Consider the following 144179-nt stretch of genomic DNA (forward strand, 5'->3'; position numbering starts at 1 on the left):
CTGCTCTCAAAGTTCCTGCTCTCTACCCCATTAACACAAACTCCCTCGGGCAGCAAATTCTGCTCACTGTCAAGATGCCATTTACAACAGGAAAGCTCCTGTGTGCAAACCAGGACAAGGCAAAGTGGCCTGATAAACTGTCATCCTTTGAAATCCCTTAGAGCAGGTATGCTACGCCAGTCATCTGATACGGGCCATGCATTGGCTGGATCCCGTAGCATTGCTGTCTCCCAGATCTGATTAGGACAGCTTTTGTTAACTATTATTACAATGATCCAGGACCTGCTGACAGACAATAGCTTTGCAGAGGAAGCCCAGAACTGGGCCTTGCTGCTGAATTGTGCCGCTTTAACTACTTCGGGTCTTTCCCACCCTCCCATTTTGGTTAAACGCTCCCGGGATGGCAATGTGCGGGGAGCAGCAAGTGCAGGTGGGCTGCTGAAATGTTAAGCACAGCATCATCTACCCCAGTGACTCTGGTGAAGACGCCAGTGGTTAGCACTGCCACCATCTCTACACTAACGAAGCTTCACCAGTGGGAGGGCTTAGCAAAAAAATACAACGTAGACAAAGCCCTGCAGACTGAGCCTGATTCCCAGAGATGGCCGCTCTTTTTTCCATACACGGTTCTGTAACTGCAACCTACTGTGCGTGCTTTTCTGTGCTCTCGATCAATGGCAGGCATCAACATGAATAATTAGAGGTCCGATTACCTGGCTTGCAGGCGCTAAGGGGCTAATGGCTACTAATATTTCACTGCAGGCGCACACACAAACAAAAAGTGGTGGCAATTATTTGCAGGTGCTAACCTGCACCCTCAAAAGCAGAGACCATGTCAATGCCTTGGCTGAAAAGTTAGCCACTGCAACATACATCATGCAGGCAGACCTCGCAAAACTAGTGCCTCGCAGGCCAGCACAAATTGCTCTCTTAGTTAAATCAAAATCTGCTGGAAACGGGGTGAGAATACTTTCAGTGGGTTACCTGAGCCATGGGGAGGGCTACAGGTGACTCTCAGGGCAGATTATTCTGGATAGACAAGTGGGCCTGATTCTGATTTCAATTACACAGATGTAAAATTGGATTGGCAATGGAGTTATTCTGGATTTACAGTGGTGAGAGATCAGAATATCCCTCCCCCTCCCAAACATTAGCCACCCGTAGTATTGATTTAACTGGCTGTTTGGAAAGTGGTTGCTATTTGAAGGGCAGATGCGAGGTAGGGCATTTTTCCTTTCCTCACCTTCCATCGTGGTTACTGAGTTCTCCCGGCATGCAGCATTTCAAATATAAAGGCAACCAGCAGCACTCAGCATGTCCCAGCCAAAATTGACTCAGCCAGGGGGACAGGAGTCAGATACATTTGGAAATGCACTTTTGGTCCTTCTTTAATCCTATTCCACGAAAGGCCCAGAGTTCAGGGAACACACATGCACCAGTCTGATTGAACAGCAGAGCTGGGGAGCTGTTATTGATGTTACTATGGCAACCCCTCTCTTTTTCCCTTTCTGAATGTTCAAATCCTCAATAAATACCCACCAGTCAATTTTACACTGAGCAAGGGGGACAGCTGCGTTTTTACACACAGCTCAGCTAGAGGTGGAAGCATTAAATATTTCACCCTTAGAACCTTTCATTTTATCAAGGAAAACACATCTCTCTGCAGCGGAGGCACTCGGCAGTGAAAAGCATTTTGTTTCGGCTGGGAGAGGAAGTCAAGTCTAGTGATTAGAGCAAGGACCTGGAAGCCAGGACTCCTGGGGTTACATTCCCAGCTCTGGGAGGGAAGCAGGGTCTGCTGGAAACGTTTGTACAAAACTATTATAAAGGGGCAAAACTACCTGCCATTAGGACAACTTCTCACAAGCCAGAGGCTCTCATTTCACTTACCTGGTGAGTGGAACAGACCAAAGTGTGTCCAGGCTTGGTTTCAACAGAAAGCTTTATCCTGCAGGGGCAACACTGCACTGTCATCTTCAGTGGGCAGGAAAGACCCACCTGCAGAGCTTTGATGTGCCGCATGCAGGCCAGGATCTGCTGGCTAAGCAGTGCTTCCTTGGAGGGGAGACAGGCAAGAGTTACACTGCTTGGGTTCAAAAGGATGCTCTGGGTAGGTCATTCTCGCTTCATGTTAAAGAGCGTTTTCACTAGAGACTGATGGAAGGGCCAGCAGGGGGAAGTGTGTGCGTGATGGGGGACCGTGGAATGGAAAACGATTCCTGGAAGCACGGTTTTGTGTTTGCTTGAAATGTTTTATTCTTCTCCCTGTGACCAATTCCCAGGACAGTGGATGGGGCCACCTCCACCACCCATTATCCTGAACAACCCCACCAAGCAGGGCTTCAGGTTTCTTACCAGTTCTACTTGCTCTGGGGACACCAGTTCCCCCCCTTCCTTACGGTGGCTCCTTACCTCTGATGGGAGCGTATGGCTTTGCTACCGGTATAGACTACCAGATGGCGCTAGCGCTCAGGGGCACACAGCTGGTGTTCTGGTCGCAGCTCAAACTCCTGCCGGCTCTCAGGAGCAAAGGTGATGTGGTGTTTGAAAGTACGAAGCACCTCTGAAGATCAGGCCAAGGCCAGCGTGTGTCTTTGGCGGTAGTGAGCACGCCACGCCATGGGGCCAGGGAAAAAACATCTTTAAAGAAATCCGCTACAATTTTAAAACAATCTATAAAGCAAGACAGAGAGTCTAGTTTTCAGCTTTGCCGGACCCTTTTCAGGCATCAGGAGCTTGCTCTGAGCAGTGACTGGCCAACCTCACGGTGCTGGAAGACTTTTCAAGGGGAAGTGCGTGTCTGCTGCGAGTCCTGGCCTTTCCGTTAGAGCCGGGGCACCCTGGCTGTCCAGGCTCCAGACTAATCTTGCCAAGGGTCTTTCAAATTTATCTCAGAACCGGCTCCCCTTCTTGATCATTTTGAATCTTGCGACAAGCGATTTCCTCAGCAAAGGAAAACCTGCCCGGGAGCATTGCCGTTTCAAACAAAGCAGAAGTATTTTCTCCCCACAGCACTCACGCTTTCAGGTTCAATAACCCTGAAAATTGGAGCCAACTGTTTGATGCATCAATCTGTCAAATCAATTCCCACCGTATCAGGCTAAATTTAGGGCTTGTCTACATTTAAAATGCTATAGCAGCACAGCTGCACTGCTGTAGCGCTTCGGTGTAGACACTACCTACGCCCATGGGGGAATTCTCCCATCGGCATAGGTAGGTAGGTCACCAGAAGGATTCTTCCATCTACCTAGCACTGCCTACATTGGGGGTTAGGTTGGCTTACCTACATTACTCAGAGGAGTGGATTTTTCACACCCTGGAGTGACAGTTATGATGACCCAATTTTCTAGTGCAGGCCAGGCCTGAATCTTTTACCTCCTCTTTTCCCCCTTCCAATCCTGTATTTCCTGGTGCTTTCTCCCAACTGACCTCCACTCCCCCAAAGATTATTGTCCATGTTAGGGGCAAAAAGGATTTTCAGGAATAATTTTGTTTGGCACTAAGCCCCTCCACCTCTTTCTTGCTCTACAATCCTTCCTGCCCCAATACAAAGCCAGCGCAGCATCTCTCCCACAGCGTACAGCTATTAACTATATCCCTGGCTTTATGTTAGAGATGTAAATCTAAAATATGCTAAGTGTTGATCTCTCCAAAGGCCATTGTCATAAAATGATTGTGAACGTCCTGTACTTCCGTGTGCGTTTTTGTTGGATGACACCAGTCTAGTAAAGAATGAATCCAGGACTTGCTAAGAGTGGCACCAATTTTGCCACTAATAAAATTTATACTTACCTATTGCACATCCCCGCTTTAACCCCTCCCCCCATTTGCTGCTAATTAAATAACATAATGATCCAGTCTCTTCTGTGTATCTGCAACTGCAGCTGGACAGATGTTCTGATGAGCCCCTATGCCCCATATAAATATTTCCACTCCCTTTATCACGTATGCTACATCTCTCCCGTGGTCAGGATTCTGTCCTTTACTGAGCTCTGCTACTGACCTGTTACATGATTTTGGGCAGGTCACTTCACCTCTCTTTGCCTTTCTTTGCCCTCTCACCCCTGGTCTGGACTGTCTAGAGTGTAAGCTAGTTGGGGCAGGGACTATCTCTGTGTCTGCACACTGCCTAGTACAATGGGCATAAGGATATGACAAATCTGAGATTTGTTGACCAGTCAAGAAGGAATCCACTAGACTATTCCATCAGCAGCAGTTAAGCTCAGGGGCCAGCACACAATGGCCAACAGAGGTCTTGGTCCAAAGCCCTTTAGGAGCTTGGGAACTTCTGCCAATCTTGCACTAAGTATCTGAGACCCGGGAGGGAGAATCCTGGCAGCTGCTCTCTCTGGAGCAGCATCAGCCCCAGTTTCAGACTGAAAATGTGGCACAGAAAGCTGTGGGATTTGACCAAGGTCTCACGGTGAGTCGGCGTTAAAACTAGGATTAGGAGGCGGAAGTTCCTTGCTTCCAGTTTTGGATTCAGGCCATCAAACCACAACTGCCTCACAATAAGCACATAAATTGGAACCAACTATGGAGTAGCTAGAAACTGTTGTAGAAAAATGGAGACAAGGGCCACTCCACATCAAAAGGGAAGAGAGAATAGAGACCAGGTCTTGAATACAAACCACATGGCAGACGAAGAGAAGTCTGCCAAGTCCTGCTCTCACTGAAGTCAGTGGCAAAACCCTGACTTCAGAAAGGGATCATGTTCAGCCTCTTATTCTGTACATCTTTTTTCCTACTATGATTTTCTGAGCTAGTTCTAAAGACTCTGGTAACTTGCTGCCCTCTGGTTTTAATCAGCATGGTGAGCAGAAAGGCCTTTGCGAAATATTTCACATAGAAAGGGTGCCTTGTTTCAGCAGCCAAGTCTTGGGAGCTTGCACCATGCACCATACACCAGACAAAGGTCATCTAGGCTGAAACAGCCTTGTGAGGAGACCAATGCACTCTTGGTTTTCTTTGACACAGATTTATTTTTAAATATACTACTCAAGAGAGATCAGAATAAAAAATAACCTCCCAAAAGAATAAAAACAGAGAGAGAGAGAGAGAGAGAGAGAGAGTCACGTACAGAAACAATCTGTATTGGACCAAAATAAAGGGGAAACGGCCCCTTTGGTATTACAGAAATGAAGGACAGGGATATTTACACATTGTAAAAAAGACAAGTCTACAAAAGTGTGTAATACTGAGATACAAATGTATAATATAGTGGCACAATATGTTATCAACAAAGTTAAAACAGTACCTCAGAAAAGAGATAGTCCAAGGGGTGGTTTTTTTGTGGATTTTTTTTTCTTGTGGGTTTTTTGTTGCATGTATTTTTTTTATTTTTTAAAGGCAGCCTGTGGTGTTTTGTTTTTTATATTTACTGTCATGTGTTAAGTCATGGCGATCTGTGAGGGTGAGAATGGCGTGAGCATAGAAAAGAACAAACAATCGGAAATCGTCTACAAAACAAACAGTTCGTAAGAAGAAAAATAAAATACAATCAAAAGCAATTAGTGTTTAAGGTGGGGTTTCACAGGAGATACTGGGGAAATGGGGTAGGGAGATTGCTTTCTTCTCTTGTCTGGAACTGTTAAACAGAGTTAAATTGCACTCAATTGTCTTAAATCTTGTCCTTTCAATAACACAGTGAGTCTCAGTCAGTCCTCAGTCCACTGGATTAGTTGAGGAGGTCATAGTGAACTGGGAAAGGCGTCACAGTTTCAGAAGTCTGTGGCATCCTAGGGCAAAAGGTGTTTGCAGGCTTCTCCGATCCCTGCTTAATCCTGGACAGAACCACTAGAGAATCATTCGGGTGATTAATGTTTCCAATGGAATGAAATAAAACTCTCCAACCCCAAAGTGCAGATTTTAAGCTCTTCAGTGGGATTTAGCGTTGACACTAAAAAGGAGGGGTTTGCGACGAGCTGCTTTCCTCTTCCAAACAGGCAGTGGATGAGAGAGCAGCAGCCAGGTCTGAGGTAGCCCTTATCTGTACTCATTACTCCCACAGAGCTCTCCTAATTGCCCTGGCTGGAAATTTAACTAGACAAATAACAGCTCTGCTGATGCATCAGCTCATGATATTGGGATGCCCAAACTCAGCTAAAATAACTACTGGAGGCACAGTAGTTAAACTCCTCATAATCCACCTCCCACTATTCTTTTCCTCACTCAGCATCAACTCACTGCTCTCCCAAATCATTTGCCAATCCCCCAAGCTTAAGTTTGGCTAGTGTTGTGTGTCAGGAAAGCACGACTCGGCTCTTCCTCGAAAACAGAAGCCTTCAAACATCAGTCTTTTATCGCTACCAAAAGAAATCCACAAACGGACTCCTGCACCCTTGCATCAACAGGGGCCATCCATGCCATTCTGAACCCCCAGTGATTCGTCAGGGCGCTCCGACAGGAGGGAACATGGATCCCTTGACCAGCAGCTAAAGGATCGCCAACAGAACCACAGGGAGGATTTTCGTAAACCTATTTCGTAGCGTTCTGTTTCATCACAAAGTTACGTTAACTCCCCTGAACTCCCAAATCTGTGGTGTGTCATGTATGTGTCTGTGGGGGAGGGAACACCCTGACCCCAGGAAAGCAGAGCATATATTGCTATTCAAACACTCATCCTCACGTACAACGGGGTCAGGGGGAGGGAATGAAATTGCAGTAGGAATTCCTCTAGGAGGACGACAGAATAAGATGGAACCCAGACTGACAGACATTGATAAAGCTCTGTTCAAACAATAAGATATTATAAAATGGCATGGTGTGACCTCAGCATTTAGACCTCTAGTCCACAAGGCAAGAACTCCACAGACCAGAGGATTTTGAGTATGAGAGAAACAGGGCACCTCGGTGAAAGGTAGGAAAGTGCATCTCGATGAACACCCTACCTCAGGCAATAGGGCTGTGTTCCAGTCTGTGCCTTTTGCACATCCCTGTACCGAAGGCCCCTAGTCCTTTGTCAGTCTACCATTGCGCTTATACTGTAGTTCTCGCTAAAGCTGGCTTTGGCCCATTATATTTATATTAAAAAAAAAAAAAAAAAAAAAAAAAGGGAAGAGTTACCTGGCTTCTGCTACCTCTGAACAATATCGCTGATTTCTTTCACTGAGCTGAGAAGTTTGCTAAAGTCCTGCGTGGCTGCCGGGCCACTGCTAGCGGTGGCTGGACAGATCTGGAGCTCCCGAAGGTTATTCTCCAGCTTGTTGATGGCCTCACGGAAGGCAAATTTGTTTCTCATCTGCTGGATGGAGTCCACGTAGCTCACGCAGAACGTGTAGAGGTTCTTGCCAGCCTCCAAGACGGCGCTGTGGCTCGCCATTTGTTCGGAGTTCTTGCTGATGGCAATGCGCAGGGCCTCAGTGCTTTCCAATACAACCCCCTTGGTAACGGTGCCACTGGCAATCCTCTCCGGAGGCTGACGGGTTTTCCGCAAGGACACTCTGGTGGATATGAGAGGGATGAAGGCTGTTGAAGATGGCTGGTCCCCGCCAAGGGCAGCTGGTACAGATGGGGAAGAGGGGGCTGGGGACGCTGTGGTCATCAGCAGCTTTGTGGAGGACTGTGGCTTTGGTACAGAGGGAAGCCCAGGCTTTTTTACACCCTCCCCTAACTGGTTTGGCCTGGCGGCATCACTACATACAGTGTCTGCAACCTGAGCCAACTGTTTCGATTTAGTACCAGACCCTGCATCTGCTGCAGTTGCTTCGTGGCTAGGGCTATGGGATGATTTTCCAGGCTTCCCAACGGAAGCTGAGAGTGGAGGCGGAGGAGCTGGTTTCAGCTTTGATAACTTCCCCTTGTCCTTCCCAGATGATTCTGAAGTCTGCTTGAGCCTCCTCATCCTTGGCTCCTCCGTGGAAGCCTTGCTGGCAACCACAAACACAGTGGAGGTGGGTTTGACAGGAGGACCTGGGTCTGTCATCACAGTGGTACCTAAGGCACTGGATTTGATGCCATCGTCCTTGTGGCCCAGGCTGGAGGAAGGAGCAATTATAGGTTGCCTGCGTACAGGTTTGGGCGTCAGAGAGGGTGGGCTGGAGCCAGGGCTGGACTCTGTGTCTTTGAACACGTCATCAGTTGTCTCTTCATTTTTCTTCAGCAGCCGCGGAGGGGGCGTCACCGTCCCCCTGACAGCAAGATCCGTCTTGTTCTCATTCACCCGCTTCCGAGGCAGAGCCGGCTTTTCGCTCTTGTGCCCGCCGAAGGTGGAGGAATCAAACTGCCGCCCCGTGGACTGCAAATCACGGGGCAGCGTCACAGACCTCCACTCCGTGTCCTTGACTCCATGGGGCACGCATGATGCTGAGCAGGACCTCAGGAAGCGCTTGCTGGCGTTAGAACTGTTCTCTTCTTCACCAGTCGCCAGCCGGCTGCTAGTCACGGTGCTGGACTTTTTCGATAGGTGGGGGGATAAAAAGCCAGAGTTCCCAGCGACAGCCCCATTACTGACTCCAGCCGCACCACTCGGACTCTGGCACTTGGAGGCATCGATGGCATCTGGCATAAAGGCTCCATTGCTGGGATCCCGGCTTTCGTCCTCGCCCCCGCCTTTGCGGTCTGAGTGGCCGTCCATCTCCCGGAAGGAGCTGCTGCGTTTCGGAGGGGCAGGGGCAGTCTTCTTCTTCTTCTTGATAAGGCCACTGAAGAGTTTGGGTTTTTTGTCTTTTGGAAGCAACCGCTCATCTTCATTGACACCGCTCTCCAGGGCAACTCTCTCCTTCCGCGGGAGCAAGGGAGAAATGGCAGGTTCGTGCTCCAGAGGGTCTGCAAGGAACAAAAGATTCTATTGCGCTTTGCTTAACAAAAACCCCAACAATCTGCTTCCCTTTGGGATCACATCGCAGCACCTCCTAATGGGTGCAGACGCCATAAGCAGAGGGCCGAGTTCAGACCAGGTGCGAGCAGGCATAGCTTCACTAAAGCCAGGGCTAGATTTGGTCCAGAATATTTGGACACATTAATTCTTGGGGGTGGGAAGTGTTTATAGGGATGCCCTGCTAGAATAGCCCATCCTTTGTTTTCTGAAGTAGGCCTCCAAGTAAATCAGACAGGAATTTACATTTGAAATTCAGACAAACAAATTATTCCTTATGTTCCTGACATTAACCCAGAGACCCTGACATCACAGCTGGAGTTTTCTCTAGCCCGGCTATCGAGTAAGTGGGCATTAAAGGTTGTTTTTTTTAATTTTTGTCCTTTGTTGTTTTCTCCCATGTGACTGAAGGTACATTTTTAAAAGGTTTGTTTGTAACCCACGTACTGATCTCCGTGTCCATAATCCTCATCTGATATCATCCTCTGGTGGAATGAAAACAGCTATGGCACTAGGAGAAATCAGAGTAATTCTAGCAGCTGAACACCCCTAGCCATGTCATCATGAAGACAGGCAGACTTGTACAATCGAGGAACCTGGTGACAACAGTCTGCTCCAGTGGAACTGCTCTGGGAGGAGAGTGGGGTGACTCTTTTCCCACTTACATGAGAAATACTTCAAAATAAATAGTGGTTTATAATAAATTTGTCGAGTCCTGAAGGTCCCAATATTTGAATAACATGGTCTCTCGTTCACAGGTCAGGCATTAGAATAAGAGTGCTCAGACAGCACTCTAATTCATAAAAGATGCCTTCAGGGTATTGTATACATTTACCGCTTGAGTAGGCTGCAAGAGAGGTAGATGGAGCAGGGTTAAAGAGAGAAAACAAGATGTTACACAGACATGTATTAGAAAATGTTCTGGGGTTGGGGATCCTGATTGAGAGGAAGGAGAGGAATTCTTGGAAAAAAAAGGTAATCTCAGCATGGCAATGTCACACTTTCCTAGACATGTGTATTTAAACCATTCACATGCATCCAAACAAACCTGGAGGGGCATAAGCAAAAAAGGCTTTTAAAAATTTTTCTAAGGGGACACCTGTTTCTGAGAGCAGATATGTGTATATGAGCTCCTCTGCTCATCTAGGAACAACCATGAAAGATGATTCTTCCCAACACAGACTTTTCAGGAAAACATTCACTCAGGACCCTAACATCCCTTCTGAGGGACAAACATCTCAGTGAGCAAGACAAACTCAAAATTTCTCATTGAGTGCTTGCTACTGAGAGGAAGTGATGCTCACAGGTCTTGGACACCTATAAGCAATTGGGAGGAAGGACCTTCAGCAGGTACCTATTGTGAAGTTGATGCACAGTAAACACAGCTTCCAGGCTCAGATATGGCATCGAGACACACATTCTCCAGAAGAACCATCAAGTGTCTGTGTTACAAAAAAAGCTGCCCCAAAGAAGAGTTTCTTGGTTTCTCTCTTTCTTATGCATGTATCCACATGCACACGCACACACATGGTGCCACTTCTCCTAGAGATGTACTAAAGATCTCTGAGATCCCAATTACACGGAACATATTGCTTGATCCCTGTGGGACAGCAGAACAGGGACCTTTAATAAGAGTTGGCAAGATCACATTTTTATTGATTCATTTTGTAAACTTTGCATTTTAAAATGCTCTGGATACTAATTAACTGCCTAGGCTCAATGTTTGGTCATTGTTTCAACTGCCTCAAAATGGAAACGACATGCTTTGAGAAACTGACTGAAAGGTTATTTAATTTCATGCTAGATTTTGCAAATACCTTGCTGAAATTATATTTGGTATCTGCCATAAGTAATACTCTTCAGTGTTTCAAAACAGACATTCGGTATGATGGAGGCGTGGAGAAATACCTCCCGTATAAAAGTCGGTACTGCATACACCAGAGTTCTGATTCTGAGTAGCAACCCAGCCTCTTTAGACCACTCTGGTGATGTAAATGGGCTGACACCCAGGCAGACGCCTCTCTGCTGGAAATCACCCCAGAACTGGAGTAGCTACACGGAGTCCTACCCTATCCCTTTGACAGTTCCTGGCATAGGGATATACCAGGGTGAAGGAGAGTGTGTGGGTCAGAGTATTCTGTGCTCTTGCACTGCTCCACTGGGGGCCATGGGCAGCAGCTGTAAGCTTAAACAGCCCTCAGGACTGCTCTAACTTAAAGCAGGGGCTGTACCAGTCCCTGAACCAACTAGGAATTTGAGAGGTACAGAGGTAACACAAAGGGGAGATGCATTGGGGTCCTGGGTGGCATTGCTGCTGCAGGTCAGAATCCCCAACAGTAATACTGATTGCTAGCAGTCTACAAGTGCTACGAGCTACAGGAACAGAGTTCCAAATCCACAGTGAAGCTAGGAAGAGCAGTACCTAATGACAGAGGACACATCATAAATATCATTAGTCACTTCTTTTCCCATAATCTCTCTGGATTTGGGCCTTCATTTGATTTCAGTCTGTCTCACATGAGGGGAATAATGGCTGTAGTTAGAACATACCACACTCCCCCTGTCCTTTAGGATGCGCCATCTCCACGCTCTCATTGATATCTTTGCTTTCAGCAGCTCTCCTGGAAGTCCTCGTTTTGGTGGGTAGTTCTGGAGCTTGCAGGAAGTTACTCACTACGCTTCTCATGCCTTTTTTCCCCAACTCTTTCTCTACCTCTGGAAGGCAAAAAAAAGAATGGTCACAAGGAAAGCAGGGGGGATAGAGATCAAAGGTAAAAATACTAAGCTGTAAAGGGGTAACAGGGAAAAAGACAAGATGGCAGCATTCAGGGGAAGAGGGTTCAGCCAGAGGGGGGAAAAAATAACACAACAAGCATCTTTGTGCCTGCTCCACCTTTTTTACACTAGGAAGTACAACTGACAAATAAAGCTTCACTGCAAAGCAACTTTGTGGGAGTGTCCAGATAGAGCAATGAATGACGTTACAGTGCACTTATGCCACTGCTCCCATTCCTAGAAACAGGGTGATGAATGGAGCAAGTGGACTTACCATCTGATATGCTGGATTCTTGAAACATCGTTTCAAATGCTTGGTGAATTTCGGCAAAGGAGGGTCTATCAGAAGGGCTCCACTGCCAGCCTGAAAAGAATAATACTACTCAGGACTTCTAACAAGACTTACAAACATTCATTAAGCCTCTCACACTACGGCTGTGGAACTAGTTAAATATCATCAGTCACCTTTTACAAACAGGAAAGCTGAGATATAAACAGTTAGCAACCTGATTTTAAGGACACTGGGCTCCCTCAGCTCCCACTGACACCAATGGGAATTGTGCCTACTCGACACCTTCAAAAACATCAGACCATAAATGACATACTAAAGGCCAAGGGGACTAAGAAAAGTTGTCCCCAAGACAATTAACAAAGCTTCCTTCCCCATCCTAGAGCCAAATGTGGGCACAATTCTCTCTTATGATTCCTATGAAATCAGAGAGAAAGAAACTGGAGCTAAACACCACATGTTCCCTTAGACCTGGACAATTCCCACTCCCAGTAGAGGAAAAAATGCCCCCAAGCCAAGTATGGGTGACTCTAGAACATGTACATTTTCCTAGGAGAGCAGAGTTTAGATTGTAACCAACGGCTGCATCATCTTTAATGGGAAACCACCAGAGGCTCCTTGCGCCATACTGCATTTAACCATATCCTTGTATAGTGTTACTACATCTTCGCAGAGCTCCATCAGCTATAACGTTTGTCTCTATATGCTTTTAGAAGACTCACATGCTCTCATGAGTTCATAGACTTTCTCAGGACAACCTTCAGGGCGCTCCATCCGGTAATCTTTTTCCAAGAGCTCGTACACCTGAGACAGGTCAATTCCAGGGTAAGGGGACATGCCGTACGTTGCGATTTCCCATAGCAGGACGCCAAACGCTGCAGTGGAGAAATCAAAAGGCTTTGGGGTTGTTTACAAATAAATAAATAAATAAATAAATAAAAAGGGGCAAGCTTGCTTTGGGTGGGTGCATGACGCAAACATTCCCTGGCACTTAAACTCCCTGTTCCGGGAGGCTCAAATTCCACGCTCAACAGCAGCTCAGATACTAAAGCAATGTAACAAGCTTCTTCATCAATACTGACAAGTCTCCTGCAATATGACGAGGTAGAATTAGACTAATTTTCAATGTACCAGCCGTCTCAAACCCGAATGCCTTGATATTTTTCAAGGCACAATTAAGAGATGCCATTGTGGATTAATTGAAACTGCTTCTCTGCTGCACTGCAGTCTCTCTGTAAATCTGACAGCTCTTCTCATCTCTAGCTCCCCCCTTTTCTCTTTAGGACTTTCACATCCAATTGGTTCAGTGTTTATGGGCTGCCCCCATTCTAGGAGTACCAAGATATACAGAGGAGAAAGCTGCAGTCCCAACACTGGGATGGAATTCACAGCAATAACTGCCAACTAGGTGAGGACTAAATAAGACAGTTTGGTTACAAGGAAAGTTTAAGAGAAGACACCATAGCCAAATAAAAATGACTTCTGTGACCTGGATGCTCTGTCTGTATTGAACTGTGGTGAGGATGTGTGAGAGCCTCATGGTCAGACAACTAAACTGGGATTCAGAGTACAAAGGACAGGCCCAGCACCAGTTCAACAACCTGCATGTAATTAGTTCAGTCATTGTATTCTGTTTTTAGCCTGAGAGAAGGCCATTACAATCCTGCGTAAGTAGGGAAATCACATAATATTACATGATAAACAACCAAGGACAATTTAAGCCAGCCACTTCCATGATCATCTTTGTTTGAATTCTGTCCTCAGGCAGTGGGGGGGAAGTTTGCAAAATTTTGCACCCAATGCAGTTGTGGTGAGTGACTGGGAAAGGGCTCACTTTATTTTGAGTCAGATCCCACGGATCATGGCCCTAACTCCTACTGATCAGGATTTGGTCCAACCTTAATTAAAAGTAACCTTACATTTTTAGAATACCTTTTCTCCCAAAAGGCTTTATAATTTTAATGTACATAGGAATCACCCCAACCACCACTGAAGTACAGCAGTATCTTTGATGGATCACGGCGGCTGTTCAGCAGTGCACAGCACCACACCACACAGGTTTAGGACAGCTAAAAGAAAAATCAATACCTTATCCAACAATACTGTAGCTAGAGCTTTTCCTCCATCACTAGAACATTCACAACTTCAATAATCCCTTTCCAACTCTCTCAGAAAAAACCCCCACACCAAGCAGAGCTCTCTATAAAATGAAAAGGGAGAAAAGCCAGAAATCCACTAGACACTTCACTGCTGCCAAACTAATTTTACATGGAAGGCGCTCGGGGTCAAATCTTCAGAAGTACCCAGTACCGCTGCCTCCTAAATGCCTAAGTTGCTTATGAAAATGAGTCTTGGGTTCCTAAGTCACTTACACACTATTGACAATTTGCCCCTCAAGTACTGTGGTGATCAGCAGCAGAATAAAACCTCCAGACAGAGAGACTGAAAGTGCACTGGGAATTTATGGAGTCAGAGTGGATGGAGTTTGGTTACATCATACAGGCTATCTATCCTGTTCTTATCAAAATATCCCAGGCTCTTCAAGCATATCAACATGTCTTCAAGTTCTCTCTCTGCTTCTCTTCTCATTCAAAGGATTATTTTAAAAATGTACAAAAATGAGCTCAGAGCTATCATTCGGCACACACAGATCATGTTCAAACATAAAATAAAGTGGACTCTCACCTTCATCCTAAAAGTAGTTTACGGAGCCAGTAACTTTCAACACCATAATGCCCCAAAGTACTGTGCTATGGCATTGATTCAGTGCTGGCTCAGGTACCTTACCCTACAAACAGACATCTGCTTAGTTTTTACACGTGAGGACTGCTCTCTCATGTGAGAAGTTTAGCATGTATGTAAGTATCTACAGGACTGAGGCCTCAGAAGGAAAAATCCTGACCTACTAAAAGTATGCAGCTCCAGGATTTTCCTTTTACATCTCCTATTCAAACAATGAATGAGTCCACACCTGATTAGCTTGCGAGATCTGACAGGGTCACAGACCAAAGTGGTTCAGCCACCAGCCATACTCTCTCTCTTTGGGAAATACTTGGAAAGAGAGTTTTATATCCTGATTTTATACCCTGGAAAGGGAAGGGCAGGAAAAGGCTGTTGTCTCAATATAATTTGCGCATGTGTGTAAATTCTTACCCCAGACATCAGATTTAATGGAGAATTTATTGTAAGCCAGACTTTCTGGTGCAGTCCACTTGATTGGGAACTTGGCTCCAGCATGGGCAGTGTAGGTATCGCCTGTCATCAGCCTGCTCAGACCAAAATCTGCCACCTTCACCAAGTGGTTCTCCCCTACAAGGCAGTTTCTGGCAGCGAGATCCCTAAGAAAATAGACAAGAAAAAACAGGCCATGAAAGGTCTTCACAGTGTCACACATTTAACAGCAGAAAGGACATGGCTTATTATTGAAGAAACCCAAGACTTTGTATGTATTTTTTGTATTGGAGAAGTGGAAGGGGGGAGATTATTTGTTCTCTTCACTTTGTAAAACTGTCGTCAAAGCTCTTTTTTTAAATTAGAATATAAGCCTTTTTAGAAAAACTAACTTTCAATAAAAACTGCCACTGTCAGGATAAAAATCATTTAAAAACAAAGACAAGTGTCAATGCTAATTTTATAATTATCTTAGATTACTGAAACAAAGGACGTTTAAGATCCTCACCATTTTTGTTGTTTATTATTTACATATCACTCAGCTCAGACAATAAAAATATACTAGTCAGTGCCAGTGCTATCTTTAATCAATTTCACTACTGTTCTCCTGTTTACCATGTTTAAATCTCAACTACACAAACTATTTTTTCCAAACGTACAAACTCACACAATATACAACACAATGCTTTTTCATACAGTACTAAAATATTTTTATTTTACCATAAATATACAATATCATTTGTGAAAAGCAGAAAAGCATCTGTACAAAATGTGAGCAACTGAAAATATCTTGTGATGTGGACAGGCAGACAGGAACTGCCAGACCAGATCAGACCAGTGGGTCCATCCAGTCCTGTACTGGTTTCCAACAGTGGTCAGCATTAGCTGCTTCAGAGACAGGTAAAAGAATCTTTGCTTAAACAGTTATGGAATAACTAGCCCACAGGAAAAGTTTCCTCTGAATCCCCTCAGTTAGCAACTGATTCAAGCCTTCAACCTCTCAAATCTCATTAAAAAACTTTACTATAATAAACCTGTATGTTCTCATTAGCCATGTAAATGTCCAATCCTTTTTTTGAATTCTGCTAAGCTCTTGGCCTCAATATCTTGTGGCAATGAGTTCCACAGGTTAGCGGTGTGTGTCATGGTGTAACAGTATTTCCTAGAACAAAGTTGGTGAAACAGCTAGTGCGCACTCCTCAGGACACAACACTCTCCTTTATTCTGAAAATATCCTCTAAATTCTATCACCACCTCGATGACAGGCTGTGGACTTACTGTTACCGCTGACACTGACTACAAACATTGTATCCTTATGACTTGGACAGTCTAAGGTAGACAACAGGAACAATAACAACTTAAGAAAATCTGATTCTGGAACAATTCCCATGCCTCATACGCAGGACTCTGATTTGCAGAACAATGGTCAACAATTGACTTAAATCTTCCTTATATTTATATACCAGCAAGTGAGGGATGCACTGACTACAGCTCACTAGTTCACATATAATGTTAATATGGTCAAAATGCATTAAGTGTTTAAAATTGTGGAAGTACAAGAAAGCATTTCTGCTAGTATTAGATTTTATAAAAACCTACCAGACTGTCACATTACACTAGAAATTGATTCTACTACAAAGCTAAAGAGTCTACCTCAGATCTTAGCAAGATCTGCCTCTCTCTGATACTTGTTCTTTAAAAAGTCACTTGCAGAACTCAGAAGTTTAAAAAAATAGTACATCTTACCAAAGGTCCATTAAACTGTCAGGTAATGGTCTGAATTTCCCTTCATCAGTGCTGATTTCTACAATGTCTGTCTAAATAAAAACTCCTCTTCATAATCCCATTCTTACTCCTGCCTAATTCATTCAATGAGGTCACAGCCCAGCGTCTGAATCCATGGATGTGGGCTGTGAAGACACCCCTGAAATAACTGAGCAGGAAGATGAGGGGTGTCAGATTATAAAGCAGAAAGCTTGTATTTTCTTGAGATATCTGGGTAATCAGCAATAATGGGAAATGAAGTGCATGAGCGCGCAATCAAACGGGATTCCGCAAAACATTTTGTAAAGTTCACTTGCTGCATGTTGAGGGGACTACAATCTTACACCAGGGCAAATCAAAACCTGGAAATCCCAATTTGCAGCAGCAGAGTTAACTTTGATTGACAGGAGCACGTGAATCCAGCACAGGAAATGTGTGAAATGCTAAAGGTTCCTTGTAAGACACACATGATCCTCATATTCGTCTCTATGAAGTCATGTGTACAGATTTCATGTTCCAGCTAAGTGGGTAGGAAAGGTCACAACTGTGGCATGGAGAACATCTTGTATTAAACAAAACAGCAAAGATTCTCCAGCCTCCATCCAGGCTGTGCCATTATATTGCTAGGAGGCCATTTCGACAGACCAAGAATGCAAAGCATTAACCATAATTGCAGCATACTTAAAGGTCAAAACCCTCCAGACATCAAGACTGCAAAGATGCTTAATACAGAGGTACACGCAATCCAGGCAATAAGGGAAAAGAATCCCCAAAGCAAATGAAAACCAGGGGAGGGACGAACTAAATCACTATGAAAAGGCAGCAAAGAGAAGACTTTGCTGGGAACCTCCGAATGAGTATAGCAATGCCACCAGTTCTGGGGAAGAGGTCATTCTACTGACCATTAGCTTAATAGAACTGAGAGAGAATCTATTCCACAAAGATCCAGGATTTTTAGGAATCTCGATATGAGCCTTACCTTTAAATGACAGATGGACCAATTTAAATACCTCACCTTACATGTCAATACCTTCACAGTGTTTGGGTAAGAACAACTACCATGGCAGAATGGCAATTAAGAGTCTGTCTCTTGAAGAGTGTTATCTACAGTACAAGATCCCATATCAGAATGCAACACACCAAGATGTGTTAAAAGATGTGATGCACACAGATCCCATACTGCTATATTCTGAAATGTAAGGACTTTCTGGATCTTGAGAAGTGGGTGGGCGCTCAGCATCATTTCTACCTGTGAATGAAGTTTTTCCTCTCCAGGTACTCCATGGCTGAGGAGATCTGAGTTGCCATGTACAGCAGCACCACAGCATTCACCTCCTGCCGGTTACACTCACGCAGATAATCCAACAGGTTCCCGTAAGTCATGAACTCTGTGATGATGTAGAACGGAGGTTCCCGGGTACATACCCCTGTGGAACAAGACACTTTTGAACACACTGAGTTCCTTCTAGAATGTTTATGTCTTCAGATACTGCCCTTTGGGCAATTTATAAGTGTGTTTAGCGAGGGAGGTGGATGAGGAAGGGGACGGGGTGAAGGAGGAGAGAATTTCCTAAACACTGGTTAAATGCATCTTAAATGCAAGGAAAAAAAGATAATTAAAATCAAGTACTACTTTTACAAATTGTAAATTTGCCAGAGAATAAGTGTCTGTATCTGAAGCTTTGGTATAATAAGCAGCTTATCTGCTCCTTAACATCCATATCACTGCACATGGGTTTAATTCAAATCCCTCTGCTTGGTATTTCTATCACTTACCTAATAATTGCACCAAGTTAGGATGCTTGATCTCCTTCATTACTGCAGCTTCTTTTAAGAACTCTTCTACCTCCATGGTGTCCTCCTGAATAGAAAAAGAAAAGCTTCAGCAAGGACAAATTGCAGAAGGTGGAAACAGATTTTAGCATGTAGGCTGAAGAGTCACTGCTAACTGAAGGTATAGGTTGTGACTGTCCCAAAACTACTGCTCTGTACTGCAGCTGCATCATGTTGCTGGGTGGGGCTAGATCCTCTGTTTAACTGGTCTATTGTCATTCTTAGATCATCAGCCTCTTTTGGCACAAAAAGCTATTTCCCCTTTTGTGCTGGGCCCCTCTCCTGCAAGGAGATGATCTCCTTAGGGACTAATGGCAATTGTTCATGCCAGAAGAAATAGTACTAGGATGAGGAGAGGCAAATGAAGCAAGAAGACAGATGAGAACAAGGGGCAAAATACTGCACATGGAAATGCCCGAGGCTACCTGCAGCCATTATGGACCACCATTTCAATGAAAAGAGTCTCTGTTGATCGAGTCAGTGACAACTGATGGTGGTTACTTCATAACTGAAGAATGCAGGTTTTATGGCTTATGAATTTGTTCCCGGCTCTTAGAGTCTAATCTGAGATGTAAATGTTCTGTCTAGATGTTACTGCTTATTATTTGTTGAGTGTCATTAAATTGCCCACAATTACGCAAACCAGAGGAAGATACAGTCCTTGTTTGAAGGGATATATATACTCCAAAACAAATGTGCACTGGAAGGCCAAAAGGTCATTTCAAAGTGGTTCAAATATATATTTTTAATTACAACTCTTCCTTCTACATCAATGTGCCTTTCTCTGGTGGATGAACGCTGACAGCCTGCATGGAAGAAGTGTTTTAAGGAGGAGTTGCAAGGGATTTTGCTGCTGGTAAGACTGATAACACTGGGTACGGCTGCTGCTGTTCTGTTTCGTTGTTGGCTCTGATAGTTTTATTCAAACAGCGTCGCTCCATCATTTACTGTTCGTTACCAATTAGTTTGATTGGCAGCTGTACCTTCCTGACACTGTCAATATTACACAGCTGTGAGCTTTCTGTGAACGGAACTTTAAACCATTTCCTTTGGCAAAGGAAACTGGGTTAATAATCAGATTTTCAGAATGATCCTAAATACATGTTTATCTAGTGCTTGATTTATAAATGCCATCAGGATCATTCTGTACAGAATATTGTAATTATATCTTTATGTTAAATCTCTTATCCTTTAAAGAAAGAGTTAACAGAAAGGAAAAACACAGAGAATTACTGAGACTCTACTGCTCATGAAAGGTACCAGATTTATCCAATTTCAATTTTTAATTATATCAAACCACAGATCAGGTACAGCAGTGTCAGCAGCAGGACATGCTTCCTTAGCACAACACAGCAATATATCTCAACCTTGAGCTGAAGAGACCACCTCCGTGAAAGAGCCATCACATGGCAATAATTTTTGGTCACTATTAGCAGCAGGCTGGATTCAAACTAATGGGCCTGAAGGTTACAAAGCTTTCCCTACAGTTGCCAATCCATTCCCTGAGCTATCCAGTCCTCCTACACGGATAACATTGTGTTTCTATGATCTCAGCTGTGTGTGTGATGTTACTATACCCAAGTACATGAAATAAGGAAGGAGCCTCAGCCTTAACACTGAATTTTCTTGTTTTAGTTAGCATGTGCCATCATAACTATAACCTTATATTACAAACAAACCTGTCTGAGCAATAGCAATGCTCACCATCAGTCCAATTATTGCCTGAGAAGCTGCTCTGTAAGAACTAAACCTAGGAAGTGAGTTAGTGCTCTGTGAAAAGGATTTGACATTGCTTTAAAACTGATTCCAAACTAGAGTAGCCAGCCCACTGGTGAATATTCTTTTAACCACAAATAATACTGGCTTCTGTTATTTTGAGGTCTTAAAATACTCAATACACCTGACATTCTGTCTATGATACCTCAATTTTCCAATGAAATATGCTAGCGGGAAATGCACAAGCACTAACAGATCCTCTAGCACCACGCAATTAAATGCAATAGAGGCAAAGAACATGTTATTTTGGGCCCTTATTTTCTTTTTGTATAAATTACTTGGTTAAGTGGGCTCTGAGCTACTTCTAACCAGTTTAAAGACGACTAGGTAATAAATGGGCTGCAATGAGATGCAAGAAAATAATTTGTCAAGCACTAAGGACATCAGAAGAACCAAGGATGTTTCCCTCTTAGTTTTTCTTTTCATTATTATTTCTAATATACAGATCTGGGGCAGGGAGGGAGACAAGGAAAGGCAAGAGAGCTTTGGAAAACCAGTCTCTTAAAGGGCAATAAAATGAGTGCTTTGGGTTTCCCTGAAGAAGCCACTGAGGACTTGTCTCCTCCTTCTGGAGTTGGAATATAAATGTGAGGTATTAAAATATTCCCTGAAACTTTGAAGATAGTCATAATCCCATCTGTCAGACAGTAGACTGATGGATTTAAAGAAGGTGGATTATGAATTTGCTTTTAAGTATGGCTTAATGTGCATAATTTCAGATTACAGTGTTTCTTCAGTCTCTTTTAGGGTGTACTGACATTTCCCAGGGGAGAATGCTGCTCTGGATTACATTACGAACTACTTTCAGTCATTAAGTATTTACTTGGCATATTTGAAACAGTCACAGTCCATATCAAGATAGCTGGTTCTGACTCACACACATGGAGATTTTACGGGATAACACACTGTGCCTTTGCTGCTTGGGGTTTTCATCAAAGCAAACAGGAAAGGAATGCAACAACTATTTGAGGTAAGGGGGAAAGAAATCTGAAAATGCCCCTTAACTCTCAAATACCACAATAGCAGCAAGATTGGAGATGGCTACAATAAACTCCATGTTTCAGAAAAACAACTTGTCTCTCATTATTCCTCTCAATAGACATTTCATTCTGCTTGTCCGATCTCTATTCCAGCAGCACTATAGTGTTCAATGAAGGATAAGGAAGAGCTCTTCCCTGCATTCTCCTGTGCAAATGAGATATAATCACAGTTCAACACTAGGTGTCACTCTCTCCATATATGAAGGGAACTTGAAATGTTACTTCTCTTTGGATGAAACCAAGTGGGGAACAGCAACACTTAAACAGGAACCTTCAAACACAACCAAGTGCCCAAATGACCGCCTTCTGAAAGAGTGCCAACCCAGGAATACTCTGGTAACCAGAATTCAAGGGGTAAAAAAATGATCACTTTTTCCAGGTTCTGGAAGCATTTTTATTCACAGACAAAGCATATAGATATATATTTACATTTCATAATTTCCAACATGAAAGCTTTCATTGGTTATTGTTTCCCCACCAGCATATTACACTGCAACTCCAGCAATGATGGCATGGTGTCAAGTTTGCACTTGAATTCTTAACAATAAGAGTTTACACTATGTGGATGGAAGGCACTACGGGATCTCAAGATGCTTTTATAAACATAAAAAAAACCCCAAATCTCAATGCTTCTGTGAGCTAAATAAGTATTATCCCTATTTCCCAGATGGGAAACTAAGACAGAGAAAGATTAGTGGCAGAGCTAGGAACAGAATCCTGATTCTCTGACTTCCAGTCCAAGCCACTTAGCATTGAATCGGTTTTAGTTGTGGATATTTAACCCAGGAAGTTCTTTCCCCTCATCTAAATCTTTTAGCAGTGAACAGCTACTGAAATGCCTATTTTCTAGTTGCACAAGGGGCTCGCCTTTTGGGGAAGGCACATGATGTGACCAGAAAAGTTAAGGTATCTAAAGTACCAGCGAAGCATGATCTCTAATTATGTTGACTGTGTCACATCCCACAGCAATCTTCGCCAATTTGTGTTAGCTTTTTGACAAGTTCACTTTTGCAGCTCTCATTCCCCAAAATGTGGGGAACACACGTCCAAGGCTTTAGCCTGGTTACTGGACACAATAAGTTCCTGGCTATATTACAAATCAGAGCTACGCTGCAAGCAGCTTCCCTGACTAGGTTGTAATTGTTGTACAGATGGGGCCTTGGAAACAATACAAATGGTTCAGCTCTCACCTGAACATAAACTCATCAGGAGAGGCAGACAAATGCAGTTAAACAACCATAGATGTATGCAAAAGGAAGGATTTCCAACAATTTGCATCATCTGACCCTGACTGAGGAAGTCAGACAGACCATTACCAATAGTCAGACTTAAGAAGGCGTAGCCTGAAATTTGCATTCCAACTGGAAGGCTATGAATAGAAACTTTACAGTTTTAGTTCCTACCTTTAAGGTCTTCACCGCCACAGTAAGGTTATATTTCTTCCAGACTCCTTCATACACCTCTCCATACTGGCCTCCTCCAAGTTTGTGCTTCATGGTGATGTCAGTTCTCTCAATCTCCCACTTGTCATAGTTTGGAGACACTCCATAGATAGTGGGCTTGTTGCGCTTCGGTGCGGGGTAGTGTAGAGTGGTGATAAGCCCATCTGCTACAGTCGAATGGTGATGAACCAACTCTGCCAAAGTGTTGAAGCGGCTCTCGGAGGAGACATACAGCTGAAAAGCAACCACAAGAGAGAGAGGGTTCATTCACACAACACAAACAGGGTATTGATAAAACTGCTTTAACATGCACACACATTATATTTTGCTTTCCTGATATTATGGTTGGGTTGAGAATGACCAACGCTCAGATGAGAAAACTTCTGCTGTAGGTGACTGAACAGGCAATCATCTTTCCTCTTTGTCACTATGGATCCAATGGCCTCGAATAGTGTTGCAGATCACCCTGCTGCTGTTGGAAATGCTTTCTTTCAAAGGAGGCTCTGGCCACTTGTGGTCATTTAAGATCCCATGCGCTTTTCTGAAATGTGGGATTGTTGGCCCTAATGTCCTGACCAAATTTCTACTTGGGTAATCCACATGCCTAAATTTCCCTTGAAGTTTCAGTAGGACACCATATTCATCTTCACTCTCGCATCATGCGGTTGCATAGTGTGGCTGTGTGGTGTTAAACAGCTTTGCAGTTCCAATCCAGTGATGGCTGCAGGTCAACAGTACACTTTCAGATTTGTCTGGATGAGAGGTACTACACAGATGTAAGTCCATGGCCACTGACTGTGAACCTACGGTGGGACACTGTAACAGTACGCTGCACGTGCCTTTCTTTAGGTCTCTTTTACATTTAGGGAGCTTGATGCATTTTAAAAGTAAAAGTCCCTTTAAAATGCTGGCCAAGGGACTCAACAGTAATACACTGCATTCCCACAGTTCAAGTTCCAACCCATCTCTCTAGTCATTGGGCTCCTGGAAGCTGATAACATGGGAAAATGATGCCAATAACCCCACAGTAGAGAAGGGGAACGTTTCATTCCACCAGCATATTGCTCTGTGCTGGAAGCAGCATGCTGAAGGTGGCAGAGCTCCTCTTTTCAACTGAAGGACACAGTCTTGTCATGGACCCAATTCAAAGAAGGAACATCACCAGCCTAGCTGGAGGAGGAGTAGCAGTGTGCCTATCAGACAAGGGAGATGTGACTGCAGCAAGGAAGCTGAAAGTAATCAGCTGGGGAAAGTGAGGCGTGGCATAGTCTCTAGTTGAAATCCTGCCTGTCCCTCTGTGAGACTCTGGCTTTCTGGATATGTGTTTGGTACAGTGAACCCAGGCAGGGAGAAAGATGGGGACTGGAGATGACACAATCTCTCTCTGAGTGAGAGAGGGAAGAGATTGGGAATAAGGAGAAGGGAAACCAGCCAGTAGTCGCATGAGATAAGGAAGCCTTACAGTGCAAGAGAGGTGTTCTCCCTCCCCAAAAAATCTCAGGAAACACACAAACAAGTCAGCCAAATGGTTAAATACAAATGGTAACCCTTAAGATTAGTCACAAAAGGCAGAAGTTGCCAATCTGCATATCCCAGTGCTCCAGGGACTTATCTGAAACACACAATGCAAGAAAGGTAAAAGCTCAACCAGACACTGCATAATCCATACAGGGCAAAACTGAAATGTGTAATCTGCAGTGATGGCCCCATGTTTTCTGTCTGTCTCTTTACAGCAGCATGAGTCACAAATAGGTTATATCATTACAGTCCTTTGTGGCTATTATCTTTCAGGCTAAACCAGAGTAACAGGAATCTTGTCCTCTACAGTTTCTGGGAAATTTAACATCTATGCAGCATTTGGAGCCTAGAAGATAACTGTGCTGTAGGGACACCCTCCTCCACTGATATGGGGCCATAATCCTTGTTTAAAATGGAATTTCTTCTGAGGAAAATATACTTTGAGATACTGAGAGAGGGATAAGTGCATGCACAACTGCTAGTCTTTCTATAAAACCACTTGAACAGAAGCCACAAAATTAACTGTTCTAGTGATAACACGATTCATGGATGCACATAGACATTCACAGCTGAAGAGTTTTGCACAGTAAACTGTGGAGATCTACATTCCCTTATTCTTTCATTTCCTTTTAGATGCCTTCCCCATTGGCAAGGCTCATGTAGAAAGTTTGTATCTATAGAAGATAGAGTCAGCTCAAAACAGGACGTTTTCTAAGTCAAGGGAATGTTCTTCAGTGAAGTGTGAAAAACCCTTCATAAGAAGAGGTGAAAGCGCTTTTAAAAACAGAGATTCCAGAGGATAGAAAAATGAACTAACAAATTATGTAATTCAACATAGCAAGAAACACTGAACTGTTTGGGGAACAGCCTCAGGTTGGACCAGGACTCCTAGACCAACTATTCCAAGCTACTACAACCCACTCTTTTAAGCAGACTATATCTGTATGAAAGCAACTTCTCTTTCCAATGCTAACAGTTCAGATACCACATTGGTGGGTGCAACAAAAAATGTAAACAGACTAGAATACTTAGTTCAAGATCCCACTGATAGTTCTTTGCATCAAAAAACTGTGCTCTTGGTCTTATATGTTGGCTTTCATTTTAAAGTCTCAAAGCACTTTATATACAGGAATTAAACATCACAATATTCCTGTGTGACAGATAATATGTCCATTTAACAGATGAAGACAGTGAGACACAGAAGTTAAAACGACTTGCCAAATGTCTCACACAGAATCCACGACAAGAGGGAAACAGAACTCCGGAGCCCTCTGTCCTCAGCTCAGACCCCAAGACCACACTTCTTCACATTTTAGCATGCACAAAATTTACTATTCATGAATGGATCCAAAATATAAACTACACTGTACAACTGTTCTGTAAATAGGGCTTTTCTATCCTCTTGATGTTTAAATCATAACATTCAATCCTGAATGCCTTACCCATCAGCACTAATGGAAACCAGAATTATGGTGATGTGTTCAAATCTACATCTGGAATTTGTAGCATGCATCAGAAGAAAATGAAACTAACAGCCTATGCTATGCAATAAGCCACATAAACATTCTGATCAAATAGTCACTGCTTCCTCTCTCTTCCTCAGACCTCCTTCCCCAAATATTCATCCAACCTGTCTGTCAAAGAAATTGCACCAGGGACCCTCTGTTGTGGCTGACAGCAGTCCTTGTATAGACATAATGGATTTTAGGCTTCTGCAACGTGTGGGGTCACACGGAATGTTCATATAAATTGTTTACTAGCTGCATTGCTGATACACTGCCCAGGCAATTCTTGTAGATCCTCAGAAAAACGGTAATGTTGGCCCTGCTTCAAGTGCCTCTTGTCAGTTCTGCCTGCACAGATTAGTTGCAGCTTCTGCAACTTCTCCCAGCATGCTGCATGCTCTTCTCTGCTATGACTTTTTAACATTCATCCACTCCCAGGAAATCTCAATGGATTCCAGGGCTGATCTGATGCATACTTCACCTGAACAGTTTTCATCACCCCTACAACTGCAAAAACAAAATCAAAATATATAAAATCACCACAGAAGGAGAAGTGCATAGGTAGCCATGATAAAGGCATCAAGGTTTTAGTGATGGGTTTCCATCAAGTTCACTCACTGGAAGTCCAAGAGGAAACATATCAGATACGCAGTCCTGTGACCCTATATACTGAGAATGACAAGATTTTAAAGCCAGCTCAACAATGCTGTTTGTTTGATTTGGTTACTGGATAGGAGACTTGGCCTCAAGTGCGATCAAACTCAGGAAAATCAAACTCTCTAGAGCACAGAAATGGCTTACCATGAGCCTGGCTGCCCTGTGCCAGACAGCCAAGAAGGGATGCTTTTAATGCCTTCCTTAAAATAAAGCACATATAGTCAAGGTGAAGATGAGCCAATGAAAAGGGAAATACAGAGACAACTCCTTGAAGATCTTATTTTCTAAGCTGCTGAACACCAGTGGGTTTGATTTAAACGGTGCTAAAATTAAAAAGTAGCCATCTCCATCTGACCCTTTCCTATACTCTTCAATTTTCCTTCAGAAAAAAGCTGAATAAAAGCTGTGCTATGCAAGGCATATTTTTATGCCAAGCAGCAGTTGTTCCACACATTTTTGTAATATCTCCTCCTCCTGACACTGTGTTCACTCAGTCACAGGATATGATCCCACCAAAGCCATTCATCCTAACTGTAGTGCTTGCTGATATTAAATTCCTTAGATGGGCTGACTAATGATACAGCAAGCTGAGAAGGCCCCAGATGCCCAGAGAACTGAAAGGAAGGGTTTGCCATTTGCTTTTCTTTTTGGTGAGAGATGATTTACTGCAAAGTGGTTAATACAATTTGATACCCAGCAGTTTGGAATGAAAGCATCTGGCCTGGCACAGTCCAGTATTTCACTTGGTGAGGTCTTGGATATTAGCTATGTCCCTGGTAGAAACCTTATTACCATCTCTCCTTCCCCATCATAGCTTTTCAATTTCACATGACTGTCAGCTACAAGTTGGTTTTAATGAATTCTGCTTGTCTGTGCCTATTCTCAGCAATGTCGATTAAAACAACTCTAGGGAAAAGAACCCATTAACCTGCTTAGTATAGATCTGAGGGGATCACCTGAGCTCTGCTTAACTGTTTCCCGGGATAAACAGCACTGCCAAGATGCAAGCTTTCAAGTACCATAGGGAACACATATCATGATATCTTGCAGTTAACTGGTCATGGAGCTGTGCTGATGTGGCTCAACATCTTCCTAAGTGAGCAACACAAACCCTCAACACCAATTTGGAAAGAAGCAACATCAAACTTCTAGACACAAAGGAAGGATAATATTCCAGACCATCCTTTAACTTTCCTCGGAGGGCTTGTCTATATGAACACTCAGGGTGTGTCTACACTGCACATTAACTGCAGCCTCAGATTCGGGTTTGAGGCCAAGCCCCTCTTCCGTCCAAACATAAATGGTCTGCCTCAGGTCAGCAAGCACTAAGGACCCAGATCCTAGGAGACTATAGAGTGGGGCGGGTCAGACCCAGAGTCCCTCTGTGATTCTGGTCCAAACTCTGTCATTTTGCACTGTGGATGCAGTTCAAGTGGCAAAATTGAATCAGAAGGCCTCAGTAGTGCAGCATGGACGCATTAACAGGGCTGAGTCACCAGATCCAGCAATTGTAACTCAGGTTTACAACTGCAGTGTTGATGCTCAAGTGCAGGCTTGGAAACACTGAGTTTATAAACCCGGGTTCCACAGACCCAGATTTACAATGCAGTGTAGACATAACCCTTAGTTCCTGGCACGCTGGGATGCAAATCTAACAGAGTCTAACTAAACGTTCTCAGTATGCTTTAATCTTCTTCCAAATCAAAGTGCACTACGGAACGTTTCGTGCATGGCAGCAAGAGTCCCTGTGGACACACACTGGGCGGCAGGCTAGTGTGAGGTAGAGTGAAACTCCAGCTTGCCACAAACTAAGTGTTATATAGACAAGCCCTAAGTACACAGACCATCATCACTTTGCTAATTTCAACCACGTGGATCCTGGCTGTATCCTGATGAGATGAAGAGCAAGGGAACAAGGAAAAGACCACAGTACCCATACACTGTAGATATGGGATACATTGCCATGACAAACTTTACCAGATTACCCTAATTACAACGCTTTTCATTAAAGCAGCTAAGACATGTTTTCACTACAGACCATTTGCTTTTCTATAAGCTTTTTTCATACTTGAAATGTCTTATAATGGTTTTACATAGTGATGAGTTAGACACATAAAGAAGCCATTATGTACTCAACGCTCCAGAAACTAGAGTTTGTTTTACTGACCTGATACTGCACCAGTGAAATCAAAAAAGAGTTTTGCCATTAATGGTGATGGGAAAAGGCCCATACTAGGCAAAGTAAAGTTGGCCGGGACCAGGACCCTGAAACCCTTTGTGTTGATTTTTTAAAATGTATTTATTTTTAAATGGTAAGTGATCTTTAAACTACTCCATGTTGGCAGGAAGGATGTCATGGAGAACAGCAATAGCTATGTCCCCCAAGCCATACTGCAACATCCAATTTAGACTGGATTTAAAGGAACACGACCTGATCCAATTTGGCCTAAAATTTAGATTTTCTAAAGCCCAATGCCAATAGAAATGTTTTGATAAAACTGAAACAAAAACCTAAGGAAAAGGACACTATTAAACAAACATTTCCCTGCAGCATTCACAAACTAAGTACTGTAGAACTGTGCTAGTGTACAAGAACCTGAAAGTGAAAAAGAGAAGAAACTGGCCACAAACAAAAGTGACCTACAGTGCTTAGCCTTCCTTTCATTATCCAAATGAAATGCAGAAAAGAAGGCAAAAAACTACAAACAATAACAGTGCATGCAGTGTTGTTGCAGCTATATTAGACCCAGAATGTTAGAAAGACAAGGTGGAAGAGGTCACATCTTTTATCAGAATGACGTCTGTTGGTGAGAGACACAAGCTTTCAAACTTACAAAGAGCTCTTCTTTAGGTCTGGGATTCCCGGTTTGTTTAAAAGTGTCATTTAACTAGGATTTCTAGATCTAAAGAAGAGCTCTGTGTAAGCTCAAAAGCTTGTCTCTCTCAACAGAAGCTGGTCCAATACAAGATATTATCTCACTCACCTTGTCTCTGTAATGACAGTACATGATACTTTTATAATTATTTTAGTTCCAATAACCTGAAGTGTTGTTACTAACACAGATAAAATGGCTATTTTAAAAATACATGACTTTTAACTTGACCGTGTCCTTTTAAACAAAAATGATGGTACTTGAACCTATGGGACAAAATTCATTCCTGGTATAACTCCACTAAAGACATCAGTGGAGTTACACCAGGATTAATCTGGCCCAAGGTCTTCACCACTGAGACATACTAATAGCTATTAGGGGATTGTAAAAGGGCGACATTTTCCCAAAGCTCTGCTGCAAAAAGGTTCTAATATCTGAAGTGCTCTTTGTTTAGATGTTGTAGATCAGTCTGTAGCACCTGTCATGACTTCGTGCTCAAGTCCATGGCAAACCTACAGTTGATTTCAATGGGAACTGTACTAGGCCCCTTCTACAGCAAGCAGTTGAAGTGGATCAGAATGGTGTTTCCTTTAAAGTTTGTGAGGTTTAACTCCTACCTTTCCATCAGATGCAGTGTTTATCCTGTAGTGGTACACCCTTCCCTCGTATCTCAGTGATATAGACCTCTGTCCTGGACTGCTTTCACTCTCCCGCACAAGAAAGCTGCCATTGATTCCGCTGCTCAGCAGGTACTCGGCAGCATTGCGTGATACTGGTCCATGGTACCAGGAATGTTTCTCCAAACTATTCACTGGGGTGATGTAGTTGCTCGGCACCCAGCCCTGCCCATTCTTCGTTTGGGCCTCACACCACTCCCCGTTATGATTGTAGCCCAAGACACGAAGCTTTTCACCTTCACATAAAAACAAAATATAATTAGATATGGCAAACCTGGGATGGGCGAGTAAAGCTGGATTCTTTCTGGCTCACATCCAAAATTCTGCAATCAGACCATATGTACTGATTCAGCAGAGAACTTAGGCATGTGGGTGCCTTCAAACACAAGTATATCCATCGAAGCCAATAGGACTACTCGCATGTTTTAAGTTACATATGTGCTTAAGTGCCTTGGTAGACTTAGAGACCTAAAGTTAACAACTCTGTTGCTAATGCATGAACCAGAACAGAGTCCAGCAAACTCGACCTGACCTATGTTGGCTCTGTAGGGCTAATAGGTGGGAGAAAAAGGAGTAAAAACTTATTGATTAGCAAGGACACACATGGAACAGAGCCTCTGAGTAAGAAGTAGATATTTTTATATAGTCACTTTTCAGAGAAGAGCTGCATTTTAATGAAAATTATAAAGCTACAGACCATATTCTAAAAAGTACTTAAAAACCATTTAAGGTTTAATCCATCTTTAAATCCTTGCTTCCATTGAAGGGTTTAATTATGATATCCAGTTTTCTTCCCCCAATGCATACTTTAAGGAGACTATCTCATTTAAAAGGCTCTTTCCTCGTGAAAGGTTTTCATTTGTTTTAGGACAGCTTTCATTACAATATGTTTCACAGGGATTATGAATTTCATTATGCCCCAGTGATTTCTCTGCCTTGTCCCTTCTCACACATGCTCCGTCTAAATGGAGATCTCTTACCTTTAGTTATGCTGAGAGTGTTGTCCCCACTCGCCACAAAATCATAGAGTGCAACAAAAAGATTGGGGTCATTTTCACTAGGTCCAGACAGGAGGTTTTCTTTGGAGTTCCAACGGGCTGCTTCACTCAGACCCTGGGGCTCAAAATCCGACACTACTGGCCTCTGAAGGGCTTCTGGAGGAGAAGAGGAAAAAAGGAAAAAAAAGTTTCGTTCTTGCTGATAAAAGCCAGCTGCTTTTTTCACCCATTATGAGTTTCTAGTTTATTTAATTTCTTGACATCTGTGGTCCTCATGTACACCGGCAGAAGGCAAAAATGATCACTGTCTTAATTCAAATCTTATGGAGCATACAGTGCTCTCTCGTTCCCAAACTTTGTGCAAATGTCCCCACATTCTTTTCTGTAACATGCATTTTCCCCGCCTCCCAAAGACAGTTGAAGAGAGAAGGCACCTTTTATCCCTTTCAATAAATTTCTGTTCATGTAGCCTGCTTGCTGCTTAGCTAGTCATTTGGTTCAAATAGCTAATGGAAGTCAGATTTATTTATTTATTTTTAAGAACAAAGGTAAATCTGCTAATTTTTCCTAAAAAAATAAAAATATCAAAGACTCCAAATCATCATAAGGCACACAGGACAATGATTATGGGATGTAGTGTACGAAGGTTAACATCGCAAATACTTCTACTTTTAAAAAAATTATAAACTATCTTCCCTCTTCATTTTTTTTTAACCTAACAAATTCAGAGTACAAGGCTGTGTTTCCTCCTACAGCAGCTGGTGACATGCACAAAGCAGAGATGGTACTATTTTTCTTTCAGTCTTGCATATATGTAGGTGCCTGTGATGCCATCAGCTGCCTCAAGGGAAAGATTCTTGACAGTTGTCTTCACAATGAAAACTGAATTTCAAGTCCCCCAATATAAACTGGCATATTATACTGCTACTTTTCAGTAAGAGCAACCCAAAATTTCAAGCCAGTCCAAGCACAGCAGAGAACCCTTGACCTGCTGCTGCAAAATTCTCCTTCCTATCATAGATTAGTTCAGCATACAACTCAACCCCACCGCTGCTGCTACAAATTAGTTCTAAGCCTTTCTTTCTGGGGTTCACATGGCAGCAGGTTGGAGAGGAGTGTCTCAGGCCAGAGTATACTAGAAGCTTTTGCCAGTATAATAATGTCAGTTAGGAGTGTGATTCTTCATGACATTTTTATACCAGCAAAAAGCCCTGGTACAGATGCAGTTATACCAGCAAAAAAAGTAGTTATTTATTTTGGTTGAGGAACTAGTATAAGCTAAATTGGCAAATCCTTTCCAGTGTAGGCCAGGCCTTGGAATCAAACTCCGCTTGGGTGATGCCCAAGACAAGGACAGGGAGTGCAATGCTCTTGATCTGAAGAAAATAGTTTTACATTTCCAATAACATACCAGTTTTCACAGCCTCCCTTGCTCCCTTTTGTGGTGCATGGTGCTCCAAGAAATCTTTTGTTCAGGTCCCCTTCCCTGCTCAAAAACGATCCTGGATTGACCATTACTATTACAGCCCAGCTGGAGTTTCTCAGATGCAAGTGGGTTTTTCCCATAGTAATTTGGGAATCACTCCAAACTTTTGGAAACAGGATTTTTAAATAAGCTGGGAGCTATTTACAAAGTGAACCAACACTAATTGAAAGGAGTTTCAACCTCAGGGTGGAGGGGAGCTGACATATTAGTGGCATGAATGTGCAGTAACTGTTGTTCTTATTACATCAGAGAAAGGCTAAAATCAGGGCATCACCAAGTTTGGTCTGCTTGCTTTATGGTATGTGGAGGTAAAAGGTTATTTATTATTCACCAACTGACAAAAATTCAGTAACCTCAGCACGTTGGTGCAAATCAGCAAGATACTACTGACTCTGAGCACATATCTATGAACAGAGTTTACTATAATCATTTGGACTGTGTATGTTCAAAGATATCTATACACATAATTAGGCCTGCTTTCTTAGCCAAATACTTGCTATTAGGAAGTATATTTATGTAGCAAATCAAGAAAGTCAAATAATATTCCTTCACAGAAAAAAAATATAAAATGCTGAAAGGTCAAAAAACAACTGAGAGATTTAGAAAAAGCGTATCTGAAGCCCTGTTTTTTCTTCCTTTTTGTGAAATGCTGATACATATTGTAATGTTCCAGGCCTGCTTTAATAGGGACAATAAAGGAAGAAACAGAAAATTCACTTTCAGAAAATTAAGCTATAATTATTTTACCATGAAAACACTTTGATCTTGTCAAGCCCATTAAGCTCCCTTATCAAACTCAGGGTACTGCACTGATTGGAGTTATTCCAAAGAGAGAGTTACATCATCAGTCTGGTAAACACCTGGAATAAACAGACAGCAAACAGCTGGAGGTGACTGATACACAACATCAGGAAGAAGTGGTGCTGTGATGAAAGAGCTCCTCCCCCCAGATACGATGTAAGCTGTATAATTTACGCTGAGAGATGTACAATAACCTCAGTTAGGAAGGAAAATGCCTCCCACTGGAGACTGTTCAACAGGAAGGCAGGAAATCCAAGGTAGTCTCCCCTCCAATCAGAATGTGACTGAGGCCTAGCAGTGGATTGCTTGTGGCTGTCCTGAATCAGGATACTGGCGTGAAGCCACACTGCCCCAGAAGTTCAGCTCTCACCCTTAGGATGCCAAGTTACTTGTTTCATTTCAGACCATGAGACAACACTGGGTCAAAACTTTAAAAGCAAATGCAATTTATAAGGCTAGAGTCTAGAAGATTAGTTTTTTTTATACATTTTTGCAAGCATCACCTGGGAGAAGTTATTCTGTGGGGTATGCCTCAAACTTTCATTGAGAATTTTCCACAAGCCTGGTGACTGGTGAGATAGGATTACTGAACAATCTAAACTGTTGGCTGCGCTTTTTTTCTGGTTTTTTTTTTTTAACTGGGAGATTATTATAATTGGGAAATTCAAAGAGTCTTCCTCACTATACAATTATGGTTTAAACCAGCACAGATCACACAGTACATTCAATGCACATGGGATGAACACCATGCCCTCCCTTGGTATCTTTTTCACTCATTAGCTATCAGAACTTACAGTGGGAGATACACAGCACACACAAATACATGAAAATCCCATTCAAGAACATTGTGGCTAACTAAGGAATAACTCAGAGAAATATAAGACAAAGCTGACAGGCTTCAACTATCCATACCTGACACAAAGACAGACATATCTTATCTGGACTTCTGAAAACCTAAAAACTCTCTCTGGAAAACAATGTTATGTTCTGATGCTCACTGTAGCATAAGACTGTTCACATTCTCTCCAACTGGGGCTTACATTGATTTTTAAAAAGTTCTCTGTCACAGTCACTGAGGCTTCCTCTAGAGTGTACAGCAGAAGTAACAGTCCTATCAGCTCCACTTACGGCCACTCTCCCCTTTCTTTAATGATTTTGTTTACTCTCTCTGCTCCACTGTTGGCTATGGCCTTCATTCTGTTTTGCTTGCTGCTCCCTACACTTGGAACAATTACCTCTTGATTTCCATCTCCTGGAAATGCCAGCTCCAATTGTACAGCAAAATCCCTTAAATATCCACATGGTACCTCTCCAAATAAGATGATAACGTGGGCACTGACTACATCTCACTGTATTTGTAAAGCAAGGAGCCCTCTTTTCAATCATAAATGTCCTGGGCTAGAACCAATGATCAGAGGTGGAAAACTTTATAATGCATTACCACGCCATTCAGATCCCTCTGTAACTTACCTCTGCCCTGATGTCAGCTGAATGCAGACAGCTGACAATGAGGAGGCAGGTGGTGAGTTGAGACTACTGCTTATTCTGCAAGAACTCACTTGATAATTATCGTGTCGCCTCCTGGCGCTCCAAACCCTTCTATTTTTCTATTTCATTCACCGATGGTGTCCTGTCGTAGACCTACACTACAAATTCTCTGGGGTAGGAGCTATCTTTTGTTGTTACCTGTCTGTATAGTGTCCCACACAGTGATGCCTGATTCTTGCCTGAGACCCCTCGGCTCTATCATGCTACAATTCTTCACAGTGACCAACGATATGACTACCTTTTCTTTTATGGCATCCCTGCACCGGGATGAATGCTCACATATAGACTAAATAAATAGATTTTAACAATTGCTGCCGTTCTTTGAAGTCAGGTAACACTTTCCTCATCTCGTCTAAAGTCTCTCTCGTAGCATTCATTTATGCTAATGCACTACAAGATCTAGTAGACCTAGCAATCTTGTTAATTTACTGCTTATTTCAGGTAGTGAGTCACTTTTGGTGACCATGTTTAAAAAGTTCTTGGATGCAAAGAATTCCGATCTAGACCAAAGTGAGCAGATTTCTTAATAATTAAAGCACAAGGCTGGAAAACAAAAGGAGAAGCACAACATTATAACAAACTTCCAAGGCAATGGCTGGGTAGTCCCCAGTGGAGGAAGAGACCTCACATCTTCCAACAAAACAAATATCCCATGGACTTCCAAACTCTGTTGGCACTTTTTCACAATCTTGTGAGTGAAGGAGTAGCTGGAGGACACAGAATAGATAATTAATCTCCTTGTGTCAGACTGTCAATCCATCTGAAGGGTTCCCCCTCTCCCAACTCTCCAAAAAACTCTACTATGATCCAGAATAGATACACCAACAGAAGAAGATTAAATACTTCCGAGTTTTGTGCGCACTTGATGACTGTTGGAATATCTGCCTCCTTACCCCACTATTTCTTTAGTGGCCACTCACCGATTTTCTATGCCTCATGAAACCTGTATTTAAAAAAATCTGTAAAACAGATCCTTCCAAAGAGAAGGGAAATTGCATGTTTTATTTCATAAAACGCAATGAGTTCAGCCTATCCTATCAAACAGTTTATAGCACAGTCTCATATAATCTTCTGTAACAACGGCGTTTACCATAACTTGTACTGCCAGTTAACGTTTCGTTAGTCCAGTCTAACACAGTCAGTGCAACAATGAATGTTCACATGAAGTGTCACCTAATTCTAAATGAACAGCAGCATAGATCCAAACTCTCTTAAACTAAACTATATTATTTATATTTGATGACACACTTCCATATTTGCTCCATCATGATACCACTGGTTGAGCTATACATCTTTAAAAAGACATTCCCTTTTTCCACAGGGGGGAGGTCAGACTCAGGCTATATTGATCGGCACGGTCAGAAAAGAAGGCCTGGACACTCTAATGAGCTTCCACAGAACACACAGAATTTATAAATTCCAATAAGCACTTCATATAACACAGCAAGCTCTACTAAACAAGTGGGTGACAGTTGGAATGAGTTCCACAGCCCCAAATCTGTAGATGGGTTTAACTGTGGTCATTTTCTGAGAAACGTGAAAACATTCACATACTGACAATAAAGCCCTATTAGGCTTTCTACTCCCTCCCCACCCTCCTCCAACAGTGCAGGAATGAACCACACAGAATATTTTCTAGTATTCTTTCCAGCCTAGTTTAAAAGTCTTCCCAGTGAGATGGCTTCCATCACTTCCTCCAGGAGACAATTCTATAGCTTTACAGGATTCATCATCACGAAGGTTTTTTTCCTGGCATTTTCCCCCTTTTTAATTTCATCCCATGAATTCTACTTATAGCCCCTTAATACCATGGCAAAGAATTCTTGACTCTTGGCATTGAACAGTTTTAGACAGGCAGCATGGCACAGAGACTAGGGCATGAGACACGGCATGGGAGATCTGGGTGCCATTCCTGGCTCTGCCCCCATCTTGTCACGTGGCCTTGGATAAGTCACTTAGGATACAAATTTCAGAAGTGCCTAAGTCCCCAGGAAAGTCAATAGGACTTGGCATTTCCAACAATTTTACACTTAATCTGTGTTTTAGTTTTCCCCTCTATAAGATGAAGAACAATGATGCTCACCCGCATCTGAGCAATGGAGAAGGAGAGCACTATGTAACAGTGAAGCAGAATGACAGTTATATTCCCCCATTTGCACTTAACTGAAGCAACAGAAAAAAGCCAACAAAAAAAACCCCAACAGACTACTTGAAGAGTGTGGATATGCGTGACCAGCCCCTGGATGATCGATTTTATATCTGAAGAAAAATATGACTCTTCCCATGAAATTATAATACCTCCCTCACTGCAGCTCAATGGGGAAGGCTAGCAAGCATCATCCAGGTCTGTAACAAAGATGTTACAAGGCAGGAATCACAGGAGTTAGTGGGTAACTAAGCAGGCCATAACAAAACCAGAAACATACAATGACACACAGAACCATACTTGCAGTGGGAGAAGAGAGGCAGGGGATAAGATGGGAAAGGAGACAAACACACGTGCTGTACTGGTCTGCAACTAAAATTATTTGATTGGGTAAAACAAAATGAAAGAGCTTCCCTGGGCAGCAGTGGCCACTTAATATGCTTTATTTGTTCCAAATTTATTCACCACAGAATCACATTTTGATCTCAGTTACACCAGTGTTGTCAGCGATCCCTCAAGTCAAGGATGAACTCTTTCATGAGTTTTATTTTATATGGGTTCTTTGCTAACTGAGGAGTCCGATCCTTGAGCTGCAGACTCATTGGCAGATGTTGCAAGTGGTGTTGGAAAGCAGGGTTGGGCCACAATTACTGCACAACAGTTGTCTGTCCTTTCTTTTCTGGTGTTTTTCTGTGACCACAGCGATTTTCCTTAAAAATGGTTATTCCTTTTTTGACAAGTCTTTGCCAGTTAGCCCTATCTTAGGCTACTGATTCCCAGTGCATAATGTTGATGCCGCATCTCTTGATGTTTGTCTTGAAGGTGTCTTAGGAAACGGGGAGGCCAAAAGAAACGCTTCATTCGCCTCTGATGAGTTGGGCATACAGCAATTGTTTTGGTAGGCGTGCATCAGGCATGTGCACACAGTGCCCACTCCACCTCCGCTGGTGCTGGATAATCAGGGCCTCAAATACTGAAGATGTTGGCCTCCATGAAGACACTGATGTTAGCATGGTGATCCTCCCACTTTATGTTAAGGGTCTTCTGGAGAAAGTGCTGGTACTAGTATTCCAAGTTTTTCAGTTGTTTTCTGTAGGTCACCCGAGTCTCACAGCTATACAGGAGAGTTGGAATTACCATCACTTTATAAACTAAAAGTCTAGTGTGTGTTCTGATGTCATGGTTATTGAATACATCGGGACAGTCTGCCAAAGGTAAGGCTGCCACAACAGATTCTGTACTGAATCTCAATGTCTATGTTTGCCCTCTGTGAGAGATGGCTGCCAAGGTAGGCAAAGAGTTCTACATTTTCCAGTTCCTCTCTGTCAATGTAGATCTTCTTGCTGGTCTGATGATTGACCAGGAGCAGGCTGGTGGAGAATTTTAGTTTTGCCGATGTTCAGGGTTAGCCCTAAGCTTTTGTAAGCTTCAAAGAAGCAGTTGACAGCTGTTTGTAGAATAGATACTTCTTTTGCATTTGCAGCTACAGCACAGTCATCTGTGTACCAGAGTTCGGTTATTGTTGTCAATGTTACTTTGGTTCTAGCATAGAGGCAAGAGAAGTTGAAGAAGTTGCTGTCAGTCCGATATTGGATGCCAATGCCCTGTGGGAGATGGTCTTGGATTAGTGTTTTCATAGCTTCTAGAAAAATGGAGAAGAGAGTGAGTGCCAGTATACAACCTTGCTTTACGCCAGTTCTGATGGCAAAGGGCTCAGGAGCCACTGCACAGGATAGAAACAGTCATCTGGTCGTGGAGGAGTCTTACGATGGTGGTAAATTTGCTTGGGCAACCAAACTTTGACATGATTATCCATAGAGCCTCACCGTTGTCAGAATCAAAGGCTTTGGTCAGATCGATTAAGGCTATATACAGCTCCTGGTGTTCTTGACGTTTTTCCTGGATCTGCCTAGCTGCAAAAATCATTTCAGTGGTGCCTCCTGATGGTCTGAAGCTACACTGGGACTCTGGGAGTGCTTCCTCTGCAAGAGGGAGCAGATGATTCAATAAGATTCTAGCAAGAATCTTCCCAGCGAAGGAGTGTAAGCCTAGAGTAACTCCATTGATTTCAGTCAGTCAGCTTTACTGAAATCAGAATCTGGCCTGCTATCCCCAAAGTGTATGAAGACTAGGACAATGGCTATTGGCTGCTCCAAACCCTAGACTGGTCTAGTGTAACTGTAATAAGACAATTTACCAAAAAAGAATATCCACATAACCCAATGGCTGGGAGTTTAGAAATCTTCGGTTACTTTAGAAAACAAAGGATTTTACCAGCATGCACAAAATAGTTTTCCACATTACAGAGAATGTTTACAGGTTTTAAGTAAGGCTTCTGCTTTATAGAAGCTTTCCAGAAAAGGAAGCAAGACTATTTCAACCCCTACTTGGGACATGGACACTCCATTTTTCAGATCAGATTGGCACAAGTACCCGCTATTCCTCTGCAAACTGGCAAAGATAAGGGCGGGTGAGGGCGAGAGGTGGAGCAGATGACAAATGTTTCTTTCCCTCCCTTTAAAAATATTACTAATGGGAATAATGTCTTCTTCTAGCCTCAGTCCCATCTATATGGGGTCAGCTCTTAGAGTCCTTCTTCTCCACTACAGTCTGTCTTGAAACAGTTCTTTGGAAACTCCACAGCTAATTCAATTCTTTTGAATGACTTCCACCCATCTAGTTTTGGGTCTTCCAAACCTTCTCTTATCCTCCACTTCTTAAATTTAACATCTTGTTTCCTATACATTCTTCAGACCTTTTTTATCCATGTCCAAACCATCTAAGCCTGGATTCCTTCAGCTTTTCTATAATTAGTACCACCTTTACGCATCCCCTAATTCATTTGTACTGAACATGATCCATCTTTGTAACTACAAAGATGCATGCTAACATCCTCATTTCCACTGTATTCAAGATCTGTTCCTGTTTCCTCCTCAGTGCAGCATTAAGAGACATACAAAAGTGCAGGCCTAATTATTGTCTTGTAGATCCGACTTCTTCAGTTTGATAGCCATTGTCCTATCACAGATCACTCCACTCATTTCTCTCCATTTAGTCCATGACTTTCCAGTTTCTGCATATACGTTCATTGCTAAGTTCACCATTATCCTGTACTATCAAATCTAGATTCTTGAACTTCTGTCCTTTTGGTAGTGGCTGGACCCCCAGAGTAAGTCTATACAGCAAGCAGGACCGTGTAGCAGCGAGTCTCAGAAGCTGGGTCTACAGGCCACTGCTACAGAGTTAAAAATAACTATGTAGATGTTCAAGTTGGCTTCAAAGCCGGAACTCCAGTCCGAGCTTGAATATCTCCAAAGCAGTTTTTAGCACAGTAGCACAAGCCCCACAAACCTGAGTCTGTAGACCCAGGTTCTGAGACTCACGGCTGCAAGATCCTGCTTGCTGTGTAGACACACTCCCAGACTTAATCTCCTTGTCTTCCCAGTGAGAATAATGTGTGTAAGAGGGGAAAAAAAACCACAAATGAGAAATCTTAATCAGCATTAAAACTAATTTAATCAAACAGGGAATAATTGGAGAGATCCCAATTCAGCAATACATTTAAGCACGTTTACTTACAGCATGCGCTTAAGCCCATCCCTACTGAGCAAAACACTTTGAAGCAATATCCAACTCCTTCCACCTACCTACAAAGAGGATTCACAACGATCTTCATTCCTAGCAATTAAAAGATCACTATAATAAAAAATTCTCCTACAACTTCAAGTCTCGTAGTACAAGACCATTGTAACAACATTTCTGATTGTTTGGTAATAACACAGGCACACGTGCGCACGCACACGCACAGCATAAGAGAAAACTGTGAGTTGTTCCAACTTCATGTAGTAAACTTCCTGACAGTATTATGTCCAAGATTTAGGTCTTATATTTACCAAAAAAATTTATGAATGTAAAGTTTGATCAAATATTTTCATGGATTTGTTAATAATTTGAATGAATCCAAGTTTATTCTGTTGCATTCCTCTGTAGTGTTTGCAAGCTACGCACTGCAGCATTGTGCTAATCATGAGGACTATAAAGTGAAACAAAACTAACTGCAAATTAAAGTTAACTGATTGGTTTCATTACCCAAGCTGAGAGAAATGCAGACAGTAAACAGCCTCAGTGCTGAAAAGTCAGTTTGCCATATTCTTTCAGGTATTTTTAGAAACAAAGGTAAGACATTACCGCCCTTCCTTCATTTTAGATACAGTTTTCAACCAGATTCCCTTAAAAAAATAAAACCAAACAGCTTTGTTTGACTATGATTCAAATGCAATGCAGATTTAGGGAAAATGTTAAGTTTAAGCGGAAATTCAGTAGTTTAAAAACATCAGTTTCAGAGTTACACAACCTATAACACAAGCATAACACAATTACATTGCTCCTCTTCCTTGCTGAGAGTCTGATAATGTTATAGAGCACAACAAAACAGGGTTGCCAGTGTGAGCACTATCACAATTTTCCTGGCAATGTTCCATAGCCCTCAGTATGGGTCCTTTCATGGTCCAATCAGAGCCATCCTTCTAGGTGGACTCACGATGCAGTTCTGTACTAGCACGTCATCCTAGGGCAAATAGATTGGAAAGTAAGTGTGCTCACATCTACAAAGTGGTGCAATAGGAAATGCATCTTCAGATATAACTGGCTGCAACTGCTTTCCCACACAACTAATGGTAATTTCATCTCTCAATTACCAATGAGACTTTATGGTGTGCATTAGCCAAGAAAGCACAAAAAAATACCATCTGCTCTCTCTTTTTTCCCCACTGTAACTCAATATGTTGCTAAGACAGGGAGGGACACAGTAAGATCCCAATGGGAGGGATATGCAATCATATCGCCCTAGTCTAATGTAGTTTAATGTTTATTAGGCTTCAGTGGCGCTGTGTTGCAATGAAACTGAGGAGGGACAGAAGATGGCACACAGCTAGCAAGGCTTCAAGAGCAACAGTCCATTATTTATGGCCCTTGAGACATATTTATCTCCTGGCATTCTTTACGAAGATATTCTTACTAGACCATAGACTCAGGTGAGGACCTGTTGCTTCCATCAAAATGATCAAATCCTTGTGTGGAACAGATGTCCTCATTCTTTCTGTAATATAAGCGAACAGTTTTCACCTGTCTCTCTGAAATTTGTGGTTTGGATCAGCCCACCGGGTGCTCAAGTGAGTCCATCAGAGAGAAACAGCACAGAAACAGATAGCTTTCTTCTTAAAACTGCAGTAGAATTGAAGGTATTAAAGTAGTAGATATGGGCTTTAAGTTTCAGAAAGGGATGGCAGGAATCCTACTTTTTTCTCCTTTGATGCTATTGTATTTCCACTCTTCCACTCTCCTTTCCAGGAGTGATGCAGAGCTGACAAGGATGATGATGCTATCTGTGTTCCCTTGACTCCTCAGTCCCAACAGGAGAGTAAACATTACTAAAACTGCAATTGCAATGTTTGTTTATTTCCATTATGATTTTCGGATGCTGACTTCAGCTTTGTCCCAGGTTGGGCTGGGAAATAAATTTGGTCTAAATATCAGTTTGCTGGAAGAGTATTTAAACATTGTTTCCAAACTCATTTCCCAGTCTACTATAGGAAATGAGTATACAGATGCAGCTTTAGAGAAACTAAATTATAAAGACATAATTTATAGTGTCAGGGGACCACCTTATAATAATTTGGTCTTGTCTGTGCGCACCAAGTCAAACTGTGTTATAACCCCATTTTGGAACTGCAAAGACAAAGGCTGTAGTACATTTCCATATCATAGTTGTAATATGGTTTGATTGTATCCACACATGCAAGACCACACTGTATAACAGCATAATCAGAGCAATACCATGCTGTAACACCATCCCTCAGTGGTAACTTTTGCTGGGAAGATATGCCCTAATGTATTACCTACACTATAAAAACTGTATTAAAGGACAAAGCTGCAATACAGTGATGGCCCAATGCTGTTCAAGTCTTTCCATAAACACAGGACCTAATCATACTTTAACACTGAAAGAACATTTTGCAAGGGACAGGCAGACAACAGGACAGCAAGCTGCCTTTCCTGAAGTCAAGACATGAGACATCGTTCTAAGATTGGCTAGCCTTTTGAAGTCAACAGGCAAGGATCCACTGGTGATTGTTCATATTGGCACTAATAACACTGCATCACATGGTATCTCACAGATAGTAAATGACTTCAGGGAACTCGGAAGCATGTTGAAGAAGAACATCCAAGCGATCTGCTATGAGAACCTTCCTGTCCCACAAGAGAAGGTAGACAGAAGTCAAAAAATTCTGGAAGTGAATACCAGCAAGATAAGTGGGGTGGAGTGTTTGGTTTTGTGGAATATTGGTTTACCTTCTTTGGGAAGAGGGGGCTGTATAGTGTGGATAGCCTCCACCTCAGTAGAAGGGGGACCAATCTCCTCAGGAAGAGGCTGGCTAGAGTAGTCAGAAGGGAATTGAACTAATAGCAAAAGGGGAGTGTAAAAAAGGGAAGATATTGAGCACTCAGCACAAAAATCAAGATGATGAGAACAAAATTAATCAAGGAACCAAAGGACTTGAAAGAAGAAATTATTTAATTGCCTATACACCAATGCTAGGAGCCTGGGTAACAAATCAGAGGAACTAAAATTGCTCATTTTTAAGCCTAAATTTGATCTAGTTGGTATTACAGAAACCTGGTGGATGATTCGCATAATTGCAATGTTATAATCAATGGTTATAACCTATTTTGGAAAATTGAGTGGGCAAAAAAGGAAGGTGGAGTGGTGTGGTACTCTATGTCAAAAATGGCATTACCACCTGTTTCCGAGTCATTGATAACCTGGAAGCAAATTATCTTGAATGCTTATGGATCAATGTCCTAAAAGATAAAGCACAAGATGGGGTATTAGGCAGCATCTGCTACAGACCACCACCAAATCATAATAGGGAACAGGATGACCATCTTCTTATGCACCTATTTATATGTGTAGGAAGAAAAACTGTCTCATCATAGGGGACTTCAATGTGAGTGACACATGCTGGAGGCCTCAAGCTGCCAGTACTAAAACATCCCTGGAAATTATAAACATTACAGATGACAATTTCCTAATTCAAAAAGTGTTCCAACCAACACACAGGCAACTCTTTATTAGACAATGTCCTAACAGATACAGAGGAACTGACCACAGAACTAAAAATTTACAGTAGCTTAGGTACAAGTGAGTATGACTTGATCACACTTATAATGTCCAAGCAGAGTAAAATACAAACTGGTTATTTTTAACACACACACACACACACACACACACACACACACACACACACACACACACACACACACACACACACACACACACACACACACACACACACACACACACACACACACACACACACACACACACTTGGTGCTTTAATGAGGCCAGCTGAAAACAATTATGAGTGAAGTGAGCTAGGAGGAAGAATTTAATCAGAAAAATGTGTATGATCATTTGGAATCATTTAAAACACCTTAATAGCTGCCCAAAAAGTCACAATCAAGGAAGGCAATCATACTGGTTAAAAAAATGACCGGGTTTAGAGGGGAAGTGAAGGCAGCTGTAAAAAACTGATGTATACATACACACATATAGATAAACACACACACACACACACACACACGTATATAAACAAATGGAAGAAAGGGGAAACTTAGTAATTATTATAAATCAGAAATTCAGAATTGTAAAAAATTGATAAGGGAAGTGACGCAAGGAGAAATCTATAGCCGTGCTGTTAAGGATACATACATACATATAAATAAAAATATATATATATATATATATATGGTAGAATTATCAAATAATGCAGAAAAGGCAGAAGTGTTCAATAAATATTTCTATTTTGTATTTTGGGGGGAAAAGAGATTATATAATCTCATCATATGGTAATAACTCTCTTTCCATTCCATCATCATCTCTGGAGGACATTAAATAGAAACTACTAAGGTTTAAAATTTTTAAAATCCAAATAACTTGCACACAAGAGTTTTTAAAAGAGCTGGCTGAGGCACTAACTGGACCATTAATGTTGATTTTCTGTAAGTCTTGGAGCACTGGGGAAGCTCCAGAAGACTGAAAGAAAGCTAATGTTGTGCTAATTTTAAAAAAGGGGAAAATGGAATGACCTGGGTAACTATAGGCCTGTCAGCCTGACGTCGATCCCAGACAAGATAATGGAGCAGCTGATATGGGACTCAGTTAATAAAGAATTAAAGGAGGGTAATGTAATTAATGCAAATTAACATGGATTTATGGAAAACAGATTCTATCAGACTCACTTGGTTTTTTGGGGGGTGAAATTACAAGTTTGATTTGTAAAGGTAATAGTGTTGACATGACATACTTAGACTTCTCTAAGATGTTTGACTTGGTACCACACATTTTGATTATAAAACTAGAACAATATAAAATTAACATGGCACATATTAAATGGATTAAACTGGCAAACTGATATGTCTCAAAATGTAATTGTAAACAGGGAACTGTCATTAAGAGGGTCTGTTTCCAGTTGGAACTGCAGGGATAGGTTCTTGGCCCTATACTATTTAACATTTTTTTCAAAATCCTGGAAGAAAACATAAAATCATCCCTGACGAAGTTTGCATATGACATAAAAACTGGTAAAGTGGTAAATAATGAAGAGGACAGGTCACTGATTCACAGGGAACTGGATCTCCTGGTAAATTGGGCACAAGCAAATAGTGTGTGTTTTAATACCGCTAAATGTATACATCTAGGAACAAAGAATGTAGGCCATAGTTACAGGATGGGGACTCTTTCCCAGAATGCAGTGAGTCTGAAAAAGATTTGGGTCGTGGTTGGATAATTAGCTGAATGTGAGGTCCCAGTGTGATGCTGTGCCCAAAAGAGAGAATGCGATCCTGGGATGCATAAACAGGGGAATCTTGAGTAGGAGTAGAAAGGTTATTTTTCCTCAGTATCTGGCACCAATGTGACCCTGCAGGAATACTGTGTCCAGTTCTGATGCCCACAATTCAAGAAGGATGTAAGAGGCACTAGACTAGAGTGATTAAAGGATTGGAAAACATGTCTTATAGTGATATACTCAAGGAGCTCTATGTATTTAACTTATAAAGAGAAGGTCCAGAGGTGACTTGATGACAGTCTGTAAGTACCTACATGGGGAACAAATATTTAATAGTGGACTCTTCAATCTAGCAGTAAAAACTATAACATGACTGGAAGCTGAATTTAGAAATTTAGACTGGAAATATGGCATATATTTTTGACAGTGAGGGTAATTAATTATTGGAACAATTTACGAAGGATCATGGTGGATTCTCCATCACTGACCATTTTAAAATCAATATTGGATTTTTGCTAAAATGATATATGCTCAGAATTATTTTGGAGTTCTATGGCCTTTGTTATACAAGACATCAGACTAAATGATCACAATGGTCCTTCTAGCTTGGAAGCCGAGTCTATGAATGAAAACAGTATTAAAGAAGAGAGATGCAAACTTGGATTGTACAGAATTAGTAATTCTGTAGAATGGTTCAGCCCTGTCTACACAGGCGAAACTAAACTGTTTTATATCCAAGTCTGGCCACCACTGGGTCTCCCAACATGATAGCTTTTAATTATCATAGAAAAAAAATCTTACAAGGGATGGAAAAAGAAAGAAGCAGGGGAAAGTGAGAATGGAAGTGATGGGTGAGAGAAGAGAAGAAATGCTTCTGCCACTTATTCTTGTTGATATTAGAGCTGAATGAGTAATTCAGAACCAACAAACATATCTTACAAATTTAGACTCTATGATTTAAATATCTACATGCAAATCACAATTTATTCAATTTGATTTGTTATTAGAAATTATTCATGGCTTCTGTGATTTTTCTTTCAACTATAAATTAATTGGGAACATTTCTCTGGTGAATATTTGATTCTCAAGCAACAATTGTGATTGGTCAAGTTAAGTCGCATGGTTTGGTTTCTGTTCCCTGATTTGATGAGTGAACAACGTACTTCTGGCATGCATACTATTATTTGTATTTCAGTAGCACCTAGATGCCCACAGAGACCCACTGCACTGGTCTCTGTACAAACACACAGTGAAAGACAGTCCCTGTCCTGAAGAGTTTATAACTGAAATAAATAAGAGACAAAGATGGGAGAAAAGTAATACTATCCCTATTTTACAGACAGGATTAAGTGACTTGCTTAAAAATCACACAGGAAATCTGTGGCAGAGCCAGGAACCCGGATCTCTCAATTCCCAGTCCAGTGCCTTAACCACACAGCCAATCCCCTCTATCTAATCATGCATATAAATACTCAGACATGTGACTTGGAAATTTGCTTTCCAAGAGCATTCATGCAAGTGAAACTCAGTTGCATGAACTCTTTAGGAAAGCATACACAAAAACCACACGAGCCTAACCAAAATGAACTAAAACAATACAACTGAATACTTGCAGAAAATATTTTGCAGTATTCACCCAGCTTTTGCTGATCTAAATTAAATGTAAGACTCTTTTCAAGCACCTGGGCTCATTTAGATTTAATTCCTAATTTCAACAGTGGCTTCTCCCTCCACCCCCTTTCTCCAAAAGACCAAAAGACCAAACTTCTGCAGCCAAAACTAAATTCAAGGTCTGCAGATATGGCTTTGTTTATTGGATCAGCAGCAAGATCCCTTGAAATTTTACAACCATAAATGGTAGAGCCATGTTCCCTTTGTATACTGTAGTTAATGAAAATCACCTGGTTTTGAAAACACATGGAGCCGCATATACCATGTGAATTCCTCTTATCCCCACACCTAAGAATGGACTAATGAGCTGAGACTAACTTTGAAAATAAAAAGTCTCTCCGTTCTAGCCCCGACTCAAAAGTGGAGGCCGAACTTCTCTGTTTAGGTCCATGACCACACAATCTGCCTGCTGCTCTCACAAAGCACAGCCACACAATATACCAAGAGGCCTAAGCAAAGGGACTCCAGACTTTAGGAATCCAGCTGTTAGGCCTCAAGGAGCCAAGCCTTCCCCCAGCATCTACTTCAAACAGCCACAGTTTTGAACTTACCTTCCAAATAGCAGCTGGAGGAAGAGGAAAGTCCTTTTTTCGATTTACAACCCACCAATTTCAAGCAAATCTCCAACATTTTCATTTGTTAGTTGGGCCTCGCTTTGTGTGAGCTCTCCCCTCCCCCTTAGGGTTCACATACACCAAAAAACAGTTCCTCCTTAAGAGGTCTAAAACTCCAGCACTCTTAAAACCAGAAAAAGAATAAGCCAGAAATGCAGATAATCCACAGGGCCCATAGTACCTGTCCCAGAAACTTCACTCAAGTTTTGCTCCCCTCTTGTTAACTCTTTTGGCGGGACAGGGGGGGGGAAAAAGCCTACTGGGTTGGATTGGAAGCAGTTACTTCTTGCGGCAGCTCCGAAACTCTGCCATTCCTCCCCTCATACTCTCACTTCGTTAGGCACTTCATGCAGGCAGAACTGCTTAAGTTAAACTGCCAACAAAGGGCCCCCTTCAGGCTTTGGCTGTCTGACTTCATGACATCAGATAGGCTAGTAACGCCCACAGCATACTTAACCCCTCATTGTTCCAACTTGCCTCTGATTCAGGTCAACAGCAGGATTCTGCTAACATACTCCTTCAGTCATTGCCAGAGAACAAATCAGCAAGTCTGCCTTGCCCTGGGGGCAATGAGAAGGTTATTTGAGGCATTTCCTTAGAGTAAAAAACTCAAAACAAAGCAGGGGCTAATTATTATTTTTATATAGCTCCCTAGATGTATATGGGAATTTACAGTAATAAGAATGCACAGACTGACAAAGGATAGACAATGTCTTCGCGCCAAAGAGCAACTGCACTTCATCCTAATATTTTGAACTTTACTCCTGTACAGAAAATCAACACTGGTAGCCATTCCCATTTATCCTATTGTAAGAAGAATGTAGGAGAGGAATATTCCCTAGAACATACAATTCTGACACCTCTGTGATATTTACAGTAGCATAGACTCACATATCTAGACCTGAAGTAATTATACTTTCTGAATACTTGTTACATACAGGGGCAATACTTTTGAGAATCCCAATGGCCTCTCCCACCCTTAACACTGTCTTGCTCTGCAGGTTTGTGAAGGGTTAGGTCCTATTTGCTGCTCCCCAATTTTGTATTTTCGGTATGTCCAAACCATGCATGGCTCCTCTGTTGTCTAGCATTGATCTAGATCCCTTTGTTTAAATACACATTGCTTTTACACATTGCTCTACACCAGTGGTTTTCAATCTTTTAGACACCTAAAATATTTCAAATGGAGAGGCGGACCACTTTGGAAATCAGACATGGTCTGTGGACCACAGGTTGAAAACCACTGCTCTACACAGTAGATATAAAATGGAATATATGTAACATTGTAGTCTTCCAATTCTTAAACTTCAACAGATCACATAGGTAAACACCATCACAACGTATGGAGCACTGTTGTTACAAACATGACTAGGGCTCTTGGGAACCATGAAGGGGAGCAATCTCAGCGTGATTTCATTTTTTGCCTCCATGTGTTCCCTGCCCTGAAAGCTTCCCTTCATATTTGTTTTAGTCAGTAATCATGCCAAAATAAACTAACTATTGCACTTCTCCCTTCCCTCTAACATTTTCAAACATTTAATATATCCAGGGAAACTATGCATGTCTCCAGCATCTGAGAAGCATGTATCTAAGATAGCAAACACACAGCCCAAATTCTCCATATATATTATTTTACAGCATTGTTTTGCTTCACAGTTCTGATCTGTGGAGGTGTATTTAAACCGCACAGCTTGGAAAGAAATCACCAGTCCCTCAACCCATGCCATTTTCTAAAACTGAAAGAAACAAACACTGTTATTGAAGACACCACCATCTGAATTATTTCTATAGCATAAATGACTTTGCACCCATTTCCTGGTTTCATCCACAGATCTCAAAACACTATAAAAATGAGTGAGCACTATCCTCCCTGTTTTATAAATAAGCTCTGTGTGACTCAGTTTCCTCAAGTGACTTTCTCAAGTTCAGCCAGTCAGTCAATGGTAGAGACAAGTACAAAACTCTGATATCTTCACATACAGTATGGTGCCCAGTCCACTGCACAATGCTACCTCCTTTAAAAAGGAAAAAAGAATTGCAATTCACTCAAGATTCTGCTGGAGGTATATGTATTTAGCAAAGATCCAAGAGCAACTCAGCACTATCTGCTCACTCAGAGACCATTTATTTTCCAAATAGATATTGTATGCACCAAGTGTCGACACTTTTGAAAGATTTAAGCCAATGAATTGTGAAAAGAAGGGTTAAACATTGAGATTGAGAGAAGGGTCACGTAAGACACACACCGACCTAGTCATCACATGCTGATGCTAGGAGTATCATGTTTAGGGAACTGTGATGGTGTAGCAACACAATAACGGACCTGAATCTCATGTTGTTATAGTTAGTTAGACTGACCTATTCTACTTTTCCATCTCATGAATATTCTCTAACATCTTACCCTTTCAACTGCAGCTGCAGGAATGCAGAATTCTAGTGGAATTACCAAGACTGCCCCATTAATACTCAACAGCCTCATTATGAATAAAGTAATACAAGCAATGCCAATGGAATTAATAAGGATTACATTTATCATTTGAAGTAGCTCATGCTCAATGATTTTAAGCCAGATTTCAAATTCTCTTTATTCCCTTCCTTAGATACAGGCAATAGCTATATCAACACCTAAATACACTTTTGAAGACAGCGCATTCAATTCCTTATTACTAAAATCTGAAAAATTAGAATGGGTAGGTATGTTCAAGATTTGAGTAGTTTCTTACGTTTCCTTGTCAAGATTACAGACACTTCCATCTAGCACAGTCCTTTTAGTTGTTGAGTGGAGGATGTGCATGGATATTCTGAAGTCAACTAATGTGGTTGCTTTTCATTGTTACTATGCATTTAACACACAAAGACAGAGCATACTGACACAATGATATTACATCGATCTAGTTTGTTCGCTCTACATGCAGTGATTTAACTATATTAAACTGAAGTGCATCTAAATCTTTGTTATGTTGGTTTAAGGTACTTTCCTTGTTAACCAATCCATTCACACAGTTCTGCCCTTGTTCAAATTAACTGCTCAGCATTCTGGGCAGACATCCCCTCGTGCAATGTTCCTCAGCTCAGCTCTGTGATTCTTCTCACAGGGCACTGAGGGAGGACTTCTGGAAACTGCAGGAATTCTGGGACTGATGGGGGTGGCCAAACTAAAATTCCCATGATTCCTCTCCTGGCTTCCATTAATTTTGTCACTGCCATTTTGAACTGCTGTTAGGCAGCATGGAGAACCCACTGCTGAGTGCCATGATCATGACAGTAATTAATACAAGCAAGACGATACACATGCATTTGATTAACAAGGAAAGTACACTGGCAAAACAAAGTGACCTGAAGTGCTTCCATACCAATATAGTTAAATTGGCACTGGGGCCAGCACCAGGAGTGTGCCTTTGTCTTCATTTGCTCTGACAGTGTCTTGTAGATATCTGCATTTTGGTAACTTCTCCAGATGTGATTAAATATGCGGCTCTCCAAAGAGGGCAATGAAGTCCAGGACTTCTGATGGAGTCTACGCAAAAGGCACAGGGGGGCATGACTATAATAGGTATATGAACTCATTACTAACTTGGTATCAGAAAGAAGCACTCTTGGCTGCCCGCACCATTTCAATGGAGGGATGACATCAAGTCAAAATGACCCCAAAGCAATGGCAGGCATGCAGATAGGTCAACCCAGGTGTGAAGCAATGCAGTGTGGGATAGTAACTGAAGAACTGTCGGAAGTGAAATAGTTAGGAATGAATACCCTCATCATGAAGCGGAGTTTCTCCTGTTGCAAGGAAGGCTGCTGTGACATAAGGCACCAAACAATTTGATTTAAAAACAGGTTGTGTGTGGACACAAAGCACTTTGAGATGAACTGACTAGAATGACTCTCATGTAACACTGCTGTATAGACAAAGCCTGAGTAATCAATAGCTTGTCTTCACATATAGCACTGCAGCTGCACCACTGAAGCACTTTACTGAAGACACTAGTATGCCGATGGGAGCATTTCTCCTGTCGGCGTAGGTAATCCACCTCCCTGAGAGGTGGTAGCTAGTTGATGGGAGAAGTTCTCCTGTCAACATAGTGCTGTCTACACAGGGAAGTTAGATCGGCATAAGTATGTCGCTCAATGGTGTGGATTTTTCACACCCCACAGCAATGTAGTTATACTGATATAGATCTGTATTGCAGATCTGGCCTAAGGCAACTTTACTTCTGAATGAGAGTGCCCACCTAAGGATTTAATGCACTTTAACTAATGCACTTTCAATTCACACAATTTGTTAATTTGGCTGTACTTCCCATGTAGACAAACCCTCTGTGATCCCATCACTGTAATCTTCATCCTTCCCCTCCTCTCTACTGTGTGTTACTCTCACTTGGATCAGGACAAACTGAACTGTAAGCACTAGGGGCAAAGACCTTGTCTCTATTTATAGTGTGCTACAAAAATAACGGATATTGGATAAACAACAGTCACAATGGTGCCATTACTGTGCACAATGATCTTCTAATGTTTAAACTAATTAACCCTTTTTAGACACACACACACAACCTGGTCAACAGAAGTGTGCATATTTCAAGATTATAATGACTGATTCAACCGTCACATCAGTTGTTCTATCACACAAGAGCATAAAGTCTTGTATAAGCTTTTATAATACACATTTTGTTTCTTACTTTTATAAATTACACCGAGGTCTGGGCACCAATTCTTCCAGAAGACAATGCAAGTTAAACACCACAAATGTGCATGAGGGCAGCAATGGGAGGCTCAGACTCCATAAACAGAAAGTGAATGCTGGAATGATCTCACAGTAAAGAGGAGATGGACTAATTTTGCTATGATCACATTAAAAGCAGACAGTGCTTTTCACCAATTTTAAAGTGCAGCTGAACTTTATTTTAAAATCCACTTCTGAGATTTAAAAAAGGCAGCAGCTTTTGAATCCCCAGAGTAGTAGTTGGTTGGTTGTTTTGAAGGCATGTGTTAAACGCACAAGGATGGAAAGAGTCAGCCGAAAGACAAGCAACATAAACTAGAGGATAAAGAAAGGGACTGAGTCAGAAGAACTAGGTTCTGTACTCAATTTTGGTGCAAACTTGATTAGGGTCATTTAAACTCTTTGCCTCAGTTGCCCCATCTGTAAATGGGTTTATCACTTCCTAGGAGGTGTTTAGGAAGGATTAATTCATTAATGATTGGAGAGCACTTTTCAATCCTTGAAGGATAGGGCAACAGGACTAGAAAGGCTTTATTAATAATAATACACATCTTAGTATGCCACTGCTCCTGGTCTTGGACTTTGGCAGGATTCTGCCCTATCCATACAAGTAAGACCAAATTGCATTATAGCACAGTCAGAGCATTATCATTTTAGACTGCTCTGCTCTGACATGGAAGGTTTCACAGTGCAGGTGGACCCTATAAAATGGGATTTATAACACAATTTAACACCATCTCTAGCCAACGGGAGGGAAAAAATCAACCACTGTCCACACTGATCACGGACACCATGTTAGATCCTGTGAGCAACCATTATATTTTAAACACAAGTGTAGCCAGTACAATTTTGATCCCAGAGCAAATTGAGTGCTTCCTCCACTTCATGGTTAGTCCAGCCTTCTTTGACAGAGACACTGATTTTTCTTTAAGGTTCAACAGGGCTGAAACACCAAATCTTCTTCAAACTGCTCTGTTGGTCTCCATTTGTCAATTTGTGGGGGGGCAACTACTGAGGTCTCTGATATTGGGGACTAGCAACTGAGGAACTCTGGTGGGTTAACTCTGACTTGCAACGTGATCAGTCCCATGCAGCTGAGAATTCTTTGTCTGAGGCAGACCAAATTCTAAACCAGCTTGCAATGAATAAAACTTCAGTGCACTATGCATATTAAGTAACAAGAACTTCACTTTTATATGCCAAGGAAAACATGGAAAAATCTGAGACTGGACTCACCGTGATCAGTAAAGTTGAAGCTAGATATAGTCTGCCAATTAAAGACAATCTCAGATTTAAACAACTGTGTCCTCACTCAACTGCTTTCTAGTCCTGATATTTGCCCATTGACTCTTTGTTAAAACACAAATGGTATCCCATAAGACTATTGTTTTAATGCGTACTCATACATTCCCTACTTACTGCTTACCTAACAATTGCTGTACTACACTAAAAGGCAATTATGTCTGCAGACAATATTTTATTTCTAATACCTACCACCTAATAGGTTGTTTTTGAGAAAAGGTTCTCTCATCTTTCTCACATGCTAAGTACATATTAGGCCGCCAAATCTTTTGGGTTTGTTCAGAGAGCTAGCTAGAATAGGGCCCCAATCCACCAAGATACTGAGCACCCTCTGCGTCCACTGACTACACCTGGAGATACAAACTCAGCACCTCGCTAGTTCAGGCACATAATCTAACACAACTGAGCAGGGGAATTATCACTAGGAAGCATCACACACTCCATACCTTCCACTTCTTTTTCTAGAATTCACATCCCCATGCTGCCACAAACGAACCACAAAAAGAACACTTGTATGATAGATGTTGTACCCTGGTGTTCGGCAGCAGGAGACTGCAGAGAAACACTATGTCTGTTAACCTAACTGAAAAACTCCTTGAGAGTTACATGTCAGAATCCTTTTTTTCAATCTCTCCCCATAATGGAAAATATGGGACAACCACACTGCTATATTTAGGGTCTATCCACATTGGCTTTGATTATAAAAGAAAAATTAGTACCATTTATGCAGCTGAATCACTGGTAGCGAGGGTGCATACACTAGCATAGATAGGGCTCAGAGGTTTTTACCAACATGTCATGAAAACCTGCTCAAACAAAGCTTCTTGCCACCACCTTCAAAGTACTACATAACTCTACCTCTCCCTACTTGTCCATCCTTGTCCTATTTCACATCAGCCTTGTCCATTCTGCCTGAAGCCCGTGTTGCCTGCCTTTCTTCAGCTTCTCATTCAGACATCTCTGTGCCTTTTACGCAGACGCATGCTAAGCTTATCCACGTGCCACTACCCCTTCTCTGCATTCAGACCCCTCATAGACCCACTTTGGCTGCGACAGTTACAGAAAACCAGATGAACAACAGGAAGCGTGAGGAGTAATACTGAATTCTTCATATAGAATATTAGTAAGCATAACCTCTTACTTCTACTCTGACCACTCTACATAGGTGTTGTTTTGCTTCCCCTGTCCATCTGATTTAGTTTGTGATCGCCATGGGGCAAAACAATGCTTCCTTTTCTGTTGGAAACTGCACAGCACATTGTGGGTACTTCTGGAAAGATATAAAATAAATAAAAGCACTCACAAGCATAACAAAATGTTAGCAATTTTGGAAGTCAGATTTCCCAAGAGCCACTCTGATAAAATAGGTGAGGGCCAGAAAAGAATTCTGAGCTAATAAGCATGCAAATAAAGCAGTTGAACTGAAAAACAAAAAGCTTTTGCAATACAGCATGTGCATTTGTTGCTTTTACCTCCTTCATCTAACAGATGTTTGTTATTTGCAGTTCTCACAACTGAAGGAGTCAGTTGACAAATGGTGGGATTATAGACATGGGCTGTTAAACTATCTGAAATTCCTTTCGAGTAACATGCCAGAATCCTTGTCCACAATGTGGTGGCAGAGGGGTTATGCCTGAAGCCTAAATTTTTTGAAGTTACCATTTCATGATACTCTGAAATTAGAAAGGAGGGTGGGTTGTCAGTAAGAAGGAAAATTGCCTTCAGTATGAGCTGAACCCTGTTCAAACCCAGTTTGAACCTTATAAAGATAAAACCCAAATCTGACAAGGCTTTTCACATTCACTAAAAGTCTTTTAGCATCTTTCACTGAAAGATTTTGAAACATTTGCAGCTAAAGAAAGCAAAGGGGCTTTTTGGATTTTTCTAGCATCAAAATGGAAGTAGTCCTGAAAAGCATAAATCGCAAAAACACGGCCTTGTTATATTGACTTTGCTTTCTTTTTCTGGTCAGTCTATAAAAAATTTGTTAAGAAGAGAGTAGGGACTGGGAGTTTGAGGGTCATTTGGAGAGTTGTTGCCAATTTGATGATTTTATTTAAGTGTATACTGTAAAATTTACTGCCAGATCAGAGAATACGGAACATATTTTCAGGTGATTAAGGACATACAGATACATACCTGTAAAAGTTCAGAAAATGAAAAATACCTTTTTCCACCAAGTATTGACTCTTTGATAATTGTGGGAACATTTTTTGTAATTTAAAAAAATAAGAAGGGAAGAGAAGGATTAAATGAAACACACCAAAGGTGGTTAAATTGAAATAGGGTTGTTCAAAGCTGATGGGTTCATGCAATGATCATAGTTTAATCTTGCATGATTTTTAGTACAACAGCACACACAACAAGCAGCAGGACTGGAAAAGCACAACTGATACTTGGTGGTAAGGAAGTAGTTAATTTCTTCCATTCAAGGCTGAAAAATCTGCCAAAGCAGAAGACCAGGCCTGAAAGATCAAATTACATCTGAGGAGGGGGTGGAAAGGAAGAAGAAGAAAAGAAAACAAGTATTCTGAACCTCTGCACAGTATTAGACCCAGCAGGGATTAGGAGGAACACAGAGGAGCCAATATTTATCCAAGTTATCTCCAGGGCAGTTGAAATGGACTGTAAACATGTATGTTGTTGTTCTTCTTATTAAAATATTTTCAGATATATAGGAACCACAGGCTGTAGCCAGCACTGAAAACTACTGTACAAAAATGACTTTTTAAAAATGGTTTGAGTGGTTGAGGATCTCCCCCCTCCTCTCTTACATACACACACACTAATTGCTATTCATTTTGTCCTCAAGGTTAAAAAAACAAACACTCAAGGGGAAAATGACTAATAGCAGAGCACTCTGCTATTAGTTTGCTCAATAGAACTATTACACTGTACACACACAAGAAAGTCAAGTTTAGAAAAGCAATAGCATTTGAAGGGTAGCCTAAGTGATCAAGAGAACTCACATATTGATAACGTATCCAGAACTAAACATCAATGGAGTATAACAAGACCTTGGCCAACACTGGAGAAGCATTAGGAACCTTTGGCTGTCTCAGGAAGAAATAATCTGATCAGTGGTCAGTGGTTGAATGAACAGCTGTGAGGTTTGAGAAGACTGTGATGTGACCACAATGATAAGCCATCAGGGGCATAGTTTCAGTCTGAACACTTCTATTGCACTTTCTTCATCACCAACTGCTCTGAGACCTCATTGCCTACATTCCTAAAATACACAGAAAAAATTAAAAACAGTCAATATATTTCCACTTTCCCTGAGCAAGTAACCATTTCTAGTGCTAGTTCAACTCCTTGGCTCTGAAGATTCTCAAGTTAAATTAAGTTACACAGAAATAGACAACTTCATACCCCCAAGTACAATATGAACACGTTCATCTATATTTCATGACAGCAAAAGCATGGGTTACAAGAAGCAAACAGCAACCTCCAAGCACAGGTTCACTGTTTGCCAATATTCCACTCAAACTAGTCCTTACACATTAATGCAATGTTTGCTGGTAAATCCAACAAGAGTTAAGAGAAAACACATTGCTATTGCAGCAAAAGTCAATTTCTTCTCTATCTTTAAAAATCTCACAAATGAACTATGAACAGATTATGTCTATCAGTGTTTGTAAACTTTACGGTAAAAAGTAAATCGCAACGACCCAATCCTGCAAAGCATTATACCTGGGTATACAGTTACTCCCATGTGGGGTAACATTATCCCTGGACAGAAGCCTTTTAGGACCAGGAATTATATATTCTCTAACATTTTATGATTGCAAAATGGCTTCCTGACCAGAAACTCAAGGCTGACTTAAGCTTTTAATTGAGGTGTGTACATTCTATGAGAAAATGGAGGTGAGTTTACAACCATCCTGATTTCAAGATTTTTTTTTAGTCCACAGTGCCTTTTTTTTTTTTTTTTTTAAACTAGTGTATATCTTGTCTCAGACTCCCACAGATTTATAGATGAAATCCCAGTTCACTTGAAGTATTACTTACTCATTATTCCCAGTTTGAGAAATTGAATAAATATTCCTAAGAGAAAAAAGATTCCAGTCAAATAAACTTGCCTGCAGTTATGTTCTCCTTCAAATATTTCAGCATTTTATTTTGTTGGCTGGAGACAATACAAATGTTACAGGAGTCATGCCGGGAATGCGCAGTAGGGGCAGGACCAGTATTTCATTGTGATTGGTAATATTACTGAGACTGTAGCTAAAAGGGGGAAATTTGAGAAAAATAGCAGCTACTTTATTACCAAAGGCAAATGGCAAAAATGTACAACTCTTGTTCACATGCAGATTGGAGCAGCGATGCGGAGGAACAACTGTCTCTCACGCTTCCTTATTACTCAGTGAATTGGCAAAGGGGATGCTATTGAAATGTGGAAAAATGAACCAATAAAACCAAAAATCAAGAGAATACACTTTACATCTCTAAATATAAAGCCTCACTGGAGGAAATATGGAGGACTAATTTGCACAGTCTTTTGCAAAAGTAAACTGGTCTTGTCTAGTATTGTTTTCTGCACTGTTAAAAATGAAACAGTGGTTCATTATAGACACAACTGGAGAAAAGTTCTTAATTTCTTTCCAGGGTGAGTTTCTTTGGTCAGAGTGAGAATGCTTTTGATTTTAGATTTAGAAAAATTGCATGAGGGTAAAAAGAATGTCCATATGAGTTTTAAACTATATAGAAAATAAGGCAGCGAAAGAAAGAAAGGCAAGGACAGACTGAAAAAAAGAAATCCACATTCCTAATCTCTGGAGAGTCAGAACTCTGTATTCTAGTTCCTGAGGAATATGAGATTCTTTCCATTCACCCTCTCTCTTTTCCCTATCTGTCTATCATTAATCAGTCCCATTCGGAAGGCAGAGCCATTACATGTGGTCAGAGGTTTACGGCAGCTGACATGAATAAAGATGGTAGATTCTGCCAGCCCGCATCGCACACAGAAATAAAGCAAAGTAAACAAGTACAAATGAATAGCAACATCAGGCACCGTATCTGACTCTGTTCCCATGATGGCCTAATAATAGTCGTCAAGTTTTACATTTTAGACTCAATGGACTCACTTGATGGTTTCCAAAAAAGCAGATTTTTGAAATCTCACACAAGCATTTAGAAACAAACTAGTCAGGTAAAATGCCTCGATGCATTGTTCTGAATACCTGAAGTATTCAGAACTATATATCTAGGCACTTTACCTGACTAGTTTGTTTCTAATTGCTTGTGTAAGATTTCAAAAATCTGCTTTTTTGGAAACCATTAAGTGACTCCATTGAGACTAAAATGTAAGATGTACAGCTGCAGTGCACCTTTTTTTTGGTGGAATTTAATTTAAAAAAAAAAATTAAGTCTAGTCTTTATGGTTGTGAAGCTAACATTCCAAATATGCAGGAGTGCAATGCTATCTTCCTGAGACTGTAGGCAGCCATCTTCAAACCAAAGTTTTTAGACTTGTGACCTAAATCCATTCCTCTCAATAGTGGGGTATGGACTCTGAATAGAACAATTCATTAAATGCAAATGATATTAACTACATTGCTGATGATCATTTTAGCAGAAATTCCCAGCTACTGCGCTTATCCCAGAAATTAGAGATAGAAAAGACACACTAGTTCTATGGTATGCAGCCCACAGAGGAGACTAAGTAGGAAAGAGATGTGACTTCCTGATTGTGCTAGATAGGCTGACCAAACTCAGGAATTTTGCTGCAGCAGGCAGATAGAGAAGCTGTTCTGAAACTCAGTAATGCCCATGACTCTGTAGGACTCCCCCTCTCAATGAGTCTGAAGCCACTTCTTGACTCTCAAACAGCTGAGAAAATATTTTCCAATATTTAAAAATATTAAACTTCAAAGCAGGGGACCTTTACCTGAAGCTGAATGAGGTAAGGAAGTATGGACCTTTCAATGCAGCTGCCAGCATTTGCATAGACAACTTCAGCATACTGACCTTTCCCACGTGTAAAATTCATTTGCCCACAAATTCTACAGAAACATGAGACTGACAGTCATTGCTATATGAATGGACCAAGGAGGACTAAGACTCATTTGATCAACCATTCAGAGAATTTCAAGGGGACCAAAGATTTGTGGTGTTTAGAGACCTGCTTCCATCTGAATCAGAAATGCCACCAGCAACTATCCCCATAGATACTGTCTAAACGTTTCATAAAGTGCTCTGTGTGTGTGTCTATCACTATATATATATATATATATATATATATATATATATCTTTGACACAGTTCTATAAATAAACGCATGGCTTTTTTCCATCTAGGATCAAAAGCCAATGAATATTTATTCTAACTTTTATGCCAGTGACAAAGATCTACTAAACTGCAAAAACTCATTTCTGTAAAGGATGTAAACCAGTAGCATATGCTTTCATTAATGCTATCTTGCTGCTCTTAACCTGAATCTAGGGTGACCAAATGTCCCAATATTATCAGCATAACCCAGCTATTAGGGGCTTTGTCTTACATACGCAACTATACCCCCCTCTGAAAATAAGTGTCCTGATTTTTCATACTTGTTATCTGGTCACCCTACCGGTATCACCTAATCTACACTGTTAAAAGGCTATCAGAAGTCCAGGTATATGGACAAATCAGCCTATAGATTTTAACTACTGATGTGACAGACATGTACATTATGCACATTCGGCTTTTCAAACAGTTAATTTAATTCTGAACATGATAAAAATTAGCATAACACACAATGGATCAGACCATCAGCAGCACTGGCTTAGCTTTGTGAAGCACGGCAGATGCAATACTGCACTAATAATGAACTGTCCCCTGGAGAATTCCTTCTGCATAGGGGAATCCTTCAATGAAGAACTGCCATAATGGCTGCTACACCACGTCCTCTGCCTGTGACTGGTGAACTGGACAAGGCTGTGGCAAGGGAAAAAAGCAAGGGTGTCCCTATACAACAGCAATTTACAGCTGTGGAAACAGAGGATCAGGAAACTTAACTCAGCACAGATTACCCTAGGAAGGACAGCGCACAAAGGTGGCTTAAGGCCTCCTTTGCACGACTTCCACCCCTGAGCTGCAATAAGCGCTCTGACTGTAGCTCAGGGTCTGGCTGGATGCGCTGGATCCCCCCCACCCAATGCACACACTTGTCTTAGGTTCTCTTCCAAAGTCAAACATCTGGTGTGCTCAGAATGATATTCAGTCAAGTTAGAGCCACCGGATAGCAGTGGACTGGGTTTAATTTAATTGCGACCAGCAGAGAGAAACACTGACGTCTATCAGGAAAACTGCTTCTTTATCATCCTATTTCGCCTTTCATTTCTTCCATTAAGAAAGATCTTTAAAATGTTTTAAAAAATACAGCGTCCAATGCATTGTGAAGCTGAGTGTGTTCATCTCCCTGCCAATGTGCTACAAAAGAATGGAGTTTTATCATCTTGCTTTTCCTGAGTGTTCAAAGAAATGACAGAGAACTATGTAACCAGTGCATTGTTAAGGCTACAAAACAGTTTCTAATTCCACATCAACTTTTAAAATTTCAGATTTAATGGCTTGGCTTTACTGCAAATACAATGGCTTATTTTGGATCACGTGCCTGACTTTATAGACCCTTTCTCTAAGTGCCAAGGAATCTGTATAGCATGGATGATTTGCATGTCTTACATGGCATTCAAAGTCCAAAGCTGCAATACAGATTTAACACCAAGCCATATATTATAACGATTCACTGTACTTCGCTTCCACTACCTGCAAAGCCCAGTTGGGTACATCATCTCAAGGTATTCCTAGGAGAAGAAAAAAAACAATTGCAACATTACAAAGAAATAAAGGTTCTGACTTGAACCAATGAAAGAGAGGAATCCAGAGTTAAGGACAACTGCTCTGTTAAGCCTCACATCTGGATTTCCTTGCTTTTGTTGGTTCAGCTCAGATCCTTTATAAGGCTGTACAACTGGAAGATGTCCAGAGGATTTTCATAGAGTGAAATATCCAGTACATCTTAAGGAAGATTTATTAAGGGTGCCAGGTGATCCCATTTTAAAACATTCCCCCTAAGGAAGAAGAGAGGGCAGGGAATAGAAATTTACTAGAAAAATCCTGGAGCTCTGGAGTCAAGGAGGGATGAAGCCAGCACTTTGCCTAGTGTAGGCTGATGAAAGCTGTTGGAGATCTGAAGTAAAAACCATTTAAATCATGTAACATACCATTTATGCTTTTAACTTGAACTAACAAAAAAGGGAAAAGTTTACAGATATAAGTGGTAAATCATTTTTTAAAAATTGCACCTGCATTGAATCCTTATATAATCATAGGGTGCCTTCACAGGACGTTGTGAAGATTAGCTAGGTTGTTCATAAAGAGAGTTGGATAGAGTTTGGCTCTTTGTTGCCTACATTGTCAATCCCCAAATAGTACAAGGTTGTAAGAAAAATGGTTTTATGGATTAAGCATAAAACTAGGATTGAAGAGACCTGGGTTCTATTCCCAGCTCTGCCACAGACTTCCTGTGATTTTTAAGCAAATCAATTATCCTATCTGTGCCTCAGTTTATCCAAATATAAAACAGGGATAATACAACACCTCTGTGAGATGGGGATGTACTTCACTAAAAGTTGTTAAAGTGCTTTGAGATCCATGGATGGAAGGCATTATAGGAGCATGAAGCATTAATGTTAAGTATTGCACTACGTGCCATATTCCAGCTCAAAGAAAACTTTCTGCCGTCTATCTCGCAAATGGAATTTTTAAAATGTTAATATACTTCTTGCTATGGCCACATGGCTACAACACAGAACAGGATATAAAGAACAATAGAATTTAAATGAATGATATTGAAACAAATACCGCATAAACTTCAAAAAGCCCACAGATTTATAAATTGTAACAGACAAAATGAGAGGATCTGAAATCCAAGGATAACAGTCTTTTTCTCTCTTATGAAAATGCTTCTTTTACATCTAAGAGGGAGGGAACATTTTCATAGGTAAGAACACCTAGAAAACAATGTCCTGAATAGAAATGAAAAGCAGATACATTAAACTTCAGACGGCAAGCTGTCTACATAAATGTATTGGGCTTCCCAGTTCTCTGAATTTAATAAATATATGGAGAGGACTAAAAGGAAATTTGGTGGACTTTGTACAGTAATGACAATTGCTCTAGACCAGTAGTTCTCAACTTTTCTTCATTTGTGGATCCCTAAAAAATGTAGAATGAAATTGTGTGTGTGTAGTTGAATTCTGTTCAGTTAGTTTTCAGTCTAAGACTTTCACAGACCCCTTAGACATAGTCTGCAGACTCCAAGGGCCCATTGACCACAAGTCAAGAACCACTGCTCTAGACTACTTAATTCTTGAAGATTTTAGGATGTCAATTAAACAGGTTATTTGGAAAATACAAAGGCTTCCACAAATGCTTGTCAATATTGATTTCACAATGTCCTTTTCAGAGTCTGCGATCTTCATGTTTGCTTTTTCTTATATTATAAGCAGCAAGAACAGCTATGAGGAACAGCGTATTCTGAAACCACTTCCAGGAACAGGGTTTGTTTAAACAAAATGTATTAAGTGAAACCAGCTGTATTAAGGGTCAATGCCATCTGACGCTGGATGCTGAAAACTAGCTGTATTACAACATTTGGGTAATTATCCCTTGCTTTTAACATGAATAATAGTTGTATGGTGGTACTACTAAAGGGATTGGCTGGACAATGAATGCTTGTACCTGTGGCAATTCTATGTGTACCATCAAAATGTTTATAACACATTGTTAAAAAATTGTATTAATACTGACATTGCCCACTTAATTCCTCTACGCACAAGGCTTTCCACATCACCATTCACCGACCATCCTACCTACTACTACTGTACAACAAATCAGGAGGGGATTATGCAAAGGTTGCTGGCTCTCTCATCACAATAGAGGGAGGGGCAGTATAACTGCCCAATAGTCAGCTGATCTGCATCACACATGGGATGATGCTTTCACAAGAGCTACTGGCAAAAAGGGACTCAGCTAATTAAAATAGCCAAGACCAAATCTGTGGAAAATTGACTGGTTTGAAACTTTTAAAAGTTAAGACATAAAATAATCAATTTATTTATATTAATTTCACCACTGTTCATTACCACAAGAGCTGGGCAGGATTCAAAACAGGGTTGGACATTTACATGGCTAACAAGAATATTCAGACAGAGCTAGGATACTTTTTTATATTTTTAACATATTTTTAAAATATATATTTAAAAAGAGCTTTGTAAAGGATATGATCCAATGCTTTAGGGCATAAACCAGGTATTGGAGACCAGGAAGAAACTTTCTATGGGTAGCCAGGTATCCCATAACTCCACACCCACAGGGTTTCTTGCCACATTCTGACAGAATGGACCACTACTCTAATCCAGCATAGTAATTCTGTAGAATGTCTTCACAATGGATGTCAACAAACCTCAGATATTAAGGTCTAGTCCACACTAATAACTTATATCAGCATAGTTACTTCTTTCAGGGATGTGAAAAATCCACACCCAACAGACGTAGCTATGCCAACCTAACCCCCAATTTAGACAGTGTTAGTTCAATAGAAGAATTCTTTCATCGATCTAGCTACCGCCTCTTAGGGAAGTGGATTAACTACAGCAACAGGAGAACCCTCCCATCACTGTAGCGAGTGTCTACACTGAAGCGCTACAGTGGCACAGCTGTGGCACTGCAGCTGTGTTGCTCTAGCATTTTAAAGGTATACATACCCTAAGCTATCCAAATGTTTATCTGCACAATACTAATGGTGGCCCAAGTGCCATTGGCCAGAGAGTGGCAAAATGACTATTCATAGGAGAGTCAGTTCTCTGAGTTCTTGCCTATTATGGCACGGCTTCCTATTGACAACTGCATCTGAGCATACGCTGAGTCATGTGATATGGAGCCGATAATGCCCAATTAACTTGAAAAGTATTTATGTATGGATCACCAGAACAGTCAGACTGTAATCAAAGACTGCAGCTGTGAAGAGAAAACCATTAATCATTTTATTCTGGAAACCAAGCAAGGGGTAACAACGGAAGTGAAAGTTGTGATTCATTTGTTTTCAACAAAACCACCTGCAAAGGGGAGGTCAGGAGAATACCCATATTTTTACATTTACATACCAACATGTTTTAAGGCCAGAAGATTTTTAAGATGATATATATTTAATGGATTCAACATAAATCCAAGTGTCAACTATCAAAGTCTAATTGCACAGCTATGATATAATGAAATAGCTTTGCTTTGTGGATATGAGGTCACAGATGTGAAATCTGGCTTTAGGTGTAAGAAAAACCTTTCATGGAAGGTGCAAAAATATAATTCAGTTATCTTGATTTTATACATTTTTTTATTTCTGCTCCAAAAATATAAACAAGTGATAGGGAGCTGCATAAACACTTCTAAGAACCAGATCGCTCCTTGGTCAAAATGAGTTATCAAGGTTGCATGATGACATGAATTCAGCATGACAGTCAAACCCAATCTTTGATATACACACACACTTCAGTGTGAAGGAACAATCACAAAACTGATCATGTATTTTTAAAGTGTTAATAACACAATATAAGATCAGGCTACACAAACACAGAAGTACAGAGACTGATACATCCAAAAGGGAATATCTGTGTATTTGATAGGACAGGGATAAACTTGTGAAACGGACAAAGATTCAGAAAATCAGTGAGCACAGAAAAACCATGAAGCCCAGCAAGTAGACCTTTGGACTGTTTTATTACAGAGAGGGTTAGGGATCACATGCCAGATATTCAAAAGAGGTGGGATTTGAAGGACTTAAGGGCAGAGAGATCATGGCAGACCACGTGGTTTACAAAGAAGCCTAGTCTAGTTTTAGATAGGTATGGAGAGTGAGCTGGAAAATATGCTGGTGAGTTTAAAGGTGGGGGGAAATATTTGTCTATGTGAGGCCCTTAGGAAATGCATATCGCCTTTGTATCTAAGTATTAAGGATCTGCCACTTACATGGGATTTTCAAAGGCGACTAAGAGCGTTAGGAGCCCAAATCCCATGCCTAACTCCTTAACCTGTCTGAAGTTCTAAGTTTTATTTAACAAGGACCCAAGCATTCACTAAGTTCTCTTTCTGTCTCATCAGGGAGCTGGGACTTTTGTTTTTTGGATGGAAGTCACTCTGGAGAAAGGCTTTGCCAACAACGCGAGCCTTATATTTTGATCTGAAAAGTCAGACTTGGTTTCACTCGGATCTCCTCCAGGAAAAGTTCAACAGATGAAGTTGCACCAAGAATGGCCTTCCCCAGTAGTGAAATAACCCTACCTCAATGTGACCCAAGGACCTCTTGATGCCAACTGGCAAAAGGCAACAAGGTACATATGGGTTGCAGAGATCCCCTGGGTCTGGCATCTATCTACAAGTCCACTAAAGAATGGCAAGTAAGATTTCTAACAAAAGCCTGTGTCACAGTGATCATCATAATCATTGTGAGCTGTATGTACAGAAAATATGTGAAGAGATGTATACATACTAAAAATTATATTCTCTAGGTTTGCAAGTTAAGGCAAGTCACTGAAAGGTGATTCACACATCCAGTCAGGAAGGTGGGAAGAGATGCTTATTCCACTCTGGCCGGTCATGTGCAAATTAAGTATTGTATGGTTCACAATGGGTGCCCATTTACAATCTCAGCAAAAATGCTAATTAATACACTGCTGGGGCTGGAGGAAGAAATACAAACAGCAAAGGTTATCCTGTTTAGGAGTAAGATAAGCCTGTACATAAAATATAATACAATAAATATTAAGAATAAACTAAGAATGCCATAAGAGGGATAAAATCATGGATCCCTCACCCTCTCTAGCTGCAGGGACTGGGAATGCTTCAGTATCAGTCCGCTCAACCCTTGAAGGTTGTATGCCTTAAATGTGCTCTTATGAGCCAACTTTTGGAGCTGCAAAGCTGATAAATTCTGAAGGAAGTGATGTCTAACCCCTTTGGCTAAATAGAGGAAGGATGTAAATAGGAGCAAGAGCCCACTGCAAACAGCAAATATGTATGTGTTGGGGTACTATAAACAGTGGTGCCTCAAGCAACAACTTCATCTGCTGTTATAACCCTGGTACAGAATCATGTAAGTCTTTACAGGGCTGTACTATGGCTCTGTAACATGGTTAACACAGCTTAGCTCCCTAGTGCCTCAGCATAGTTATTTACATTGCAGAAGTGGTTTCAAATTTGAAGGTGGATGGGATGGAAAAGGTTAAAGAGGGATGGGTATGTCCAGAGGACTGCCCACTTGTCCTTCCTCCTTCCCCCACAGTTATTCATTTACATACTAAAACACACCTATTGTAGTGTATAAGGCCAGGAGCGACCACCAGATCATCCACACCAACAGCACCCAGTAGCCACACACTCAAATCAACAACCAAAATTAGGCCAAAGTATTACAGCCCACAGGGACTAGAGTGTTATGTGCCACAGACAAAGAACAGGAGGGATAGAGGTCCCCATGATGCAGAGAAATGATTAAGAATTCACAGAAATTTCTTGAATACAAAAATACTAAGTATAGTAGCAAGTATAATAAGTTTAACACTCTCTTCCAGCTCCACACCCTGCCCCTAGGTGGATAACTGTGTTATAAAGCTTCATTTATGTTTACAATGGTAAAGTCCCTATTAAACGTCTTCATCACCAACACGTTTTATGAATTCAGCATAACCCCCTCAACAAAGCAGTAATAAAAGATACTGTAGCTTTAAATCCATCCCCGTTTCCTTTTCCAAGTTTCTGTTTGGGGCTGTTACAGTTCTCTTGGGACCACACTGACTCATTGCATTTTCTGGATGACGCAAGTGTGCTTTTCTGCACAACTTCAAAACAGGCTGCAAACATTTCCAGTCAAAAGTTGGCCGCTGAAGAGCCAGATAATCCGGGTGATCCTGTTGAGCCGGCATTGTCCTATCAGGCAGGGGGCAGTCAAGTTTCTTCCTTTATTGGAAACTTATTGATCGGTGGCACTTTTACTCCTGGGGAAACACTACTAGGAATGTTCATGTGTTCATTCTGAAATCCCAAATCCTACTAAAAATGGCCTTACTGGCCTCAAAACACCTAACCATCCGGGCCTTCCATCCTTCGCCCTCATATCCATCTTCTCACCCCAGCTTCTCTGAGGGGGGCAGAGTAGGCTGCCATTCCAGTTGCACTTCTCCCATATCCATTGTACCCTCTCTCTAACACATGCCTGCTTTTCATATCGACCTGTAAACTTATGGGGTCTGTCCTGAGTTCTCTGCATTGGTATGTGAGAGATTTAAACCGGGTTCCCAGTTCCTCTCTCTACTCATCAGCAAAAGTGGGGAGAGAAAGCAGGCTGTCCTGTGCCTGGAGGGAGCACTGTGCCTTGTGTCCCTCAAAAGTCACCTTTCTGGTAGTCTGAGGAGACATAGTGATGGGCGGGTTCTGTAGGAAGTCCTGTCAAGTCCGTAGGAAGCAAATGCAGCGGGAGGGAGATGGCATCTTCAGTGGAGCAAGACTAAACCCTATGCACTTTCCCTTTATTGAATTTTTCATGCTATTCTCCCTCACTATATCTCAAGTGTAAGATTTTTTGGCTATATTATTTCTACTGGAACTGGTGAACAGCAAAATGGAAAAAATACTGTGCTTATGCTTTCTGTTTGCTGCTTTACTATATATAAAGGTGGCCTGACAAGTTTTGGATTCTGCTTGTATCTTACATGAGAATTTCAGGATTTGTCTACTCTGGAAGACTCTGTGGTGACTGGAGAACTAGCAGACAACATCATCAAAAGTGTTAAGAAGTTGAACACCGAGCAAATGAACAAGTGAAGGATTTTAAGCCAGAATAAACACATTTAAAATGACTGTAGCTTTTTAAATATTATTCTGAATCTTCCGTTAGACCTGCTACTTTGTTCAGAGTTTGGTGCCCCAGAATGAAGCACTCTAGAATGCCAGATACTGGTGAAAGTAATCATTTGCTTTATAGAAACTGAAAAATGCAAACTATCCGCCTGTAAGAGCCTCACACGTTCATGCGACCACTCACTTTCTCAGAATTTGCAATAACCAAGAATGATGCATGCTGGGGCAACCAACTAAAAACTAAGCAGCAGACTTCCTAGAAGCTAAATATATATACTTCTAAGGTAAGTTTAAAACCTATACACTTGGCATCTCCCCTCCCCACATCCTGATTACTGGGATACTTATGTATTTCTGTAGTTAAGTCAATCAAGAGTCTTGTAGCTCATCTTTAAACCAATAGAGAGGAGAAATGCAGTTAGCAATACACATGCAACTCTGACATCGCCATGCTATGCTCATGTCAAACAACAAAAACTGAATGGATTTTCTCAATGCTTGAAGGCTTATGTCTCTTCCAGTCAAAACTCAAGGGACATTTTCAGATCTAGTTTGTAAAGCAAGGCCTCACTGAGGACAGTGATGAGAAAAATATTGGAAAGCATGATTCATGGAGGTGGATCACCACCCTTGGGAGGAATTTAGTATGAGTATACACCACAACCATAGCTTTACAAAATGATGTAACTCAGATCAGTCAGAGCAGGTTTGATGATCATGTATATGACAGTGTGGTCTGGTGTATAAGGCACTGGAATGAAAGTCAGAAGATCTGGGTCTATTTCCAGCTCTGCCACTAACCTGCTGTTACCCAGTGGTAGTCACTTAATCTCTGTGCCTCCATTCCCCTTTCTACTTTTTGTCCATCTTGTCTATTTAGATCAAGCGCTCTTCAGAGTAATGACTGTCTCTTATGAGTTTGTACAGCACCTGACACCACACCAATCTCAGTTGGTCCCCTAGGATTTACTGTAATACAAACAATTAAACTGGAGTGACTGGAGCACTGAAGCATTCCATGAGGGGGACCAAAGGCAAGAGAGAAACAAAGGGATTGGGTAACATAGGGTTCTTCTGGATGCCTCACAACTTAACAGGTGGAATAAAGTCTTCCTCAGAGTAAAGGGTTGAGGAAAAGGGGCCTCGGTGCTATGAGGTAACTTCTGATAGCTCTGCGAGTCCACTCAGCTCTAAACTAAAAGAAGGATGACTAGCACAATTTAACAACAACAACAAATTGGCACTAGTGACATTTCAGGCCTAACATTTTGTCATCATCTGTACAGGTACTCAAATGTACTAGGTGCAGACTACACACAGCACAGAGCCCAGTTGTGGCTTCAGTTTGGTACCTAAATAGTAAACAAGTCCCATAAACCTTGGCATGTACTATGGATTGTGTCACTTAGGATCAAGTTGAAGTTAACACATTCTTTTATTCTTTATGTATTGGTTATAGCTTGAGCTAAAGGAAATTTCCTTCATAAGATATGAGGACATAAGTAGTCCTGTAATGATTTAAAGAGGTATTTTTTCAGAAATCATTCCAGATCCTCTCTAATCAGAACATTCCATTGAATGAATTGTGTTTACAGATATGATTGTGATGGTTCAGGGTCTGCCACCAATGGAAACTGAAGTCCCCTCTAAATTCAAACACTGAGTACAGTTGTGGTGTTGTTTACCACATTCAGTTCCACAACAAACATGACATTTAGACAGCAAACACCCCACACTTGAGAGGTGGTTTCATCTCCATTAACAATATGGTCTCAAGTCTCACACAAACAGAGACAACAAACTGCCAAATTATGTGTGATGGTTTTAGAAAAGTGGACTCTTGAGAAAAAGGGAGTTTTATTAAGAACTTTTCGATCCCAGAAGTGGAAACAGAGCCAAATTCTGCAAGCTTGACTCAAGAAAAACATCCTCTGAAGTCAAAGAGTGTTTTTGCTCAAATAAGAATGGAGGAATTTGGCCCAAAGCACTTTACTTGAGAAGCCATCCAAGCCCAGAACTTTAAGCATAAGCAAGTTGGAGGGAGGAAGAAACATGCAGAAGACTGAGCTCTCCTAGTAAACACTTGAACAGTTTGGAATAATGGCTATGCTATTAAAACGAAGCTGTTGCTGCTTTTCCAGTATCTTTTCCTCTGTTTATCTCAGTTGCCATGGCTGCCACTTGAATCATCTGAATAAATTGCATACACATGTCTCAGGCCACGCTATTTCCACTCACTCCACAACTCCAGATCGACTTTCACTCACCTGACAGCCCTTCAGGCCAAATAAAGTCATTGTGTGCCAGCGATGGGGAATTGCTTCTTTGACATCAGTGATTAGAAACTGATTTTGATTTCAAATCAGGATGACTTGTTAATACTCAAAGGGATCAGCTCAATAACAGTGCAAAAAAGGCATCCTGTAGACATGTAGTATTACTTGGGTTCTAACAAGAGATAGAGCAATGGCATGACTGTCTGTGCTTTCAGCCCATTTATGGAGCAGCACTGGCCTTGAACTGAAGGGCTATTTATCTACCTACCTGGGTGTATGAACTGAGACAAATGTAATGAACAGAACTAAAATACAATTGTCTTTCAATTATAAAATTACCTCACTCTATTGCAGAGCTAATATTACTTGTGAGAGAATTCTGTGCCACTGTGTGTGCAGGGAATTCATGTCCCCTGCAGATTTCTTCGCTTCCTTGCAAATTACTTTCTGATGGGGAAGCAAAGGGAATCCACAAGAGTGGCCAGCAGCTTTAGGGCATCAGGAACAGCCAACAAAGAGGTAAATCACTGCAGGCAGCAGGGCTGGGGAAACCCCCACTGATGGCTCCTACCCAGGCTCAGTTGCTAGTCATGGCTGGGCTGAGGGCGGGACTTCCTCTTCCCCTGCAAGAGGCCAGGGGATGGTTAGACCCACCCCGAGAAAACTCCCCAGCTGCAATACCTTATCCCCCACGCTTCCTGCCCCCATCGCTCCTCAGCCACAGAGGGAGGCGTCACTGTACAGGGAGCTGCTCGTCCTTCCCCCGTGCATCCAGATTCCCCCAATGAGCCTCACCGCCTAAACCCAGAACCATGCCATGCAGCACCCCGCACCCAACCCCCCCGCCAAGTCTCACCCCCATGCATCCAGACTCCCACACATCCCAATCCCTGATGAGCCCCTCCCCTCTGCATCTGGACCCCAACCCCTGCACCTAGACCACCTCCCACTGAGCCTCCCCACACTCAAACCTCACCCCAACAAGCCCCTGCACCTGGATCCTCACCCCATCAATCCCCAGCTAGCTGCAGCCAGATCTCCACCCCATCAAGCCCCACTCCCACAGCACCTAGACCCCCCCCCATGCCAAGCACCATCCCCCCATACCCAGACCACCACTGCTAATTACCAACCACCTTCACCAGGACCTCCCTGCAGAATCCCATTGCCCCTGCACCAGAAACCCGCCAATGAGCCCCTGTGCATCCAGATCCCCCCCAACACCAGGACCCTCCACTGAGCTACCTGCACTCACGATTACCCCACACAGAACCCTCTCACCCACACCTGGATCTCCCCACATTAAGTCCCACATCTGGATCCTGCCAGGCTTAGCCTGCCTACCTACACCTGGTGTGGAAGGGCAGGGCCCCAGGGCGTCTCTGGGACAGGCCCAGCCCTTGAGCTGGATCAGGGTCAGGTGCAGCCTCACCGCCAAATCCATGTCCCGGGGGAGGGAGGTGTGCGGGGAGGCTTGCAGGGTGATCTCCCATCTCTGTGCAGCCAATGGCCTGTGCTCCCCAGTGCCGTGCTGGAGCCTCCACATTTATTTATTGACAAATAAAATGTGCAGAATTTTAAAATATTGTGCAGAGAATTTTTTTGGGGGGGGAGGGGGGGAAGAAGGGGGTGTCACAGAATTCCCTCACGAGTACTAGTATACTGTCCTACTGCAGCAACCACATATATACTCCAAACACACCTAAAACTGCAGATTTCAAGTAGTCAGAGAGGGAAGAGACACTCCCTGGAAACTGAGAATAAACCTAATGAGATGGGCATTCCAGACTGGTGAACCTAATGTTGCTGGAGTATACAGGGCTTAGAAAAACTTTACCTCCTTAGAGACTGTGGGAAAACAGAGAACCCCAGAACCTTCCTCAACCGTACCGATAAGATTCATTTTCTAAGTAACACTCTCCAAGCTAGAAACTCCACAGAGATGAAGTATGTTCCAAATCAGGAGGAGTAAGAATCTTGAACACTTCACTCAGATGCCATGGCAGAGTTACAAGACTTCCTCTCTCTCTTCACCCACCTTCTTTTGTTCTTTCCATGACATTGAGTCAGGAGCAAAGAACTGATATGGCTGGAAAACAACAACTGAAAAAGAGACACTGCAGACAGCAGTCTTTGCATAGACAGAGAATATACTGATGCTAGACACACAGGGGCAGGTTAGAGTTTGCTATCCTCTATTATCAGAGGACAGGCTCTGGACACCATCAAGGTAGGCTGGCATGGAGCTCAGGTTGCAAAAAGAAATTCCTGGAGTTTTAATGGGAAAAACTTGTTCTGGACTCAAATAGGATGGAACCTTAAGAGACTTGCTCCTGCAGGATTACAGGAGTCCCAGGTTTTTCCAGCCCTCCTGCAATCTGGCCCTAGTTAAGTGAGAAAACCCTGCTGAATTGGCCATCAGTATGCTTGTGTCTGTGTTCCTCAATCATACAATTTAAGAGAACGGGGTCTTGGGATTCCGAAAACTGGAATCCCACAGTAACACTGACATTCCAGAAATGTAATGGCAACAGTCCTGGGAGTTTGGGAAATTAAAAAAAATTAAGAACTTGTCATATAAATAAAAATCATAGGGCTAAGGTCCTCAGCTAATGTAAATAGGTGTCACACCATGGATTTCAATAGAATCACAATGATTTACGTCATCTGAGACTCTACCCCTTAATATTCAGACAATTACTCTTGCCATCTTTCATAGAGTCCTGTGAGGCATATGTAAGTTTCAGATAGCTCTGTAGTTTTCTGATTTTACTGACATGCTGCAGGATATTTCGCTGTAATTGACATAACACTAGCCCTCTGGTATGGTAAATATTCTTAAGCACACAAGATTGTAGGATCTCAAGTAATTTGATCCTAAATTCCTGAGATTGCAGATTTGCTCCAGGATTGTATTTGCTAGTAGGGCTCTCCTGGCACCAACAGCATGAAATTAACTAGAATAGCACCATCCTAGATAGTTTCATAAATGCTGGGTCAGTCAATAAAGTGCTCCTGTGCAGAAGCACAGGCACAAATGAACTGCTAATACTGATTTTCTTCTACTACTGGGATGATCTGGGAGAGAGACACAAACTATATTGAGAGGAGAATGAAGTGAGAGGAAAAATCAAATAGCAAGGGAGGAGGACTGAACAGAAGATAAACAGAAGGGTGTGGAAGATGATGAAGTGATATAGTGATAGCTGTAGCAGCTGAAAAGAAACTCTCTCAAGAAAAATTTAAGTGTAGGGTAATCACCCTCCGCACAAAAAGTCCCAGAGGTGATGGCAACACTGCAGAATGCACCTCTCATTTGCTTGGAGTTGTCCAGTTAAAAATGTTTTTGCCATTTCCTCGTAATCAAACTGGAGGATATAGAAAAAAATATTACAAAATGGGCCAGCATCCTCTTGCTTAGATAGAAAATGATTCCTTATGAGAGTAACTGCACATGCTGTCCCATGCATGAAAGTCATACTAGACTAGGTAGTAGCTAACAATTTTATGATTTTTCCACAACAAAAATCCATTCCTTTTGGTTCTCTAACCTTAGGCACTGAATGAGGGAGCCTGACAAGACCTCTGCTAAGCTAAAAGACTACAAAGAAAGCCTGCATCAGGGTGTGAACAGACGTTTTCAAACCCCAGGTGACCAACTTGTTCAAGCACCAGCAGCTCCCTCCTTTGAAAACTGGGATACTTATTTAGGTGCCTAAATATAAAATTACGTGCTTAATTGTAGGTGCCTACATTCAAAAGTTTCTGTATGGAGATCTTAATACAGACTTCTCAGACCAGTGCCAGATTCTCTCATAGTCACCTCTATTTGAGACACCTCTCCCTGGCTGTGTGCCATTGATAAATGTTTTATATACCGAGCAACAGTTGGGAATATGCCCCTCCTGGAGACAAAAAAATGTTCCAAATATGTTAATCAGGGATGACATATTGTTATTGCAAGAGAGGAACAGCTTGAGGCTTTGGACAGATTTGGTGTTTGTTATCTTTAGACAGACCTGAACTAGCATGGAAGCAGCTCAGTGGATCCTTAACAGAGACTAAATGACCAACAGGACTGAAAATCCTGTTATCTACAATAACTGCCCTAACTATAGAACTGTAAGTACAGAAAAACTATACTTTCCTTAAGTGAAAAAGAGGACCAATGGGAAAGTGACAGTCAAGAGAGAGCTCACTGCCTATAGTAGTCAGAAGGAACTCAATGGCAGCTGAGTCTGAATCCATTTATATATGTCTGAGTGGGAGTGCAGGACCTAGAGAGGTGCAGATCCAACACACACTGCTATTCAAAAGTTCTGAGTTTGAATGCATCACCATCAGCGGGGATTCCTGTAAGCAGTACTCCAACAACAACAACAGAAACTTACCACTAGACTCAGCTGCATTGCTCTACATACGGTTCCATTAGCATTTCAATTAAACAAAGATAAGTTTAGCAAAAAATTTCCTCTGGCTGTAGCTTATCACACAAGCATTTCAAACAGAGCCAGCAATGGCAATGAAAATGTGCAAGGACTAAGGTGTTTACTTAATTTACATGATATAAAAACATGACAAAACTCAATTTTCTTCCCTTGCTCTCTTTCTGTGCACAAATATTGTGGATTTGATTGTTTAGGAAGAAGGTACAAACTCAATGCTCACGCTGCCATTTGTCAATATTGCATTGTTCAAAAATGTCTTTTAAAGTAGTAATTTTTTTTTTTAAATTTTTGAAGGATGCCACCAAGTGGTACAAATCATGAACTGCCACTATACGAGAGCAGTTCAAAATTTCATCAGAGTATTCTACACCTTTGAAATAGAAGAGGATAAATACTCCACCCCGAGTGGCACCGATGGGAGCACAAAGATCAAAATAATCAACGTCTCAACATGTTGTATGCACACTCACACGTCAGAATATTGGGACATACTCCTAAACCTGCCAAGGCCCAAATGTGTGACCCAATGTGTGACAAAAAACAAAATGAGCAATGCAAAACATTCATGCAGGAAACATGCTGTGGGATTCATTCTTTTAGAGTAAACAACTCTTGTAACCTCAGTTTCATAATTCTTTACTTCTGATATAAATGGTTTTCCATAGTTAAAGTGAAAGACACCGCATTTGTATGAAATTTAGTTAACTTTGGGACTGAAATGAAGGACATTTGAGAGGGCAAATGGGGCAGCATCCATTCTCATAATCAATCTGCGAAATAATAACTCTCCACTCTAATCACCAATGCCAGTCAAAACACAATGAACTGTATATAATATGCTGTAATACTGTTATTTCCTGCTTTTATGCCTTCCCTCTCTCATAGTACTTGGGAGAGGGTGGTATTTTAAAGAGCTTACATGCAGACAAAATCAGCTTTTAACTTGTAGATTTTCTTTTATTAAAGAAACTATTGCTTCGTCTTGGTACCTAAACTGTTAACGAGAGACCGCCTGCCACACAGGGCTTCCTATCAGAAGCATCAGACACAAAAGTGAGGAAGACTATTCAATTTCACCATACACACCAGAGTTTCCTTTCGGAAGCATCAATCAATTCTATGTTTTATAATACAGTAGCACCCACAGTGTGTTGGGCACTGTCCATACACAACAAGGCATGATCCATGACCCAAGGTGCTTATAGTCTAAGGAATTTGACCCTGCCATGGGCTCCTCTGTACTATATTCAAGCCAGGAGGGCCTGATGAAATACATCCTAGGTTACTTAAGGAAATAGCTCAAGTAACCTTGGAACTGTTAGCAACCGTCTTCGAGAATTCATGGAGGACGAGTGAGGTCCCAGAGGGCTGGAGAAGGGCACACATAATACTTATCTTTAAAAAGGGTAACAAAGAGGATCTGGGAAATTATAGACCAGTCAGCTTAACTTTGATTCATGGAAAGATACTGGAACAAATTATTAATCAATTTTTAAGCACTTAGAGAATAATAGGGTGATAAGCAAAAGCCAGTATGGCTTTGTCAAGAACAAATCATCCTAAATCCACCTAATTTCCTTCTTTGACAGGGCTACTGCCCCTGTGGATGGGGGGAAACTGTAGAAACATGTTCTAGGTGAAATTGCTATTAGGGGGGTACACAACTGCTTGAACAGCCACACTCAAATAGCAGTTATAAGTGGTTCAGTCAGACTGGGGATCGTATTTAGTGGCGTCCAGCAGGGGTCAGTCCTAGGTCCAATATTATTCAATATTTTCATTAATGACTTGGATAATGGAAAGTATGCTTATAAAATTGCAGATGACATCAAGCTGAGAGGGGTTGCAAGTACTTTGGAGCATTAAAAATGACCATGACAAATTGGCGGATGAGTCTGAAATCAACCAGATTAAATTCAATAAAGACAAGTGCAAAGTACGGCAGTTAGGAAGGAAAAAATCAAATGTACAACTACAAAATATGAAATAACTGTCTACTCAGTAATCCTGCTGAAAAGGCTTTGGAGGGTGCTGCAAACACAGTAGGAAATAACCCCTACAGGCTGCATATCCAGCCAGCCAGTCACAGGGCCATGGGTTCGAAGCCAGTGAAGCAAGGAGAGCACAGGTTCCCCTACCACCGGACCCAGAACCTTGCCATTAGGCACTACCTATCACCAGGCTCGGACATCAAATCCCTGACAGGTGTATTAATAGGAGTGCTGTATGTAAGATACGGGATGTAACTGTCCCACTCTACTTGGCACTGGTGAGGACCCAAGTTGGAGTCCAATTCTGGGTGCCATGCTTTAGGAAAGATGTGAACAAATTGGAGAGAGTCCAAAGGAGAGTAACCAACATGATACAAGGTTTAGCAAACCTGACCTATGAGGAAAGGTTAAAAAAACTGGACATCTGTAGTCTTGAGAAAAGACTGAGGGGGAACATGATAACAGTCTTCAGGTATGTTAAGGGCTGTTATAAAGAGGATAGTGAACAATTGTTTTGAATGTCCACTGAAGGTAGGACAAGGAATAATGGGCTTAATCTGCCGCAAGGGAGATGTAGGTTAGATAGTAGAAAAAAAGCTTTCTAACTATAAGGGTGGTTACGCTCTGGAATAGGCTTCCAAGGGAAGTTGTGAAATCCCTGTCATTGGAAGTTTTTAAGAACAGGCTGGACAAACACCTGTCAAGGATGGTCTACGTTTACTTGGACCTGCCTCAGTGCATGGGGCTGGACTTGATGATCTCTCGAGGTCTCTTCCAGCCCTAAATTTCTACTGGTCTATAAACTGAAGGTGAATCTCCAGCGTGGACATGTCCAGCAACGAATCAGATCTATAGAGCTATTGTGCTAATAGTGTATAAATCAATGTTGTCTTTGCAAGTCAAATCTGAAAGTGATGGTGCATGTCTGCTTATGCCGTACTTAACTGTCTCCACAGGATTGGTACAATGTTCTGAACAGCATTGGCATAACATGGCAAAAGCTAATTTAGCTAATTGGTTCTAAATATTTAGTGAGTTAATCTTGCATGGATACTCTGTGCTACTTACACCTGCTTTTTGGCAAGCACTGTTAGATCCTTGACTTCTACATTTCAAGACTAAATCATTATTTCAGGAGTAGGGCAATCTGTAAGTTAACTTCTAAGGAATTTTCTTGGCACTCTTTCGTAGAATCCTTAAAGACTTTCTACATGAGATGTGAGTTCAGGTCTCCTGAAAGATATGTGATGGACTTTCCTGAAGACTGATGCTCCATTTATCCACAGGATAAAGCATTGGCAGTGGTAGTGCAAGCTTCCAGAAGCTGCCATGCTAGTGTGCCTCAATCTGGACCCTAAAGAACTACCTGTAGAGATATGAAGATAAGGACTGAAAGGGCATGGAAACTGAACTGAGTTTTTGCATGAGACTAGATTGTCAATTGTGCTTGTGATGTGGACTCCTGTACACTACAGTCTTGTCTGGATATTTTAGCCACTGGTGTATCTGCATTGACGCAAACCCGTAGTATAGACATACTGCACCATGTAAACCATGATTTTCAAACTGGCATAAATTGCACTGGAGCAAGGCATAGTTTATACCAGTGCACTGAGTCTACATTAGAGGTTTGCACTAAGGCAGTTTGACTAAAAACATTGCTGACAAGACCTAAGATTTGCACTGATTCCATCAAATCATTCCATATAGACCATGAAACATCAGAGAGCAATGATTTTCACTCATAGCTGACCTGGCCTGGATTAGAATTAGCTATTTGAAAGTGAATCACATAACCAATCATTTGAATCATCCAACCCTTTATGCGACTGTCACGCTGGCTGGATGGGGGGGGGACGACACACATTTATTATATTATTTAACATCAGTATGTCAAAATCATAATAATTCATATGAGATATGCCATGTCAGGTACTGTTAGAAAGGCTATAATGTGCTAAGTAAGATGATGATGTTTATGTTCATGTGTTATATGTGTAACGGAAGTTATGGATATGGTTGCTATATCTGTATTTCAAATTGTGCTGTGTCTTGGTGACACCCCAGACAGGATGGCTGCGGCACAAGCACCTGCTTAATGGCCCATTAAGGAAACTCACAGGTATGCTGGGCCAGGGGGAGAAGCCAGGGATACACCTGATGAGTCACCAGTCACTCATGTGACCCTGGACTCCATCTTATTCCTGTAAATTTCCACAAGCAGCATGGCAAAGCCCAAAGGACATAAAAGGCAGCTGTCCCACATCCATTTTGTCTTCAGTCCGTCTTCAGCCTACCTCTGGATCAACTCACCTACAACTGAACTGAATTTAAGCTGTGAAATGAAGGACTGAGACCCATCCAGATACTGGATGTACACCAGAAGGACTATACAAACCTGCAAACTCCACAATTCTTCTAGGAACCGGATATATATGGACTTTCAAATCAATTGTATTTGTCTGATTGCTTTAATCCCTTAACACTTCTCTTATAGTTTGTTTCTTTCTTTTTATAATAAACCTTTAGCTTTATTTACTAAAGGATTGGCTGGCAGCGTGATATTCTAGGTAAGATCCAAACTTATATTGATCTTGACCCCTTTGGGGTCAGGAGAAACCTTTTTGGTAAAGAGCATAAAGTTTTAAATAACTGGTCTCTTTACTGGACCTAGTGGCTGATTGGGAGCCAGAGACTGAAATGCAGTAAAGGGGGCTGTGTATATTTTTATTTTGGCTTCTTGATAACCAGTGTGGGGATAACCACTGTTTTTGGCTGTTTGGGAAGTCTGACTTCAGTGTCACCCACCAGTGCTGGGAGAATCTGGTTCTCCTTTTATAGCCTGCCCTGAACTTGGCATTTTCAGGTGGCTACCCTAAGCATGGATGGGTCACAGAGATTTAAAACTAAAAAAGAAGAAAATCCTTTTGCCAAAGCAACCAGATCTGGAAGCCTGAGAGCTCCTCTGGGCACAATGTAATATTGCATCCAGGCCTTTGGAAAAAGCATCCACAGCAAAATAAAATATTTACAGCCCCAACATTTCTGACATTATGTTCTCCATAAATGATACAAGATTGAAGAGTCTGAAAATGATCGTGTGTGACATGTAGCCCAAATGTACCTCTAACAGAAATATTGATTAACTAGGGTTCTAGGGACACTGTAAATAAAAACCTCAGATAAAAGAAAAACTGCAAGCATAGATAGGTTTCTTTTGCTCTAGAGTAGAACTGAGCAATCACTCTGGCTTCCAAATCCAGTTAAAAGGGTTCAGGATATTTTCTGAACAAACTCCTTTTTAATTATGTCCAATCCAAGGAGTATGTTCTTTATCCAATCCTAATGCAGAATCACTAGTTTTGTTTTCCTTATTTCCATAGAGTAACTCAGACCGAGGCCTCTGGTTTCCAGCAAGGTTCCTGCTGTCTACTGAGAGCTTCTTTACACAGTGTAAACCCACACAAAAGTGGTGTAAATGCTAGTGTGCAGTAATGTGTTGTGCTTTGACTGGCTCATGTGGATCCTGCTGACACACACTACAAGTTCTCTAGTGCACATTAATATAGTCCCATTTCAAACAGCACTATGTTAATGTGCACTATGTAGACAAGCCCTGAGTTTTCCAGCTAGATTGATGGATAGGCAAAAAGATCTGGGGACTTGCCTGAGGTCAGTGAGGAAAGTTAGTGGCTTAAACTAGCATTACAGCCCCAGATTCTTACAGCGCCCAGGGTTTTGCTCTATGCACTAGGCTACAGAACCTAACCTTCTCCTCAATCTGTTTTCATAATTTCAGCCGTGACAAGATTCTCAGAACAAGGGACTTCTCTTCCAAAAAGCATGAAGCAGCTTTGACAAAAGTCTGATGAAAACTCTAAAGGCAAAAATACAGCTGCTCATCATTAGGAAATTCAACAGACTGCTAACATGCAAGATCAACAGAATCTTTTCCACTTTCAGCAACAGAATTTTCAAACATATTTCAGCGTGTGATTTACAGGACAGGAAACTCCAGGGAATGTTTGACATATATTCCACCTAAATATTTTGGCTGAAGGAAGGAACTATTTTTATTATGGCTAGATTCTGTTGGACTATACATCCTAGAAGATCCAATATGATTAAGACTGAGAGAAATGGATGCCTCAGGTCCATTGACAGCTCTGACAATGATTTCCTGTATGGCCTTAGGCAAGTCACTTCACCTCTGAGACTCAATTTCCCCATATGAGATTAAGGGATTGCCTACACTGGGTATTTCTGCACTGATGTAGCTGTACCAGTTCAAGCCATGAGTGTAGATGCTTGCAAAAAGTGGTGTGCAAGCCCTGCTTTATAGTGTTGTGCATCTGCATGGGGGACTGATCTTGTGTAGCTACTTTTTGTAGCTACACTAGTACAAAAATCTCTAACAAACAAGCCCCAGGTAAAATTATGACATCACAAGAGCAAAGAGACTGAGCAGCGTCTGACAGGTGAAGGGATTTTAGTGAGATTGTTTAAAACTCATTTTTGTTAACTGCTGTTTAATTTAATGATGACATTAATGTAACAATGAGTGACAGTTTGCAGAAAGGACTTTTTGTTAAAGATTCCACACCCACTCTTAGTGCATGAGGGTTAATATACATCCCCTGAGAACTACAAAAAGTCCTTCAGTAAAGCTACCCTACCTCTGCTTCTCATCACGTCACCATCAAAATGCTAATACTCCCTTCTCCATACACACTGCTGTCATGTACGTGCCCTTATTCCTCCATTTCCCAGTTGCTCTCCAACTTCACATCCTGGCACCACCCACATCAGCAAGGGATTTCTACCTGCATAGTGACATTCCAGTTCTCCCACAAACCAACACAACCTCTGCTCCCTTTCCAACCTTTCCATCTCATGCATTCCCTCTCTCGGATCACCAGCTCATTTTCTTTAGTGCCACTCACTCCTGACTGGTTCCTCATCATCTTCAACTCTACTTTCCCCACTGCTTAATCCTGCCTCTTTCTGCTCTCAGTCTTGGTCATCAGTGCCATGGTTTACACTCCTCTTAACTCTCTCCACCAATCTTATCCCCTTGTTCCTCTATTGATCAATACCACCAAACCTAAACCTTGCCTCACACCAACCATCTACTCCCTTGTCACTGAGTGCCTCTGGAGGAAACCAGGGACCAAGCTACTGTCCCGTCCACACAGGAAAAATACTGTAATATAGCCTAAAGTGTGAATTTAAACCAATATAATCCACTATCTGGTGAAAGGGACTTTTTTTTGGTTTATGTTGCGGAGGGGTTGAAGCTAAACTGAAAAAAGCCACACTATATACTAGTTATAGTTATATCACTGTAACGATACCTGTATAATGGTAAAACTTTCCCCATGTAGACAAGGCCTAAATTCACTCATTGTAAGTCTGTCAAACCTTACTCTGTCCCATGTTTCACCTGTTCTCACCCTCAGCTGTTGCCTCAGAGAATTTACAATGGAATATAGACCTCACACAAGGATATTGTCTAAACATCTGTCCAATTAGGAACTTGGCAGACCTCTATACATGGTACAAATTATAAATAACCCCAACTGACTTTCATATATAATGAAAGGCCCCACCCTATATATATTTCTCCAGCATTATAACGAATGCTCAGATCTCTAGTCTCAAAAAATGATCTCTAGTCTTCAAGCAAACAATTAACTTGTCTATCTTGGAACTGGCTTTATCATGTAGCAGCCATGCTGGGTTACCATGGTTCTCAAGCATGACCATGAACAAGCTAGGGAAAGGGGGTGGGGGAGAAAAAGGCCAAGTTATGCCTGGAATTAGCATGTGGAATGCAGCAGGGGTCACATTCCAGAACGGGTACCAGCACATGCCACACATTCCAGTCCCTCAGCTTTCTGCAGCTCCTGGATGAAGGTTTCTCTGAAATCCTGGGAAACTCTCAGTAGGCGATGACCTGCACCCACTTTATCTTCATTATGCTTAGCCTATGCCAAATACAATGGGATGAATTAAGTCAATTTTTTGCTGTTGCCCTCTTTCTTTCAGAAAGCAGCTTGTGACATGACCGTGGTTGGCATCAAGGGATTTCTCAGAGATATTTTTCTCAATAATTCTGCTGATGCTATGTAATTCTGTCCATTGCTCCAGCCTTATGCAAAACATTACACTTTATATTTGTCTTGTGTCAAGGTAGGAAAGAATTACCATATAGAAAGGGGTTTGTTAGCCGTACACACACACAATGTTGGTGTGCAATGCATTGCAGTCATTAAGGTCTGCACCTTTCTGCAGAGTCATTTCAGATTTGCAGTAAGGTCATCATGGTGAGCATTTTCTTTTTAAATTACTACTAAACAGATTAAAGAGTTGAAGATGATGCTATTATGCAAGCAATAAACCTGAACACTAACTCCATAACCACAACAAAGCCATCTGCTGGGCAATGGTACAATTGCTTGCGATGGGCAGTATGTTACCTGCAATTGCAATAAATGCATTTATTAAAGTACTAAAGATGCATCCCATGAAAATCACGCAGCATGCCTAAATACTGCCCTTGTTTGTCAGCCCCTCTGCTGCTCTTAGCCAGGACCTAACACTTAGATGTTTGGCACCACTGACCATTACCTAGTTTCTGGTGTTGAAGAGGAGAGTTTATTGATATTCATTTATATTAAGGTAACACTCAAGGGACCCAATCAGTATTAGAGCCTCATTATGTGGAGCACTGTACACACACACACACAGATGAAGAGACATTCCCTACCATATTCAGAGGTCTTACTGCCTGCCTTTGCTTCCAGGGCAAGCAATATACTATAATTTCCATAAGGGGCTCAAAGGCAGAAAAACTGGTTGTATGAGGAAGACCACACAGATGGTGGATTGCTCAGCCCATCTGACAAACCTGTGCATACAACTGCCACGTGCACAAATCCATACAACTTTCCCAGTACAACGCCCAAACACAAATCAACACAACAAGCATGCGTAATTACCTCAAACACACAGCCCTGCACTGCAGTACACATGCCTTATTTGACACCTGCACAAACCTCTCTCAGCACACCTACACACACATCACCCCAACAACAACTCACCCAGCACACACAATAACCCCAAACATGACTCACACTTTTGGCTTTTTTACATGATTTTACTATTTACACCCATGCAATAGCACAATATTTCAGCCAATAATTTACATTATTACATTATAATAAAATAGTATGTGCCATCACATCAACCCAACAATTTAGGAAAATCTGTTAAGGAAACTTGTGGGAAAATGATAAAGATCACATTTTAGAAAGCAATGCTAACTCAACAGCTATTTCTCAAACAGCATGGGAGCAAAATGCATTGCCGTATGCTATCAATAATAGTTATGTCTGTCAAACAACAGTCTATTACTAGATACTTTCTACAAGTGCAGTGCCAGTGTCTAAATGAAATGAAAATTTTCAGAAAACAAAAAACATGAGTGCAGCCATAAGGGAATCCCACCGGTTCAAGTTGTGGCTTTATAACAGCAGTCTAGGTTTGCATACCAGTACCACTGACTGATATTAATAAAGATAAGTTTCCACTACTCTGAAATGCCTGCATGCACAAGGGCCCGTTGGTGAAAGGAGCCATAAAGCACTGACTCTTTCACAATCATGTTGGCAAATCAGAAATAAACCAAGGTTTTAAATATTGCTGAGTATGGAAATCACTCTATGTATTCATCCTGGAGGAGGAGGGAGGAAACTAATTGCTTAAGGGGGTGAGACAGGCAGGGCTGGACAATGCTGCTTGGAGTGGGGAAGGTTGTGACGGGGGATGGGGGGGCTGTCTTTTTTTTCCATCATAAGATCCATGGGTTATTTTTGTTAGTTCGTTATTTTATTTTAAAAAGTCATGTTTTATGTAGATCTTGTAACTGCTGAATTCAAACCAAGATCAAAGGGAATCTTTCCACTGTCATCAATGGGCTTTGGATTACACACCTAGCATCTGCAGCGGTATAAAAGGATAAATTAATGGTTGTAGCACAGTCAGCAGCTCTTTCCATAATAGCTTTCTCCAAACCAATATGAGGAAGACCTGTGTGGTGACACTAAGCAGCACAGCTGGTCAGGCCGGCAGATGGAGGCATATGTCCACACTGTGATCAAAGATCTGTGGCACAGTTGTGGCTGCCCCGGGGTAGTTGACTTGGGCTCACGGAGCTCAGGCTGCAGGGTTATAAAACTGCAGTGTAGACATTCAGGCTCAAGCTAGAGCACAGGTTCTGAGACCCCACACAGAAGGAGGTGTCTCAGAGCCTGGACTCCACGCCACGTATTTAACAATGCAATTTTATAGCCCTGCAGCCTGAGTCCCACAATCTGGAGTCAGCTGACTCAGGCTCTGAGACGCCGTCCCACAGGGTATTTTATCTAGATGTACCCAGAGAGTCTGGCAGAATTAGGTGAATAGATGTCCAGTAGCAAAAGAACCCCACAAATTCCACCTATTCTCTACTGTGAAGGACACTACAACAGCCAGTTATCTGAAATTTCTATTTTTGAGTTACCTCTCCTCACAAAGTGAGACAGCTAAGAAAGCCTTTTCAAAATCTCTCCCGTCCAAGGGAGAGAATCCACCGGCCAGATGAAGGAAACTGAACATTAGCCCTTGTGCTAGGCTCAGTTTCAAATAGGAGGCCTGCTTCTTTATACATCTCTTCCTAGATGAGCAGAACAACAAGATACTTGGACAGCACACAGAATTTGCGCCTTGCCTCTCCTGAGGAAATGTAATGATGATGGCAAAGTGTTTTTATCAACTCCCCAGACTGTGGGAGCAGACTCCGCACCATTTGTCAATATGAGAATGGACCATGAGAACAATCAGAAATCCATTAGCAAGCTGTGCTTGCTTCCACCGCTGCCTAACCACTAGATCAAATGTCAGAGAGCAGAGTGGGTTACACATTACATGAGCAAGAGAGGAACAGGGAATTGTTTCGAACTGATAAGATAGCATTACAATTTTTAGCTTTTACAAGTGTGAAGACAACCAGTCCCCATTCTCCTCCTCCCTTAAACTCCTCAGATCTGGGGCAAAAGCTTCTGGCATATCAGAAAGGGAGCAAGGACTGATTGTCAACTTGAAGCATTAGAAAAACATGACGTTTTTTAAAAGTAATAATAAGCAGGGTACTTTTTGCCTGCCTTCTGGTTTCCGAGCCTTTAGGGTTCAGGTTTTCAAGCTTTTCTCTACAACGACGAGTAGAATGTTTTGTTTTTAATGAAAACCTGAGATATTCTCTCAAATGCTGAAGCTAGAGCTTCACTAGCCAAGACTGAGAAGCTCACAATAAAATCACAAGAATTAGCAAAGCTGCTGTTTGCTAAAGAAGTCACCAGTCTGAATGCATCAGTTTGTCACCAACATATGTGCCTACTCCCCTGCTAAGCAGCATACGGCTTTCTTTAATGTTAGGGTTAGAGGACAACTCTGTGCACCTAATATCAACATGGCAACACACAAAAAGAAAGTTCAAAGCTAAAACCATCCCTCAACCCATCACCCTCTTCTCCTTCAGTTAAAAGTGATCAGGTCACTTAAAAGAGATGGAAATGATCAAGCTCATGTGCACGTTTGTACATTAAAATTAAGTTTCCATACCATCTCTCCAATTCAATTTACAACAGATCTGAAAATCTGTAGATGCACTTGGCACAGAGATCAGAGTAAGTTACTTCTGAAAAATATTAACAATGCATTGAAGAGTGAAATTGCTTGTATAGGTTAACAACATTAACGTCCTACAGATTATTGAAATGCTATATGATGAAATTTAAGGCAGGGAAACTGTGTGTACTGGGAAGTGGGTGAAGAGAATAAAAAAATTAAGTATTCTCCACTGCAACTGCTGCAACTACAAAACGATTTTCATTATCTTTCATCTGTCAAAAAAACAAATTAAAATATCAATCATATGTAGCGATCCAGGTAGAAACCTCTCTCCCTCAGCAGCAGCAATTACTGTGTCATTGTTCTCAACTTGCTGAGTTCTTCAAATGAGATCAGAAATGACTATAGCAGAAAACACAAAACTTCAACAACAACAAATTTCATCTTCAGTACCTGAATTACTTCTGAATGAAGATATTTATACACCTAAAACCAGGAAACAATTACATGGAATTAAGGCTGTCAGCATTTCCATTATGAAACGACAGTCGTAAAAACCATCATTTGGAAAGTCTTAGCATTTTTCTATTTACTAGACTTTTTATTTTTAAAATAAGGGTTAATAAAAAGTTATGAATTATGGTGCTGAAACAAAATGGCAGAGTTACGTCCTCATGCACCAAAAGACTCCTGAACAAAAGTGAAATGAAATCAATATTGCACTAACAAAAATCTAATACTGATATAACACATGGTCATTTAAACTACCAAGCCCATCTGTCATGACAAGAGTCATTCCATCTGTATTCATATAAAATAGTCACTGGTAGCATCCACTCTTCTTAAGGTTGAATTTATTTATTTCAGATCAAGCCAAAACAAAATGCATCTCCCAGGCTCTAAACTACCCTTATAAATAACTAAAAGGAGCACTTGATACAAAGCCCAAGGAAGTCAAAGGAAAAATTTCCCACTGATTTTAATAAGTTCTGGCTAAGACATTTAAGGAACTATTGAGCACCGACAACTCCATGTGAAGTCAATGCAAAATGCAGAAGTTCAGAACCTTTGAAAGAAATCATGGACCACTATCCTTAACAACAACAACAACAAAATAAAACTAAAATAAATTACAACCACACAACACACGACACACTGAAGTAGCAGATGAGCAACTAATCTCCTTTCCTAGGCCCACAAAATACAGCAAACAAAAAGATTTCCTTCTTTATTCTAACCCTATTTCTTGGTAGTTCATAACTGCCCCGTGCAGGTTCTTTTTAATATGAAATTTCTCAGGTGACAAGTGACTTTTTTATAACATTCATTTTGTGATTAGGAGTGGCAGACGCACACATTTACTTCTAGGTCCCAGGAAAAAGGTTTGCACCCTCATCACACACAAACAGATGAATCTAGCGTGGCTTGTTTTGTAGACCCTCACTGAGACATATAATTGAAGAAGTTTAAAGAAATTCATTTCAGTAGTTAAAGTTGGGAGCATTTAAAGTCAGCACCTTAATTTTCCTATTCTTCTTTGCAGCCTCAATTAAAGGATGTATCTGTTATACGTGCACTGGAACTTAGCAGTGCAGAAATAAAGATCTCCAATGTAGGCACAGTCTCTTTATCTATGTTTGTACAGCATCCAGAATAATGGACGCTCAATCCTGCCCGGGGTCAGTAGACACTAGTGTAAGATCAGTGTTTAATACTATTACTATCTTACTGATTGAATCAATGGTCATGTATGGTCTAATCTGAAAAAAAATAGCACTCAAAAGTCAGGAAATTCCAAAAGTTAAGATTTTTGCCACAATGTAAATTTAAGTCGCATTGTACACACAGTATGTTGGATTTCTGCACCAGTATGGCAAGTGGCTTACCTGGAGAGGAGTGTGGGACTGGAACTACATACATCTTTCCCACTATAATCCAATTACAGTGCAGCTAATTCAGCAACTCAACACTGAGTGTTTGCTGAATTCTTGTACGTAGAAATCGACATCAGACTCCATCATCATCATATGTACTTACTAGCTCTAATCTGTTTGTTAACCACCACAATCAGTAATACATTATTTAATCTCTACCTTTACGAGCAAACATGACTAAATTGACACTCCAATAGAAATCTTAACTTTAGGCATTTCCTGACTTTTGATGGTTTCATTGTTCAATCTTAATGTTATATTAAAGGCTAAATTATTTTGCATTTATTTGATACACATTTGGGCTCCAATCCTGTAATGGGATTCAAGTGGGTGGATCTTTGCATCCACATGGAGCCCCGATGACTATAGTCCATCCACATGGATCAGACTGAAGGACCTGGCTTTAGAATGTGAGCAATGGATACTACAGAGTTATAAATTCCAGCAATAGCTGTTTTCAGTATTTTAATATGTAAATATCAGTAGTGATAATAGGCCTGATCTAAATGTTTTGCCAGTTTAGAGATACACTATACAAATTGCTTTCCAATAATATCTAAGATTTTTTTAAAATGCTTATAACAAAATTAATTTAAAAAAGAAAAAGTTTAATTCAAGTATTTAGATCCCTTGTATGCCAAGCTCACAGAAAGTTTGCTTTAGAACAAAAGAACAAAAAAAAAGGGGGGGGGGGGGGGGAACTGGCTTGATAATAGAATACACAGCCTTTCATCTCTACTTCATCTGTTGGAACCTAGCCCAGGTCGGTAGAGATTAAATGTCACTATCATCTGAAGTCTGTAGCAGATGTGAAATAAACTGGTGGTGATCATGGTCCAGCTCCTAAAAGACAGCTGTCTTCATCAAAATTCACCAGCACAACCATCACCTTTGTTGAGACAGCTGGCAATGAGCAAATGAGTAGGAATAGACTGAAACACCCTCTAACCCCTAAAGAGGGTCCCCTTCAGGGCATATATGAAGATTACACAAAAGGCATCATGGGTAAATGTGTGCTGCTGCCACCATCTGGTTGCATGACCGTTTAATGAAGAGAAGACTATGGTCTGCGAGGATTGTCAATCCAGCTTCTTTCTCGAGTACTAAATTCATGTAAATAAGTCATTTTTAAAAAGAGAAAAATTAGTTGAGCATAATTCTACAAAGTTATTTCATTTGTTTTTGCTCCTGTTCATTTATTCCAATCTGCTGCACCTTCCCTGGGAGAGGTTATTAGCTCTGCTAATGGCCGCCAGCACTCATTTAATTCTTCTTAATGAATGTATGAATGAGTGGCGGAAGCTATTATGTACGGCTTAATAAAGGGCGGGAAGGAATTTCCTAAAATTTACTGCCACAGGCTGCTGCTTGAAGATAAAAAGTAAATGGTAATTGCTTGGAACAGGAAGGAGGAGGAAGATAAAAAGTCCCTAGATATGAGGTACAAAAACACCAACAGCTATGAACCAAAATCTCAAAGCCCAGAGGAACAAGATGGCCTCCCAGTACATTTACTGATATTTAAGACATTTCCTTTGAACATGGATTCTGTCTGATAAGCTTGATCTCAACTGAAAGGAGTATTTTACGACAATGGAAAGATAAACATTCACCTAGAAAGGAAGAATGGATAGCATTAACTCATAGGGCATTTTATGAAAATGTAATTTATATACTAGCAACAAGATGGACCGGTCCAAGGACTTTCAGAGTGCATTTTTGGACCATATAAATACAGCCTTGATATTCAGGATCACATTCTGAAGTCACCACCTAACATTTTATTTGTTACAATTCAGTGCCTTCCCGTCACCACAAACCCTTTCCTTCTCCACTGTTTTGGTTTGAGCAGGTGAAGAAGGGGGAATAAGTGAGAGCTGGATGTGCGTGCTATCATTTCTTCAATTTCTGTTATTGTTGGTAAAAATCAATAGAATGAATAGAAAAGAAGTGTCTATTCTGGAACTTTAAGTGTCTGTCCTACATTAAAATGCTGCAATCACATTGTCATCCCTCGAGTGAACTCTAGGTCAAGTCTCAACAACTGGCAAGAGCAAAGTGGAAATCAAAGACTCATCCAGTGTAATTGCAATCTGAAAGAAAAATACAGGTTTTCAAAACTAGGCTTTTGATCATGATGCACAACATTTTTCAGTCCATCTAACTCACTCTGAACTTTACCCAGACAATATAATACAACCATACACAAGTCGGGGTAAGAAAACTTTGATCAATACCTCTGAACCAGAAAGCTAGCTTCATATGTATGGTTTAGAATTTACTTCCTGTAAATAACGAGAAGTGATACACCTTGCATGTTGGACCAAATACACACTGACTAACAACTCAACCTATTGGCCAGAAACGAGGAACTAGTTGGAGTTGTGTGTTAATTAAGGAAGCAGCGAGCGGCAACCACCTCATCCTGCACAGAGCAAAAGTCTGAAAGATGTAGACCAAGGGGGGAAATGTATATAGACTTGTCTAAAGTCAACCCAGATTTCATATATGACTTTGCAACAAGATGACATGAGTCTTTTCGCAGCCCCACACAGCATTCCCAAAATGCAGTGAACTATTTTGGGTATGAATGCGCTCCGCAATCTTGAAGCTACACTTAATCTCGCTCAGAGCACAGTTACATTTACTGATAAACTCATGCGCACTCATACCATTCCCCTTCGCAAAAACAAGTCTCTTTCTTCTATTGCCACTGCTAAATCTGTGACTCTCACCTAGAATACCTCTAACCCTTTTCAAGAATTATGTTCCAGGTTTCCTTCCATCTGGGCTGAGGACAAGTTATCTTGCGGCTTGGTGCCTGCTCATCTCTGCCCACTCATCCAGATTACCGGTCAACTTCCCCTACCTACCAAACAATATCCTCTCAAGCCTGAGGCCTTAAACGCAGTAGGTGACATTATTCATTCTTTACACCAATGAGGCATACTTGTTTCCCTGTCCCCCCCACCAACTCTCCTATCTGGCCAGTTAAAAAACCTGATGGCTCCGGGCGCCTTACCATCGACTATTGCACTGTTAATCAATATGCAGATAAACTTGCCTCCACTGTAGCTGACCCATCAGTCGCCCTTTCGGGCCCTGATCATTCTTATTGCATCTTCACTGTGTTAAACATTGCAAACGGCTTTTGGAGCCTCCCCATGCATCCAGAGTCACAACACTGGTTTGCGTTTATCTTTGGCCCCACCCAATTTAGCTGGACTCGTTTGCCCCAAGGACATCATAATTCTCCCACCCTCTTTCACTGGATTATGGCAAAAGCCCTCTCTTCGGTAAACTGAGTTTCTGCCAATTCTACTTGTTTGCAATATGTTAATTTATTGCTTGCTTCCTCCACTGTCTCTGACTACTTATATGCCCTTCAAATGCTGCTCCAGGCCTTAGCCGATGCAGGCTTAAAGGCCAACCCTTGGAAAACTCAGATATTGATCCTTAGGTAGAGCTATTTGGGTTACACAGTCTCCCAGGACTCCAAAGTCCTCACTTCAGACCGCAATTGTTGCAGCCCCACGGCCGACAACAGTTCAGGAATTACGTAAGTTAATGGGCCTCCTTAACTTTTGTAGACAATATATCCCATCTTTTTCCAGTTTAGCACAACCCTTCAATGACCTTCTTAAAGGGCCTAAGCCTCCTCGGACCCCATCTCTTGGTCACCAGAGCATGACCACTGCTTAACGCAGCCTAAAACAGCCCTCCTTCCGGCTCCAGGGTACCATTCGAGCTCTGGACCCATGTACAGGATGGCCATGCTATTGCTGTACTCACTCAGAACCATGGCGACAGGTACCGCCCTGTGGCCTACTATTCCACCCGCCTTGATCCAGTAACTCTGGCTTTTAACCACTGTCTTCAAGCTGTAGAGGCAGCGTCCTGGGCCATTACTGTTTCCTCATCTTTGGTTTCTGGAGCCCCCCTTACAATTTTCGTGCCTCATGCAGTTCACAAAATCTTGGACGGGGGCCGCTTCTCAAAGTCACCTCAGCATGATAGTCCAAGTGGGAATGCACCCTTCTAAGCCCTCACATTACAACTGTACATTCTAACCTCCTTAATCCTGCTACCTTAATGCTAACAACAGGGGAACCTCATCAGTGCCCTCTTTCTGAGGACACCATTATACAGGATCGACTGGTGTCTGAACAACCACTACCCTCTTCTGATCTTGTTTTGTTTGTTGAAGGATCCCGGAACTATGTCGCCGGTCAACCTTGTTCTGGCTGGACAGTTTGTGACCTGTCAGGTACATGCCTCCGCTCGGGTTCCTTGCCGCCTTCCTGCTCAGCTCAAGTAGCCCAATTAGTGGCACTAACAAAGACCAGCCTCCGGGCTGAAGGTCAGGCTGTTACCATTTACACAGAGAGCTGCTATGCATTTGGGGTAGTTCATGTCTATCTTGATTCTTGGACTAATAGGGGTTACCTCACTTCATTCGGTACCCCTCTTAAAAATGGGGGGGTATATTAAAGGCTTATTGGAAGCAGTTCAAAAACCTTTTAAGCTGGCTGTGGTTAAGATCAAGGCATATACCAGAAACAATGACCCCTTTTCTCTTGAAAATGCAGCTGTAGACGAGGCTGCTAAAAAGGCTGCAACAATTCCACAGGAAAATCTCCAAGTGGCAGCCACCCAAACCCCTGACCTGAAGCAAATTTCACTACCTGAAATACAAGAACAATGCACTACAGAGGAAAAATGGACATGGATTGAAAATGCTTGTAAAATTGATAATGCCAACACTTGGGTCACATAGGATCAGCAATTTGTAGCCCCTAAATCAATTGTGGCTCACCTTTGTGATCTCTATCACCTACCAATCCACCCAAACGCTATGCTGTACCACCTCAAGGGAAAGTGGTGGTGGCCCAAGATGACAGCAGATGGAAGAAATAGCTGAATGTGGAAGTGATTTTGTTCCCCGAGAAGGAATTTCCATTTCCAGTATGTGCAAGAACCAGATGTGGGAGGGAAAATGTAGGTGAAATAGGGGAAAGCAGGAATCAAGGACCTTGCCATTGTTTTTATCTAAGGAACACAACGTACCAAAACAACAGGGAGCTCCACCATCCAGGATGGCTTATAACCACCCACGCAGCAGGAAACAAGAACAACAGCTCTGCAGAAAAGTCCTGAACATTTCCTCCAGTCTCCCCTTCGACCCTCCTTCCAATCTACTTTTACTTGTGTGTGTCTCTCATAAAACAGCTCTATTCAAAGTACTATCAGAAGTCAGGATCCTAAATTAAACTTTTTTAAATGGCTCAGACATGACTATGATTTAAAATAACAATTCCCTAGTGACAATCTCCATTCAGGAGAGGTCCAATACCCTAATTCTGCAATGAAATATGCACATGCAGAACCAACACACAAGCAGTGACTCAGGATTTGTCTATATTAGCACTTTTGTTGGTAAAACTTTTGACGGTCGGGGGTGTAGAAACACACACCCCTGACCAACATAAGTTTCACCAACAAAAGCGCCAGTATGGACAGCGCTATGTCGGTGGGAGATGACGTCTTGCCAATGAAGAGTGGCTACAAGGGAGATCTTACAGCGGCGCAGCTGCAGCAGTACAGCTGGGCCGCTGTAAGGTCTGTAGTGTAGACATAGCTTCAATGACTTTAATGAGACTTGTAGTCAGGCAGAAACCTGCACTGATGTGATTTTATTGCAAGATCAGACCCGAGACCAAAATAACAAGGATGCAACATGTCAGGATTTAGGTGCACTTGCAGAGTTGGTAGAGGATGCTTGCTCAGAGCCTTCTCACCATGCCTAAGTGTAATTCAGAACAGAATTATCAGACACACAAATGAATATGATTTGTTGGGGAAGTGTCAACGTGGTTTTTGTAAAGGGAAATCATGTATCATCAATCTACTAGAATTCCTTGAGGTGGTCAACAAACATGTGGACGAGGGTGATCCAGTGGATATAGTATACTTAGATTTTTCAAAAGCCTTTCACAAGGACCCTCACCAAAGTCTCTTTAGCAAAGTAAGTTGCCATGGGATAAGAGGGGAGGTCCTCTCCTGGATCAGTAACTGGTTAAAAGATAGGAAACAAAGGGTAGGAATAAATGGCCAGATATCAGAATGAAGAGAGGTAAATAGTGGTGTCCCCCAGGGTTCTGTACTGGGACCAGTATTGTTCAACATATTCATAAATGATTTGGTAAAAGGGGTAAACACTGAAGTGGCAAAATCTGCAGATTATGCAAAATTATTCAAAATTGTTATGTCCAAAGTAGACTGCGAAGAGTTACAAAAGAATCTCACGAAACTGGGTGACAGGGCAACAAAATGGCAGATGAAATTCAATGCTGATAAATGCAAAGTAATGCACATTGAAAAACAATCTCAAATATACATATAAAATGACGGGGTTTAAAGTAGCTATCACCACTCAAGAAAGGGATCTTGGAATCATTGTGGATAGTTCTCTGAAAACACCCACTCAACGTGCAGCAGCAGTCAAAAAAGCAAACAATGTTCGGAATCATTAGGAAAGAGATAGATAATAAAACAGAAAATATCATATTGCCTCTTTATATATCTATGGTACGCCCATATCTTGAATATTGGGTGCAGATCTGGTCACCCCATCTCAAAATCAGAATTAGAAAAGGTACAGAAAAGGACAACTAAAATGATTAGGGGTATGGAAAAGCTTCTATATGAGGAAAGAATAAGACTGGGACTTTTCAGCTTGGAAAAGAGACGGCTAAGGTGGAGGGGGTATGACAGAGGTCTATAAAATCATGACTGGTGTGTAGAAAGTAAATAAGGAAGTGTTATTTACTCCTTCTCCTAACACAAGAACTAGGAGGTCACCAAATGAAATTAATAGACAGCAGGTTTAAAACGAACAAAAGGAAGTATCTCTTCACACAACACACACTGAACCTGTGGAACTCCTTGCCAAAAGATGTTGTGAAGGCCAAGACTATAACGGGATTCAAAAAAGAACTAGATAAATTCATGGAGGATAGATCCATCGATGGCTGTTAGCCAGGATGGGCAGGGATTGCTGTTTGCCAGAAGTTGGGAATGGGCAACGGATGGATCACTTGATGATCACCTGTTCTGTTCATTCCCTCTGAAGTACCTGGCATTGGCCACTGTCAGAAGACAGGATACTGGGCTAGATGGACCATTCACATTGGGGGGGTTTGAAGAGTTTTTAAATAAACATGGAATCCTCTCCTCCAATTTTTTTTTTTTTGGTCCAAAGAGGCACATTTTTGTAACTTCCCACTCAACATTCTGTAAAAAGTTAATAAATTCTATTGCTGGTTCTTCTTGATTTAAGTATCAAGGAATTCACCTAAAGTTATTTTCTTGACATACCTCCGACAGCACACTGCTGAGAAGGAGGCTGCAATACTTTCATAGTGCCACTTGTTATGTAAGTATAACTGTGGTGTATTCACACTGTTGCTGGGGTACAGGATGGGACCATTGTACAAGTCAAAGTAAATGGAAGGTGAATTTAAACTACACAATCACACTGTCAGATTGCAGTAAAATGTCTCCGAAGTGGCCAGGTGCACCTTTATTTTAAACAGGTCAATCTTGCTTCTAAAATTTTTCAAAGTAGTGCATTTTTAAAATTCAGCTGCTAGCAATTTCAATTTCAGAGTCATAAAAATGTACTGTGTTAATAATTGAAACCTAAAATGCCTGTCTGATTTGCAATAGTCCTTAGTCCCTCTCCCAAAAGGGCTCCATTTGCCTAGGGGGAGCATTTCACAACCTGCATCAATTTTTAGAAATACAACTTCAGCAGATGAAAGCACCATAATCAAATAAATGCTGTAATCTTTCTACTGCCTGAGTTTAAAAACAGTGACGTCGCAGGGAACTGTTTAAAGCAGCTTAATGGTAGAATGGTTATAATATTTCAACCAAACCTATGCACTCCAAATAATCCACAATACAGTTATTACAACTGCAGTTCATAGTCTCAACATTTCAGACACGAAATATGCCTTTTATCAATTGACAGACAACGTTCCACCATCTCTTCCATGACTCACTGAGACTAGGGTGATGAGGCATCCTTAGTACCAGATGATTCAAGCCCAACTAGCGACCATGATATCTGCATCATTCCAGGGCCTTCAGATCATCAGGTTTGAAGGTCACACTGAAGCCCACCGTTTCCTAATTTGGAAGTGCTGCAAATTACAGGACTGTCTGAGCCAGAGACCATCTGCGTGCTTTACCTTGACCTGTGCATTTTTAATGCCTTTGTTATTAGGTAAGGCTAAATAATGTGAACTTGACCAAATGTTTTAATACTGATCTGTTGGGAGGAAAGCAGAACTAAACACTCTGTTAATGTTCTCACTTTACCAATGTTATTTACTACATTAAACTGAATATAGCACCTTTAGCTTCTTTGAATCCTTATCTGACATTAAACAGTGTTGAGCTTTACTTTTATTTAATGTTCTTCGAGTCCTGCGTCCTTATCCCAGAGCTAGGCAAAGCCATTATCCTGCTCTTTGAAGTTCCCAAGTACCATCAAGTGATGTCTGCTTATCATCACCACAGCAGTTTTTCAACTGAAATGCATGATGCCTGTGCTTTGCAGAAGCAATTGCTAATTACAGCAACCAAAATAATTAAAGCATTTAAAGCTAACAGTTGCCTCCAAAAATCCATCCATTATTATTCTAATCTGCCCTCTGCATGGCTCAGAAGATTACCTACTTAAATAATAAAGGTTATTAACAATGTATATTTTGCTAACCAGTCCAAGAGGCTTTAGCACTTTGGCCTCCTCCAGACCTATTTCTGTTGCAGGTTCAGACAGAATCCACAGATTAATGCAGCAAGCCACAGGGAAAACAACAAAAGAAAGAGTACATCATTGAATCCTCAGATACCTTGCTGCTTCAGTTCTGCTCCAGAGACAGAGCAGGGCAAACTGAGGTAGTCTTTTTCACTAAGGACCTAACTATGCTAGACAACAGATTCCACAGCAGTTTTCATTATTATTAGAAGTGGTAGCATTACTGCAGCATCTAGGAGTCCTAGCCATGGACCAGATTGTGCTAGGTGCTGTACAAACACAGAAGAGAAAGAAAATTCCTGCTTTAAAGGGTCTAACAATCGAAGTACAAGACAGTGTAAGATAAGAAACAACAGATGTAGTGCAACAGTTTGTCGTCTCTTTCACCAACAAAATATCATCCAATGAAAGACATTACCTAACCAACCTCGTCTCAGACAGAGGTGGAAGTACAAGTAAACAATGAGACAATATTGGTCAGCATGATATGCAATGGTCTCTGGGATCCGAAGGTGGCTAATCAGGTAGCTTTGCAGATATTTACAGAGCATGCCCAAGCATATTGGACAGCATGGGAGAGAGAATGAATTTGTTTGACTGAAGATGTAAACAAGTGGAGATTGGCATCACTGAGACTGCAGAAGCAATAACTTTATAGCGAATGAGAGATGATAGGTAGTATGGGAAGTGATCATGAAAGGCCTCGAAAAACAATACAAGCAGATATGTTTGATGCGACCAAGAAAGAGGAGCCAATGGAAGGAGTTAAAAAGAGGGATAACAGGATCAAAGCAATAGGTTAGAAAAATTATCTTTACAATAGCATTCTGAATGAATATGAGGGGAGCAAGACTGCATTTGCCAAGACTAGAGAGAAGGATGCAGCAGTAATCAAGACGCAAGATGATGAGAGCCATATCTTAGAGATATTATATAGAAAATCAGCAAAGTATCAATATAGCCTGGATGTGAGGACCTGGAAAGAGGTCTGAGCCAAAAATGGAGCACTATGGGCCCTACCACTAAACAGGTTTTTTTCCTCACAGATGTTGAATATACAGGGGTAATCAACATATACTGAGTCATGCCTTTCATATTAGAGGGGTAATGATTATTAATTCTTTTAATAATGCTAGTACCTAGTGGCCACATCTCCATTGTGCTAGGTGGTGTTCAAACACAAACGATCCTTGCCCAAAAAGCTTAGAATGGCAACATAAACCAATGCATGTCAAATCATTATGAGTGAGCTTTTCTCACTCCCTACAACTAACTCCCGAGAAAGGGCATCTTGAATCTGTTTTGTACTTTGGAGATCTTCGGGAAGTGTTTATTAAATAACTCTACAGCAGGTAATACCATAAAAAGTACACAGAAATTGCATTTAATAAGATCCACGAAGAGTCATCAATATCAATACATAAAGGTTAGAATGGAGATAACCTGGAGCTTACTCACTGGCCTCTTTCAAATTATCTATATTTTAACAGAAATAATAGTGTCGCATTTAATTTAGTACTTTTCACTGAAGCATTCCAAAGCTGTTTGCAAACATTAACCATACCCAGATATAATACAACACCTCTTTCTCTAACAGTCATTGCAATCATTCTGGCTAAACTGGAATGTACAGTTTTAAACCAACTTTATACCTGGACAGTTTTACAGAGGATATGCAGGAGACTTCTATTTAGTAAAAAACAACGCAGAAATTCATTCGAGTGTGCATTTTTATAGCCCAAACTACACTGCTAGATACATTAATCTTTTTCATAACTATTATCTCCCCAAAAAAGACTTCACAAAGATGTGGTTATTACCAGGCTATAAAGTTTAATTTTCGTAAGGCCATAAAACAACACTAATAAAACTCCACCAATATCTCCACTGTCCCTTTATTTAACTATGATCAGACTTCTGACTTTAAGACAATATTAACACAATGAGTTGAATTGTACCCTCCAAAATCCCACTGACAGACAAAAGTTTAAATCTTCAGAATTGTTGAACTCTTTAAATATACATACTATTACAAAAATATTTACAAAGCCACTTTCCTCAAAGGAGTTGCTCAGGGCATTGTAAAAACAATCTAAAATACAATACAAACAACATGAAACAATACCTAAAACAGACACACTACTTTACAAGTAAGATAATGTGGCTCAATTGAATAAGATAGGAAGACAATGTGCTAGGCAGAAGGCAAAAATAATTGAAACCGAAGACAGTGCTGAAAAAATAATTTCAAAATTGTATTTCTACTGTTTGAAGCAAGGGCGGACTGAAATGGATGTTGTACTCTCTTGCTCCTGCCCCAAGATCTTTATTGTAAGTGGAAAAACCCCGTCACCCATAACCTAAAATGCAACAGTTCAATCCCTTAGTGCAAGGGATGTCAAAGAGATATGCACCATCAGAAAGAAGGCACAAAATCAGTTAGGATTAAGGGCTTTAAAAGTAATTATTTGTATAAGACTAAGTTCAATATTTCTACAATATTCTTTCACAAATTTTAAATCAAACATTATTATTAAAGACCTGATTGCTCACCATCTTTTGATTCAGGGTTGTCACTTCTGCCCCCAGATCTTGCCATGAATTTGAGCTAATACCTTTGGCATGTACCTCGCATTAAAGGGCGACAGACCATTTTATCAGAATAGAAATTATTCCAACTACTATACAAGATCCAGAAAAGTCATCTAATGACTAGTGTATCATACTACTGGTTTGTAAATTTTTCAAGGTTCATTTAAAAGATATGACTAAAGATTAAATACAAAAGTAACACCTCTAGTTGAATGTACTACAGCATGTCCTCACCGACAATTGCTGCAATTATAAGAGAAATTGCTGAGATCAAGAACTTAACACGCAGCAATTTAGTGGGTCATTAAACATATCTGTCAGTCAGTAGAGATGGCCTTCTGAAAACATGCAACTTCAACAAACACAAAAATTTTCAGGAAATCTGAACGACTTCCAAGTTTGTTTTATGTCTTTAACCTTCTACCACAGACATTCCCAGCTGCCTGAAAAATAGGAGTACTTTTTCTGGATATAGACAAGGAATTGCCAGTGAATAAAAGTCTTAGAAATTCCTACAACAGTTGTGCCAATTTCTATCTTTCTTTGCAAATCAGGAGTTGATCAAACTATTGGTTATGCTGCACTGCAACAAATTGACAGCGCTAAGTTAATAGATGGTTTTTGCCTTCAGCACCTTAGATGGTGGTTGGGTACAGCAAATAAAGCTTCTCCTTGTACAACATTTATATGACAGGAAATACAGGGAGCATGTGCAGCAGTTCCCTTCACACTCCCAATTGTGATGAAAATTGGACACACAGGTAATGTACAGCAGGGAGGGGAGGGGGTAATTCCTGCATTTTATCAAACTTCCGTATCTCAAAAAAAGACATTTAGCACGTACTGTTAAAGGGCAGCAGTCACGTGAAATACATCACCGCCTTAATTATATGTAATGCTCACATTTTCAGAGTCCATTATTTTGACCCTTATGCAAATATGCAACAGAAATCAGAGTACAATAAAGCTCATCAAAGAGTTTCTGAACTGAACATTAAGAGAACAGAGCTAACAGGATTTGCTTTACTGATGACTGAGACCGCATTTACAGGATGAGTTTACTCAGAGGCAGACTGGACATACTCATGTCTCTGAACATAAATATGAAGAAAGCTTTAATCGACATGGCAGAGGTAAGGTGGGAAGAAGAGTTAGTCCAGAATATAAATGCACTGCAATGCATCAGCACAGCAGCATTAATGGATAAAAGACTGCTCAAAACAGTCATATGCAGCAACACTGGTTCTTGAACACAAGTAATTAAAAGAAGCCTTCTTAATTAATAATCTACAGAGAAAATCCATCACTCAATAAAAATGACAGAGCAGAAATATGCTGCAATACTGATCAGCTGGCCTCTAGACTGCAGGGTGAATCCTGATCTCGCCTCCATCTCTGTAAGTTAGCTAATAGAGTGGAATTAAACTGCTGTAAAACAGAGCAGAATCATGCTTTCCACATACAAAACAAGATTATAAAGATGGACATCCTGGAAAGGGAACAGCGAAGCAAGGTGTGGACAGACCTGACTGTAAATGTAAAGTAGCACTGAAGGCTAAACCTCAAGAAAGCTTGCATTTAGAACTCATAGTAAACACCCAGCAGTTTTCCCAACAGCGAGCATCATTCTAGACAGATAAACTAAGAGCATGTGGATAGGAGTCTTCCTACAGGGTAAAAAAAAAAAATTAAGCACTGTTCAAAGATCTGTACCAAATTCTGCCCTCCAGTATTTACAGCTCCCATCAACTTCAACAAAACTCACACTGAGCATTCTAAGAGCAGAACTGGGGCCAAATACAGTAACATAAAGAAAGAGGAAAAAATGAACTAGAATAGGAAAGAACCATCATCACTCGGTTTTAGGCAGCTTTGGTTGCTAAAATTCTCTGGAGGCTGATTGCTATTTCTGTCCAATATTTAGTGCTTCACCCTTCTGTAAACTAGAACTGCAAGCACTTTGATAAGCAGACTGACTCCTACTGTTCAAGTTTAATTTGAGTTCCACCAGTACAGAAACAAGATTTTATAGAATATTCAACAAAACCCAAGCAGTTGTTACTGGAAGTCCCTTTGTAACTTCTGCTTAAATTGCTTTTATATTTCTGTAGCAACACTCCTCAGTGATTCACAGCAGATCTTTTCATACATCTGGCATGTACATGAAGGAGACTTGTACAACTTGCTGGTGCAGCAACAGTAAACCAGCATCACAAAAGACGAATGGGTGAAGACAGTGGCTCTCTTTATAATGATACCAACAGGTATAGTACATAAAATGCAGGCCAAAAAAAATATGAAAAACACAGGACATATGAAACAGTAAGCCATTTTAGAAAAAATATTTTTTCCAAGAGTATATGTGGCTTTTACTACATTAATATAGACAGAACTAAAAGTTAACAAACCAGTCTAATCATACCACTATGTAGAAGAAACATAGTGAACACAGGCTTCTGTCATTGGCATCACAACAGCATACTTTTAATCCTACAATGCTACACATGTGAAGTATATTAACATGACCACAGCAACATTCTACAAACAGTTGTGAGATTTAAACATTATGAGTCGTCAAGTTCATACCGTAGTTCATACCGTAGTTCAAGGCTTCAGCTTTATCAATTTATCACTCATGGAATATTCAATTAGCACAGGTCTGTTATTGAAAATTGAAGTGTCATTGTTCCAGATACAGATTTAGATGATCTGAAATCAATTTACAATTATACCTTGTCTGACATCCTGTCATGAAATACTAAAAAGGAATCATGTTCACATTCACAAGTGACAAGTTTAACATCTTATACAGTAGTAGTGGTATCAGCAGCAACAATCTATTCTTAGGCCATGTCCACACTACAGAGCTTAGAGCTGCACAACTGTACTGATGCAAGCGTGCCCCTGTAAGATCACTTGTGTAGCCGCTCTATGCCAATGGGAGAGAGCTTTCCCATTGGCATAATAAAACTACCTCTACAAGTGGCGGTAGTGACACAGCGCTTCTGTCAGTCTAACTTATGTCACTTAGGGCTGTGATTTTTCACACCCCTGAGCAACATAAGTTATATCGACAAAAATGGTAGTGTAGACAAGCCTTTATTTGTATTACAATAGTGCCTAGAGGCCCAACTGAAATTGAAGATCCACTGTTCTAGGCATTGTACAACTTAGAGAGAGAGCCTCTGCCCTAAGAAGCTGACAGTTTAAATAGACAAGACAGACAAAAGGTGCAAGGGGAAACAGAGAGCTGAAAGTGATTTGCCAAAGTAACACAGCATGTCAGTTGCAGAGCCAGGAATGGAACCCAGGTCTAGTGACTCTGTCCAATGCTCTATCCACTGGACCATGCAAATGTTAAATCTTAAGTTTTAACTTTGCCATTTAAAATACTAAAAGTTTGTTTTGGCATATTCTGAAATGCACTGGGTAAAATGATCTCTTACAAAAATTAATGATCTGCAAGCCCCCTCCTGCCACCCCATACTGATCTTCTCACATAAGATTTCTATTAAAAAAAGGTAAATAAAATAAATAAAAGAATAAAAAGAATGCAGAACCAGCACAATCTATTAATGAAAGTCTGGAATGCTGGCAACTACTATCTATTCATCACGACAGAGGCAAACTGTTTAAACATGGCATCTTCTTGGAGATTAGTCAGTCTGAAAAAAGGAACAGCTTTTGCTCAGGAAAAGGATTAGCCATTCCATATCATTTCCTTCCACTCCCGTGAGTGTGAAAAAAACAATTTAGCAAATATTAGGCTCATTTCCTAGAGTATTCCAACCTCAGGTCAAGTTTTCTGGAGGTGGTTCCTAGAAAAATGACCAGTATTTGGTAGCTGGAGAACTACAGCAGAAGCTTTGTATGATGGAAGAGGATATAATCAGTCAAGGCAAGCTGCATTTGGAGAAATTATTTCAATATACAGGGAGTAAGCATTTTGGTAAACTTACATTTTGTAAGCAGTAAACAGGTTAAGCCTTATGGCCCAATGGATTAATAAGATGAAGGAGGCAGACTAGAATGTACTGCCAAGAGCTTATATAATTGTTCGATCACTGCCTGTTCTGGACCACCTGGACATGGAAAATTCACGGTCTCTCTACCATAGCCTCAATATTAACTTTAATGAGTTTTATGACTCAAACAATGAATAAAATAATAACTGTACACCTTGAAATCATGCATTTTTCTACATGGCAGAAAAAGTGGTCAATATATCACCAATAAAATCAGAACATTACCAATGCAGACTCTAAATGTAGCATTGCATACTAGCCTAACTAGGTACACTGCATATTATGGTTACTAGTAATATGCTAGTCAATCCCCAAACACTGAAGTAGGAATCACGCATGAAGTGATTAGCTCATTTTCATGGCCCATATCAAGTGAAATATAAAATGTAAACTGAATAATTGATGTACAAGAAGTCAGATTATTAAAACTGAAAGAATATTAAAAATAAGCAATATTATCAGTAAGAAGAATTTTGTTTAAATTGATATCCTTTTGAAAGGTTTTTATGAATTTTTATAACAATTCTCCACGACAGATCTCTCCTTGGATGGCTTCTGTGAAAGTGTGCTAGGGGTCCAGTTAGTAGGCTGGTTTCCTGATCAAAATACCAAGAAACACTCTCTACACTCTCTTGTTACAAGAGCACAGCCCCAGCAGCAAAGATTATATAACACACAGCTTTCCCACCTGCCTTTTCCACACTCTCAGCAAACAAAGAAAACTACAGGTTCCACCAGCTCATTTCCTTATTTAGTAAGGAGAACAACTCTTGTAGATTACCTTCTCACATTTTCAGGGTCCAATCTTCTAAAAAACATGACAGCATATTTTGCCACTATCAGAGGACATGAAACATTTAGTTTTTGTGTACACTCATTTCATGTTCAGTTTACCAAGTATGTTCAACAAATATTTGAAAGAAAGCTCACAGATTTAAATGAGGTGAAATGCCCTTTTAGCACAATAATGCAATACTGACTAAAAAGTGTCTTCCCTCCCTACCTGTCTTTCAGATAAAACCCTCTGAAAGTTGAAACAGGCAGGTTCTTTTTTATGACATTTGCATTAATGACAGGACATGTCAAGGGTAGAGAATAAATCAGATTCATAACATGAAAGGTAATGAAAATATCCATGAGCCCATGCTTAATTCTTGTCTACCAGGGAGCTCTTCTTTATACACTTAAAATGAGGTGAAAGACAGAAGAGAAAGTCTCATATTTAGGGCTTGTTTGGAAAGTTCCCCACTACCACCTCTTTTTCCCCCCTTAGTTTCACTTACTTCCAAATAAGCCTTGCAGCAAAGGAGGTTCATGCAGCACAATTGTGCATGGCCACGGCAGAGCAGGACTTTCTCAACAGCAGTTTAAAATGAACTATCTCACAAGTCTAGTAGATTTCAAACTGCTGCCCAGGAAACTTCAAGCTACGTAATAAGCGTGTGATAATCTTCTATTTGCATGAACAGGAAAACATGGGAGTCCCAAAAGCATTTGTTCAATGTAAGCTTTTGGGCGAGGTGTAAAGAGACCACCAAAAATGAAGACTCTCTTTGTAGCCTAGCATTTATCAATAAAAATTGAGTGCTGTTAGCCTTTGGGGAAAAAACAAGAAAACTAAATCCAAAAATGTATACTAGTTCAACCATTAATATCTTACACAACACAATTCAAACAATGCAAAGGTTAAAGTTCTCTTAATAAGGACTTGTTTATTACTAACCCAAATGTATATTTTAACATTCCGTGGCCCTAATTCTGCTCTCAGTTATGCACTCACACTTCAGTTCATTTGACCACGCTGTACATCAAGGGTAAATGAAGGCTCCATGTGCACAAGAAGTGCAAGTTAAGGTTATTATGATAACTTCAATTTTGCATTTCCCGACACGAATGCTTAAAACTGTAACTTTTACATTCCATTAACTGTAATTTGAATTTAATATAAAATGGTTGTATTATCATGCACAACTGTCTACCTTACTTACAATACGAAATAAGCCAGGTATTCAATTTTGTACCACATACTGCAAGCCTCTAAGAGAACTGACATGGTTTGTACACTCTTCAGGCCAGTGACTCTGGATTCAATCCTCATCTGAAAGAAGTTTGAGCTCAGCACATCTGAGGAGGAGAGGTACGGATGGCCTTTCAACTTCCTACGCTGGCCAGGAGCTGAATTAGCACATGGTCCAAGTTAAAGTACCCTAAGGCAATGGATCCCAACCTGGGGGGTGGGACCCCCTTGGTGGGGTGCTAAAGATTACAGGGGGTCCATGAGGCTTCAGTAATATTGAGGTCATTTAGTCCCCCGAGCTTCATGCCAGGTGCAGCAGTCTCGAGCGCCACACCGGCCAAAACGAAGCAGCAGCCCCCTCCACAAGTCAGCAGCAGTCTTGAGCTCCACTCTGGCTGGAGCGGAGAAGCAGCCCCCTCAGCACCGCACTGGCCGGGCGCCCGGCCGGAGAGGAGCAGCTCTGCACCGGTGAAGGCCTAGAGCAGCCCAGTCACTCGCCAGGGCCGACCTCCATTACCCTCAGTCCATAAAAGATGGGAAGAGGCGGGGCCACATGGGGCGTGCAGTGGTGGCTGCGCCAGGGCAGGCTTAGCATCTTACTCAGGTAAAAGTGATTTATTATTAATTATTTATGTCATTTAATATTATTATTAATTATCATTATATGTGTTTATAGGGGTTGTGTGTGTTTATGGCTGGTGAGGGGGCAGGCGGAGTGGCGTGGGCGGGGGATGGTGTTTTACCTAGTGTGAACTAGTGGGGCTCTCACTCAAAAAGGTAGGGAACCACTGCTCTATGGGATGCTGTAACTGGCTTGGAATGGCCCTCCCTTAGTGTCCATTATGCTGATGAGAATCACAATGAATTCCAGCCCCCAGAACAGTTCCTATATCGGGGCAGGGAGGGAAGAAGGAAGGGTCAGAACCTACGATGGCTGTACACCAACTGAGGATTCCCCTACAGTGGGAGAAGCCTCCACTGCACCTTTAGGAGAGATTTAAAGCCCCTTTGCACCACTCCAGTACAACAGATGGACATCCGTGGGGCTGAGGGGCTGATCATTTAACTTTTTACATGTCGAGAGCATCTAGGACATTATTGGCACTATATAATGAACAATAGCTAAAAAATGAAGTTACTCTCATGAAAGTTATTTTGATGTGCACTGTTGATATCCAAAATTACTTACACTTTAACAACATTGCTAACAAACTAACAGAGGCATTTGAGATTTAAAAAAAAACATTGTGAAGCATTATTATGGGTGAGATTCTGGCAGTCTGATATTAAATAGAACTGAACTCTGAAAGTGGTCCCATTGAAATCAATGGGACAACTTGTTAAATAAGGAACTATGATATGAGGTGACAGATGTGCACGACTCATAGGGACATTCCAGGTATAGTAGAATTAAACCTACCAATATATTTTTGCCATTAATTTTTATAAACCTTTACCCGCTTGGAATTTTAACGCTGATAGAACCGTTTTGAAAAGACACAGAAAAGTCCACCTCAGTCTTAGAGATTTATAAAAAAGAATATTAAAAGTTGGTCAATAGACCACCTTGTGCCGATGTTAAATATAATGTTATTTTAAACAAACATTGTTGAGGGTGACAGGCCACTCCAACAGCCCTTCTCTCAACTATCTATTATGACATAGGTCCCTTTTTTGAGACCTTACCTTGGACAGCCCAGCCTTCAGTTTCTCTTTAAATATGCATTAGATATGATAGAAAATGAGACATCTGACTTTCTGGAGGACAAGCGGTGCAAACGCTATTGCAGAGAACCTGCACACACTGATTTGAATCTTACAGGAAACCATGTTATGAAAATACTAAAGAGAAATTATATAAAACAATTAGATTTTTAAATCCTAAAAAGAATCCCCATTTGTTTTTATACAATATGATCCACAGCAGCTTTATGAATAAAATTTGAAACATGAATCATTCTCTATCCATATACCAAGAAGGCAGTAAAAACAGATGATGGACTATTTCCTTTTACCTGGCAAGAAAACTACTAATATCCACTTTGAGAGAGATGGGGAGCACATGAAGCTGTTATTTTTCCTCTCTACAACCTAAACAGCCAGACTATTTTTTTAAATTACATATATATAATTCCCAAGATAAGAATTTGTAGGCAAAATTTCAGCCAGGAACTACATTTATTATGCCCAAACCCAAAACAGGGATGAATAACTAGAAACAGCAGCAGAGTCTTAAATACTGGCTGTGCTACTGAGAATCACTTCATATATCCAGAGTTATTATAAGGGAATCAGCTTTTCCTCATGTGGATAAGTGAGCTTGAACTTTTGCAGTCCTCTTAACAGATGTAATAGCCTTGAGGTCCCCTTTCAAGTTGTATTTTTTTGTAATCAAGACACTGAGGTCTCTTGTGGACATATGGGAGTATTGTCATTATAGACTATACTTTTTCTTGTAAATGCGTTTGGTTCTTCTGACCTGAGGTCACCCTGACAAAAAGTTACCTTCTGCCTATTCCTATTAAATGATCAAAAAGCAGGATTTCTGTCTGGTGTTTTGATCCGGGAGACCAAAGTTGGCTGATATAGTGTGTTACTATACCACTAGAGCCATTTAGTGCTCTGTTTCCCGCTCCATGCCATCTGAGTTTGAAGCTCTTTTTAGAGAAGCACAGAGATGGGGCACATATGTGTATTTGATTAAAACATAATAAAGTACTTGGTTTGGAGTGTTTCTGCAGTGGGAACATGCCACTGATACCAGAGCTGTCACAGCCTTATCATCCAGCTTCCCAAGGATTAGCTTCACTTTTCAAACAATCACTGCACAGACACATTGTGTGGGAAGAGGAGAGAAATACAAATCATTTTTAATCACGTTGATTGATTTAGAATTTTAACACACTCAACATTTCTACGTTATCTGTCTGCAACTAATGTTAAGAATCATATTGAATTTCCTTGTCCCTTTCACAAATTAAGTCCATTTACAAAATAAGTCTCAGGAGCATATATTTTAATAAACTTTTTCAGTTGCTATTTAACTGTGTTCCCAGAGAAAGCAAATTTTTCAAAGTTACCTGATGGACAAAGATGACCAATGCCAGTCAGTTTCATGCCTGAATAAAGTTACTATGAGTGGAATAAAAATGCTGAATGACCATTGTCAGAATCATAGTTTCTAGCCTAAGAAAGCAGTTAGTAGCATGTCATCTCAAAAGAATTTCTGAATTCAAAAGAAGTGCAGGACAGAGGTTTAGTAAAAAATAAATTCAGCAGACATCGTTTTTCTTTCTGTGTCTGTCTTAATGGGGAACCATAACTGAAATCTAGTCAGTTTAAAAAATCAAGTTAAAAATAGTTACATATGTTTAACCAACCCCTGAATCCCATTGCCTGGCTTTAAAATCACAACTCTCTGTTACTGGGTGCAAGACCCACACAAACATAAGAGGACACCAAGCTCCAAGTCCTGCAACGTGTTTCACACAGGCTGACCTCTGCACCCATGAGCACCATAATACAGGACTTAGGCCTAACTGGCTACCTAGGAGCACAGTAAAACTGAGCATCCACAAAACGTTGTCAAATACACAAAGTAAAAAAAACAAACAGTCCTCTTTATTTTGGGTGTTACTACAAGTATTTCGACAGAAGTGTGATATTTCAGTTAACAGCATCCCTTTAAGTAGATGCAAAAAAAAATATTCAGGAAGCATAGCATCCCCACTGGTGGCAATTGGTCCAAATCCTTTATATACAAAATTCAAAGGATTCAAAATTTGAAACTTAAAAACAAACATGTTTAAAAAACATTTTAAACATGTTTTTAAAATGTCTGCCTTGGATAACATTATGAAGAAGTTACTTTTCCTGCAGTTAACTGTATAGGAATGCCCATTGGGGTTTCACGTAAGTGGGAAATAGCAATCTGACCATGAAAAAAATATCCTCTTGCTAGCTGATCATACAGAAACTAACCAGAGACTTTAGGGCACAGAAGGAAGACACAAAAGCTAATACACTTCTTTTAAAATCATTTCATACAACTTAACAAATCAATATTGTACCTTAATTTGCAGGCCAACTACAAATCAAAAGGGGGCACCAATCAAAACACCTACCATGTTCCACGAAGACATTGCAGTGTGGGCCTCCATGCCTAGATGATTCTTTCTTCCCTGCTCCTTTGATGAAGTGCAGAGCAGGCAGACTTGGCCTCCTTTGGTCCCCAAGAACTTTTCCAGGCTGCTGCCCCATAAAGTAACAATAAGCAATCTTTCCCAGGACAAGAAGGGTGTGGAGACGGAGATCCCTGATCTTCCAGATTGGCAGAGAGTGAGGAAAATAATATTTTAGATGTGTGCGTTTGTCACGTTTACAGCATCAGCAAACTGATCACTTCAAGCAGAGTTCAGTCAGGTGCACAGATTCTTTTTACACTTTCAAAACAGCAACAAGGATCTTCAGGTGGCTTTATGCAAAGCAGCAAGTTATAAGATGTTCCATGTTCTTAGTAGCTACAAGTGTTATCAAAGTTTCAAGTTCTTGTCTGTAGTGACTCTTCCACTGAGTAAGTGGGAACTACCTCATCTTACCAGTAACAAAACTACATACAGAGCAGGCAGGAAATAGTCATTCCCACTGCAATCAGTGTCAGGGTTTCTTTTTTTCCTTTTCTTTTGCATAGCATTTAATTAATAAAGGCCAAAAAGCCAGGGATTTGGCTTCAAGTATTATTCAAGTCAGAAAGAATCAAGTGTGTTAGAGTCATTTTAGATTTCCAAATAAACAAGGTGTAGATAGTTCAAACTCTTTGAAGATCCATAATGACCTTTGAGTGGAGGGGATGCTTCAGTGGAACTTGCAGTCATCCAAGCCCAACAGATTTGCCTTCTCCGGTAACAAGTTTTCTGCCACTCTTACCACTGCTACCTCTCCGATGCTCTGGGTAAAGGGAAGTAGGTGATTGGGCACTTCAGGATCATTTTGGAGCCGGAGGAATAGCGATCAGCACAATAGCACAGGTAAGGAATTACCCATCTGCACCAGCTTGCTGCCTATAAGGCAGAGAAACCAACCCTGCCGTGTTCCTTATTGTTCATGATGCCATTCTACTCAGGCCATTCGATGCTGGTGGCAGGAAAGAGGTGTGCTAGTCCAGTGATACTCTCCAGGAGGAAGGTTTCTGCACAGCAGCCAGCAGAGGTCAAGCTGGGGTGACCGGGCTGGCTTCATCCCCACTGGGGAGCTGAACACTTGGAAAGGCCTGCTTGGTGAGTTACAGCCAGGCTGCTGATGGGGGGTAGGGCGCCTAATGGCCACATGCCCTGAATGGTCCCAAGGGCCAGAATCACGGGGAGGGGGGGGACGACTGCAATATGACAAGGGACAGAAACCTCAGCCGGGGGGGGGGGGTCAAACCCCAGTCTGGGGGGGGGGAGAGGGCGCAAAAGTAGAAGAAACAAAGAGGACAAAGCTCAGCTCTGCTGGGGGCGAGGGGGGGGATCAAACACCGGGCGGGGTAGAGAGGAATCAAAGCGGGGGGGGGGATCTCGGCCTTGCCTGAAGAGGGCCGCCTTTGGCTGTGGGGTGCAGGGGAGGGGACCCCGAGGGAGGGGGGCACGGACGGGTGAGGCGGGCTGAGGGGCCGGTGCCCCCCCTGGGGCGGCTGCGAGCTACCGGCTCCCCCCACCCCCGGCCGGTCACATCCCCGCCCTGCCGCCCCCCGGCCGGCCGCCGCCTCTGCCTCCTGCCGCCCCCCGGCCGGCCGGCTCGCCGCGGGTCTCTGCCCGGCGCCGGGCCGCGCGGGGAAGTGGCGGAGGGGGAGGGGCTCGGCTCCCGGCTCGGTCAGGGCGAGAGGAGCCCGCGGCACGCGGCGGCCATGACGGGAACCTGCTAGCGGCCGAGAGCGAGGCTGCGAGGGGCGGGGCACGCAGCGGGCGGGGGCGGGGCGGAGGAAGAGGAGGGGAAGGGAGAAAGAAGAAGGAGGTAGAGGAAAGTGGGCCTGGGAGAAAGTGGGGGGAGGGGAACTGTACCCAATTGACTGACAGACCCACCTCAATGGGGGGGGGGGTCCCAGTGGCAGTGACCCCCCCCCTTGCTATGCCTATGGGAGCTGGAGCAAGTCAGTAAGACTCTCCCCTGCCTCTGTTTCCCCACCTGGGAGCAGGGATAAGGCCACTTCCATCCTTGGGCTGTCGGGGGCTTGGGTTGTGTGAGCTGGGTGGGGCAGGGAGCCGCTCCTGCCCGGGGCTCGCCCAGCAGCCCGGGGCCCAGGTACAACACACAAAAATCCATGTGAATCGCCTCAAGCTGTTAGCAACTTCCACACCAACAGCTGAGAGCGGATGAGTTTACAGGGCTGACACCACAGCCTCTCATCCCCCACCGCTCCTTTCCAGGCTCAGGTGCATTTGCTTTCCTTGCTCTTGAGGCTTTGGAAAGCAGTCACAGTGCAGAGAAGAACGGGTAACAAAAGCTTCCCTCCCGCACCAGACTTTCAGCAGATTTAATACACAGGAAGATACTGTTTAAACCAAAAAAATGTTCCTCGTTTGTGTGTCACTGATACTTACAGTGACCCCTGGGAGGCCTGCAAAGGAAATATTTCCACCTTCCAAGAGCACACTTTCTCCTTCATGCATGATGACTGCTTTGTTACTGTGAGTTTGCTGACAAGTGCTAGGCTGGGTACCTTGTCTTAGGGTTTTCTATAGCGTCCAATAACATAGTGGCTAAGTCCTACACAGGTAAATTAATTCTGCATTGCACGGTCCACAATGGACTGCTGTGATTCTGCTCTTCCCCTTCCTCGGGTTCTAGGGAGCTCCGCTAGGCGATGTGCCTGGCATTGGTTTTTGTTTTAATTGCAGGATTGCTCACGAGTGCTTGGGCTTTGCTCACTGGTTGGTTACAGTGGAGTTGCTCATGAGAGGACGGCTGCTGTTATTTTTTCCTTAAAAGACAAGACACCTTTGAAATATTTGTTTTGGAGAAAATGATGTGCACACACAAAACAACATAGCCTTTGCAAATTGAGGGGTAAAAATGTGTGTCAGGTCTTGGTCCTCTTAGCAATCTGGACAACATTCCTTTACATAAGAGCTTCCTAGGAGCCCCTGCCTGCTGCATCAACCCCTCATCCCCAGCCAGTTCTGGATCCTGAGCTTTTTGCAGGAGCAGAGGGATACAGAGAGACACCAACTTAAGCCTTCACTGGTGGGGCAGCATGCAAAGATGTATGCTATTCCAAAACCCGAACCAAGATTGTCATTCCACCAGCACTAAGGGTTCTCGGTCTTTATTAGTGCTGTCAGGCACCATGCAAAACCTGACACTGAGACAGCCCCCCAGTCCAATAAACCTCACAATAACATGCACATTATCTGAGTTATCTGACTGTGCATACAGCTGTGTGCCAAGATAAAAGCTGACTTCTTGAGCTGTGGCACTCTTCACATCTGCAGTGCTTTTGGAGATTTTAGCATTAAAGCTTAAGAAATTTGTTGTCTGTGGCTTACCCAGTTTGCTTTGGGAAAAGGGACCATTGGGAGTTAGGCTGTTTTGGTCAAAGCTATGCACGTGCCTTCAGCCAATGGCTAGCCAGGCACCCCTCTCAATTTCTCCTTCAGCAGCCTGCTGCCCTAAGCTACCATCTGGCAAGGACTGTGTGAGGTCTTGCTTGTACTACCCCTCTTTCCCCCCTTCCTCAGACTGAGTGAGTGTACCAGCTCTCCCACATGACATTCGTGGCCTCTACAGCCAGGGATTTCCTCATCCCAGCACATCACCCAGAAAATGGAACCGTATTTGGGTTTAGAGGGTTTCTTGTTTCTGTTACTCCTGTATCAAGTCTCCCGTCCATGTTACCGATCCCCGCCTGAGCAGAAGGTGTTTATATTGCATTTCCCAATCAGCTAGCTGAGTTTTAGGGAAGGTATAATTGAGACTGTTTGCACTATGTACACATGCATGAAGGGCCAAATTCTGAACTGTTACACTGGGGTAACTTCACCGAGTTCAATGGAGTTACTCCAGATTTATCCCACTAGCCGAGATCAGCATCTCCCACAGACTGTTTAACTCCCAGCACAATCCCCAAGCCGTATCTTCATTTAGTATGGACATTTTCTGGATTAAAGTCCCCTCAGGGCAACCAGAGGATTATTGGGAAATAAAACCATCTCTTGAGCCCTTCTGCCTGTGCTGACAGATTAATATAACCTCTCCTTAGGGTATGGCTACACGTCAGTCAGGACAGCAGGTGTAGACATAGCTAGTTTGCAGCTCAGGTTGGCCTTCACGGGCTGCAATAGCACCTCCCAACTGCAGAGTAGACATACCCCAGCTGAGAAAGTCAGAGGGGCCTCTCTGTAGCAGGATCTCACTGGCATGTCCAGGTTAGTTCCCAGCTGCATGACACAGCTGAAGCAGAGTGTGCTTCTGAAGCCTCCATCACAGCTTTGAAATTGGACTCAGTACATATCTGTATCCAAGCTCTTTGAGAGCCAAGATTAGTTCCAAGGCTACTAAGCAAATCAGACGCATAAGGGGAACAGAACACGAGACCTTCCATGTCAAAAAGCCTCAATAATGTGAGCTAAAAGAAAATCTTCTTTAGCTGCCGTGATAGGGCATACGTGGACACAACAGGTGAGCAAGAACCACATTCCATCCAGTAGAGGGCACTAAGGATACACACTAGCCCAATGGTTTTCAACCTCTGGGCCACGGACTCCTGGGAGTCCGCAGCCTATGTCTGAGATTTCCAAAGTGGTCTGTACCTCCATTCAAAATGTTTTGGGGGTCCACAAATGTAAAAAGGTTGAAAACCACTGCTTTAGCCTGTATGTTACCTCACACACCTTGTCTCTCTCAAACTCACCTTGACATCGTTACCCCGTTTGACCAGAGCAGTTAGCCAGTAGTTGGGGTATTGCAGTTTGTTCCCATTAGAAGGAGAAACTGATGATGGAGTCTAGTATTTCTTTGATGCAATCCTGTTTATTTCCAAAGAATGTACAAAGTCATCCTTCCCTGAGCACAGTAAGAATGAAACAGGAGACATTTTCTTTGCTCACAGTTCCAAGCCTCTTTCCAGCCAGCACTCTACCCAAAAGCTCTTTCTCTCTCTCAGCTTTTTCTCAGGTTCACCGTACACGTGCTTTCCTGGCTGTCCCTGGGGCTTTCTTCTGTCTGCGTCTGCTGCTTCCCTCAGTCACTCGCTCACACACGCCCACATCCATCTCTCCATCTAGCAACCAATACCCACTTTTCTTCATTTGCGTTCAGACCCCAGGGAAACCCGTCAGACTGCATGGCTCAGCTCTTTCTTCAGCTTCCTTTCTTACGTTTATCCTGAATGAAGGGAGGTTGTTACATGCCCCAGCACCAACGAGATTTCACCCAACCCCAGCATTAAAATATCTTCACTAAACCCGCTAGTTCATTGTCTTAATACAAGTCTTAGCATATTAATTACTGGTTCTCAGGAACCTGAGGCACCTTTTATCTCAGGGCTTTCATACTCAGACAAACAATTCTGAGCTCCCTTTGCATAACCCACACCTTGCTTTAACAAGCCATACTAATACATGGATGATGCAATAACTGTCTAATAATAATCAGCCATCAGATGAATAACCCATTAACACGAAGTTTAAAAATTCCAGAGTATATGACTGGGGGAGTAAGGAAGTAATTCTTGGTACTATTGAAAAGAAATCAAACATGGTCAGCAGTATAAACAAGATTAAAAATTCCAACTGGCAACATATTTTGCTCTCATTTCTGCCAGCAGTGCCCATCCATGAGGGAAGAGGGAAAGTTATTTCCTTGCTTTCCTTCAAGGAAAACTGAAGTGATCAATCCTAATAACTTAAGCCCCATCTACCCTAGACATTTACCATGCTAACTACCATGTGTTCCCCTTAGAGTAAGCCTAACACACCTTGCACTACACACACAAGAGCTCCAGAGGGATTATAAAAAGGCTGACCTCCCTCTGGCATAGATTATGCTTCAGCATAGACCGAAATAAAAGAACCAGTTTGGGCCGAGTTGTTTTAGTGCCCAGTGTGGATACTTTACCCCCACTCCCCATATAAAACTACTGCTTATTACTGTTTCCCTTCAGATTCATAAACTTTGCTCTGACTCCAGACATTAACCTTGGCCTTTCTATTCACTCCCCCGCTTGGCCTTGCCTGGAAGTTGCCTAGCTCACTCCCTCTGGAGCACTGCCAGAATTCATCTTTACCTTCGCTCTGCTTTCGCCAAAATTCTTATTTTATGCCGTGATCACTTCCTGGCTCAACTCACTGTTTATGTGGTCTTCCCACAGACCTATGCTGAGCTCTGCACTTCAGGAAGTCTGGGACACTGCAGCCAGATGAATCTATCTGTAAAGCCTGGCCCCGGCCCCAGCTACCCATCTCAGAAACTTGAATCCAGTTCAGCGCTGCCCCCCTGCTCACCATAGCGCCTCACAGACCTGCTCTGACCCCACCTCTCTGACATTGTACTTACCAGGCGGGTGCCATGGAAGAGAGCCATTTACCACTTGTGGTATGTGACTACTGAGCCATTGGCAGCGTTTCCAAGTCTCATGGCCTGATCCTGCCAGGTGCTCAGTGCCCCCAGTGGTTGTTGATGGCAGGACCGTATTATCCATTAGGCACAATAGGCACAGTGCCTAGGGCCTACGAAACTTTCAGGGCCTACGAAAAAGAATTTTATATATAATTTTTTATTTTTATTTAAAAAACTATTTATTAATAACTTAAAATAAATTAGTTATTTCGGTCGGGGGGCCTACGAAGGCAAGTATGCCTAGGGCCTACGAAGATCTTAAAACGGCCCTGGTTGATGGTGCTCAACGCTTCTCAGAGAGTACTTGGCACCACACAGGATCAGGCCTGCCAAGTGGGAATGCCCCCAATAAACCTAATTATAGGCAGTAAATGCTGATTTGTTTTCAGTGGCGCCCGCTGTTCTCTCTGTCTGCTCGTTCCATGCTGTTCCTGTCTGCTCCTCCCGGAAGCTCCACATACTTATGGGGATGTGCTGTCCCCCGGTTGGATCTCTCACCTGATCCATCACACCTGCTGGCTCACCACTCTTTCAAAGGGCTCGACGACGACGTGGGGAAATTAACCGGAATAACAACTTGCAGAATAAGGGTGTCTTCACTCCTGGGGGCAAATTTGGTGCCGCAGGACTGATCCTTCAGGATCAATTTAAGTGGCAGTGGAGACCTGCTCAATCAATCCAGAAGTTGACTCAATAAATCCACCCCCACAAAAAGTTTAACGCTGCGTTGACGGGAGGTCATTTCCCGTTGGTGCAGCGCAGCGGGGACACCACGCTAATTCGAATTTTGGAAGTCAGTGGGAGATACACAAGCTACTCTACGTAGCTTGCGTATCTCCTGTCGACTGCCGCCAAATTTCGCCATGAGTGTAGACCAGGCCTAAACTATTCCAGAACTCCTCCCTCGGTGAACGCTGTTATGCTGGGAAAAGATTGCCGTCTTCTGATTTAGCATGCTCCTCTTTGGAAGTGGATTAAGCTAAACCAGGACAAGGCACTTTCATATTTCAGAATAAGAGTGTCCATACAGGGAGTTATCCTAGAATAGCTCACGCTTTACATTCACCCCTTACTTTAGTCCGGGATAACTTTCCTGTGGAGACAAGCCACAAATCTCACCTTCTCCCGGTAGGTTACAAATGACTCTCTGTAAAATCCTATGTGGATGTTTAGGGACTAACCCCTCTCTGTGTTGTCTGCCGCGTACCGATAAACTCCACTGTATCCCACCACATCCTACCCATTCTTCTCTGTAATTTTATTTTGGGCTTTATTCCCTTGCTTTAAAGATGTCGATGGAAGCCCTGCATGGGATTATTTCTCTGTATCTCACTGCAGCTTCTTTGCTTCTCCCCAAGAATAAGCTGCAAGCTTGATGGTTCTTTTCCAAAAGCACAAGTTTAGGAACCTGGCAGCATTCTCTGAATGCAGCCATACAGCTGATCCCGTGAGCCGATCTGTTTTTCAGTGCTATCTGTAGTGTCTCTAAATCCTGTTGTTGGGCTATTTAGACTGTAAACTCCTTGGGGCAGGGGTTGCTCCATCTCTGTTTCAGAGAGGGACAAGCACAGAACAGTGCTTAAAGACAGCCAAATCTCAGAAACAATCAGCTCTGACTTTTAAGCTCAACGCACATTGCCCATCCCCAGGGTAGCTGACAGAGCAGGCTCATGCTCCTTCATGAAAAGAAAATAGATTTCTTTCTGACAGTGAGGGATCCTCTTCTCACAAGGGCTGGGATTTTCAACTGTGCCTAAAGGAGTTAGGCACCCAATTTCAATAGGAGTTGGGCACCTAACACTCCTAAACACTTTGAAAATGCCAGCTAGGGTCATCTCCCTCCCCGTGCAAGTACTAGAGAAGGGCAGGACTCAAAAGTGACCCACTCCGCTAAGGGAACACGTTGGTTCAGGAATTGAATAAAGAGACTTTGTGAACCCCAGAAATGCCCGCTGCAAACGTGCTGCGGGATTTAGTTGTGGGTTTGGAGCACGAGCAGGATTTGCACAGACCAGGGGCGCCCTCTAGTTACCATTTAGAAAAAATATCAGATTACATTGCTTAGAACACAGAAAAGGAAATAGCCACTTACCTGCTGCTGATGCTTTTGTGCAGGGGCCCCTGCCCAACATGAATGAGTTAGTTATTTGTCTTCACAGTAACTGGTATGTTCATATCCCCTCACCTGTAAGACATGCCCGAGGAATCTAACTAAGTGCTGGAAACTTCTGATGCTAAAAACAAAACTAAACCAAAAGCTCAGATCTAAAACAGATGAGCTAGATTTTTAAGTAACTTCTCACCCACCTCTGGCTGCAGATCCACTCATATTAACACAAGTGACCCACGTGCATGTGAGAGGGAGATGGGGCCTGGGGGAAGAGAAACTGGGGCATGGAAGGCAGTTTTATAACAGAAGCTCCATGGTTTGATAGAGAGATGCCCTTCCTTGTTCTTCCTCTAAAACTGGAGGCTGACACAGGCCATTGTGATTAGAGACCCACGCGAGAGTCACCACGTGCTCCTTGCTTCCTCCATCCCTGAACCTGAGCCTGCAGGTGGCAAGAGGATGTCCTGTGGTCACGGGAGAATGCTGGGAGGAAGGATGGTCCAGGGCTCTAAATCCAAGCCAATCCACTGGCACTAATCTCATTCAGCAATTGGTTTCCCTCACATCCCACAACCATATTAGCTAAACCATGTCCAAGAAAAGGTTAACCCACCTGCAGTCCTCCCTCCCTCCCAGAACCATTACGGTGTGTCCAGTGAGGTTGCCAGAGATACTGAAACATGGCAGTATTTTACATTCACATAGCAAATCTCAATCAAGCCCTTTCCGGATACTAGCTGACCACGCCCTCTTGGGAGGCAGCAAAGACCAATAATTTCACCCCCAGCCCACTTTCAAACCAGGCTAAGATGCTGACCATGGTTTAAAAGCAGAGAGGACAGATAAGGCTACAGGTTGAAATGTCAGTAATTGACTTGACCTCATTTTGCCTGAGCCAACCCCATTGGAAAGCAGAAACCATGCTGACTACTGTCTTGCTACTTACGTTGTTCCACACCCCATAGCATCTGAAAGCTACATACTAAAGTGGGGCAAAAATCCCCAAACTTCCCCCACAAGCAACAAACATAAAATCTTGACTCTTAGAGACTTGGGTAAAAAAATATAATTTGCTATCATACAAGAAAAACAAATGCTGCTAAACAATTCTAGCATGCACAGGGTAACTGTGGACACCCCGGGATTAAGTCATCTTGGGTTGTTTTCCCCCATGAATATGTGAATGGCAGAGGTAACTGTAGCATTCACAGGCTGCAATCTAACCACAGACTTTTCCCCCCAGCTTGATGATGTATGTGTTGCAGTGTTTAGTAAGAAATGCTCTCAAAGCTGAAGTGCAGATAGTAGCTCTGGCTTCCCAAGGTTTCTGAGTCTTGCTAGGTGGAGTGCATGACAGGAAACATGCAACACACTAATTTAACAGCTGTGGGACGGAAAATGCAAGAGGAAGCTTAGTGCAGCAGGCTGAAATTCTGCAAACTTGAGTGGAAACTGCCACCTAGTGCTTAGTCAGACGCAACTGCACGAGGCAACCTGAAGGAGATGGAAGGCAAGCTGAGGCATATTTCTGGTTCCCATGGGAAGTCCTGGAGCAAATTTCTGGCTCCTGTCAATGGCTTTTCACATTGCAGTGGGCCCATCACAGCCAGCCCTGTGCCTATGCAAGGGTCATAAGCACTGACACAGCACCAAGAATCCCCAAGCACTTTACAGCCAGTTATTTCAGTCTCTGACCCCCCCCTTATGAAGCAGGAATTATCCCCATTTTACAGACATAGACAACTGAGGCACAAAGAAGTGACAGAGGCTGAGCAGGAACCAGAACAAGAATCTTGACTCAACATACCCTGCTCTAACCACTAACTCTCCTGAGGATCCCAGGGAAGACCCACATTTTAAAGGGCCAAGAGGTCCTGCCATCTCCCTCAGGAAGGCATGGATAGGCTGTCCTGACCTACTTCCCCCAGGGATCCTTCAGGGAAGCAGCTATGGTGAATGAGCCACTGCAAGCAATGCCACAGTGAGCACAGGAAGAGCACGCAGGAGCCCCGTGCGAAGCCAGGGACCCCATGGAGGTAGGGAAAGGCACTCAGTGGTCCCTTAGCAAGGGATGCTTCAGCCACGTCTGCGCAGGCAGAACAAAGAGATTGGAGCCAGCAGTGTGTAGTGCAGCCACCGACTCCTGGGAGAGGGAGGCCTTGAGCTGAGAGTGGCTCCTTCGTGAGACCCAGTGAGACACCTGCTCATTGAAACACGAAGGACGCACAGATTCTCTCGCACAAACCATTCTTTATTGACAATTTAAAAAAAAAAAATCTCTAGTAGAAAACAACAGTTGAATCCTTCACGACCAGAGAAACTCACAGTGTCAGACCTCCAAAATCAAATGCTTGGGATCATCCCGTCCGGGAATGGGATAGGAAAATGCCTTTTGCCCTGGAGGATCAAGGCAGCCTTGCCAAACTACTACCAGTGCACAGTGAGAATGCCACCCGGCACCAACGGGTTTCTGTACCATTCTGTGCGCTATCCTGTAAGCGTAGAAAAGGCAAGGACTGGAGGGGAAGAATGTGTCTTTTCACAAAAGGATGCACTGGTAGCGCTCCTATCACCGTCAAGATCGACGACTGGCTACACGAGCCTAGAGGGGGAAAGCATAAGGCAAAACAAAATACGTTGTTTCCTCTATCCTCTAACATTGTGGACCACGTTTGGGGCATTTTAGAGGCACATTAGCTCACTAGACTAGTTGCTGTGGTGGGTATGTCCCAGTGGCAGCTGCTCTTCACAAAGGCCATGTGTCCATCTGCAGGTTGAGGGGTTCACATTGCCCTAAAAACCAGAAGGAATCCTGGAAGTGAGACAAGGGGAGTCAGGTATTTTCTGAGCTCTGGAATGACATTTAGGAGTGTGGGGAATGCAAGAAGTTGGGGAGTCGACGCTGCTTTGGTGGGATTCCAAGCTGCCATGCCTTCCTCCCTCATCCCTCCAGTTCCAACAGTCTGTGCCGAGTCTCCAGCACAATCTCCTGCATCACCTCTGGTTTGAGAATGTCCTTGATCTGCAGCAAGAAGAAGAGCAACGTCTGCAATGCAACCTTTGCAATTGTGACCTCCCCCCCCCCAATAAAGTGGACAAGGCCATGTCAGTTGCATGACATGCAGGCATTAATACAGTGTACGGAAACACCCTGGGCTGTGGCCCAACTAGACTCTATTGATAACAATCACGACAGATGCTCCAAGTCATGACAGCCAACTTTCCTTTCTCATACCCTTGGGTAACTAAGTGAGTCCCGCCTGATTGTCAGATACCTACTGAGGAGTTGAGGGTGCTGAGTGAGACCCTACAGCCCGTCTTGAATCATATGCTTCGAGAGGGAGGGAGCATTATATGGGAGGTGGAACTTGACTGCACGTCCCATCGTGCCTGGGAGGCTGACACTGGACATGAAAGCAGGAGACATTTCAGAGTCTGTGTCAGACTGGAGAGGACAGGAGAACGATGAAGACTGGTTGATGGCATCTCTGTCGTAGCATATGGCATTAAAATCATTAACAAATCATGGGGCAGAGAGGTGTTGACTGCTACAGAAAGTCTAACACCAGGAATCTTCCAGCACTGGAAGAGGACGTGCATATGAGAGAGAGCAGACAAAACTCTGGGCTTCCAGTCCATTGTACATGAGACAGGGCCACCTCCTTCTTCTCACACCACTCCACCCCAGCCTGGTGCTGTTCCAAACCCAGTCGGGATCAGACAAGAAGGGGCTGCTCTTTCACCCAGGGAAGAAAACTTGTCATTGCCAGCGAAGGAGGTAATGTTACTATGGAGCCCTAGCTGAATATTACCAGATGTAGGATCTTCAATCCACCCCCATCCCAACCGTTCCACAGCAACCTGCTTCCTGCTATAACAGAGGACATCATATTGCCATTAACTACAAGGACCTTCAGGGTGGATACCAGGAAATGAAGCTATGCACTATCCTACTGGCTCTGGGGTACAGTGAAGAAAGCAGCAACTGGACTCAGTACCTGATGGGGAAGGGAGGCCTCATAGCAGTACAAGATGCTGGTGTCATAGAGCATCAGCTTCTGAGCAACCAGAGCCAGGATGCAGTTCCGGAGTCGTGAGATTACCTCCCGGTCATGTAAGGGGACTGGCTGAGAGGGAAGCAAGGACAAAAGGGAAAAGAGAGTGAATGGGAGAAAGAAAGGGATGAATTCACAGGGAAGGACCGGAGGTCTGTTATAATGAAAGCTTCACCCCAAACATAAAACCACATCCAGTAACTTGTATCATCTATGTAATACAGCTTCCGACCCTGAAAGGGAATTCAAATATCTAAGGAGGCAGGGGAAACTAGTGATTAGAGAAAGGACTGGGAGCCAGGAATCTTGGGTTCTTTCCACTCTGCCATGGAAGGAATGTGCTCTAGCAGTTATGGTCAACAGCAACTCCACTGCCCATGATATGCTCCATCATAAAAGGCGCCTGAATACTGACAGACAATCCGTCCCCCAATTCCCCATTTGTACCTCCCTTCACCTCGCCACCCAAAGTTCCATGTCTTGGGCAATGTTCTTCCATCCAAAAGCCAAACTGTATTTTTTGTAGCCCACTGATGCTGTTCCTGAAATGGGCTGAGTGTGCCAAGTCTGCACCACACACCAGAGGGATGAGAGAGATCAGGATCAAACATTAAGACCAGGCATCCCACACGGTCGAAGAGACTATTACCATGAAGCTAGGCAGCTGTCCCTGTGCAAGGAAAAGTCCCTGGCAATCTCCACACACAAGCCAACTCATCCCAAAGGCAGTACTAATGGAACAGTCCATTGTTTCAGCTAGGATGAATGGGGTTTACTGGTCAATATTAAAGAGCGAGGAATTAGGCTAGTCATTCACTGTGCGTTAGATCTGTGAACAAATCACAGGATGCTGGGGGTGCTGACTGAGCCAGCTGTGGTCTAGTGGTGGTTCCCGGAGATCTGCCTGCTCACATGGTGCTTCCTTGTTTCCAGCTGCTAATTCACATTAGCAGACCGCTACAGCTATACATACTTTCTTCAGGTGTTCCGCGGAAGCAATTGCTGTAGTGTCCCCCAGGACATCCCGCAATTGTGAGCAGAAGGGGAGATGCTCCTGTGACTCTCTCTTTATTTAGGTGTGGGCCACACCATGAAATGTTTGCAAGCCCCTAGATTAGCACTTTCCCTGGACATGGGCTCCCCTTACCATGGATACTAGGGTCCTGTTTCTTGGCTCCAGGCTATTGAAATATAGCTTGATAAAGAGGCCTTTTGACAAGCAACTAACCATCCCAACCACCCCTGAAGCAGTTTCCTTACCTCCAGATTGGTGACGAAGCCCCCCGCCTCTTCATCCTTCTGCTCAGGTGTTGGATAGATCCAGATAAAGCCATTGTTGCCCAGGATCACGGAGGCGCCACAGGGCAGATCATGGAAGTGAGTCTTCTGGCGTTTCACGAGGGAGGGAGAAACCTGAACGAGCACACCCTGGCCAAGCTGAAGAGGAGAGCACGACACTTAATACGACTGAGCACAGCTCTGGGAGCCAGGCCATTGACACCAATTCCATTTGTGGCCTGGGAGCCAATCAACTTCAACGCCAGGCTTTGCTGTCCCAGTCTGTGAAATGGGGATATCAAGCCTGCCTGTCTGCAGCAGGCTGGGAGGATTAACTAATGCCCAGGCAGTGCTTTGAAGACAAAGAGTGCTACAGAAGTGTTCAGGGAGAAAATTACTAATATCTTGATCATACCTACACACCATCCAGCTCTCCCAAAAGGCAAAGAATGAGAGGGGCTCCATTTAACGGAACATATTCCCATATGATCCAGTCACCGTCCTTCACCCTTTGTAGAGTCAGTATGCAGAGCTTTCAGCTTTTAAGTGCTAATATCCCAGGTCTGACAACCCTGAACTGCAGCCTATGTTCAAAAGGCCCATTGGCTTATTTCCACACACAAGACCAGAGATAAATGCCAACACATAAAGACCCAAACAGAGTCCTGGGGTGACAGAGAGAAGGAAAAGTCACAGGGGTTCTGGAGAAAAACTGTCAGGCAGTTTCAGCCAAGAGCCATTTCTCCCAGACCCAGCAGGAGGGTTCACAGTCTGTAATTGCTGATAGGGAGGGCCAAAGGGCAAATTGACGAGATTCATTTCACAGTGGGGAACTCTGCATTTTATTTCACTTTGGGCCCAGGCCCCTCCATCTTTCCAGCCTGCAGATACAGGTTAGTAACAACATCTTATCTAGAACCCTTCATGATGAAGGACTCCACACTCGGGACCCAACTCTGCTCTCAGTTACACTGGTGTATGGCCAGACAATTCCAGTGACAATGAAAAGCCGCGGTCTGAACATTACCTCACCTTCCCATATTTCAGACTCCGCGTGTGCAGTGAGACAGCCCCATCAGAAAATACTGCCTGGACTTCTGCCTGTCAGTGCCGCTTAAGGAAAAGAGAAGTCTGCCTCCAACCAGCCGCACTGGCCTTTGCTCCCCCACCTCCCATATCCTGCTGGGCAATCCACAAATGAAATATTAGGTGGAGTTTCCCTTTACCCCATAGTTCTCCACCAATCCTCAGCATTACCATCTGATGGTACTTTCCTTGTCATTTCAGGCCAGCCTAGGGTTCAGAGCTGAGTCTTTTTTTCTCAGCCTGGCAGCCTCACACAGGATCGTGCTACAGAGTCAAAAAGTGGCATCCCTGCCTCAAGACAACACACGCCCATAAGGCCACATCCATCCCCTGGCTAGCACTCCAACAATTAGTCCTTGGGAAGTGGGGAGGGAGGGCAAACATGCAGAGCAGAACCACCAAAATGGAGGTGAAGGATTTAGGGAAGAGTGTCCAGACCAGGAGCAGAACCAGCCTGATAAGCCTGGGAGACAGCCAGATAAGACAGGTTAGAGTCTAAGCTTGAGTCTCTCCCACAATGGCCAGCAGATGATCTCTGCCTTTAGGGATGGTGTGTGCAGGCTGTTTCCCTCCAGCAGTCATCCTAGGACAGAGAGGTTGTCCAGTGCTCTTGGCTGGAGGGTTTACACCATGATACATTTAGGTCCCATTTTTGCGTAAACACTAAAGTCAGACAGAACTGGGAAGGAGGAAAAACGTTAGCCAGAAACAAAGGTGAGTGTAACATCCTTCATGCCCCGCCTTGCTGTCCCACCTATTCCAGGCAGTGGTGAAGGAGAGAACTCTGGGTCAGGCCACACATATGAAAAAGGAAGGCTCGTGTTCTGATTAAGAGAGAGTTAAACTGCTGGCATTTGCCTATGCACCCAAGACACCCAGCCGTCTCCTGCCTGAATGCAGATGAAGGAAGGATACGCTGATAAGATCCCCTTCCTGTAGATAGTCCCTCATTGCAAGCTCATCCTCTGCTGATCTCCTCCTCTGAAAAGCACAAAGGCAGGAAATGTTATGTGAAAGAGTCAATTTCAGCTGATCCCCATCCATTCTTCTTCCGCCCACCACACAAGTGTTTGCCACCACAAGCTAGGGAACATGGCCTCCTTAGATCAGCAGGTAGAGCACCTGTACCTCAGTTCTAATCCTATCACCTGCCTCCTTCTATAGATAAGAGAGCCTTCCGAGGGATACCGTGCTGCTGGATGCATTTCGATTGGGTAAGGCACTGGAAAACATACTGTAGAAACAATCCTGCCTGGCCAGGATGAGGGTAGCTGACTGGATGGGATCCAAAAATCTCTCTTCTATCTCAGAGAGCCATGATTCCTATAACCCAGTGTAAAACATGCCACAGCTCAGAGATGGTACGTTAACAGCTGCCCCTCTGAGGGGGCTGGTTTCACTGAGTACGTCTACACTTCAAGCTGGGAATGTGATTCTGAGCAGACATACTTGCGTTAGCCAGCATGCTACAAGTGGAGTGTAGCTACATCACAGGAGGGGCTAGCTGGCCTGAGAACAAACCTAGCTCTCTAGCAGGCCCGCCCTCTTGGCTGATGCAGCTACATGCTATTTTTAGCATGCTAGCTCGATCAGGGCTAACGTGGGTATGTCTCCTCCAGCTCGAAGGACAGCCAATATCCACGGAGGGTATCAGTTATATGGAAGGAATGGCGCTTCCTGGGATGAGCTGCCTTTGTGCAGAAGGTCCTGGAAAGGGGGACAGCAGATTAACCTGCAGATTTGCAAGCACAATGCTGCATTCGTAACAGCAACTGGGGAAAGTGATACGCAGCCCTGCAGCTCATCTCAGTGCCTAGCTTCTTGCATCTGCTGCTTTTAAGTGGCAAGAAAATAATCCAGCAACACATTACTTGGGCTTTCACTCACCAGCTCCCCTCCTGGCAGATTCATGGATGAAAGAAGCAAGACTGAATCCAGCCTGGCATTGGTCTCCACCTTCCATCGTTTTTGCTGAACCTAAGGGGGAGGTGAGAGAAATTCCTCTGTTACTTACTCTGAAACATCAAGCATGTGCTCATCAATGGAGCAGGACTTTCTATGGCCAGTGGGGACTGTAGTCCTAGCAATCCACACCAACCAATGAACTTCATACAGAGCAAGTGAGAAGATTTGTCCTGGTCTCTATCTGTGTGAACATAACCCACCCCATACACACATCCAGCGAGAACATTAACAGGGGGACTCAGGGACAGATGTAGCACACAAAACCACTTTTTAACTCAATTTTTAAGACTCCAACTACACATTACATTAACAGTGTCCCTTTAATCAAGGAGGCTTTCATCTCCATTCTACGATGGGAAATGACTTCCTTAAGGTTATACAGCAGCATATATATCAGTGTATACACAATGTGCCCAGCTATTTGATGGCATCATCATCACCCAGATAGAACGCCGGTAGCCCGCCATCAAAATAAGTCAGTGGGCTCTCGTCAAGGATATGCGACATAGTCTGAAGTTGACCATAGCTGCATTGTGGGTCATTAGAAAAACTCCATTTAAAAAGACTGGCTGCACAATTGCCCTGTCCTGTTCAAAACTGGTTCAGAGATGACCACAGGTGCCTTAGCAGATCAAAACCTGGTGGACAGATAATTGGGTCAGTGATGAGAATTCAGGATCTTAAAACAGGAAAGGCCCAATACAGAAAGATGCTGAATTCCCTCAATGCCCAGGGGCGGGCCCTAAAAAGCCTGGATGCTAAGGTGCTGGGTGCACTAGAAATGTCATAGATCAGACACAGATGCACCAATGACTGTCCTGTGTTCTCAATATGAAACCATATCTCTAGCACTCTTACATTTTAAATGTAGGACAAGTTTAATTCTGGTTTTAGAATGTTGTCAAGGAAAACGAGTCATTAACAGGGAACAGAGGCCAAGATCTCCTTGTGCCTTACCTCAGTGACTCTCCCAACCACAATATCACCAACTTCCCCGTTATACCTGGGAGCAAGACAAGAAAAGGAAAATCTGTTCAAGCACACCTCTTCCCAGAGCAGCTCAGACACACTGCTTGACTCAGGTGTATGTATCAGCACTAAACTGATTAAAAACACAAGCAGGACCTAGCTGGCAAGCGTCACAGCTCTGGAGTCTATGCAAACTGTAGCAGCAGCGTTTCCAGTACTAACATTTATTTCCAGGGATTTCTAATTGGGCTCAGTACAGGAGTAAGTGGATGAAATTCTCTGGCCTGTTACACGCAGGTCAGACTAGATGATCTAATGGACCCCTCTGGTCTAATAATCCATGATTAATATGATTATGAAATCCACCAGTCTGGTGCAGATGGAAACATTGATGTGATAAAGTCTGGCAATTTCTACATTCATCCCAACCCATTTCCAAACGTCTCCCATTGTTGGGCACACAGTGAGACCATCTGTTGGCTTACACCCACCCTCTCTAAAATCATTAAGTGGGAAACGCAGGAACTGGAATACCTCACACAGAAGGAACATCTGATTTCTAAATAGGTTCAGAAAACGGCTTCTGCCTCAAAGCCAGTTCTCACCTGGTTTTCAGAGCTTTGACACAGATCAGTTTGTTCACTCTCTCCACAGCACCTGCTACAGATGCTACAAGTTTCTCATCTCCCATATACGTGCCATGGCCCCTGCCGAAAAAGAATACATCAAACATCCACACATATATCTGCCATCCATACCATCCCAGGACTTGCCAATCCATGCTTTTGCACCCCAGGCTTAAAGTAGTCATGGAGTTATCAGGAGAAGAGTTCCCAAGCAAACTAGAATTAAAACAGGAAGCTGAAAGGGGGCTATTTCCCCACCACTCTAGGGCTGAGATACGTCTCTCTCCAGCGAGGAGTCTGTGAAATAAAGATACCTGCAGGTGGTGACACAGCTCAGCCTCCATCATAATGTGGCACAAGTGGACAAGCTTTAAGTGAGACTATCAGCCCCTCCCTCCCCAACACTGCTATAGGGAGAGTGACTTAGGGCCAGCTCTAAGCACAAGATGAGCAACAGACTGGGGCATTGAGAAGTTTACAGCCCAACCCCACCCCTCCTTTGCCAGCAAGGTGAGCTAGAGAGGAAACCCAAGCAGGGCAGAGCAAGCAACTGCTCAGGGATCCCCTGAGTAACCACAGTGACTCACGGCCTCAAGTCTTGATTGTCTGCAACTCAACTCTGGGAGTAGAAACAGGGCCCCACATGGAGAGGGGAGGGGAAGGGAACACTTTACCGGGGCCAGAGGCCCTGGGGGTCCAGCCCAGGCTACAACCCCCATTACCACGAGGAAAAAAATGTTCATGGCTCATGAGATTGTATGTATGGGATGAGGGATGGGGGTGTGGGAGGGAGGGGGCCCGTGTTACATGTTTGTACTGGCCCCGAAAAAATGATGCTAGGGCCCTACGTAGAAGGGGGGCAGAGAGGAACAAGCAGCCCCCCAAAAAACTGGGATTGAAGGAGAACCCTATTAATTCCCAGTAACCTCTGCCACTGGGATGGTGTGGGGGACGGCACCCTATCCCATAGCCCTAGGAACGGGGCTGCAGCACAGCCGCAGAGTGGGAGGGATAAGGGACTCTGCCCCCCACAGCCTCACTGCTGGGATGGGGGGCAGGGGAGGAGGATTGCCACTGGGATGCAGGGGGACAGAAAACCCTGCCCCACAGCCCACACCCTGAGGAGGGGGGGCTGTGCCGCAGCCCCATGTCCGGGGGGATAAGGGACCCTGCCCCACAGCCGCAGTCTCTCTGAGGTGGGGGAAGGGCCCCACCGCCGCTCACCTCATGTAGCCCGTGTCCGTGGTGATCGTGTCCCCCGGAGCCACCAGGTGCTTGTCGCTCCCCCGCGCCAGGCTCTGGCCCGCCAGCTTGCGGGACACGGGCAGGCGGATCTCCATGGCCGCCATCTTAGCTCCTGGCCGTTTCCTCCGTACAGGCTTCAGTGCCGGGCTGAGCCACGCGTTCTCTCCGCCATGTCAATTACTGGCAACAGCAACGCGTGGGAGCTGCCATCTTGGCTTGGGGCGCCGCCATCTTGGATGAGGGCCTGGCTAGCCTCAGCAGGGACGAGGCTGGTGGAGCCCATATTGGGTCCTGGCAGAGAGGGGGAACAGCCTTTGGTTTCAAAGGAAGGGACTGGAGGACTGGGGCCATGTTTAGTGCTGGCAAACTGCCATGGGCTGTGGTGCCCTCCAGTGCTGGATGTGCAGTTTAAGGCTACAGGAAAATGCCCCCTCTGCCCCCTCCAGATCCCCCACTAGACCGGCTGTGGGTTGGTAAAGCCCAGAGAGATAGTATTTCATAGTGAACGCTGCCCACCAGCTGTACTGATGGGTGTCTGGCGTATTCGCCACCTGGGCCCTATACTCAGACCGCCAGCTCTGATGCAGTGGGCAGCCACCCCTCTGCCCCCCACAGAACTGGGGGGAATGCAGCAAATCCCTGCTAACCGAGGCTCCCACCGCAGCGTTGCCAACGCTCATTATTTGTGTCATGAGTCTTATGCTGCTTTTCGTTTTCCTTAAAGCTCCAGCTCCTGGAGTCAGGTGGCTATGGGATGATTTCAGCCTTCATTCTGAAAGAAAAAGTAAGCGCCTCGCCCTCGTGGCTGTGGAAAAGGCTTCCAAATGTGACCCCAGGGCACCTTAAAGACTCACAAAGCAGAAGGCAAATAAAAAGAACACCACCATCTATTGTTCTTACATAATCTCACGAGTTTAAAGCCAATCTCGTGATTTTTTGAGCATATGGGGTTGGTAATACTGCCACAGACACGCACCAGATGGAAAGTGGGGCAGGATCTCTTAACATCCAGAAAGCAGCCTTTAGAAACAACCCCCTCCTACCCTACGTCCTGGTGTCAGACCAGCTAGCACCAAGCACTGCTGCCATGCAGAACTTCATTAAAAACCGGGGCCTTCCATCAGATCCACTAGCACTGAGCCCGGCTGTCATGCAGATTCCCATTAACACCCCAGACGCTTGCATTCGACCAACCAGGGAGCTCTGCAGGGACTCAGGGCTGAATGCCTTAGGCCCTGCCATCAGATCCACTAGCATGAAGCCCTGCGTCTGTGCAGAGCCCACTAATGCCCAGGTTCTGTCATCAAACCAGATCCCAAAGCACTCAACAAATCTTTCATGCACAGGCTTCATTTCAGCCATCACTGAAACACCGTCTGCTCTGGAATGGAACTCAGCAGCTGTTTAACAGCTTACAACATTGCTAAACGACAATTTAAGGCAGGAAATATCTGACTGAAAGTGGAAGAATTTATTATCTATACATAGAAAGGAAAATGAATGTAATATTAAGAAACTAATTTTACAGCTAAGAAAAATCAGCTCTTGTCATTTACCTAGTCATACTGTCACTGAGAGATTTAAGAGCGAGATCATAGCATGCTTATCGGCCAGTGCTTCCCATTGCATCAAGCCTAAATGCAGCACAGGCTTCCATCTGGTAAACTAAATCATCATCTCCACTTGAGTGGATGGTTAGATCAGACAACAGCTGTTATTATTAAATATTTGCACTGTGATAGCACCCCAAGGGTCCAATCAGGATAGGGTCACCATTGACCCAGGCACTGTATAAACACCTAACAGAAGAAACTGGTACCTGTTCAAAAGAACCAGATCATCCTAATCCTTTCTGCTATTCAGCTGCTGTGCTGAATCACACCGCATGATTTTCCTCTCACATCACAGTGATGTTACTCCTGACAGCCCTGGTGTTAGTGAGAAAGAATCAAGTGCACACATTCCAAAGTGAAGCTAAAGAGAGCTGTAGTACTGTCTTGTATTAGACCTGATCCTGTAAAGAGATCCACCAGTGAGATCTGGATGTATCCTAAGCAATCTTCTTGCTAGTGATGTGATTGTGGTGGACAGGAATTGATTAGGTTAGTGGCTGTTGGGGGTATCAAACGCAGGTCTGCCCCAGAACGTTTGTACTGCCTAGAACATGGTATGGTGCAAACAGGTGCTATTCAAGATTCTGCTAGTGCTCCGCAGTCCTAATCTACGATATATGGATGTATGTTGGTCTTTAAAGGGCAGTTGTGTATCTCTGGGTTAAGTACTGCAGGAGCTATTTGCAATGAATGTAAACTGAGGTTCAGTGCCTTGTGCTTATGTACATATGAACTCCATGTGTCTCTGGCTCTGCGTGTGTGTGTATGCACGCACATAAATGGCTTTTCCCCACATTCTAAAACCATCTTTCAAGTTGCAATGATGGTTCTTAAAAATAATCCATCAGGACTGATCAGTAAATGATGCACTGTCCAAAATGTGTGAAATAGATTCTAGATTTTAAGGCCAGGAGGAACCATTATGATAACCTAATCTGATTTCCTGCATAACACAGGCCACAGAGTTTCACCCAGTGATTAGAAAGGCATCCAATCTTGATTTAAAGACTTCGAGTGATGGGAAATTTACCGTGGTAAACTGTTTGAATAGTTGATAATACAGTGCTTGGATCTTTTGTTCATTTCACTCAAACATAAGCTGGGATCTAGAAGACACTAAGGAAGTGAAAAGAAGTCAAATTCAATGAGACCCTCTACGAGATGCTCCAGTGTCCCCTTTCCAAAACAAGAACACAGCGAGAAAGAAAACTCCCAAACAACTAACCTTCTAAATGATAAATGTTCCAAGTAATTTTTATTTAGAATACAAGAGAGAGAGGTACAAATGTATTTACAGCTGTATACATATACCATCAAATAATATATAATATCAAAGTTTTGTAAATAATGTTTTACATAAATATTTACAAAGTTAAAGTGACAATTGTTCTCTGGAAGTAAAACACGGTTTGTGAAAACTCTATACATCTTATACTTATAATTAATAATATTATAATAGGTTTTTTAGATTTTATTTTACAAACCCCCTCTTATTGGGTTCATAACTGCGGCAGGACTCAAGGGGGCGCTCCGGACTGCAGTCTGACTGTGGTGTGGCCAATGGAATGATCTCTCTGGTCTCCAGAGGGCAGTGGAGGTAAGAGTTTAAATGGTCCCTATAGGTACGGGTCTGCTGGAAGACCACCAGCCCTAGTTTCCGAGCTGGAGGAGGAACGAACACCCATTCATTGTGGGAGGTGGCCTTGGCGAGATGAGCTGAATTTGTGTGGGGCACTTCTAATCAGCCCATCGCACACACAGCCTGGAAAAATGCTTTTGGTGACACCTGGCTACTTGCTTGATTCTCCTTTTCCTGAGCCCATGGTGAGGCAAAATTCTCATCAACAGCCTGATGCGTCAACTGCCGCTTTGCACACACGTGTCTGCATGGGCATGGGCAGAACCTCAGATCTGTGAGCAATTGCAGAGAGCTTAATATGTGCACAATTTAGACATGAAAAACTGGGAGTGTGGTTTTACAGTCAGGGTTGAAACCTCTGAAGATTTTGAACTAATATGTCTGAGTCTCTGGAAATTTACAAAAGATCTTTCCCACTTTTGCTAGCACTGGCATGGCGGGTCAGCCGGGCATGGCCCATGGTGGATCCGTTGAACTGGCCTGGGGACCAGCTGCGGGTCCAGCATGGACTCCAAGCCTAACTGAGAGGGTGGCGAAAATGGGCCTGGCCACAGGATCTTTGTCTGTACTTTGCTCCCACCAGCACTAACATCAGAATAGGGTTTTGTAAATTTCCCCAGTGCAGACACAGCTTTAGTGCCAAATTTACAACTGGTGTAAAGAGGCTCAGCTGCATTGACTTCAGCAGAACTGGGCCCGCTCCCACCAGGGGTGAATCTGACCCTCAAGCTGCACTAACTTCAATAGAGGGGAAAGCAATTTTTCTTTTCTTCCTCCAACTGAATGAAACACAAAAGCTCTTGAAAAATGTTTCAGAAATCAGCATTTTGGCTCTTCCTTCCCCCTCTCCCCCTCATACCAGTGGCTTCACATTAGGGTTCATGTTATTTTTTGTTCTCAATTCCCAAGTGACTTTATGCCACTCACTGCCTGATGCTAAACGCCAGGGACAAGGCAGCTTATCGCACAGCCTACTCTATGATTGGAGCCCTAACGCTGCCTGCCCCAGATGGAGCAGCAAGGAGAAGATGCCCTGAATGGATCACAGGGCTGGGATCCTGTCTCGCACGGGTAACATAACGCACTGAGCCCCGGGGGAACGGCAATGCTTTAACAGAGGTGTCACTCCACCAGCGGACTATTTAATAAAGAAATCGGCCCTGCCCTCTCCTCACTGCCTCCAGCACTCCCCCCCCCTCCCGGAAGGCTTCATGCCCACAAATTCATCAGCATTATCAGTGCCTGTCTCCGACAGCTGGAAACGGCTGTATGAAACCCAGCATTTCCACAGTGGCTCACAGCACCATGGTAGGTATGTGATGGGCCAGGGAGGCAGGGTGGGGGCCAGGCAAAGCTGGGGAGTGAGACTGCAGGGAGGCATTGGGGGGTCGGTGCCTGGCGCTCTTCTGGTGTGCCCGGAGTCCAGCTAGCTGGGAGTAGGCGCTCTGGCAGACCTGACACTTGTAGGGGCGCTCCCCGGTGTGCAGGCGCACGTGGTTGCGGAGGGTGGAGGACTGGCTGAAGCGGCGGTTGCAGAAGCGGCAGACGAAGGGCTTGTCCAGGGTGTGGATGCGCATGTGGGAGCGCAGGTTGCTGCGGGAGTTGAAGCCGCGGTGGCAGATCACGCAGCGCATGCGGCCAGCCGTGCTGGCGCCGGTCTCCACCGTGTGGAAGTCCTCTGGGTAAGAAAGACCAACACAAGGAGTCAGCCATTGCCCTCTGCTCTGAGCCGGATCGCAGGCACTGAGCAATTCAGTCCCTTTCTTGTGCCTTTAAGGCTACTTCAGAGCATCAAGGTTACGGCACCTTAGATAAAGGCAGAGGCACGTGGCTGCATGGGGGCCAGGCGAGACAAGCTCTGTGGCAATGCCCCTGCAGCAGCGCAAAATGGATCAATAATAAATAACCATCGTTACTAGAAGCACCGTGCAACTCCACTGCACCTGCCCTCTAAGGATCTCCAAGCATAGACTAATTAAACCAGGGGGGGTAGGTATCACTACTTCAGTTTTCTAGATCAGGCACAGTGATGCTCAGTGGCTCACCCCCAGGTTAGAGGGACTCGCGGTAGGAGCCAGGTGTCCTGACATCCCAGTCCTATGCCTTAACCTCGCCTTTCTTCATGGGGTGTGTGTCTGCGAAGCACGCGAGATGCTGTTTTCTTTCCTCGACACCTGCGCCTGTGCAGTGCTAGGACTGGGCTAGTCAATATTTTTAAGGCAGTAGCTTTCCCCCTCTAGAGATTTAGGTTCAAATCTGGTTGGGAGTCAAAAGAAAAGAAGACGGGTGGTTTCCATCCCACGCTTATTGGGATGTTTGTCCACCCCACAAAACCCTGCCCACTTCAAGGCTAGAATAACCAGGGTCTGGATTAAAAAGCATAGGTGGAGCTGTGCAGGGACTCGGTGCTGCTGGTCAGGCTGGGGCAAGCTTGCACAACGTCATGTCTGGCCCTAGCCAGCACTTTCAAACCTGCACAGACTCAGCCCCCAAACGACAAGGAGCAATGCTAACGCCTTTTCCGGGGAGTGCAGCCGGCCATGGAGTTCACAGCAGAGCAGCTCGGGAGACACGCTGCATCCCTAATCTTGTTTTTCTGTGTTGGGGGAAACAGCCTCCCCTGCCCATCCATGCTCTGCCCTACCTCACAGTGGGTCCATGGCTGCACGTGCCCCATTCCTCCTCCCATGGATTCAGGGGGGCAGGATAATTCACCTCCATTTCCATCTCCTCCCAAAGGATCTCCTTGGAGCCTCAGAAACTATGGCCAGGGCTGTCTAAAGAGCTCAGCACCCACAGCAGGGGCCCGGGTTTCTGAAGGGCTCATGCTGGGGATGTCTTGGGAGTGGAGCGCTTTCAAAAATCTGGCTGGGGGCTGAGCGCTACTGACAATGGGCCCCAGTTGTGGGGTCGAGCACTTGGCAATCGGGCCCTGAGCTTGCGCGCCGGTGCGTGCGTTAGTCAAGGACACGGGCAAACCCCACCTCTTCTGCTCAGGCCCTGGGATCTTTAATGCCGGGCAGGCAGGAGCACCCCTTTGAAGGTCACCCTCAAGCAGCGACACAGCGCGGGCGCACTGTCTCCCTTTTCCTTGCCACTATGTTCTATAAACTGTTTCCCCTCTTTGCGTTCTGCAGCCTATTGGATCTGGGGATCTGAAATCTCCTGTTTCTGGCTCCTTCCTGCCAGTCCCCTTCTGCATCCATCCAAACGGGAAATGGCAGAACAAGCAGAGGAGGAATCCCAGAGGAGTTACTAATCTCTTGGTGCCGTTGCAGAGCACTGAGTCAGCACTCTGCCTTCCACGACTGCCCCACTCACCATCCAGAAAGCCTGCCCCTTGTGGGTGTGATGAATGAAGGGCTCTCTCCCTGCTGGATTTGGGCTGCAGGCTATTCGGGATGATCTGCCTTAGGGACCTGGCAGGCAAAGCTGTGATAGCCCCAGGCGAGTCAGCCTGGGCAGGCAATGCTAAGACTCATTGATGTCTCTGGCAGAATTTCAGGGGAGCCTCTTGATCCTTACGACCCGAGCAGCCTTCGTTCCACAGTGGGGTGCAGAAGGCTCCAAAGAAGAAAAGTACAGAGCCCACCCTCTTCACAAGGGCAGCTTTTGGGACACCAGTGGTATAAAGGGGGAGTGCAGAGGGGCTTTGGTGGAGCGGGAGCCAGCTTTCTAAAGAGCGAGCCTGACGAGACTGGCAGGGGAACAGAGACCCAATCTGCCCAGGCCCTCACCGGCATGATGCAGGGCTCCCCCGCTCATCTTAGCCAAGGTGGGGTTATTACTGGTCATTATCTGTTGAGGGCTGGATGCTGAGCTGCTGTAAATCAGGGTAAGTCTCCCACTGGGGTGAAGCTGAGGAGCTGGTCCAGGTTATGCAAACAGCCCAGGAGAAAGGGGCCCGACAGGACTTTGCAAAGCCAGTCTGGTCAGGCACTGGGGCCGGTGTCTCGAGCTGCAGGGGAGCAGTGGTTGAAACAGCTCCGAGGTGAGTGCTGGGCTCCCCCCAGCAGCACACAGGTAGAGAACACTCTCAAGGCTTTATTCCCTGCACCACTCTGCACCCCCCTTTATCGAGGTCTGTCAGCCCTGGGCCATGGCACACCAGTCAGTCCCCGCCGGGTGAGCCGTGAAAGAGCCGGTTTGCCTGGGTGAGACAAACAGGTGAGGAGCCAGGTGCTGGTGAGACCTCACCCCCTTGGTTGGCCCGGGATATCCAGGGAGATAGCCAGCACTGTTTGTGGGCACAGAAGAGAGGTAGGGGAATGAAAGCAGATGTGCGCTTGCGACAGCTATCGTCCTGTCCAGCGCTACGTACCGTGCTTGTTCTTCTTCTGCTCCTCCTCCAAGCCCGGCACACCCGGGATCCCCAGGAAGGTGTTGTGGGAGTTCCCGTACCAGACCAGCAACTCTTGATCTGGTGGAATCATCTACAGGGAAAGAAAATACATCCAGGGTGGGAATACGAATTGATTTTTCTGGAGCCAGCAGCTTCCTTAGATTCCTAGGGCAAAATTCATCCCTGGTGTAACTCTGGGGTTACAGCAGAGATAATCTGGTAGCCGGAATCTGGGGTGACTCCAAGCAGGACCCCGGCCCTGAGAGGTAAAAGATGGGAATTATGGCACATGATTAGAAGTGCACACAATATCCAGACACGAGCCATTTCCCTGGTTCCAACATCCCGACCATACCGGGCACATCAAAAGGCAGAGCAGAGGCAGACACACAACCCTTGGACTGGACTGTCTGGGAAAGTGCTACAGAGACTGAAAAACGGCCAGAGATTAATCATGACAAATAGACCTGACAGCTCTCCTGGGCTTCGACAACAGGCCAACAGTGGCATTATTTTTATTATGGTTCCACTTAGAGGCCTCCACGGAGACCAGAGCCCCGTTGTGCCAAATGCTGTACTTATACAAAATAAGAGACAGTTTCTGCCCCAGAGAGCCTGTAGTCTAGATAGACAAGAAAGACAAAGGGCGGGAGGGGAAACTGAGGCAGAGAGAGATGAAGTATTAACCTGATCCGGTGCTGCCCCTAAACATTTCAGCCCAGATTCTCTCCTGTGCTGGGATCTGCTCCCGTGGCAGAGGAGGGGTGAGATCCAGCAGGGAGCCAGGTAGGCTCTGTGCTGCGCTGAACCTAGGGGCTGCTCTCACCAGCTGCGATTTGACAGAGCGCAGCTCTTCTCTGCCCCCATCAAGCCCCCTACTACCACCAAAGGAGCCAGTTGTGGAGTGGCCAGGCCAGGAGAGAAACACCTGCTGGTGCTTTTTAAGCAAAGACGTGGCTGTGTTCAGATAGGAAGTGCAGATGCAATAGCTAAGGGCGTGGGAGCCCAAAGAAGAGCCGGACGGTTAGTTAAGGGAAGGCCTGCACACCTTCTGGTAAGAGGCAATGGGTTTGGCTGGAAGATGGGCCTTAATTCTACTTAGATTCTAAGCAGGGCAGCGACTGGCTTTTTGTTCTGTGTCTGTACAGCACCTAGCTGGGCTCCTGGTCCATGACACCACAGTAATAATAAACCATACTACAGCAAGGCCACAACTGCAGCTAGACACAGCTGGGGAAGAAAATTGAAAGAAGAGACAATGGGAAGAAAGAGCAGCAGGAGAAGAGGGTGGAGAGGGAAACAAAAACCCAACCATTAAATAATAGTAATGAATTACAAAAATGTCCCAGTCAACCTGCCTTGGGGGGAACAGGGAGGATAAAGACGCCTGGGGTCATTTGTGGAGTTGGTTGAACTGTGTGGGTGGTGTTCAGACACTACGGCAGTGGAGTTGTCATGAAAATAGAGACAGTGTGTGAGTCTGTGTGCAGGGAAAAAAAGACAAAAAGAAAGTGGGTCAAAGCGTGTGTGCACCTGCCAAGAGAGTGCAAGATGGGGCAGGTGAGAGAAGAGGGAGTGTGAGCTCATGAAGATGAGAGAAATGGGGTGTGAGGGGGTGTGTGTAATACACTGAAAAACCCAGCGTATCCGTTCTTTTTCTAGCATTGCATCCCACATCTGCTGGATTCCAGAGAAACGGATGTCGTTTTAATGACATGTAATCATCTATGAAAGCATTGCTGTCCATGACACTATTGCAAAGATTAGAGCAACATTTACATATCAAAAACTCAGTCTTTAGGGATTGTGGGCCCAATCCTGCTGCCTTTATGTGATTAGCCCGAGGGTCTATTCATTAGAGTAAAATCTGCAAGATTGGGGTCCTCCTACCATCTCCAGAGAGACACTCTGTGCTGAAATTATCCATCCAGAACCTCAGCCCTGGCATTCATTTTTATTTTAAACCCACATTTGGCTTGTTTGAAGTTTCAAGGTGGTGAATAGTGATTGGAATCACTCACTGGTTTGAGACACTTTATCTGTGCTCGTAGAACTCCACCACAGCTTGGATTGAAAGTGGATATATATTACATTTGGTGAGCGAGCGGCGCCTTCGTTTGGTATTTCAAAGGGGGAAAAGCAGTCAAGATATCAAGGGTCATTCAGCTTCTATGCATGGACTGAGATGTTTGCAATAAATAACTTTCATTTCTTAAGTGAGCTTTGGTAGGAGGGCAGAATGGATCCAACTGCTCTAAAAGACATGGCCAATCCACCCTCCTCTATCAGGTTCGTCAAAGGGGCCCTACGGATGTACCCAAGCAGATCAGAGCAGATGTGGTCCGGTGGATGAAAATCCTTTCTAACCCCTCTCTCCCCCAAATAGAGACCCCCAAAGCAGGCTGATCCAGCATTCTTTGTGCCCCCCAAACTCCCAAGGACTTCAAAAAAATAAACAGACTAACAGGAGCCAATGTGAGTGTGAGTACCTGGGCATGAGCATTGTGTGACTGTGTGTGGGAGCGTGGGGCAAGTAAAGAATGCAGGATCGGGACCTATCAAAATCTAATCTCATCCGCTTCCAGGGCACATTTGGTTTCCCTCCCTCTCTCTTTCATCTCCATCTCACACTGTTGAGGGACCCTAGTGATCCTGCTCTATTGAATTCAATGGGAGCAGGAGCAGACCCATGCACAGCTACTGCGTAACGTACCAGTAGATATCAGGGTACTGGCATGTACCACTGTGGGAGGTTTAACGTTTTATTTCCTTTGGCAATTGGAGTCACAAACCCTTACGTTATTTTAACTTAGTTTTTTGGTGATCTAGAAGAAAAATTGTGTTCTGGTGTGTGTAGAATCATAGATTCAGACATATGAACTGCATGTTGCCATATGTCTATATTAGGTATTACACACACACACACACACACACACACACACACACACACACACACACACACACACACAAACTTATCTTAATTCATAGACACACACACATGCGCATGTATACTAGAGATCGATAAATATAATAGATCTATATGTTTAAGAATTCTGTCAGTATTATACTATATTTTTCTATTTCATCATATAACATGAAAAACAATGATCAAAAGCAGTTAAACTCCCATTACAATGAACAACCTTTCCTGCAGCTCATCCCCAGGAATAAGGAGGTTTGGATCAGCTATAGATAAAACTCTTAGCTGTTATTTTTCCATTAGGCAAAGACACCCCACGTGAGGAACATAACATCATGATAATACTCAGCACTCGTGTGTGCTGGGTTTACACACGTTAGCTGAGCTAGGGTTTCTGGCTTCGGGTGATACCTTACGCTGCAGAAAGCTGGTTACAAATGCACAAGGTGCCTGCCTCAGAAAAGGAACAGTTTTCTCTCTTTCTGTACCAACCTATTTGACTTGACCATCTTGTTTATCTCCCGGATAAACAGTGGGTCTGAACTTGCTGTTCATTCGCTGGCAGAACTCCTGTTTGAAGTCAGTGGAAGTTTCCCCTGCATATGGGGCACAGATTTGGGACCCAATGATTTTTCTTTTCAATCTCACGTGGGGGGTGATCTGCACGGTGCCGGGGATCATGCTTGCCATCCAGCAAAGCGAGTGCTCACCTTTAAGCACACGCAGGGCCCTCAAAACGTCATTGGGACGGTACACACGCTTATAGCTCATCACAGGCACTTAAGTGCTTTGCTGGTGGGGGATCAAAACACTCAGCGTCATGCAGGCTGCCCCTTGCCCGTTTCCTTCTGCTGGTGCATTCAGGGTGTGATTGTTCTCCCCTAGATCCCTGGCACTGGCTCTGCTAAACGCACGCGGCAAAGAGCAGCAAGGCGAGCGTACGCTCGTATTCCTCTCCCGGTTAAGAAACTCTCCAGCGCCACATGAATCCAATCCTATTCCTGGAGCGTTTGTTATCCCAGACTCACCGTTGGAGTGGTGCCAGAGCCAATCCCATTGTGACGGGAATGAGAGACATTCCCACCCCTGCCCCCACCCTGGCCGCTGAATTGTAATACCACCGAGACCCCCTATCAGGGTCTTCATTCAGCATCCCTTTCAGCCTAAATGCGGCCGCCTTGAACTCCAGCTCCTTCCCTGCTCTGCGGCGGGACCCTCTGACTGCCCCAAGGACCAAGGTATCATCCCAACAGGGTTTGAGGTGGGGCCTTCCCCACTGTGTGGGATGCTCCTCGGGCTTTCGATATGTCCCGCTTCCCGAAGACTTGCCACGTGAGGCTCAGGACCTACTGGACCCTTTTTAGTTTGTCGCTCTCTGCAAGGAGTGTGGGGTGTTGACTTACAGAGGTTTTTTAAATATATCTACACTGGGCCTGGTGTGTGGAACATGTTGCCTTCAACTCTGATATTGGTAGGTGGGCAGAGGCTTGTGGAAATGATTACCTCCCGTTAGAACTGGCTGCTTGGGCAGTCTGTCTGTGTGCTGCCCGTGATGATCTGTACCATTTCTGTCCTGACCTCTCCTGGGGGGGAGGTTTTGCGATGGAAGATGAATAGCCCTAATCTCTCCATGCCGCTGGGGGGCCAGCACCCCAGCCGGGGAGATCTGCAGTCTCAGAGCCACAGCCTTCCAGATGTGCTGTTATTAAACACGTCTTTTGCGGTAGTTCTGAGACGCACCAGTCAGGAGCGAGGCCTCATTGTACCAGGTGCTCCACTAACGCCGAGGAAAACATGATTCCTGCCTCAAAGAGCGTGAGACTGAACCCCGGTAACCAGAGGTTGGGGCGTGGCCAGTTCAGTACATTGCACCTCTGGAAGCCTGATCTTGCACGTCTTTATCCAGCCAAAATGCCCATTGAAGTCAATGGGCCTGATTCTCCTCTTAGTCACACTGCTTTTACATTGATCACACTGGAGTCGCTCCGGATTTAGGTCGTCGTTACTGGGAGCAGCACCTGGTCCGTGGAAGTCAGTGGATTTTTTGGCTGAATCAAAACTTGCAGGATCAGGGATCTGTGTATTTAATTGGAATTCCCACTGCTTTACTCTTAACAATAATGGAACCCATGTGTTCTCTGTGAAACCTGCTGGGTTCTGATTTGTCCTAGGCACAGACCCTGAGAGGCAATGGCAAAAGTCGCCCTCCCTTCAGTGTGGGGAAGGAGCAGACCCTTAAAAAGTTAACCTCCCAGTCTCCTGCACAATTCTACAGCAGGAAGAAAATAAAGAAAAATCCCCATTTTTCCAGGACCCCCCATGCCAACCCATGCAATGGTGATTGCACCAAGACACCAAGCTCCCTGTTCATGCGTGCGCGAGTCATTCTCCAACACGGCCACATCAGCCCCTGCTGCTCTCAGTGCCAACATTTCTCCCTAATGGCAAAATCCTCTCTCTGCAAGCCGCAAACCTTTTCACTGACGCCTGAGTTAGGCCCCCTGAAGACCAAGTCCTGAGGACCAAGGAAGGGTCTGTGACATGGGGAGTGCCAGTTCCCTGCACTGCTTCCTCTCCCACCCCCATCCCAGCCTCACTTACCTCGATGGCCTTGTAGAAGATGCTGTTCCCTATCTGGACCACTTCCAAGTTCTGCTCCTGCTCGTTGCGGGCACACTTGATGTAGGTCATCCAGCTTCGATGGTCTTCTTGGCTGGCGTCGATGAAGTAGCGAACGGTGCCGTCTTCATTGAAGACCTAGGGTGAGGAGGGAGGGGTTGGTATATAAACAGCCT

General features: G+C 43.1%; 3 protein-coding genes across 6 annotated transcripts in view; all 3 read right to left on the reverse strand.

The window, feature by feature from the left end:
• Window positions 1–4740: 4740 nt before the first annotated feature.
• ABL1 (ABL proto-oncogene 1, non-receptor tyrosine kinase) lies at window positions 4741–112260 on the reverse strand. Of its 4 annotated transcripts, none has more exons than XM_067541951.1 (12): window positions 111068–111128; window positions 33367–33479; window positions 31116–31289; window positions 30076–30371; window positions 22867–23139; window positions 18591–18675; window positions 18064–18241; window positions 15033–15217; window positions 12602–12754; window positions 11865–11954; window positions 11366–11530; window positions 4742–8766 (listed from the first exon to the last, which is right to left on the reverse strand). In XM_067541951.1, the coding sequence occupies exons 2-12, from the start codon at window positions 33395–33397 to the stop codon at window positions 7076–7078; spliced, it is 3321 nt and encodes a 1106-aa protein (XP_067398052.1). In that variant the 5' UTR covers window positions 33398–33479; window positions 111068–111128; the 3' UTR covers window positions 4742–7075. The 4 variants fall into 4 exon arrangements, with proteins under 4 accessions (XP_067398049.1, XP_067398050.1, XP_067398052.1 ...); XM_067541950.1 differs by lacking the exon at window positions 111068–111128 and adding an exon at window positions 48186–48584; XM_067541948.1 differs by lacking the exon at window positions 33367–33479 and having other exon boundaries at window positions 4741–8766; window positions 111068–112260.
• A 9622-nt stretch (window positions 112261–121882) lies between these two features.
• Window positions 121883–131073, reverse strand: EXOSC2 (exosome component 2). Its single transcript, XM_067541616.1, has 9 exons — window positions 130850–131073; window positions 129605–129706; window positions 128988–129033; window positions 127953–128042; window positions 126981–127046; window positions 126012–126080; window positions 124962–125138; window positions 123645–123773; window positions 121883–122668 (listed from the first exon to the last, which is right to left on the reverse strand). Exons 1-9 carry the CDS (start codon window positions 130972–130974, stop codon window positions 122588–122590), a joined length of 885 nt encoding a protein of 294 aa, XP_067397717.1. The 5' UTR covers window positions 130975–131073; the 3' UTR covers window positions 121883–122587.
• Window positions 131074–134531: 3458 nt separating this feature from the next.
• The window catches only part of PRDM12 (PR/SET domain 12), a 14361-nt gene continuing 4713 nt past the window's right edge, over window positions 134532–144179 (reverse strand). Inside the window, exons 3-5 of the mRNA XM_067541617.1 lie at window positions 143986–144141; window positions 138444–138555; window positions 134532–135800 (exon numbers count right to left, since the gene is read on the reverse strand). Coding sequence (XP_067397718.1) covers window positions 135418–135800; window positions 138444–138555; window positions 143986–144141 — 651 coding nt within the window. The 3' untranslated portion in view covers window positions 134532–135417. The remainder of the gene's footprint in view (window positions 135801–138443; window positions 138556–143985; window positions 144142–144179) is intronic.

This window comes from Emydura macquarii, unplaced genomic scaffold (assembly GCF_026122565.2).
Source record: "Emydura macquarii macquarii isolate MOO-44397 ecotype Brisbane River unplaced genomic scaffold, CSIRO-AGI_Emac_v2 contig_691, whole genome shotgun sequence".
In the NCBI taxonomy this organism is placed as follows: Eukaryota; Metazoa; Chordata; order Testudines; family Chelidae; genus Emydura; species Emydura macquarii.

Coding starts and splice junctions, on each gene's coding strand:
- EXOSC2 (XM_067541616.1), bottom strand. CDS start 130,974: ATGGCGGCCATGGAGATCCGCCTGCCCGTGTCCCGCAAGCTGGCGGGC. Junction 129,034..129,604: donor GTCAAAGCTCTGAAAACCAG/GTGAGAACTGGC, acceptor TCTTGCTCCCAG/GTATAACGGGGAAGTTGGTG. Junction 126,081..126,980: donor AGGAAGGGGATCTTATCAGC/GTATCCTTCCTT, acceptor CGGCACTGACAG/GCAGAAGTCCAGGCAGTATT.
- ABL1 (XM_067541948.1), bottom strand. CDS start 111,203: ATGGGGCAGCAGCCTGGAAAAGTTCTTGGGGACCAAAGGAGGCCAAGT. Junction 31,290..111,067: donor CAATGTCTTCGTGGAACATG/GTAGGTGTTTTG, acceptor CTTCTCCTCCAG/AAGCCCTTCAGAGGCCAGTA. Junction 12,755..15,032: donor CATTAAATCTGATGTCTGGG/GTAAGAATTTAC, acceptor TCTCCACTGCAG/CGTTTGGCGTCCTGCTATGG.